Raw genomic sequence first — 144179 nt, forward strand, 5'->3', positions numbered from 1 at the left:
CGTCCGAGCAGGGAAATGTACTGTGTAGGTAATTTATGACAACGTGTGTACAATAACTAATAATAAAGTATCCTTGTGAGTCCCATGACCTTATAAAGGGATAATGAGTGGATACATATTGATGATAGCTGGAGGTACTGTTGAAACATAACGACAGCAATTGGAACATTGCATTGTTTCTGAGTTCAGGCCCAGACTATTTAACTAATTATTATTGATATACTGAGAGTGTAAAGAGATTATATCCCCGCTACTCCTCTTGAAACACATTTAGGAGACACTTCGAGGAAATATCCTGTATAACGAGGATGAGAATACGATTACAAGTGAGAAGCTGATAGCATTTAACCTAGTGGCTCAGGTCAAGTGTAGAAAGTACTGACCATATCGGAGTCAACATCAGTAGATACCTATTGCCTGTAGAGTCAGATCTTTGAAGCTATTACCCTTTTGAATTAACTGCACCGTTAGGAGTCAGCAATAGAGCCCAGGCTGCATAGACTGACCTTTGATTTAGATGACAATAATTGAGGAAAGCTTGTTCAACTCTAGGCTGAGAGCATTGAAAAAAGGGGAAGAAGATTGCCCATCACAACTCCCCTCGTTAAAAGCAACGACAGGATTTCTAGTAAGAACATTTACTACAGCTAACTGATTGAATATTGGCCGGTCCAGCGAGCTAACCATAGTGATCACTTACGATATTATCATACCATAATATACATGTGTAAATTCCCCGAAGGTAAAAGGTAATATGGTAATTTTTTATATAAAACCCCGGGTCCATAGTCATATAGACTGTGGTAGGTAATTTTTGTGTATTGCATGCATCTATGGATGTGATTTCGAAGTTATTGTAATGTGGAGAGTTTAACGGGGCATTATATTCTTTGCAGAAGGCCCTTTGAATAGAGATTAATTGTTTATTATTATATTAAAATAAAACTACTTACCTGTTATAGCTGGTACTGAGTATTCGATCTCTCTTGTTGGAAGAGCCCTGGAAGATAAGAGAGGAATCCTATGAAGGTTGGATGTAAAAAAAAAAAAAGGTGAGGAATCTGTATATCTATAATTATCTTATACTACACAACTGGATATATAATCGTCCACACCCCCTATCCTACTAAAGGAAGGCTTTCCCAAGCGAGCCCGGGTGTGTATGCTTGGGTGGAGGCACGCCAATAAGGAAGTAAGGTTACACTATTACATTTAACACACTCCCTCCTATCTATAACACCCTGGTACTGCAGAGGTTAAGTGGAGGGCAGTGCTCCCTGTCAGCGTCCTTGTTTTATGATCTACAGGGAGAAAATGGCGCTGGTGAGTGCTGGATCCGCTCTGAGAGGAAGCCCCGCCCCTATAATGGCGCGCGGCTTCCCACACTTATTCTTTATACTGGCCTGAGGATTTTGTGTGTTAACAGCGGGATTAGCCCGTTAACTGTGTGACCAGTGTAGGGTTAATGCACTGGCTCAGGACGCCCCTCAAGTGTCTACATGTGCATGTTGCTGAGCGTTCCAGGAGCGCAGCCTGTCAGAGCTGTGCTCCAACCCTTGTGCCGCCTTTTCCACCGGTGACCCGCTAACCGGGACACCGGCGCTGTACTCACCACTCTTCTATCTTCTGGCTCTGTTAGGGGGTGGCGGTCGTGCTGCGGGAGTGAGCGGTTGCCTCGTGGGCTTGCGATCAGTACCCTCTGGAGCTCAGTGTCCTGTCAGCGAAGTAGAGAACCATTAACTCTCTATTAAGTTGGTTCCTACTCCCCCCAAACTCTAGAAAAATAAGAATTTACTTACCGATAATTCTATTTCTCGGAGTCCGTAGTGGATGCTGGGGTTCCTGAAAGGACCATGGGGAATAGCGGCTCCGCAGGAGACAGGGCACAAAAAAGTAAAGCTTTACTAGGTCAGGTGGTGTGCACTGGCTCCTCCCCCTATGACCCTCCTCCAGACTCCAGTTAGGTACTGTGCCCGGACGAGCATACACAATAAGGGAGGCATTTTGAATCCCGGGTAAGACTCATACCAGCCACACCAATCACACCGTACAACTTGTGATCTAAACCCAGTTAACAGTATGACAACAGAAAGGGCCTCTTAAAGATGGCTCCTTAACAATAACCCGAATTAGTTAACAATAACTATGTACAAGTATTGCAGATAATCCGCACTTGGGATGGGCGCCCAGCATCCACTACGGACTCCGAGAAATAGAATTATCGGTAAGTAAATTCTTATTTTCTCTATCGTCCTAAGTGGATGCTGGGGTTCCTGAAAGGACCATGGGGATTATACCAAAGCTCCCAAACGGGCGGGAGAGTGCGGATGACTCTGCAGCACCGAATGAGAGAACTCCAGGTCCTCCTTTGCCAGGGTATCAAATTTGTAAAATTTTACAAACGTGTTCTCCCCCGACCACGTAGCTGCTCGGCAGAGTTGTAATGCCGAGACCCCTCGGGCAGCCGCCCAAGATGAGCCCACCTTCCTTGTGGAGTGGGCTTTTACAGTTTTAGGCTGTGGCAGGCCTGCCACAGAATGTGCAAGTTGAATTGTGTTACAAATCCAACGAGCAATCGACTGCTTAGAAGCAGGTGCGCCCAACTTGTTGGGTGCATACAATATAAACAGCGAGTCAGATTTTCTGACTCCAGCCGTCCTTGCAATGTATATTTTTAAGGCTCTGACAACGTCCAACAACTTGGAGTCCTCCAAGTCGCTAGTGGCCGCAGGCACCACAATAGGTTGGTTCAGATGAAATGCTGATACCACTTTAGGGAGAAAATGCGGACGAGTCCGCAGTTCTGCCCTATCCGAATGGAAGATTAGATAAGGACTTTTATAAGATAAAGCCGCCAATTCAGATACTCTCCTGGCAGAGGCCAGGGCTAGTAACATAGTCACTTTCAATGTGAGATATTTCAAATCCACCTTTTTCAATGGTTCAAACCAATGGGATTTGAGGAAATCTAAAACTACATTTAGATCCCACGGTGCCACCGGAGGCACCACAGGAGGCTGTATATGCAGTACTCCCTTGACAAAAGTCTGGACCTCAGGGACAGAGGCCAATTCTTTTTGGAAGAATATTGACAGGGCCGAAATTTGAACCTTAATGGATCCCAATTTGAGACCCATAGATAATCCTGATTGCAGGAAATGTAGGAAACGACCCAGTTGGAATTCCTCCGTCGGAACCCTCCGATCCTCGCACCACGCTACATATTTTCGCCAAATGCGGTGATAATGTTTCACGGTGACTTCCTTCCGTGCCTTAATCAAGGTAGGAATGACTTCTTCTGGAATGCCTTTCCCTTTTAGGATCTGGCGTTCAACCGCCATGCCGTCAAACGCAGCCGCGGTAAGTCTTGAAAAAGACAGGGACCCTGCTGTAGCAGGTCCCTTCTCAGAGGTAGAGGCCACGGTTCGTCCGTGAGCATCTCTTGAAGTTCCGGATACCAAGTCCTTCTCGGCCAATCCGGAACCACTAGTATTGTTCTTACTCTTCTTTGCCGTATGATCTTCAATACCTTTGGTATGAGCGGCAGAGGAGGAAACACATACACTGACTGGTACACCCAAGGAGTTACCAGTGCGTCCACAGCTATTGCCTGTGGATCTCTTGACCTGGCGCAATATTTGTCCAGTTTCTTGTTGAGGCGAGACGCCATCATGTCTACAATTGGTCTTTCCCAACGGTCTATTAACATGTTGAAGACTTCTGGATGTAGACCCCACTCTCCCGGATGAAGATCGTGTCTGCTGAGGAAGTCTGCTTCCCAGTTGTCCACGCCCGGGATGAACACTGCTGACAGTGCTATCACGTGATTCTCCGCCCAGCGAAGAATCTTGGCAGCTTCTGCCATTGCACTCCTGCTTCTTGTGCCGCCCTGCCTGTTTACATGGGCGACCGCCGTGATGTTGTCCGACTGAATCAACACCGGCTTTCCTTGCAGGAGAAGTTCCGCCTGGCTTAGAGCATTGTAGATTGCTCTTAGTTCCAGAATGTTTATGTGAAGAGACTTTTCCAGACTCGTCCATACTCCCTGGAAGTTTCTTCCTTGTGTGACTGCTCCCCAGCCTCTCAGGCTGGCGTCCGTGGTCACCAGGATCCAATCCTGAATGCCGAATCTGCGGCCTTCTAATAGGTGAGCCTTCTGCAACCACCACAGAAGTGACACCCTTGTCTTTGGTGACAGGGTTATTCGCAGGTGCATCTGCAGATGCGACCCTGACCATTTGTCCAACAGATCCCTTTGGAATATTCTTGCATGGAATCTGCCGAATGGAATTGCTTCGTAAGAAGCCACCATTTTTCCCAGGACTCTTGTGCATTGATGTACTGACACTTTTCCTGGTTTTAGGAGGTTCCTGACCAGATCGGATAACTCCTTGGCTTTTTCCTCTGGAAGGAAAACCTTTTTCTGAACCGTGTCCAGAATCATTCCTAGGAACAGCAGACGAGTTGTCGGGATTAAATGGGATTTTGGAATATTCAGAATCCACCCGTGTTGTCTTAGCACCTCTTGAGATAGTGCTAAAGCTGTCTCCAGCTGTTCTCTGGACCTTGCCCTTATTAGGAGATCGTCCAAGTATGGGATAACTAATACGCCTTTTCTTCGAAGAAGAATCATCATCTCGGCCATTACCTTGGTAAAGACCCGAGGCGCCGTGGACAATCCGAACGGCAGCGTCTGAAACTGATAGTGACAGTTTTGAACAATGAACCTGAGGTACCCCTGGTGTGCGGGGTAAATCGGAACGTGTAGATACGCATCCTTGATGTCCAAGGATACCATAAAGTCCCCTTCTTCCAGGTTCGCTATCACTGCTCTGAGTGACTCCATCTTGAACTTGAACTTTTTTATGTAGAGGTTCAAGGACTTCAGATTTAGAATAGGCCTTACCGAGCCATCCGGCTTCGGTACCACAAATAGAGTGGAATAATACCCCTTTCCTTGTTGTAATAGGGGTACTTTGACTATCACCTGCTGAGCGTACAGCTTGTGAATGGCTTCCAACACCCTCTCCCTTTCGGAAGAGACGGTTGGTAAGGCAGACTTCAGGAAACGATGAGGAGGATCCGTCTCTAATTCCAACCTGTACCCCTGAGATATTATCTGCAGGATCCAGGGGTCTACCTGCGAGTGAGCCCACTGCGCGCTGTAATTTTTGAGACGGCCCCCCACTGTCCCCGAGTCCGCTTGAGAGGCCCCAGCGTCATGCTGAGGTTTTTGCAGGAGCCGGGGAGGGCTTCTGTTCCTGGGAAGGAGCTGCCTGTTGGTGTCTCTTCCCTCTTCCTCTGCCTCGTGGCAGGTACGACAAGCCCTTTGCTCTCTTATTTTTGTAGGAGCGAAAAGGCTGCGGTTGAAAGGTCGGTGCCTTTCTCTGTTGGGGAGTGACTTGAGGTAAAAAAGTGGATTTCCCGGCAGTAGCCGTGGCCACCAAGTCTGATAGACCAACTCCAAATAACTCCTCCCCTTTATACGGCAAAACCTCCATGTGACGTTTTGAATCCGCATCGCCTGTCCACTGTCGTGTCCATAAGGCTCTTCTGGCTGAAATGGACATAGCACTCACCCGAGATGCCAGTGTGCAAATATCCCTCTGTGCATCACGCATATAGATAAATGCATCCTTTATTTGTTCTAACGACAGTAAAACATTGTCCCTATCTAGGGTATCAATATTTTCAATCAGGGATTCTGACCAAACTACTCCAGCACTGCACATCCAGGCAGTTGCTATAGCTGGTCGTAGTATAACACCTGCATGTGTGTATATATTCTTTTGAATAACTTCCATCTTTCTATCTGATGGATCCTTAAGTGCGGCCGTCTCAGGAGAGGGTAACGCCACTTGTTTGGATAAGCGTGTGAGCGCCTTGTCCACCTTAGGGGGTGTTTCCCAGCGCGCCCTAACCTCTGGCGGGAAAGGGTATAATGCCAATAACTTTTTTGAAATTATCAACTTTTTATCAGGAGCAACCCACGCTTCATCACACACGTCATTTAATTCTTCTGATTCAGGAAAAACTGTTTGTAGTTTTTTCACACCATACATAATACCCTGTTTTACGGTATCTGTAGTATCAGCTAAATGTAACGTCTCTTGCAGTGATCCTGTTGCCAGCAGGACTCACTGTAAAGAAAAAAACCTAAACTAAACTTTCTCTAAGCAGCTCTTTAGGAGAGCCACCTAGATTGCACCCTTCTCGTTCGGGCACAAAATCTAACTGGAGTCTGGAGGAGGGTCATAGGGGGAGGAGCCAGTGCACACCACCTGACCTAGTAAAGCTTTACTTTTTTGTGCCCTGTCTCCTGCGGAGCCGCTATTCCCCATGGTCCTTTCAGGAACCCCAGCATCCACTTAGGACGATAGAGAAACAATAAAAAAGAATTGGAGGCTACGGATTTTTACAAGTCTATGCTGTTGCTATTTCTGTTCCAGTGTTTATTTGTTTATGTCTATTAGGTTGCTTTTAAACTAATGTAGTCATGATGTACACTATGTTTTTTGTCACTATGTTGTAATTGCGAGGTGTGTCCTTGCATCTTATTTTGATTTTTTGCACTGTATGATTGTTGTTATGTGTTGCCATGGTGACTCATCTTCGTTCTGTTTGTTTCCCCCAGACCCTCCCGGCGCAGGTCCCGTGGGTTCCCTGTTTCCGCTGACGTCAGCGACCTGAAGCCGGAAGTACACGGACGGGTCCCAGGGCAGCGGCCGGTGACGGGCGGGAGAACGAACGGACGGTGAGTATAAATTTGTTCAGTTTGTATGACACATGTTATCCTGATGATGGGGTGAGACCCCGCGAAACGTTGACTAAAGTTCTTTAATCTTTACAAGTCTGGGAGTGCCGCCTTTTTTGTTCTGCTCTGCATCTGGGACTCATCACCCCTAGGAAGGGACACCAGCAAGTTACTGTGAGGTCACGCTGTCCTCTGTGAGTGCCGGATTTTGTACATTATATATGTACAGAATCTGAAAGAAAAAAAAACATGAAATCACATTGTATGATTTTTAAACAATTTATTTGTATATTCTTGCGGAAAATAAATATTTGGACAATCAAAACGTTTAAAGGTCCATACACATTAGACGATGTCGCTCTGTGAGCGACGTCGTCTAATGTTTCCCCTCCCGGGACGGGCGGTCGGCGGCCGACTGTACACACTGAGCGATATGACCGTTCATATCGCTCAGTAACGTCACGCCTCCGCCAACCCTGCATGCAGGTCGTGGACGACAGTTCAGATCCTGCATGCATGCACTGGCGACAGCGACGATCGTTGCCGACCTGCGGGGCCGCGCATCGGTCATCGCTGGCGGCATACACACTTGCCGATAAAATGAGCGACGCCGCTCAGGGAGGGGGAAAATGAGCGACATTGCTCCTTTTATCGGCAAGTATGTATGGGCATTAACTCAATACTTTGTAATATGGCCTTGGTTGGCAATTACAGAGGTCAAATGTTTCCTGTAGTTCTTGACCAGGTTTGCACACACTGTAGCAGGTATTTTGGCACACTCTTCCATGCAGATCTTCTCTAGATCTGTCATGTTTTGGGGCTGTCGCCGGGCAACACGGACTTTCAACACCCTCCACAGATTTTCTATTGGGTTGAGGTCTGGAGACTGGCTAGGCCACTCCAGGACCTTGAAATGCTTCTTACAGAGCCACTCCTTAGTTGCCCGGGTGGTGTGTTTGGTGTCATTGTCATGCTGGAAGACCCAGCCACGTTCCATCTTCAATGCTCTTACTGAGGGAAGGAGGTTTTTGCCCAAAATCTCACGATACATGGCCCCATTCATCCTCTCCTTAATACAGATCAGTCGTCCTGTCCCCTTTGCAGGAAAGCAGCCCCAAAGCATGATGTTTCCACCCCCATGCCTCACAGTGGGTATGGTGTTCTTGGGATGCCATTCATCATTCTTCTCCCTCCAAACACAGCGAGTGAAGTTTTTATACCAAAATTTTTAATTTTGCTCTCATCTGACCACATTACATTCTCCCAATCCTTCTCTGGATCATCCAGATGGTCGCTGGCAAACTTTAGACGGGCCTGGACATGTGCTGGCTTAAGTAGGGGGACCTTTCGGGCGTTGCAGGATTTCAATCCATGACGACGTAATGTGTTACTAATGGTAACCTTTGTGACTGTGGTCCCAGCTCTGTTGAGGTCATTGACCAGGTCCCCCCGTGTAGTTCTGGGCTGATTCCTCACCGTTCTCAAGATCATTGATACCCCACGAGGTGAGATCTTGCATGGAGCCCCAGGTCGAGGGAGATTGTCAGTGATCTTGTATTTCTTCCATTTTTTAATAATTGCGCCAACAGTTGATCTCACCAAGCTGCTTGCCTATTTCCGAGTAGCTCATCCCAGCCTTGTGCAGCTCTACAATTTTGTCCCTGGTGTCCTTAGACAGCTCTCTGGTCATGGCCATGGTGAAGAGGTAGCAGTCTGACTGTTTGAGGGTGTGGACAGGTGTCTTTTATACAGATAACCAGTTCAAACAGGTGCCATTAATACAGGTAATGAGTGGAGGATAGAAGAGCTTCTTAAAGAAGAAGTAACAGGTCTGTGAGAGCCAGAAATCTTGCTGCTTGGTAGGTGTCCAAATATTTATTTTCCACAAGAATATACTAGAAAATTGTTTAAAAATCATACAATGTGATTTCCTGTTTTTTTTTCTTTTCAGATTCTGTCTCTCACAGTTGAAGTGTACCTATAATGGAAATTATAGACCTCTCTCATCTTTTTAAGTGGTTCAACTTGCACAGTCGGTGGCTGTCCAAATACTTTTTTGCCCCATATATATATATATATATATATATATATATATAATTGGAGGACTTGTATTTGCATTTGTTCAGTACTGAAACATCTGGATAATGAGAGAACCATGTTAAATGATTCCTATTGTAAGATATGCTGTATATTTGTTTTTCACCATATTTCAAACAATTGACAGGATCTCACCTAATTTGTTTGTACAGCAAGTGCCTGTTCTCTCAAACCTGAATAATTAGGGTTCGATTCAATTGCGTGTGAGTGTTGCAAAGTGTCGTTGCAAAGGTGTGAAAATGTCAGTAATGTCACCTTATCTTGCCCCCTTCTCCTCCCCCAAGTATGGGGCTACTGTAACTACGATGTACAAGTTGCACTTATGACTAAATGAACTGACCCCATAAAAGTTTATGTATATAACTCAGGGCCGTAACTAGGTGTGTGCCGATTGTGCCTTGCCCACAGCGCACATGCACTGAAGGCGCACCATCGGCAGCACCCCCCTGCCCATACACGGCCGCAGCCACTGTCGATACATCACTAAAGAGTCCAGCGCTGCTGCCAGAGCTGCCGCGCGGCATTCCCCTTCCCCCTTCCCGGTCTTCTCCCCCGCACTGCCGCCTGTCCCCCATCGCCCACCGGACGGAGCCTCTGCCTCTGAAGGGAGCAGGTGACAGCCTACCTTTTAGCTCCGCCTCCCAGGCATTCAGACCAATGGGTAATTGGTCTTTGTACACGATGTCACGCTACGCTTGCTCACTCTGTCTGCATTTCATTTCCTGTGAAGAAGGGCAGTGGAGGAGCTGAGCAGCAATGCCAGGAGGAGGTTGCCATTGACAGAGAGTGAGTGAAAGTGACATCTGCCTGACAAAGTAAAGGAGAGGGGGGCCAATCATATATATATATATATATATATATATATATATATATATATAGTGTTTGGATACTCTTAGTATAGTGTGTTTATTGCTGTGACAAGACTTGTCAGTGCCACCAGTGTGGATGTATATGAAACTTTTCTAGAAGTGTACAGGGCACCTAGGGCTGTTCAATGTAATCGGAGATATACATACATACATAGTGTTCTCTACCCATGCTTTATTTCTTGGCTAGTCTGCCTGGCAAAATATGGGGGGGTGTCAGTTCCCTACTTTTCCTGGTGAACTTGGACCCCTAGATACACCCCTGACTCTGCTGCTGTAATGTGTAAAAAAAAAAAAAAAAAGGGTCTCTGCCTGCCGTAATGTGTAAAAAAAAAAAAGGGTCTCTGCCTGCCGTAATGTGTAAAAGGGAGCTCTACTTGCCTAATGTGTAAAAGTGAGCTCTGACTGCTGTACTGTGTAAAAGGGGGCTCTGCCTGCTATAATGTATAAAAGGGAGCTATGCCTGCCATAATGTGTAAAAGAGAGCTCTGTGGCCACGCCCCTTCCCCATGAAGCCACACACCTGTATTTTTGATGTGCACCTGCGGACTGTCGCTTATTTGTATATAGGGGGGGGGGGGGGGGCGCCGATGCTGTTTCTTGCACACGGCGCTAAAATATCTGGTTACGGCACTGATATAAGTAAATGACAAGATTTCCCCAAGGACAGAATTCCAAGCATGTTAAATAAGTATAATTATATACAATGTACAGCAGATGGCAGTAATGATACATAGTGTAACGTAACATCACACAAAACAAAAGCAATGCATGTGAGCATAGGAAGTGCACAGTGCACACAGCAGTCTTGTGATCTCTCCATTCAGTTCCTGTTTCCTGCAAACTATTTTGTTCCATTAGGACTTGCAGCAGCAGAGAGTGGTGAACACAGGTTGGTTTCAGAATCATAGCTGCTAACATCTTTTGTTTTATGCATTATGTAGTGCAATGTGTGTTGTTTTTGCAGTCCTTGAAGTAAAGATCTACTGTACTAGTTTACACTTGTTTAGTATTGCTGTCTGAGCAGTACAGCTTTAGGTTGCAAATTAATGTCAAGCTTTCAGTTCAGATAGGTGTGTGTGTGTTTTCTTTCACTTTGTGGTTTTAAAATATGACTTTATGTCACGAGGCTGAAGTTAGCTTCTTATTCAAGCTCCAGCTTCTTATTCACTTCTTATTCGAGCTCCAGCTTCTTATTCAGATCATTCAGTTTTGCAAGGGTTAATGAGTCTTGTGCAACAAATTTGACACCTGAAATTCACAGAGTAGGGTCCCTTTCATATGACCCACCTGTATTTTGGCTTGCCCAACGATGGTTTGGGCATGAAATACGCTGGCAAAGTGGGCACATACACTATAATTTACCATTTTGAATAAGTAGCTGTAGTTTTGCAAGGGTTAACGAGTCTCGGGCAACAAATTTGACACCTGAAATCAACTGAGTCGGGTCACTTGCATATGACCCACATGGATATTGTCTTGCCCAACACTGGATTGGGCATGAAATACGCTGGCCAAGTGGGCACAAACACAGTATTATGAATTACTATTTTGAATAAGTAGCTGTAGTTTTGCAAGGGTTAACGAGTCTCGTGCAACAATTTTGACACCTGAAATCAATAGAGTCGGGTCACTTGCATATGACCCACATGGATTTTGCCTTGCCCAACACTGGTTTGGCCAAGAAATACGCTGGCAAGGTGGGCACAAACACAGTATTATGAATTACTATTTTGAATAAGTAGCTGTAGTTTTGCAAGGGTTAACGAGTCTCGGGCAACAATTTTGACACCTGAAATCAATAGAGTCGGGTCACTTGCATATGACCCACATGGATTTTGCCTTGCCCAACACTGGTTTGGGCATGAAATACGCTGCCCAAGTGGGCACCTTAACACTATCATTTCTCTAACGTCCTAGTGGATGCTGGGAACTCCGAAAGGACCATGGGGAATAGCGGCTCCGCAGGAGACTGGGCACAACTAAAAGAAAGCTTTTAGACTACCTGGTGTGCACTGGCTCCTCCCACTATGACCCTCCTCCAAGCCTCAGTTAGATTTCTGTGCCCGGCCGAGCTGGATGCACACTAGGGGCTCTCCTGAGCTCCTAGAAAGAAAGTTTATTTTAGGTTTTTTATTTTACAGTGAGACCTGCTGGCAACAGGCTCACTGCATCGAGGGACTAAGGGGAGAAGAAGCGAACCTACCTGCTTGCAGCTAGCTTGGGCTTCTTAGGCTACTGGACACCATTAGCTCCAGAGGGATCGACCGCATGGAACTGGCCTTGGTGTTCGTTCCCGGAGCCGCGCCGCCGTCCCCCTTACAGAGCCAGAAGCAAGAAGAGGTCCGGAAAATCGGCGGCAGAAGACATCAGTCTTCACCAAGGTAGCGCACAGCACTGCAGCTGTGCGCCATTGCTCCTCATGCACACTTCACACTCCGGTCACTGAGGGTGCAGGGCGCTGGGGGGGGGCGCCCTGAGCAGCAATAAAAACACCTTGGCTGGCAAATATATCACAATATATAGCCCCAGAGGCTATATATGTGATAAATACCCCTGCCAGAATCCATAAAAAAGCGGGAGAAAAGTCTGCGAAAAAGGGGCGGAGCTATCTCCCTCAGCACACTGGTGCCATTTTCTCTTCACAGTGCAGCTGGAAGACAGCTCCCCAGGCTCTCCCCTGTAGTTTGCAGGCTCAAAGGGTTAAAAAGAGAGGGGGGGCACTAAATTTAGGCGCAATATTGTATATACCAGCAGCTATTGGGAAAAATTCACTCAATATAGTGTTAATCCCTAAATTATATAGCGCTCTGGTGTGTTCTGGCATACTCTCTCTCTGTCTCCCCAAAGGGCTGTGTGGGGTCCTGTCCTCAGTCAGAGCATTCCCTGTGTGTGTGCGGTGTGTCGGTACGGCTGTGTCGACACGTTTGATGAGGAGGCTTATGTGATGGCAGAGCAGATGCCGATAAATGTGATGTCGCCCCCTGTGGGGCCGACACCAGAGTGGATGGATAGGTGGAAGGTATAAACCGACAGTGTCAACTCCTTACATAAAAGGCTGGATGACGTAACAGCTATGGGACAGCCGGCTTCTCAGCCCGCGCCTGCCCAGGCGTCTCAAAGGCCACCAGGGGCTCAAAAACGCCCGCTCCCTCAGATGGCAGACACAGATGTCGACACGGAGTCTGACTCCAGTGTCGACGAGGTTGAGACATATACACAATCCACTAGGAACATCCGTTACATGATCCCGGCAATAAAAAATGTGTTACACATTTCTGACATTAACCCAAGTACCACAAAAAAAGGGTTTTATGTTTGGGGAGAAAAAGCAGGCAGTGTTTTGTTCCCCCATCAAATGAGTGAATGAAGTGTGAAAAAGCGTGGGTTCCCCCGATAAGAAACTGGTAATTTCTAAAAAGTTACTGATGGCGTACCCTTTCCCGCCAGAGGATAAGTTACGCTGGGAGATATCCCCTAGGGTGGATAAGGCGCTCACACGTTTGTCAAAAAAGGTGGCACTGCCGTCTTAGGATACGGCCACTTTGAAGGTACCTGCTGATAAAAAGCAGGAGGCTATCCTGAAGTCTGTATTTACACACTCAGGTACTAGACTGAGACCTGCAGATAGTGCTGCTGCAGCGTGGTCTGTAACCCTGTCAAACAGGGATACTATTTTGCGAACATAAGACGTCGTCTTATATATGAGGGATGCACAGAGGGATATTTTGCCGGCTGGCATCCAGAATTAATGCAATGTCCATTCTGTCAGGAGGGTATTAGAGACCCGACACTGGACAGGTGATGCTGACTTTAAAAGGCACATAGAGCCTTATAAGGGTGAGGAATTGTTTAGGGATGGTCTCTGGGACCTCGTATCCACAGCAACAGCTGGGAAGAAAACATTTTTTCCTCGGGTTTCCTCACAGCCTAAGAAAGCACTGTATTATCAGGTACAGTCCTTTCGGCTTCAGAAAAGCAAGCGGGTCAAAGGCGCTTCCTTTCTGCACAGAGATGAGGGAAGAGGGAAAAAGATGCACCAGTCAGCCAGTTCCCAGAATCAAAATTCTTCCCCCGCTTCCTCTGAGTCCACCGCATGACGCGGGGACTCCACAGGCGTAGCCAGGTACGGTGGGGGGCCGCCTCAAAAATTTCAGCGATCAGTGGGCTCGCTCACAGGTGGATCCCTGGATCCTTCAAGTAGTATCTCAGGGGTACAAGCTGGAATTCGAGGTGTCTCCCCCCCGCCGTTTCCTCAAATCTGCCTTGCCGACAACTCCCTCAGGCAGGGAGGCTGTGCTAGAGGAAATTCACAAGCTGTATTCCCAGCAGGGGATAGTCAAGGTGCCCCTACTTCAACAAGGACGGGGTTACTATTCCACACTGTTTGTGGTACCGAAACCGGACGGTTCGGTGAGACCCATTTTCTCTGACGTCCTAGTGGATGCTGGGAACTCCGTAAGGATCATGGGGAATAGCGGCTCCGCAGGAGACTGGGCACAAAAGTAAAGCTTTAGGACTACCTGGTGTGCACTGGCTCCTCCCCCTATGACCCTCCTCCAAGCCTCAGTTAGATTTTTGTGCCCGGCCGAGAAGGGTGCACACTAGGGGCTCTCCTGAGCTTCTTAGTGAAAGTTTAGTTTTAGGTTTTTTATTTTCAGTGAGACCTGCTGGCAACAGGCTCACTGCATCGAGGGACTAAGGGGAGAAGAAGCGAACCTGCCTGCTTGCAGCCAGCTTGGGCTTCTTAGGCTACTGGACACCATTAGCTCCAGAGGGACCGAACACAGGCCCAGCCTCGGAGCTCGGTCCCAGAGCCGCGCCGCCGGCCCCCTTACAGAGCCAGAAGCAAGAAGAGGTCCGGAAAAATCGGCGGCAGAAGACATCAGTCTTCAACAAGTAGCGCACAGCACTGCAGCTGTGCGCCATTGTTACTCAGGCACACTTCACACTTCGGTCACTGAGGGTGCAGGGCGCTATGGGGGGGGCGCCCTGAGCAGCAATGTAAACACCTTGGCTGGCATAAATACACCACATATAACCCCCAGGGCTATATGGATGTATTTTAACCCCTGCCAGAACTCACCAAAAAGCGGGAGAAAAGGCCGCCGAGAAGGGGGCGGAGCCTATCTCCTCAGCACACGGGCGCCATTTTCCATCACAGCTCCGCTGGAAGGACGTCTCCCTGACTCTCCCCTGCAGTCCTGCACTACAGAAAAGGGTAAAAAAGAGAGGGGGGCACTAATTTGGCGCAGTTTTAATACTAACAGCAGCTATAAAGGGAAAAGCACATTTTATAGTGGTATTCCTGTCTATATATAGCGCTCTGGTGTGTGCTGGCATACTCTCCCTCTGTCTCCCCAAAGGGCTAGTGGGGTCCTGTCCTCTATCAGAGCATTCCCTGTGTGTGTGCGGTGTGTCGGTCTGATTGTGTCGACATGTTTGAGGAGGAAAATGAGATGGAGGCGGAGCAATTGCCTATTATAGAGTTGTCACCCCCTAGGGAGTCGACACCTGAGTGGATGAGCTTATGGAAGGAATTGCGTGACAGTGTCAGCTCTTTACGACAGACAGTTGATGACATGAGACAGCCGGCTACTCAGCTTGTGCCTGTCCAGGGGTCTCAAACGCCATCAGGGGCTTTAAAACGCCCGTTACCTCAAATGGCAGACACAGACACGGATACTGACTCCAGTGTCGATGATGAGGAGACAAACGTGACTTCCACTAGGGCCACACGTTACATGATTGAAGCAATAAAAAATGTATTGCATATCTCTGATAATACAAGTACCACTAAAAAGGGTATTATGTTTGGTGAGAAAAAACTGCCTGTAGTTTTTCCTGTATCCGAGGAATTAAATGAAGTGTGTGATGAGGCGTGGGTTTCCCCCGATAAAAAACTGATAATTCCTAAAAGGTTATTGGCATCGTACCCTTTCCCGCCAGAGGATAGGGCACGTTGGGAAACACCCCCTAGGGTGGATAAAGCGCTCACACGCTTGTCTAAACAGGTAGCACTACCTTCTCCTGATACGGCCGCCCTAAAGGAACCTGCCGATAGAAAGCTGGAGAATATCCTAAAATGTATATACACTCACACGGGTGTTATACTGCGACCAGCAATCGCCTCAGCCTGGATGTGCAGTGCGGGCCTGGCGTGGTCGGATTCCCTGACTGAAAATATTGATACCCTAGATAGGGACAGTATATTACTGACTATAGAGCATTTGAAGGATGCATTTCTATATATGCGTGATGCACAGAGGGATATTTGCCGACTGGCATCAAGAGTTAGCGCGCTGTCCATTTCTGCAAGAAGAGGTTTATGGACGCGGCAGTGGTCAGGTGATGCGGATTCTAAAAGGCACATGGAAGTATTGCCTTATAAGGGGGAGGAGTTATTTGGGGTAGGTCTATCAGACCTGGTAGCCACGGCAACTGCTGGAAAATCCACATTTTTACCCCAGGTAGCTTCTCAACCTAAGAAGACGCCGTATTATCAGGCGCAGTCCTTTCGGCCCCATAAGGGCAAGCGGGCAAAAGGCGCCTCATTTCTGCCCCGTGGCAGAGGGAGAGGAAAAAGGCTGCAACAAACAGCCAGTTCCCAGGAACAAAAGCCCTCTCCCGCCTCCGCAAAGTCCTCAGCATGACGCTGGGGCTTTACAAGCGGACTCAGGCACGGTGGGGGCCCGTCTCAAGAAGTTCAGTGCGCAGTGGGCCCACTCGCAAGTGGACCCCTGGATCCTTCAGGTGGTATCTCAGGGGTACAAATTGGAATTCGAGACGTCTCCCCCTCGCCGTTTTCTAAAGTCTGCTTTACCGACGTCTCCCTCAGACAGGGAGGCAGTATTGGAAGCCATTCACAAGCTATATTCCCAGCAGGTGATAATCAAGGTACCCCTCCTACAACACGGAAAGGGGTACTATTCCACACTATTTGTGGTACCGAAGCCGGACGGCTCGGTGAGACCAATTTTAAACCTAAAATCCTTGAACACTTACATACAAAGGTTCAAATTCAAGATGGAGTCACTCAGAGCAGTGATTGCAAACCTGGAAGAAGGGGACTATATGGTGTCTCTGGACATCAAAGATGCTTACCTACATGTCCCAATTTACCCTTCTCACCAAGGGTACCTCAGGTTTGTGGTACAGAACTGTCACTATCAGTTTCAGACGCTGCCGTTTGGATTGTCCACGGCACCCCGGGTCTTTACCAAGGTAATGGCCGAAATGATGATACTCCTTCGAAGGAAGGGAGTTTTAGTTATCCCTTACTTGGACGATCTCCTGATAAGGGCAAGATCCAGGGAACAGTTGGAAGTCGGAGTAGCACTATCTCAGATAGTGCTGCGCCAGCACGGTTGGATTCTCAATATTCCAAAATCGCAGCTGATCCCGACGACACGACTTCTATTCCTAGGGATGATCCTGGACACAGTCCAGAAAAAGGTGTTTCTCCCGGAGGAGAAAGCCAGGGAGTTATCCGAACTAGTCAGAAATCTCCTAAAACCAGGCCAAGTCTCAGTGCATCAATGCACAAGGGTCCTGGGAAAGATGGTGGCTTCTTACGAAGCAATCCCATTCGGCAGATTCCACGCAAGAACCTTCCAGTGGGATCTGCTAGACAAATGGTCCGGGTCGCATCTTCAGATGCATCAGCGGATAATCTTGTCACCAAGGACAAGGGTGTCTCTCCTGTAGTGGTTGCAGAGTGCTCATCTTCTAGAGGGCCGCAGATTCGGCATTCAGGACTGGGTCCTGGTGACCACGGATGCCAGCCTGAGAGGCTGGGGAGCAGTCACACAGGGAAGAAATTTCCAGGGCTTGTGGTCAAGCCTGGAGACATCACTTCACATAAATATCCTGGAGCTAAGGGCCATCTACAATGCTCTAAGCCTAGCAAGACCTCTGCTTCAAGGTCAGCCGGTGCTGATCCAGTCAGACAACATCACGGCAGTCGCCCACGTAAACAGACAGGGCGGCACAAGAAGCAGGAGGGCAATGGCAGAAGTTGCAAGGATTCTTCGCTGGGCGGAAAATCATGTGATAGCACTGTCAGCAGTGTTCATTCCGGGAGTGGACAACTGGGAAGCAGACTTCCTCAGCAGACACGACCTCCACCCGGGAGAGTGGGGACTTCACCCAGAAGTCTTCCACATGATTGTGAACCGTTGGGAAAAACCAAAGGTGATCATGATGGCGTCCCGCCTCAACAAAAAACTAGACAGGTATTGCGCCAGGTCAAGGGACCCTCAGGCAATAGCTGTGGACGCTCTGGTAACACCGTGGGTGTACCAGTCAGTGTATGTGTTCCCTCCTCTGCCTCTCATACCCAAGGTACTGAGAATCATAATAAGGAGAGGAGACAGGACTATACTCGTGGCTCCGGATTGGCCAAGAAGGACTTGGTACCCGGAACTTCAAGAGATGCTCACAGAGGACCCGTGGCCTCTACCTCTAAGAAGGGACCTGCTCCAGCAGGGACCCTGTCTGTTCCAAGACTTACCGCGGCTGCGTTTGACGGCATGGCGGTTGAACGCCGGATCCTGAAGGAAAAAGGCATTCCGGATGAAGTCATCCCTACCCTGATCAAAGCCAGGAAGGATGTAACCGTACAGCATTATCACCGTATTTGGCGTAAATATGTTGCGTGGTGCGAGGCCAGGAAGGCCCCTACAGAGGAATTTCAACTGGGTCGTTTCCTGCATTTCCTGCAAACAGGACTGTCTATGGGCCTAAAATTAGGGTCCATTAAGGTTCAAATTTCGGCCCTGTCGATTTTCTTCCAGAAAGAACTGGCTTCAGTACCTGAAGTTCAGACGTTTGTCAAGGGGGTACTGCATATACAGCCTCCTTTTGTGCCTCCAGTGGCACCTTGGGATCTCAATGTAGTTTTGGGGTTCCTAAAATCACATTGGTTTGAACCACTCACCACTGTGGACTTAAAATATCTCACATGGAAAGTGGTAATGCTGTTGGCCCTTGCTTCAGCCAGGCGTGTCTCAGAATTGGCGGCTTTATCCTATAAAAGCCCTTACCTAATTTTTCATACGGACAGGGCAGAATTGAGGACTCGTCCTCAATTTCTCCCTAAGGTGGTTTCAGCGTTTCACTTGAACCAGCCTATTGTGGTACCTGCGGCTACTAGGGACTTGGAGGACTCCAAGTTGCTGGACGTAGTCAGGGCCCTGAAAATATATGTTTCCAGGACGGCTGGAGTCAGAAAATCTGACTCGCTGTTTATCCTGTATGCACCCAACAAGCTGGGTGCTCCTGCTTCTAAGCAGACTATTGCTCGTTGGATTTGTAGTACAATTCAGCTTGCACATTCTGTGGCAGGCCTGCCACAGCCAAAATCTGTAAAAGCCCATTCCACAAGGAAGGTGGGCTCATCTTGGGCGGCTGCCCGAGGGGTCTCGGCTTTACAACTTTGCCGAGCAGCTACTTGGTCAGGGGCAAACACGTTTGCTAAATTCTACAAATTTGATACCCTGGCTGAGGAGGACCTGGAGTTCTCTCATTCGGTGCTGCAGAGTCATCCGCACTCTCCCGCCCGTTTGGGAGCTTTGGTATAATCCCCATGGTCCTTACGGAGTTCCCAGCATCCACTAGGACGTCAGAGAAAATAAGAATTTACTTACCGATAATTCTATTTCTCGTAGTCCGTAGTGGATGCTGGGCGCCCATCCCAAGTGCGAATTGTCTGCAATACTTGTACATAGTTATTGTTACAAAAATCGGGTTATTATTGTTGCGAGCCATCTTTTCAGAGGCTCCTCTGTTATCATGCTGTTAACTGGGTTCAGATCACAGGTTGTACAGTGTGATTGGTGTGGCTGGTATGAGTCTTACCCGGGATTCAAAATCCTTCCTTATTGTGTACGCTCGTCCGGGCACAGTATCCTAACTGAGGCTTGGAGGAGGGTCATAGGGGGAGGAGCCAGTGCACACCAGGTAGTCCTAAAGCTTTACTTTTGTGCCCAGTCTCCTGCGGAGCCGCTATTCCCCATGGTCCTTACGGAGTTCCCAGCATCCACTACGGACTACGAGAAATAGAATTATCGGTAAGTAAATTCTTATTTTAAATTTGAAATCCTTGAACACATACATAAAAATATTCAAGTTCAAGATGGAATCGCTCAGGGCGGTTATTGCAAGCCTGGAGGAGGGGGATTACATGGTATCCCTGGACATCAAGGAGGCTTAGTTACATGTCCCCATTTACCATCCTCACCAGGAGTACCTCCGATTTGTGGTACAGGATTGCCATTACCAATTCCAAACACTGCCGTTTGGACTGTCCACGGCACCGAGGGTCTTTACCAAGGTAATGGCAGAAATGATGATACTCCTTCGAAAAAGGGAGTTTTAATTATCCCGTACTTGGACGATCTCCTTATAAAGGCGAGGTCCAAGGAGCAGTTGTTGGTCGGAGTAGCACTATCTCGGGAAGTGCTACAACAGCACGGATGGATTCTATACATTCCAAAGTCACAGCTGGTTCCTACCACACGCCTACTGTTCCTGGGGATGGTTCTGGACACAGAGCAGAAAAAAGTGTTTCTCCCGCGGGAGAAAGCCAAGGAGCTGTCATCTCTAGTCAGAGACCTCTTGAAACAAAAACAGGTATCGGTGCATCACTGCACACGAGTCCTGGGAAAAATGGTAGCTTCTTACGAAGCAAAATTCCATTCGGCAGGTTCCATGCAAGAACCTTTCAGTGGGACCTCTTGGACAAGTGGTCGGGATCGCATCTTCAGATGCATCGGCTGATAACCCTGTCTCCAAGGACCAGGGTATCTCTACTGTGGTGGCTGCAGAGTGCTCATCTTCAAGAGGGCCGCAGATTCGGCATACAGGACTGGGTCCTGGTAACCACGGATGCCAGCCTTCGAGGCTGGGGGGCAGTCACACAGGGAAGAAATTTCCAAGGACTTTGGTCAAGTCAGGAGTCGTCCCTACACATAAATATTCTGGAACTGAGGGCAATTTACAATGCCCTAAGTCTGGCAAGGCCTCTGCTTCAAAACCAGCCGGTACTGATCCAATCAGACAACATCACGGCAGTCGCCCATATAAACCGACAGGGCGGCACAAGAAGCAGGATGGCGATGGCTGAAGCAACAAGGATTCTCCGATGGGCGGAAAATCACGTCTTAGCACTGTCAGCAGTGTTCATTCCGGGAGTGGACAACTGGGAAGCAGACTTCCTCAGCAGACACAACCTACACCCGGGAGAGTGGGGACTTCATCCAGAAGTCTGCCAACTGTTGGTAAACCGTTGGGAAAGGCCACAGGTGGACATGATGGCGTCCCGCCTAAACAAAAAACTAGATATTGCGCCAGGTCAAGGGACCCTCAGGCAATAGCTGTGGACGCTCTAGTGACACCGTGGGTGTACCAGTCGGTTTATGTATTCCCTCCTCTGCCTCTCATACCAAAGGTACTGAGAATAATAAGAAAACGAGGAGTAAGAACGATACTTGTGGTTCCGGATGGGCCAAGAAGAGCTTGGTACCCAGAACTTCAAGAAATGATATCAGAGGACCCATGGCCTCTACCGCTCAGACAGGATCTGCTACAGCAGGGGCCCTGTCTGTTCCAAGACTTACCGCGGCTGCGTTTGACGGCATGGCGGTTGAATTCCGGATCCTAAAGGAAAAGGGCATTCCGGAGGAAGTCATTCCTACGCTGATAAAAGCCAGGAAAGAAGTAACCGCAAACCATTATCACCGTATTTGGCGAAAATATGTTGCGTGGTGTGAGGCCAGGAAGGCCCCAACAGAGGAATTTCAGCTGGGTCGTTTTCTGCACTTCCTACAGTCAGGAGTGACTATGGGCCTAAACTTGGGTTCCATTAAGGTCCAGATTTCGGCTCTGTCGATTTTCTTCCAGAAAGAACTGGCTTCACTGCCTGGAGTTCAGACATTTGTAAAGGGAGTGCTTCATATTCAGCCCCCTTTTGTGCCTCCTGTGGCACTTTGGGATCTCAACGTGGTGTTGAGTTTCCTAAAATCACATTGGTTTGAGCCACTTAAAACTGTGGATTTGAAATATCTCACGTGGAAAGTGGTCATGTTATTGGCCTTGGCTTCGGCCAGGCGTGTGTCAGAATGGGCGGCTTTGTCATGTAAAAGCCCTTATCTGATTTTCCATATGGATAGGGCAGAATTGAGGACTCGTCCCCAGTTTCTCCCTAAGGTGGTATCAGCTTTTCACTTGAACCAACCTATTGTAGTGCCTGCGGCTACTAGGGACTTGGAAGATTCCAAGTTACTGGACGTAGTCAGGGCCTTAAAAAATTATATTTCCAGGACGGCTGGAGTCAGGAAAACTGACTCGCTTTTTATCCTGTAGGCACCCAACAAAATAGGTGCTCCTGCTTCTAAGCAGACTATTGCTCGCTGAATTTGTAGCACAATTCAGCTGGAGCATTCTGCGGCTGGATTGCCACATCCTAAATCAGTAAAAGCCCATTCCACGAGGAAAGTGGGCTCATCTTGGGCGGCTGCCCGAGGGGTCTCGGCTTTACAACTTTGCCGAGCTGCAACTTGGTCAGGGGCAAACACGTTTGCTAAATTCTACAAATTTGATACCGTGGCTGAGGAGGACCTTGAGTTCTCTCATTCGGTGCTGCAGAGTCATCCGCACTCTCCCGCCCGTTTGGGAGCTTTGGTATAATCCCCATGGTCCTTTCGGAGTTCCCAGCATCCACTAGGACGTTAGAGAAAATAAGATTTTACTCACCGGTAAATCTATTTCTCGTAGTCCGTAGTGTATGCTGGGCGCCCATCCCAAGTGCGGATTGTCTGCAATACTTGTATATAGTTATTGTTAACTAAAGGGTTATTGTTATGAGCCATCTGTTGAGAGGCTCAGTTATGTTTCATACTGTTAACTGGATATGGTATCACGAGTTATACGGTGTGATTGGTGTGGCTGGTATGAGTCTTACCCGGGATTCAAAATCCTTCCTTATTGTGTCAGCTCTTCCGGGCACAGTATCCTAACTGAGGCTTGGAGGAGGGTCATAGTGGGAGGAGCCAGTGCACACCAGGTAGTCTAAAAGCTTTCTTTTAGTTGTGCCCAGTCTCCTGCGGAGCCGCTATTCCCCATGGTCCTTTCGGAGTTCCCAGCATCCACTACGGACTACGAGAAATAGATTTACCGGTGAGTAAAATCTTATTTTCCATTATGAATAAGTAGCTGTAGTTTAGCAAGGGTTAGCGAGTCTCGGGCAACAATTTTGACACCTGAAATCAATAGAGTCGGGTCACTTGCATATGACCCACATGGATTTTGCATTGCACAACACTGGTTTGGCTATGAAATACGCTGGCAAGGTGGGCACATACACAGTATTATGAATTACTATTTTGAATAAGTAGCTGTAGTTTTGCAAGGGGTAACGAGTCTCGGGCAACAAATTTGACACCTGAAATCAACTGAGTCGGGTCACTTGCATATGACCCACATGGATATTGTCTTGCCCAACACTGGATTGGGCATGAAATACGCTGGCAAAGTGGGCACATACACAGTATTATGAATTACTATTTTCTCTAACGTCCTAAGTGGATGCTGGGGACTCCGTAAGGACCATGGGGAATAGCGGCTCCGCAGGAGACTGGGCACAAAAGTAAAGCTTTAGAACTACCTGGTGTGCACTGGCTCCTCCCTCTATGACCCTCCTCCAAGCCTCAGTTAGATTTTTGTGCCCGAACGAGAAGGGTGCACACTAGGTGGCTCTCCTGAGCTGCTTAGTGAAAAGTATTGCCTTATTAAGGGGAGGAGTTATTTGGGGTCGGTCTTTCAGACCTGGTGGCCACGGCAACAGCTGGGAAATCCACGTTTGTACCCCAGGTCGCCTCTCAACATGAGAAGACGCCGTATTATCAGGCGCAGTCTTTTCGTGGACAAGCGGGCAAAAGGTTCCTCATTTCTGCCCCGTGACAGAGGGAGAGGAAAAAGGCTGCAGAAATCAGCCAGTTCCCAGGAACAGAAACCCTCTCCCGCCTCTGCCAAGCCCTCAGTATGACGCTGGGGCTTTACAAGCAGAATCAGGCACGGTGGGGGGCCCGTCTCAATGAATTTCAGCGCGCAGTGGGCTCACTCGCAAGTAGACCCCTGGATCCTTCAGGTGATATCTCAGGGGTACAAATTGGAATTCGAGACGTCTCCCCCTCGCCGTTTCCTAAAGTCGGCTTTACCGATGTCTCCTTCTGACAGGGAGACAGTTTTGGAAGCCATTCACAAGCTGTATTCCCAGCAGGTGATAATCAAGGTACCCCTCTTGCAACAGGGAACGGGGTATTATTCCACACTGTTGTGGTACCGAAGCCGGACGGCTCGGTGAGACCGATTCTAAATCTAAAATCTTTGAACACTTACATACAGAGGTTCAAATTCAAGATTGAGTCACTCAGAGCAGTGATTGCGAACCTGGAAGAAGGGGACTACATGATGTCTCGAGACATCAAGGATGCTTACCTTCATGTCCCAATTTACCCTTCTCACCAAGGGTACCTCAGGTTTATGGTACAGAACTGTCACTATCAGTTCAGACGCTGCCGTATGGATGGTCCACGGCACCCCGAGTCTTTACCAAGGTAATGGCCGAAATGATGATATTCCTTCGAAGGAAGGGAATTTTAGTTATCCCTTACTTGGACGATTCCCTGATAAGGGTAAGATCCAGGGAACAGTTGGAGGTCGGTGTAGCACTATCTCAGGTAGTGTTGCGGCAGCACGATTGGATTCTCAATATTCCAAAATCGCAGCTGGTTCCGACGACTCGTCTTCTGTTCCTAGGGATGATCCTGGACACAGTCCAGAAAAAGGTGTTTCTCCCGGAGGAGAAAGCCAGGGAGTTATCCGAGCTAGTCAGGAACCTCCTAAAACCGAGCCAACTCTCAGTGCATCAATGCACAAGGGTTCTGGGTAAAATGGTGGCTTCCTACGAAGCAATCCCATTCGGCAGATTCCACGCAAGAACTTTCCAGTGGGACCTGCTGGACAAATGGTCCGGGTCGCATCTTCAGATGCATCAGCGGATAACCCTGTCACCAAGGACAAGGGTGTCCCTCCTGTGGTGGTTGCAGAGTGCTCATCTTCTAGAGGGCCGCAGATTCGGCATTCAGGACTGGGTCCTGGTGACCACAGATGCCAGCCTGCGAGGCTGGGGAGCAGTCACACAGGGAAGGAATTTCCAGGGCTTATGGTCAAGCCTGGAGACATCACTTCACATAAATATCCTGAAGCTAAGGGCCATTTACAATGCTCTAAGCTTAGCAAGACCTCTGCTTCAAGGTCAGCCGGTGTTGATCCAGTCGAATAACATCACGGCAGTCACCCACGTAAACAGACAGGGTGGCACAAGAAGCAGGAGGGCAATGGCAGAAGCTGCAAGGATTCTTCGCTGGGCGGAAAATCATGTGATAGCACTGTCAGCAGTATTCATTCCGGGAGTGGACAACTGGGAAGCAGACTTCCTCAGCAGACACGACCTCCACCCGGGAGAGTGGAGACTTCACCCAGAAGTCTTCCACATGATTATAAACCATTGGGAAAAACTCGACAGGTATTGCGCCAGGTCAAGGGACCCTCAGGCAATAGCTGTAGACGCTCTGGTAACACCGTGGGTGTACCAGTCAGTGTATGTGTTCCCTCCTCTGCCTCTCATACCCAAGGTACTGAGATTGATAAGATGGAGAGGAGTAAGCACTATATTCGTGGCTCCGGATTGGCCAAGAAGGACTTGGTAACCGGAACTTCAAGAGATGCTCACGGAGGATCCGTGGCCTCTACCTCTAAGAAGGGACCTGCTCCAGCAAGGACCCTGTCTGTTCCAAGACTTACCGCGGCTGCGTTTGACGGCATGGCGGTTGAACGCCGGATCCTGAAGGAAAAAAGGCATTCCGGATGAAGTCATCCCTATCCTGATCAAAGCCAGGAAGGATGTAACCGCAAAACATTATCACCGCATTTGGCGAAAATATGTTGCGTGGTGCGAGGCCAGTAAGGCCCGACGGAGGAAATTCAACTGGGTCGATTCCTACATTTCCTGCAAACAGGAGTGTCTATGGGCCTGAAATTGGGGTCCATTAAGGTTCAAATTTCGGCCCTGTCAATTTTCTTCCAAAAAGAACTAGCTTCAGTCCCTGAAGTTCAGACGTTTGTAAAAGGGGTACTGCATATACAGCCTCCTTTTGTGCCTCCAGTGGCACTTTGGGATCTCAATGTAGTTTTTTGGGTTCCAAAAGTCACATTGGTTTGAACCACTTAAATCTGTGGAGTTAAAATATCTCACATGGAAAGTGGTCATGCTGTTGGCCCTGGCCTGGGCCAGGCGCGTGTCAGAATTGGCGGCTTTATCCTGTAAAAGCCCTTATCTGATTTTCCATTCGGACAGGGCGGAATTGAGGACTCGTCCTCAGTTTCTCCCTAAGGTGGTTTCAGCGTTTCACCTGAACCAACCTATTGTGGTGCCTGCGGCTACTAGGGACTTGGAGGACTCCAAGTTGCTAGACGTTGTCAGGGCCCTGAAAATATATGTTTCCAGGACGGCTGGAGTCAGAAAATCTGACTCGCTGTTTATCCTGTATGCACCCAACAAGCTGGGTGCTCCTGCTTCTAAGCAGACTATTGCTCGTTGGATTTGTAGTACAATTCAGCTTGCACATTCTGTGGCAGGCCTGCCACAGCCAAAAATCTGTAAATGCCCACTCCACAAGGAAGGTGGGCTCATCTTGGGCGGCTGCCCGAGGGGTCTCGGCTTTACAACTTTGCCGAGCAGCTACTTGGTCAGGAGCAAATACGTTTGTAAAATTCTACAAAATTGATACCCTGGCTGAGGAGGACCTGGAGTTCTCTCATTTGGTGCTGCAGAGTCATCTGCACTCTCCCGCCCGTTTGGGAGCTTTGGTATAATCCCCATGGTCCTTACGGAGTCCCCAGCATCCACTTAGGACGTTAGAGAAAATAAGAATTTACTTACCGATAATTCTATTTCTCGTAGTCCGTAGTGGATGCTGGGCGCCCATCCCAAGTGCGGATTGTCTGCAATACTGGTACATAGTTATTGTTACCAAAAAATCGGGTTATTGCTGTAGTGAGCCATCTTTTCTAGAGGCTCCTCTGTTATCATGCTGTTAACTGGGTTTAGATCACGAGTTATACGGTGTGATTGGTGTGGCTGGTATGAGTCTTACCCGGGATTCAAAATCCTTCCTTATTGTGTACGCTCGTCCGGGCACAGTATCCTAACTGAGGCTTGGAGGAGGGTCATAGGGGGAGGAGCCAGTGCTCACCAGGTAGTTCTAAAGCTTTACTTTTGTGCCCAGTCTCCTGCGGAGCCGCTATTCCCCATGGTCCTTACGGAGTCCCCAGCATCCACTACGGACTACGAGAAATAGAATTATCGGTAAGTAAATTCTTATTTTGAATAAGTAGCTGTAGTTTTGCAAGGGTTAACGAGTCTCGGGCAACAATTTTGACACCTGAAATCAATAGAGTCGGGTCACTTGCATATGACCCACATGGATTTTGCCTTGCCCGACACTGGTTTGGGCATAAAATACGCTGGCAAGGTGGGCATATACACAGTATTATGAATTTACTATTTTGAATAAGTAGCTGTAGTTTTGCAAGGGTTAACGAGTCTCGGGCAACAATTTTGACATCTGAAATCAATAGAGTCGGGTCACTTGCATATGACCCACATGTATTTTGCCTTGCCCAACACTGATTTGGGCATGAAATACGCTGCCCAAGTGGGCACCTTAACACTATATTTTTCTATTATGAATAAGTAGCTGTAGTTTTGCAAGGGTTAACGAGTCTCGGGCAACAATTTTGACACCAGAAATCAATAAAGTCGGGTCACTTGCATATGACCCACATGGATTTTGCCTTGCCCGACACTGGTTTGGGCATGAAATACGCTGGCAAGGTGGGCATATACACCGTATTATGAATTACTATTATGAATAAGTAGCTGTAGTTTTGCAAGGGTTAACGAGTCTCGGCAACAAATTTGACACATGAAATCAACTGAGTCAGGTCACTTGCATATGACCCACATGGATTTTTCCTTGCCCAACACTGGTTTGGGCATGAAATACGCTGGCAAAGTAGGCACCTTAACACTATCATTTTCTATTATGAATAAGTAGCTGTAGTTTGGCAAGGGTTAACGAGTCTCGGGCAACAATTTTGACACCTGAAATCAACTGAGTCGGGTCACTTGCATATGACCCACGTGTATTCTGCCTTGCCCAACACCAACACTGGTTTGGGCATGAAATACGCTGCCCAAGTGGGCACCTTAACACTATCATTTTCCATTATGAATAAGTAGCTGTAGTTTTGCTAGGGTTAACGAGTCTCGGGCAACAATTTTGACACCTGAAATCAACTGAGTCGGGTCACTTGCATATGACCCACATGAATTTTGCCTTGCCCAACACTGGTTTGGGCATGAAATACGCTGCCCAAGTGGGCACCTTAACACTATCATTTTCCATTATGAATAAGTAGCTGTAGTTTTGCAAGGGTTAACGAGTCTCGGGCAAAAAATTTGACACCTGAAATCAACTGAGTCAGGTCACTTATTCAAAATAGTAATTCATAATACTGTGTATATGCCCACCTTGCCAGCGTATTTCATGCCCAAACCAGTGTCGGGCAAGGCAAAATCCATGTGGGTCATATGCAAGTGACCCGACTCTATTGATTTCTAGTGTCAAAATTGTTGCCCGAGACTCGTTAACCCTTGCCAAACTACAGCTACTTATTCATAATAGAAAATGATAGTGTTAAGGTGCCTACTTTGCCAGCGTATTTCATGCCCAAACCAGTGTTGGGCAAGGAAAAATCCATGTGGGTCATATGCAAGTGACCTGACTCAGTTGATTTCAGGTGTCAAATTTTTTGCCCGAGACTCGTTAACCCTTGCAAAACTACAGCTACTTATTCATAATAGAAAAAGATAGTGTTAAGGTGCCCACTTGGGCAGCGTATTTCATGCCCAAATCAGTGTTGGGCAAGGCAAAATCCATGTGGGTCATATGCAAGTAACCCGACTCAGTTGATTTCAGCTGTCAAAATTGTTGCCCGAGACTCGTTAACCCCTGCAAAACTACAGCTACTTATTCAAAATAGTAATTCATAATACTGTGTATATGCCCACCTTGCCAGCGTATTTCATGCCCAAACCAGTGTCGGGGAAGGCAAAATCCATGTGGGTCATATGCAAGTGACCCGACTCTATTGATTTCTGGTGTCAAAATTGTTGCCCGAGACTCGTTAACCCTTGCAAAACTACAGCTACTTATTCATAATAGAAAAAGATAGTGTTAAGGTGCCTACTTTGCCAGCGTATTTCATGCCCAAACCAGTGTTGGGCAAGGCAAAATACATGTGGGTCATATGCAAGTGACCCGACTCAGTTGATTTCAGGTGTCAAAATTGTTGCCCGAGACTCGTTAACCCTTGCAAAACTACAGCTACTTATTCAAAATGGTGAATTATAGTGTATATGCCCACTTTGCCAGCGTATTTCATGCCCAAACCAGCGTTGGGCAAGCCAAAATACATGTGGGTCATATGAAAGGGACCCTACTCTGTGAATTTCAGGTGTCAAATGTGTTGCCCAATACTCATTAACCCTTGCAAAACTGAATGATCTGAATAAGAAGCTGGAGCTCGAATAAGTAGTGAATAAGAAGCTGGCCGAATAAGAAGCTAACTTCAGCCTCGTCTTTATGTCACTGTTATATTAGATTTCCTAGAATTATACTTTGGATCTTGGCATTTCAATTATCTGTTACTGCTTTTCCACCAAAATCCCTGGTGTGACCTGACTTTCTTTACCCGGCATTTTGCCGGGTCTCACTCGCCAGTGTCCCAGTTTCCACTGCACTGTTCCTGTTTCCACTGGGTTTTTCCTGGTTCGACACCATTTGCACTGAATAAGGAAAAAACCCGGGAAAGCACACTAAAACCTGTGTTGTCATAGTAACTCTCCTGCCTTCTCACTGAGGGCGGGATGTACGAAAGGGAAAATGCAGTAAGACCCCGCCAACCCCCTCCTCCCCTCACCTGTATCTAGGTGCCACTCCACGTCCCCCAGCTCCTTCTCCCCTGCAGTACAACCATTTCTGCTTCCGGCTGCAGTGGGGAGAAGGAAGAGCCGGGGACTCCCAGCACATGTCACTTCCCGGGGCTGGGAGGTGATGGACCCCACAGAGAACCCCCCCGCGCACCTTCTGACAGGTATCACGGGGGGCCTCTGTCACTGCATTGCGATGTTAATTGTATATGTTAGTGCATATGTGATTAGCATCGCTGCGGTGGGCGGCATTTTATTTTAATACATCCCGGCCTGTGTGACCAGCACCCTCTCTGTTCTCCGTCTCCTGTGCCCAGCACCCGATCTGCAGCTTGTGTGTGCCCTGCTCTCCCTACAGCAACCATCATGTAAATTAGCCTCGCCAGCGTCCTCTCTGTGCTCTAACATCTGTGCCCAGCGCCCAATCTGTAGTCTGTGTGTGCCCAGCCCTCCCAACAGTGTCCCAGCGTCTCTTCTGCTCCCTAGGCGATGACAGGTCCCCCAATCAGGAGGGACCAATCAGCGGCTTTCTGTAAATTACAGGGTCAAAATTCCTGTGTTAGAGCTGTTTCCACTGCAGCTTACCTGGGAAAAACCCACTTTCTCTGACGTCCTAGTGGATGCTGGGAACTCCGTAAGGACCATGGGGGAATAGCGGCTCCGCAGGAGACTGGGCACAACTAAAGAAAGCTTTAGGTCACCTGGTGTGCACTGGCTCCTCCCACTATGACCCTCCTCCAAGCCTCAGTTAGATTTTGTGCCCGGCCGAGGTTGGATGCACACTAGGGGCTCTCCTGAGCTTCTAGAAAGAAAGTATAGAATTAGGTTTTTTATTTTCAGTGAGACCTGCTGGCAACAGGCTCACTGCAGCGAGGGACTAAGGGGAGAAGAAGCGAACCTGCCTGCTTGCAGCCAGCTTGGGCTTCTTAGGCTACTGGACACCATTAGCTCCAGAGGGATCGACCGCAGGCCCAGCCTTGGTGTTCGGTCCCGGAGCCGCGCCGTCGTCCCCCTTACAGAGCCAGAAGCAAGAAGAGGTCCGGAAAATCGGCGGCAGAAGACATCAGTCTTCACCAAGGTAGCGCACAGCACTGCAGCTGTGCGCCATTGCTCCTCATACACACTTCACACTCCGGTCACTGAGGGTGCAGGGCGCTTGGGGGGGGCGCCCTGAGCAGCAATAAAAACACCTTGGCTGGCAAAAATACCACAATATATAGCCCCAGAGGCTATATATGTGGTAAATACCCCTGCCAGAATCCAGAAAAAAGCGGGAGAAAAGTCCGCGAAAAAGGGGCGGAGCTATCTCCCTCAGACACACTGGCGCCATTTTCTCTTCACAGTGCAGCTGGAAGAAAGCTCCCCAGGCTCTCCCCTGTAGTTTTCAGGCTCAAAGGGTTAAAAAGAGAGGGGGGGCACTAAATTTAGGCGCAATATTATATATACAAGCAGCTATTGGGGAAATTTCACTCAGTTATAGTGTTAATCCCCACATTATATAGCGCTCTGGTGTGTGCTGGCATACTCTCTCTCTGTCTCCCCAAAGGGCTTTGTGGGGTCCTGTCCTCAGTCAGAGCATTCCCTGTGTGTGTGCAGTGTGTCGGTACAGCTGTGTCGACATGTTTAATGAGGAGGCTTATATGGTGACGGAGCAGATGCCGATAAATGTGATGTCGCCCCCTGTGGGGCCGACACCAGAGTGGATGGTTAGGTGAAAGGTATTAACCGACAGTGTCAACTCCTTACATAAAAGGGTGGATGACGTAACAGCTGTGGGACAGCCGGCTTCTCAGTCCGCGCCTGCCCAGGCGTCTCAAAGGCCATCAGGGGCTCAAAAACGCCCGCTCACTCAGATGGCAGACACAGATGTCGACACGGAGTCTGATTCCAGTGTCGACAAGGTTGAGACATATACACAATCCACTAGGAACATCCGTGACTTGATCCCGGCATTAAAAAATGTGTTACACATTTCTGACATTAACCCAAGTACCACTAAAAAAGGGTTTTATGTTTGGGGAGAAAAAGCAGGCAGTGTTTTGTTCCCCCATCAGATGAATGAATGAAGTGTGTGAAAAGCGTGGGTTCCCCCCGATAAGAAACTGGTAATTTCTAAAAAGTTACTGATGGCGTACCCTTTCCCGCCAGAGGATAAGTTACGCTGGGAGATATCCCCTAGGGTGGATAAGGCGCTCACACGGTTGTCAAAAAAGGTGGCACTGCCGTATTAGGATACGGCCACTTTGAAGGTACCTGCTGATAAAAAGCAGGAGGCTATCCTGAAGTCTGTATTTACACACTCAGGTACTAGACTGAGACCTGCAGATCGTGCTGCTGCAGCGTGGTCGGTGACCCTGTCAAACATGAGAACATATTAAAGACGTCGTCTTATATATGAGGGATGCACAGAGGGATATTTTGCCGGCTGGCATCCAAAATGAATGTAATGTCCATTCTGTCAGGAGGGTATTAGAGACCTGTCACTGGACAGGTGATGCTGAATTTAAAAGGCGCATAGAGACTCTGCCTTGTAAGGGTGAGGAATTATTTGGGGATGGTCTCTGGGACCTCGTATCCATTACCTCAGGTTTCCTCACAGACTAAGAAAGCACTGTATTATCAGGTACAGTCCTTTCAGCTTCAGAAAAGCAAGCGGGTCAAAGGCGCTTCCTTTCTGTACAGAGACATGGGAAGAGGGAAAAAGCTGCACCAGTCAGCCTGTTCCCAGAATCAAAATTCTTCTCTCGCTTCCTCTGAGTCCACAGCATGACGCGGGGGCTCCACAGGTGTAGCCAGGTACGGTGGGGGGCCGTCTCAAAAATTTCAGCGATCAGTGGGCTCGCTCACAGGTGGATCCCTGTTTCATTCAAGTAGTATTTCAGGGGTACAAGCTGGAATTCGAGATGTCTCCCCCCCGCCGTTTCCTCAAATATGCCTTGCCGACAACTCCCTCAGGCAGGGAGGCTGTGCTAGAGGCAATTAATAAGCTATATTCCCAGCAGGTAATACTCAAGGTGCCCCTACTTCAACAAGGACGGGGTTACTATTCCACACGGTTTGGGGTACCGAAACCGCATGGTTCGGTGTGACCCATTTTATATTTAAAATCCTTGAATTCAAGTTCAAGATGGAATCGCTCAGGGCGGTTATTGCAAGCCTGGACGAGGGGGATTACATGGGATCCCGGGACATCAAGGATGCTTACCTGCATGTCCCCATTTACCATCCTCGCCAGGAGTACCTCAGATTTGTGGTACAGGATTACCATTACCAAGTCCAGACACTGCCGTTTGGACTGTACATGGCACCGAGGGTGTTTACCAAGGTAATGGCCGAAATGATGATACTCCTTCGAAAAAAGGGAGTTTTAATTATCCCGTACTTGGACAATCTCCTTATAAGGGCAAGGTCCAAGGAGCAGTTGCTAGTCGGGGTAGCACTATTTTGGAAAGTGCTACAACGGCACGGTTGGACTCTAAACAGTCCAAAGTCGCAGCTGGTTCCTACGACACGTCTACTGTTCCTGGGAATGGTTCTGGACACAGAACAGAAATAAGTGTTTCTCCCGGAGGAGAAAGCCAAGGAGCTGTCATCTCTAGTCAGAGACCTCCTGAAGCCAAAACAGGTATCGGTGCATCATTGCACGCGAGTCCTGAAAAAAAATGGTAGCTTCCTACGAAGCAATCCCATTCGGCAGGTTCCATGCAAGAACTTTTCAGTGGGACCTGTAGGACAAGTGGTCCGGATCACAGCTTCAGATGCATCGGCTGATAACCCTGTCTTCAAGGACCAGGGTATCTCTACTGTGGTGGCTGCAGAGTGCCCATCTTCAAGACGGCCGCAGGTTCGGCATACAGGACTAGGTCCTAGTGACCATGGATGCCAGCCTTTGAGGCTGGGGGGCAGTCACACAGGGAAAAAACTTCCAGGGACTTTGGTCAAGTCAGGTGACTTCCCTACACATAAATATTCTGGAACTGAGGGCCATTTACAATGCCCTGAGTCAGGCAAGGCCTCTGCTTCAAAACCAGCCGGTACTGATCCAATCAGACAACATCACGGCAGTCGCCCATGTAAACCAACGGGGCGGCACAAGAAGCAGGATGGCGATGGCAGAAGCCACAAGGATTCTCCGATGGGCGGAAAATCATGTGTTAACACTGTCAGCAGTGTTCATTCCCGGAGTGGACGACTGGGAAGCAGATCTTCTCAGCAGACACGACCTCCACCCGGGAGAGTGGGGATTTCATCCAGAAGTCTTCCAAAGGATTGTACACCATTGGGAAAGGCCACAGGTGGACATGATGGCGTCCCGCCTCAACAAAAAGCTATAAAAGATATTGCGCCAGGTCAAAGGACCCTCAGGCGATAGCTGTGGACGCTCTGGTAACACCGTGGGTGTACCAGTCGGTTTATGTGTTCCCCCCTCTGCCTCTCATACAAAAGGTACTGAGAATAATAGGAAGGCGAGGAGTAAGAACGATACTCGTGGTTCCGGATTGGCCAAGAAGAGCTTGGTACCCAGAACTTCAAGAAATTATATCAGAGGACCCATGGCCTCTGCCGCTCAGACAGGACCTGCGGCAGCAGGGGCCCTGTCTGTTCCAAGACTTACCGCGGCTACGTTTTGACGGCATGGCGGTTGAACGCCGGATCCTAAAGGAAAAGGGCATTCCGGAGGAAGTCATTCCTACGCTGATTCAAGCCAGGAAAGATGTAACTGCAAAACATTATCACCGCATATGGCGAAAATATGTTGCTTGGTGTGAGGCCAAAAAAGGCCCCAACAGAGGAATTTCAACTAGGTCGATTTCTGCATTTCCTACAAGCAGGAGTGTCTATGGGCCTAAAATTAGGCTCCATTAAGGTACAGATCTCGGCTCTGTCGATTTTCTTCCAGAAAGAACTAGCTTCAGTACCTGAAGTTCAGACATTGTAAAAGGAGTGCTGCATATTCAGCCCCCGGTTGTGCCTCCAGTGGCACCTTGGGTTCTCAACGTGGTGTTGAGTTTCTTAAAATCACATTGGTGTGAGCCACTAAAAACCGTGGATCTAAAATATCTCACGCGGAAAGTGGTCATGTTATTGGCCTTGGCTTCGGCCAGGCGTGTATCAGAATTGGCGGCTTTGTCATATAAAAGTCCTTATCTGATTTTCCATATGGATAGGGCAGAATTGAGGACTCGTCCCCAGTTTCTCCCTAAGGTGATATCAGCTTTTCACTTGAACCAACCTATTGTAGTGCCTGCGGCTACTAGGGACTTGGAGGATTCCAAGTTACTGGACGTAGTCAGGGCCTTGAAAAATTTTGTTTCCAGGACGGCTAGAGTCAGGAGAACTGACTCGCTGTTTATCCTGTATGCACCCAGCAAACTGGGTGCTCCTGCTTCTAAGCAGACTATTGCTCGCTGGATTTGTAGCACAATTCAGCTGGCGCATTCTGCGGCTGGACTACCGCAGCCAAAATCTGTAAAAGCCCATTCCACAAGGAAGGTGGGCTCATCTTGGGCAGCTGCCCGAGGGGTCTCGGCTTTCCAACTTTGCCGAGCTGCAACTTGGTCAGGGGCAAACACGTTTGCTAAATTCTACAAAATTGATACCCTGGCTGAGGAGGACCTGGAGTTCTCTCATTCGGTGCTGCAGAGTCATCCGCACTCTCCCGCCCGTTTGGGAGCTTTGGTATAATCCCCATGGTCCTTACGGAGTTCCCAGCATCCACTAGGACGTCAGAGAAAATAAGAATTTACTCACCGGTAATTCTATTTCTCGTAGTCCGTAGTGGATGCTGGGCGCCCATCCCAAGTGCGGATTGTCTGCAATACTTGTATATAGTTATTGCCTAACTAAATGGTTATTGTTGAGCCATCTGTTGAGAGGCTCAGTTATATTCATACTGTTAACTGGGTATAGTATCACGAGTTATACGGTGTGATTGGTGTGGCTGGTATGAGTCTTACCCGGGATTCAAAATCCTTCCTTATTATGTCAGCTCGTCCGGGCACAGTGTCCTAACTGAGGCTTGGAGGAGGGTCATAGTGGGAGGAGCCAGTGCACACCAGGTGACCTAAAGCTTTCTTTAGTTGTGCCCAGTCTCCTGCGGAGCCGCTATTCCCCCATGGTCCTTACGGAGTTCCCAGCATCCACTACGGACTACGAGAAATAGATTTACCGGTGAGTAAAATCTTATTTAAAACCCTACTTGTGACCAGGGTAAAAATCCCAGGTCACTTTACCCAGGAATTTTGACTTGTAGCTGTTTCCACTGACAAAAATCCCGGGTAGGTGCACATTCATGTGAAAAATCCCAGGATTTTCATGTCAGTGGAAAGGGGTATATAGCTGATATTATTTGCCCAAGTTTCTACATATCCACATAATGTGTTCATATAGCGAGGGAAAGTATCAGATTTGTATGACCCATGGGTTGGCACTCCTAGTGTTCCCAGCATGGTATATATTTGTATCTTATGGTGCTTACACACTAGTATGTACTAAGACAGCGGTAACATTCCGCATTGATACTAATCGCATATGTACTAACATTGTACAGCCGTACTTCCGGCTGTGTACCTGGGGCAGGAGGAGGCTGGGACCCAGGACTGCAACGGGGAGGCTGCCAGCAGTCAGGTATGCAGGGATGGCGTGAGCGGTGCTGTGCGGCGGGATGCAGAAGAATGCGGAAAGTAGGCCATAGGCTTCTATAGGGTATTGGCATAAAAAGCTGGTGATACCCGCTGCGTCGATAAGCGGCCGGACGGGTCATAGTACATTGGAAAATGCGGTAAAACCCCCAAAAACGAGGATTTTTCCTTTAGTAAATCGCGCCATTAGTGATATACAGCTGACGACGAGCGATGCACGGCCGTGCAGGTCGTTAACGACCCTCGGTTTTGGGCCGTGCATGCAGCTCTATTTAGACTCATCATCCAAAGCTGCATGCTGCGGCCGGCAGCAGCATGACGTCACTGTGCGATATCGATAGTATTTTTGGAGGGAACTTTTTTCCTCACTCTAGGCACCATGGCGGGTGGGACAAGACAAGACACATAGAAGTGACCACACCCCAATGTCCAAAGAGTACAATGTTAAAAGTGATCATGCCTTGGGCATTCATTGCACATACACTTAATGTGATTGGGCAACAACAGGGCAGAACTACTTCCTGTGGTATTGTGTTGAATGAGGATAAAAGGAGGCTGCGTGCCTCAGAATATGTATACTTTCTGTGACATCAAGAGAGGTTGAATTACTGTAACATCTTGTATACTGTATCCCCCTTGCAAAAGGGGAGGAGTCTTTTTAAGACAATTGATGCAAAAAACATCTTGCCTTGAAGATAACTGCTTTCTCATCTTGCGTCAAACATGAATGCGACATACGCAATCCCATTCTACACCTGTTCTGGATTGAGCTGAGCGTCTCCAAACTCCGCTCTCTGCCAGCTACCAATGCAGGGCCTGGTCAATGGTAAGTAACCAGTTGGGGATCACTGATGCTTGTTCGGAGATGTGTCAGCAGCATGACTACGCATACACAGCAGTAAGCGGTATTCAGGTGCCGGTGGGAGGAGCCTGAGCAGTGAAGCGGTTCCAGGGCTGGTAGTAAGACCTGGTGGTGTAACACATTACATCTGCCTTACCTGCAGTGCAACATGGCTTTGCCCAGTTGTGTGCTTATTTGCTTTGCTAATAAACCTGAATCAGGACCTAGATACTTAGCATTAGTTTGCATGTAGTGTGCTAGATACTTTGCATTAGTTTGCATGTAGTGTACTAGGTACTTAGCATTAGTTTGCATGTAGTGTACTAGGGGGGTCATTCCGAGGTGATCGCTCGCTAGCTGTTTTTAGCAGCTGTGCGAACGCATAGTTGCCGCCCACCGGGGAGTGTATATTTGCTGTGCAAGAGTGCGATCGCTTTTGCAGCCGGGAGATGCACACACAATTTCTGCAGTTTCTGAGTAGCTCAGAACCTACTCAGCCGCTGCGATCACTTCTGCCTGTTCAGTCCCGGAATTGACGTCAGACACCCGCCCTGCAAACGACTGGACACGCCTACGTTTCTCCAACCACTCCCGAAAAACAGTCAGTTGACACCCAGAAACTCTTCCTTCCTGTCAATCTCCTTGCGAATGGCCGTGCGAACGGATTCGTCATAGAATCCATCACTGGCCGCCGATCTGCTTTGCACTCATGCGACACGCCTCTGCATTGCAGTGCATGCACAGTTCTGACCTGATCGCTGCACTGCGAAAATTTGCAGCGTGCGATCAGGTTGGAATGACCCCCTATGTACTTAGGATTAGTTTGCATATAGAGGCCTATTCAGATGTGGTCGGAGGTGCTATCACAGTGCTGCAATAGTGATCCGAGCTGCAGTCTAGGACTCAGCATTGGATCGCTCTCCCACCATCGGGCAGCTTACACCTATCGCAGAGGACCGGAATTCTCCATTCTACAATGGAGATCCCTGACCTCTTCCCACACCCCAAACAGCGACAACATGCCTCTGTTTTCACAAAGGTTATGGCTAAAACCAAGTTGGAGAAAGGACCTCTGACATCACTTGCGGGAGTAGCGACATCACCAGGGGAAGGAGCCATGCCCGAACAGGGTACCCGAAATGTACACTCGCGGGCTTGGTGATTTGCTTCGCTTGCCACCAGGTTACTAAAGGGAGTAGTTAGTGGCGTGGATAGTAAAAAAATAAATAAACGATCCCGCTTGCCTAGCTCCTCCCCCTGACGTCAGATGTCCTTTCTCCAACTTGGTTGTAACATCTACCTTTTCACAAATTGAGGCCATTACCGCCCCCAAACGGCAGCAGGCTGTCAGTAACTGAATTGATACTGTCTTCAAGGCAAAGGGTGGTCACACCAAATATTGATTTGATATAGATGTCTCTTTTGTTCCTTCACTTTGCATTTTGTTAATTGATAAAAATAAACTATCAACACTTCTATTTTTGAAAGCATTCTAACTTATTTTTTCCACACCTGCCTAAAACTTATGCACAGTACTGTACTCTGTATAATCTAATGACTGTGCGCAGTACTATGTTGCCACTTCTTTCTGGCTGATTGTAGAATGATCTCTCCTCTTAATAGCAATAAAAACATTACTAATGTGACTATTTTATATTAAGTTACTTCCATCTATTTGCATTATTTGTCATTTGCAAGAAAAATGCAGACTCAGGTGTTCTGTAATTTTTTTATATGGTAAATCCAATTTTGTTCATTCTCTTTTGTATATATCACTGCATTGCCTTACTTGTGCATTGCCTTAAGAACAAGAAAATTTTTGAAAGTAACATAAAGTAGCATGCATTCCCGTAATGTTTTTCTCTGACCAGTCAAAAAGTTGTTGTGGTTTTAGAATCTGATTATCATATGGATGTTGCAGGCTTGCTCAGGATGCTAACCCCTTCACTGTGCCACCTACACTATCGCAAGGCCCTTTGCCATGAAGTTGGCAACGTTTTATGTGTTCTTAAATTGTGCGGATGACCCATCGGAGAAGTAGAAAATCTTTTTTGTGATTTTTCAAATTTATTCTACAAGAAGTTTGAGTTTCCTCTGGAAGCAGTAGACTGTCACTGTGTTGTGTTCCAGACAGTCTGAAATAACAACATACTGTAGCTAAAATGCTCAGTTTTTGGTTTTCCCTTGTAATAAACCACAAATGGGAGAATTGAACAGTAGCTTGAGCATTGGTCCAATGATAGCCGAGTGACTGAGGATTATTTTTGTGAGTATAGGGCCTAATTCAGATCTGTTTGCTCGCTAGCGTTTTTTGCTGCGCAGCGATCAGGTAACTACTGCGTATGCACCGCAATGCACAGGCGCGTCGTACTTGTACAAAGCGGATCGTTGCTGTGCACTGGTTCTAGCGAAGAATCCATTCATACAGCCGAACGCAAGATGATTGACAGAGGGCGTTTGTGGTTGGCAACTGACCATTTTTTTAGAGTGTTTGGAAAAACGCAGGCATGTCGAGGCGTTTGCAGGGCGGGTGTCTGACGTCAATTCCGGGCTCGAATAGGCTGAAGTGATCGCAGTGGCTGAGTAAGGTCAGAGCTACTCAGAAACTGCACAAACTGTTTTTGTACTCGCTCGGCTGCACATGTGTTCGCACACTTGCAAAACTAAAATACACTCCCCTATAGGCGGCGACTATCTGATCTCAGCGCTGCAAAAGATAGCTAGCGAGTGAACAGATCTGAATTAGGCCCATAGTGTTGATCCCAGTCTGCTCTGTCTCTTCCTATTAGCACCCATTGTCCAAGTTGCTGTTCCTCCCTGCTCCCAGCATACATTCTCCCAGTCTTATACACTCCGCATTTTCAAATGTGACACAAATGGGCCAGGGGCAGGTTAGGTTTGGGTGGGCTTAACTTAGTGACCAATGGGCTTTTCTTCACCATTTAAAGCCCAAAACTATCCCCACCTAAACCTATCCTGTCCCTGGACCACTTGTAGTGGTCCAGAAAAATGTAGAAGGCGGCCCTATTTAACACAATTGAAGTATCTTTCCACATGGAGTATCTTTCCACTTACGTTTATGCGCCTGCACAGAAGTGGGAGTAGGCGCTGTCTGTAGAATCTCGTCCTCAAACACACCTGAAGAGGAATGTGCATTCCTCTAATGTAGTGAACTGGAAAAAGTATTGTTTTGTTGATTTTTTAATACAATTTCTGCTGCTCTGCTGTGGGGTACACTGGGCTCCACAGGGAATAACATCCGGGTGTAGAGTAGGATCTTGATTCGAGGCACCAACAGGCTAAAAGCTTTGACTGTTCCCAGAATGCTCAGCGCCGCCTCCTCTATAACCCCGCCTCCGTGCACAGGAGCTCAGTTTTGTAGTTGGTGCCATGCAGTGCAGGCATACAACAGGTGGGCTGCTCCAGCAGCCCTCAGAAGAGCTTTTTAAAGTGAAATCTGATGACTTCAAGGGCTGCAGCAGAGACACTGTGTGTGTTAGCTGTCAGTCAGACATCCCCTGCTGCAACCTGCTGCAGCTCCATCACCTCCCGCAGCGGCGCAGTTTACTCCCACGCCCTGGTTGCCGGGTACTTACAGCGGAGGCTCCGGTTTGCTCCTGTCAGTCACACACCCCGCCGCAGCTCTCCAGGATCGCGTGCCCGCACTTTGGGTGGAGGTAAGAGGGATGCGCGCGCTGGCTTGGACACTGTGGTAGTACAGGGCCCCCACTAGACCACCAGGGCAAGGGCACAGGTCGGTTTTACTAAAAACCGTTTATACATAGCCCACAGTACCCAGTGGTGAAGCCCAGCAAGGGGATAAGGCTTTGACCTGTAGCCCCTCCCCCAGCCCCAGGGCGCCATTTAGAGTAAATGTTCCCGCCCTGGAGCTGCATCTCTCTCTCTCTCTCTCTCTCTCCTTCACTCCCTGTCAGCGTTTGGGTGCCATTGCCTCAAGCTGAGCTGATCCTGGGACTGTTTGGGCAAATCCTCCTCTGCATGTCAGCGTTGTGCATTTTACAGGACACTTAAATATTCTACATGTCTGCTGACAGTGTTAGTTAAGAAATAGTGCATTTAGTCAGGGTTATTTCGTACAAGTACCCTGTGATATACATCCAGTCTTTACTGTGCATTGTTACATCTATTGACTATATATAGCTGTACTTAGTATTACTTTGTATTGCTAGTCCAGTGCAGTTTTATTGCATGTCATGATTTCTGCATTGTACATGTGACTGTGTGTGTGCATATAGCTGCTGTGTGACTTCCATTTCGTGTATCTCATTCAGATTGCTATCCCTATATTCTGTAACCTGAGAGGGCTACGTGCGTCAGGATTATTGTTTAATATAGGTGTTTCACAGGATATACTTACTGTGTATTTTTCTCTGTGATTTTCAGTCACCATATACCTCTTGAATTCTCTGTGCTCATACACTGCACAGGGGGTTCTTGTTAAGGTATTAGGCTGCTGATATTGTACTGGGTTGCCCGTGATTTGAGCTTTCGGACATGTCAGCTACATGGGGCGATGGAGCTGGAGCTGATCCCACATTGCGTGGTGGTGATGCTGCAGACAAATTAGAGGAAAACATAGCAGCAGAGGGTTCAGGTTCTGGGTGTTCCCTACCCCCCAGTGGAACTGTAGCAACGGGGGTTCATAATGACCCACCTTGGGCTACTTTCTCCATGTTATTAAGCACGTTGGTAGCTAAACTTGCGCCCCCTATGGGACCTCCTGTGCCGGTACAACCGCTTATGGTCCCTGCGGTTAATCCGCCTTGGGCAGATCAACTGTCCGCTCAGTTACAGCAATTGAACCACTCACTGACTTAACAGACGTCTAACCCTCGCCCGCCTAAGACCAAGGGGTCCTCTAAGCGGGCCATTACTTCCTCACAATCCACCCACATCCCAGACACCTCGTCTGATGAAGAAGGCGTATATACTGATCCCACAGACACTGATCCAGATAATTCTGATGGGGAATTGGTCTCTCAAGTGGATGTTCCTGACTTATTGGAGGCTATCAGGCTAATTCTTCAAATTACTGATGACCCAGAGCCTGATGCTACCTCCAAGAAACCGTATAGATTTAAACGTCAGAAGGTTATTAAACAGGTTTTACCTCATTCTGACCATTTAGTTGAAATACGTCAGGAATCCTGGGAAAATCCAGGAAAGAAATTCACACCTCACAAGAAGATATCCTCTCGCCGCGGAGCTAAGTAAAAATTGGGAAACACCCCCGCCAGTGGATTCGCAAGTGGCGCGGCTGGTGGTGTCCTCGGCTCTGCCTGTAACTACCGTCACTTCTCTGTAAGAACCGACGGATAAGCGTGTGGAGGGTTGCTTAAAAGCGTTTTACACCCTAGCAGGTGCTGCGCATCGGCCCACTATTGCAGCAACATGGGCTGCAGAGGCTATTGAAGCGTGGGCTCAGGACTCAGAGGTGGAAACAGAGCTGCCATCCAACTTTTCTGATAATGCTAGACAATGTTTCTCCTATATTGTCACATAATCTCATTATATTAAGGAGGCGGCTTCTGATGCCGGTATCCTGGCGGCCAAAGCTGCTACTACGTCCATTTTGGCTCACCAGATTCTATGGTTACGGTCCTGGTCTGCGGATCTGGACTCTAAGAAAACACTGGAGGTGCTCCCTTTTAAGGGAGACATTCTTTTTGGGGAGGATCTCAACAAGATAGTGGCTGACTTAGCCTCGGCTAAAACAGCGTGTCTGCCTAGTACTGCTCCTTCGGTACCGAAGGCTAAGAGTACTTCATTTCGCTCCTTTTCGTCCTTAAGGTAAAGCAAAAGGTCAGGCGTACCCGAAACAGGCTTGCACTTCCAAAACCGCTAAGCCCAATCCTAAACGGGCCTGGGCTGCCCGTCAGCCTGCTACCAAAATGGACAAGCCTGCTGCATGACGGGGCGGTCCTCCCTCTGGGGGATCCCAGGGTGGGGGACCGACTTCTAGGGTTTACCCAGGAATGGTTGAAGACCACTTTCCGATGCATTGGTACGGGAAGTCGTCACTCGAGGTTACGCAGTATCCTTCAAGAATCGTCCCCCTCATCGTTTTTGCCTGACAGACGTCCCTTCAGATCAGGTGAAGGCAAAAACTCTTCATTCGGTGGTACAGTCCCTCCTGGACACAGGAGTGGTAGTACAGGTGCCTCTGGCTGAGAGAGGCAATGGGTACTATTCACCGCTATTCCTAGTCCCGAAACCGAATGGGTCCTCTCGGCCCATTCTCAACTTCAAGTCCTTAAACAAATTTGTGAGAGTCTCCAAGTTTCATATGGAAACCATTCGCTCTATTGTTCTGGCTTTGGAACCAGGGGATTAAATGGTTTCCCTGGACATACAGGATGCTTACCTGCATATTCCTATTGCAATATCACATCAGCAATATCTGAGGTTCGCTGTTGGCAACCTCCATTACCAATTTCGGCGTTACCTTTTGGTTTGACCACGGCCCCGCGAGTCTTCACCAAGGTCATGGCGGTAATGACGGCTGTACTCCACCGTCAAGGGGTCAGGTTCCCCAGAAATTCTCCTACGCCATCTGGATCTGACTATCCAGTTTCTGCAAGCCCACGGGTGGCTCATCAACTGGAAGAAATCCTCCCTGGTCCCTGCGCAGAGCATGGTGCACCTTGGGGCGTTGTTAGACACTCACAACCAGCGGTTGATCTTGTCTCAGGAGAAGGTCCTGAAGCTTCAGGACAGGATTTGATGCTTCCTATCTCGTCCGCAAGTGTCGATACATTCGGCGATGCAAGTGCTAGGTCTCATGGTGTCGGCCTTCGAGATGGTGGAGTACGCTCAATTCCATTCCCGCCCTCTACAGAAATTGATTCTTGCCAAGTGGGACGGCCTGCCTCACTGGATCAGGTCTCAAATGATCTCCTTGTGTCCGGAGGTCCATCTGTCACTGAGCTGGTGGCTTTAAGGGAGATGCCAGAGGTGCCTCAAATGCAGAAAGAGGCTCCAGAGGTAAGTCACGTAAGCCTGCCACCACTGGATCCTGTCTCCTCAAAAGCATGACGGTGTCCCTCTGCTCATGGGGGATCTCAGGGTGGGAGCTCGTCTGAGGTTCTTCAGCCTTATTTAGAGAAGCTCCTGCCAGGATGCTTGGGTAAAAGACCTGATACCCCAGGGCTACCAAACTGGAGTTCGACAGTTCTCCGCCTCACAGTTTTTTTCAGATCGGGCTTACTGGCTTCTGAGGACATGCGCCTTATGCTACAGGAGGCCATTCAAAAATTGGTTCACACTCAAGTCATTGTTCCAGTGCCACTTCAACAACAGGGCAAGGGATATTACTCCAGCCTGTTTGTGGTACCAAAACCAGACTGTTCAGTGAGACTCATTTTGAACCTCAAATCTTTAAACACATATCTGCGGGTTTTCCGGTTCAAAATGGAGTCTCTGAGAGCAGTGATCTCAGGTCTGGAGGAGGGGGAATTCTTGGTCTCTCTGGACATAAAGGACACATACCTCCATATTCCGATATGGCCGCCTCATCAAGCCTACCTCAGGTCTGCTGGACGAACACTACCAGTTCCAGGCGCTGCCCTTCGGCCTGTCCACGGCTCCAAGGGTTTTCACAAAAGTGATGGCGAAAATGATGTTCCAACTCAGGATTCAGGGAGTGAACATTGGGGGTCATTCCGAGTTGATCGCTCGCTGATGATTTTCGCAACACAGGTAAAAATTTGGCAAACCTGCGCATGCATATGCGCCACAATGCGCACATGCGTCGTACGGGTGCAAAGAGCATCGTTTTTGTGCACTGGATCTAGCGAAGACTCTATTTGCACAGCCGATCGCAAGGAGATTGACAGAAAGAGGGCGTTTATGGGTGTCAACTGACTGTTTTCTGGGAGTGTTTGGAAAACGCAGGCGTGTCCAGGCGTTTGCAGAGCGGGTGTCTGACATCAATTCCGGGACCTCCGTCGCTGGATTCATCGCACAGGATAAGTAACTACAGGGCTGGTCTTGTTCTGCACAAAATGTTTTTGTACTGCTCGGCAGCACAGGCCTTTGCACACTTACAAAGCGAAAATACACTCCCCCGTGGGCGGCGAATATGCGTTTGCACGGCTGCTCAAAGTAGCTAGCGAGTGATCAACTCGGAATGACCCCCATTGTCCCCTACCTGGACGATCTATTGATAAAAGTAAGATTAAAGGAACAACTGTTGGACAGCATCTGTGGCATGACAACACTGCTGACACACCACGGTTGGATTCTAAACTTACAAAAATCCCACCTCGAGCCGACCCAGCGTCTCCAGTTCCTAGGGAAGATATTGGACATGGTGGCTCAGAAAATCTTCCTGCAGACAAGGCAAGGACGCTTCAGGAGTTAATTTGAGCGGTTTTGCAGCCGAACCGGATCTCTGTACATCTTTGCACCCACCTGTTGGGAAAGATGGTGGCCTCCTACAAGGCCATTCAGTTCGGCAGATTCCATGCGAGGACATTCCAACTGGATCACCTGAAGAAATGGTCGGGTCTACAGATACACCAGGTCATACGTGTCTCACCGCAGGCAAGAATTTCTCTCCTGTGGTGGCTGCAACCCTCCATCCTTTTGGAGGGTCGGAGCTTCGGGATCTAGGACTAGATTCTCTTAACCATGGATGTGAGCCTTCGAGGTTGGGGCGCTGTCACCCAAGGGGCACAGTTCCAGGGCAGGTAGGTGGTCAAGCCACGAAGCCGTTCTTTCAGTAAACATACTGGAACTCACGGCGATCTACAATGCTCTGCTGCAGGCGTCTCCTCTGCTTCAAGGTCAAGCCATTCAGGTTCAGTTAGACAACGCCACGGCAGTCGGCAGGGGGAGACAAAGAGCAGGGCCTGCATGCGGGAGGTATCCAAGATACTCCTGTGGGTAGAAAGGAATGCAAGGGCAGTATCAACCATATTCATTCCGGTAGTGGAGAATGCTCTGCTGCAGGCGTCTCCTCTGCTTCAAGGTCAAGCCATTCAGGTTCAGTCGGGCAAAGCCTCGGCAGTGGCATACGGCAATCGGCAGGGAGGGACAAAGAGCAGGGCCTGCATGCGGAAGGTATCCAAGATACTTCTCTGTGTAGAAAGGAATGCAAGGGCAGTATCGGCCATATTCATTCCGGAAGTGGACAACTGGGAGGCGGACTTCCTAAGTCGTCACGACCTACACCCAGGAGAGTGGGGACTCCATCCGCAGGTATTTCGACTGATAACAGTCTGCAGATCGATCTGATGGCCTCTCGACTCAACAAAAAGCTGCTGTGCTATTGCTCCAGGACAAGGGACCCTCTGGTGGCGGCAGTGGACGTGCTGACAACGCCGTGAGTTTACCAGCTGGTTTACCTGTTTCCCCTGATTCCGTTACTCCCCAGGGTTCTAAAAAGAATCAGGAGGGAGGGAGTTCAGACAATTCTCATTGCCCCCGATTGGCCTCGAAGAGTTTGGTACGCAGATCTTCTGGCCATGGCAATCGAAGACCCCTGGCCTCTTCCTCTGTGGGAGGATCTTCTTCAGCAAGGGCCGTTCATCTATCCGGACTTACGGTGGCTGTGTTTAACAGCATGGCGGTTGAGCTGAACCTTCTAGATGAGAAGGGTATTCCGGATAAGGTTATTGCAACCATGATTCAGGCCAGGAAGGCTGTCGCGTTAAAGCATTACCATCATATCTGGAAACGATACGTATCCTGATGTGAGGGCTGAAGGTATCCGTCTGCTGATTTCAACTTGGGGCACGTTTTGCGTTTCTTGCAGGCTGGTGTGGATATGGGCCTAAGGTTGGGCTTCATAAAAGTTCAGATCTCGGCCTTGTCCATTTTTTTTCAGAATAAATTGGCTGCTTTGCCTGAAGTCCAGACGTTCCTACAGGGTATCCTTCACATCCAGCCTCCCTTTGTGCCGCCCATGGCACCTTGGGAGCTTAACGTGGTTTTGACCTTTCTGCAATCCTCTTGGTTTGAACCACTGATGTCAGTTGAGGACAAATATCTTACGTGGAAGACTGTTATGCTATTGGCATTGACTTCAGCTAAGCGTGTTTCAGAACTTAAAGCTTTGTACTGCAAGAGTCCCTACTTAGTCTTTCATGAGGACAGAGCGGAGCTCAGGACTCGTCAACAGTTCTTGCCTAAGGTGGTTTCTGCATCCACCTGAATCAGCCTATTGTGGCTCCGGCGGCTTCAACCACTTCTTCCAATCCTGAGTCCTTGGATGTGGTGCGAGCCCTGAAGATTTATGTCAGTAGAACAGCTGCTGTCCGAAAATCGGATTCCCTCTTTGTGCTGTATGATGCTTACAAAAAGGGTTGTCCTGCTTCAAAGAAGTCGATTGCCCCTTGGATTAGCCTTACTATTCAACAGGTTAACGCTTCGGCGGCCTTGCCTATTCCTCGGTCTGTCAAGGCCCACTTTACTAGGTCGGTGGGTTCTTCCTGGGCGGCTGCCCATGGTGTCTCAGCTTTGCAACTATGCCGGGCCGGTACCTGGTCAGGGACAAACACGTTTGTCAAGTTCTACAGGTTTGATACCCTGGCTAAAGAGGATGTCCAATTCGGACATACGGTGTAGCAGACGTCTCACCACGTTCCCACCCGTTTTGGGAGCTTTGGGACGTCTCCGTCGTACTAAGTGACCCCAGTATCCCTTATGGATGATAGAGAAAATAGGATTTTAATTACCTACCAGTAAATCCTTTTCTCGTAGCCCATAAGGGATACTTGGCGCCCGCCTCTGTGCTTCGACTTTTCCTGAAGGTTTTGTTCTTGTGTGAAGTTGATTCTGCTGTTGCTGTTTCTGTTTTCACTGGCTGTTGCTAGTTTGTTTGTTTTGCTGTGTGCTGGTTCTTTACTCTCACCACTCGTTGTCTTGTCATGTTTCCTCCTCTCAAGTATGTCCATCTCCTTCGGGCACAGTTTTTTTAGACTGGGCTGTGGGGGAGGGCATAGAGGAGAGGAGCCGGCACACTCTGTTTGAAGAATTTAAAATGCACCTGCTCCTTTGAACCCCATCTATACCCCATCGTACTAAGTGACCCCAGTATCCCTTATGGACTACGAGAAAAGGATTTACCGGTAGGTAATTTAAAATCTTATTTTCATGAAACACTGAAAAATGAAAGCTCTTATAGCAAGTGATCCCATCATGATTTATTAACAGATTGATCAATTTTGTGATTTTTTTTTTTCAATGTTAAATATTGGCTTTTTGTGAATCAAAATGTTTTTGAAAATATTTGCATTTTTCATTTTTATGGGAACATATTGCTGTTATACATCATATTAAAGTCCATAAAAATAGGTTTAAAATGAGACCTTACCCAACTCTGTAGCTCATTTAGGTGAGCTGCAAATGCAATTTAAAAAACGTTAATACTGTAGCACATTTTTGTGAAAAAATTGCAGGTTTAATGGCTTATAAATTAAAACCCGTTAAACATATCAGCCTAAGATTTTGGGGTTTTCTTTACACCCATGGCAGCATTTATAATACCAAATTTTATTACAATATGAAATGGTCAGTCTGAAACCTGTGTTTATTTGATGTGGAATAACACTTGTATGTAACATAGGGCCTAATTCAGACCTGATCGCAGCAGCAAACTCTTTCTCTAATGGGCAAACCCATGTGGCAGATATTACATGTGCAGAGAGAGTTAGATTTGGGTGGGTTATTTTATTTCTATGCAGGGTAAATACTGGCTGCTTTATCCCTCTGCACATGTTATATCTGCCCCACCTGCACTGCACATGGGGGGGTCATTCCGACCCGTTTGCACGCAGCGGTTTATCGCTGCGGTGCGAACGGGTACGTAATGCGCATGCGCTGCGGCCGCATTGCGCATGCGCGCCATTGTGCGGCGACGGGTCGCCGGGTTACGTCGCAGGTAACGAAGGAAGCGGTCGCAGAGCCGACCACAAAGAATATTGACAGGAAGAAGGCGTTCCAGGGCGGATCCGGACCGTTTGGAGCCGTTTTCGGGGAGTGGTGAGGAAAACGCAGGCGTGTCCAGGAGAACGGAGGGCGGATGTCTGACGTCAAAGCCGGCTCCAGCATCACAGGGATCGTTGCACAGGGTAAGTAGATAGGCGATCACTCCCAAAGGAGATGCCAAAAAGTGCCAGTGGCAGTAGCACACTTAGGACAAATACCAGAACTCCCATTCCCCATCTTAACCAAACTAGCTGGGGTCATGTAGGACCTGTGTAAAATAAAAAACTGAATCTGTTGGAATTTAATAGTGTAGCAGAGCGTGGGTATTGCTGAGCACAATCCCACTCTTCCTCTTCAATGGGACCAAGATCACCCTCCCACCTCACACAAAGTCTAGAGAGCGGGTCAGCATGAAATACAGGCCCTCATTCCGAGTTGATCGCTCGCTAGCTGCTTTTAGCAGCAGTACAAACGCTAAGCCGCCGCCCTCTGGGAGTGTATCTTAGCTTAGCAGAAGTGCGAACGAAAAGATTACGGGGTTATTTTTTTTTCAAGCAGTTTCAGAGTGGCTGCAGACCTACTTCTTTCTTTCGATCACTTCAGTCTGTTTAGTTCCTGTTTTGACGTCACAAACACATGCGTTTGGCCAGCCACTCCCCTGTTTCCCCAGGCACACCTGCTTTTTTACCAGACATGCCTGCGTTTTTTAGCACACTCCCGGAAAAGGTCAGTTACCTTTCAGAAACGCCCCATTCCTGTCAATCACTCACCGATCAGCAGAGCGACGGAAAAGAGTCGCTCGCCCTTGTGTAAAACGGCATCGTTTTTTGTGAAAGTACGTAGCGAGTGCGCACTGCGGCCCGTACGCATGCGCAGAAATGCCGATTTCTCTGACGTCCTAGTGGATGCTGGGAACTCCGTAAGGACCATGGGGAATAGCGGGCTCCGAAGGAGGCTGGGCACTCTAGAAAGATTTCAGACTACCTGATGTGCACTGGCTCCTCCCACTATGACCCTCCTCCAAGCCTCAGTTAGAATTCGTGCCCGGCCGAGGTTGGATGCACACTAGGGGCTCTCCTGAGCTCTTAGAAAGAATAGACTTAGGTTTTTTATTTTCAGTGAGACCTGCTGGCAACAGGCTCACTGCAGCGAGGGACTAAGGGGAGAAGAAGCGAACTCGCCTGCTTGCAGCCGGATTGGGCTTCTTAGGCTACTGGACACCATTAGCTCCAGAGGGATCGACCGCAGGCCCAGTCCTTGGTGTTCGGTCCCGGAGCCGCGCCGCCGTCCCCCTTACAGAGCCAGAAGCAAGAAGATGGTCCGGAAAATCGGCGGCATGAAGACTCTGTCTTCACCAAGGTAGTGCACAGCACTGCAGCTGTGCGCCATTGCTCCTCTCACACTTCACACTCCGGTCACTGAGGGTGCAGGGCGCTGGGGGGGGGGGCCCCCTGAGGCAGCAATAATAACACCTTGGCTGGCTAAAATACCTCAATATATAGCCCCAGAGGCTATATATGAGGTAAATACCCCTGCCAGAATTCCATAAAAAGCGGGAGAATAGGCCGCGAAAAAGGGGCGGAGCCTATCTCCTCAGCACACTGGCGCCATTTTTCCCTCACAGCTCGGCTGGAAGGAAGCTCCCTGGCTCTTCCCTGCAATATACAGTAACAGTAAGAGGGAAAAGAGAGGGGGGGGGGGGCATTAAATTTGGCAGTATATATACATATATTATATGAAAAGCAGCTATTAGGGACATAACTCAGTTAGTCCCTGTATATATATAGCGCTCTGGTGTGTGCTGGCATACTCTCACTCTGTCCCCCCAAAGGGCTTTTTGTGGGTCCTGTCCTCTGTTGAGCATTCCCTGTGTGTGTGGGGTGTGTCGGTACGGCTGTGTCAACATGTTTGATGAGGATAATGAGGTGGAGGCGGAGCAGATGCATTTTGAAGGGACGTCACCCCCTGCGGGGCAGACACCCGAGTGGATGAACTTATGGAAAGAAATGAGTGCACGTATAGATTCTTTACATAAGAAATTTGACGACATGCCAAATGTGGGACAGCTGGGATCTCAGCTCGTGCCTGTCCAGGTGCCTCAGGGGTCGTCAGGGGCTCTAAAACGCCCGCTACCTCAGTTTGCAGACCCGGATGTCGACACGGATACTGATAACAGTGTCGACGACGATGAGTCAAACCTAATGCCTGTCAGGGCCTTTCACTGCATGATTGAGGCAATGAAAGAGGTGTTAAACATTTCTGATTTACATCCAGGTACCACAAAAAAGGGTATTATGTTTGGGGAGAAAAAACTACCCGTAGTTTTTCCCCCATCAGATGAACTAAATGAAGTGTGTGAAGAAGCGTGGCTTTTCCCTGATAAAAAAATTTGTAATTCCTAAGAAGGTACTAATGGCGTTCCCTTTCCCGCCAGAGGATAGGTCACGTTGGGAAACACCACCTAGGGTGGATAAAGCGCTCACACGTTTGTCAAAAAAGGTGGCACTACCCTCTCAGGATACGGCCGCCCTTAAGGAGCCTGCTGATAGAAAGCAGGAGGCAATCCTGAAGTCTGTATACACACACTCAGGCATTATACTTAGACCAGCTATTGCGTCAGCTTGGATGTGCAGTGCTGCCGCTGCATGGTCGGAAAAACTGTCAGAAAATATTGACACACTAGACAGAGACACTATTCTGCTAACAATTGACCATATAAAAGATTCAGTCTTATATATGAGAGATGCACAGAGGGAAATTTGCCGGCTGGCATCTAAAGTAAGTGCATTGTCTATCTCTGCTAGGAGATGCTTATGGACTCGTCAGTGGACGGGAGATGCAGATTCCAAGAGGCACATGGAAGTTTTGCCTTATAAAGGGGAGGAATTATTTGGGGATGGTCTCTCCGACCTAGTTTCCACAGCAACGTCTGGGAAGTCAGCATTTTTACCCCATGTTCCCTCACAGCCTAAGAAGGCGCCATTTTATCAGGTTCAGTCCTTTCGGACCCAGAAAAGCAAGCGTGGAAAAGGAGGGTCTTTTCTGTCTAGAGGCAGAGGTAGGGGAAAAAGGCTGCAACAGACAGCAGGTTCCCAGGAACAAAAGTCCTCCCCCGCTTCCTCTTCCAAGTCCGCCGCATGACGGTGGGGCTCCTCAGGTGGAGCCAGGTACGGTGGGGGCCCGCCTCAGAAATTTCAGCGATCAGTGGGCTCGCTCACAGGTGGATCCCTGGATCCTTTAAGTAGTATCTCAGGGATACATGCTGGAATTCGAGGCGGCTCCACCCCACCGGTTCCTAAAATCTGCCTTGCCGATTGCTCCCTCAGACAGGGAGGCGGTGCTAGCGGCAATTCACAAGCTGTATTCCCAGCAGGTGATAATCAAGGTACCCCTACTTCAACAAGGCCGGGGTTACTATTCCACACTATTTGTGGTACCGAAGCCGGACGGTTCGGTGAGACCCATTTTAAATTTGAAGTCCTTGAACATGTACATAAAAAAATTCAAGTTCAAGATGGAATCGCTCAGGGCGGTTATTGCAAGCCTGGACGAGGGGGATTACATGGTTTCCCTGGACATCAAGGATGCTTACCTGCATGTCCCCATTTACCATCCTCACCAGGAGTACCTCAGATTTGTGGTACAGGATTGCCATTACCAATTCCAGACGCTGCCGTTTGGACTCTCCACGGCACCAAGGGTATTTACCAAGGTTATGGCGGAAATGATGATACTCCTTCGAAGAAAGGGAGTTTTAATTATCCCGTACTTGGACGATCTCCTAATAAAGGCACGGTCCAAAGAACAGTTGTTGGTGGGAGTAGCACTATCTCAGGAAGTGCTGAACCAGCACGGCTGGATTCTGAATATCCCAAAGTCACAGCTGGTCCCGACGACACGTCTACTGTTCCTGGGGATGATTCTGGACACAGTCCAGAAAAAAGTTTCTCCCGGAGGAGAAAGCCAGGGAGTTGTCTTCTCTAGTCAGAGACCTCCTGAAACCAAAACAGGTATCGGTGCATCACTGCACGCGGGTCCTGGGAAAGATGGTAGCTTCTTACGATGCAATTCCATTCGGCAGGTTCCATGCCAGAATCTTTCAGTGGGACCTGTTGGACAAGTGGTCCGGATCGCATCTTCAGATGCATCGCTTGATAACCCTGTCTGTAAGAACCATTGTGTCTCTTCTGTGGTGGCTGCAGAGTGCTCATCTTCTGGAGGGTCGCAGATTCGGCATTCAGGACTGGGTCCTGGTGACCACGGATGCCAGCCTGCGAGGCTGGTGGGCAGTCACAAAGGGAAGAAACTTCCAAGGACTATGGACAAGTCAGGAGACTTCCCTTCACATAAATATTCTGGAACTAAGGGCCATCTACAATGCCCTAAGTCAAGCAAAATCCCTGCTCCTACACCAGCCGGTGCTGATCCAGTCAGACAACATCACGGCAGTCGCCCATGTGAATCGACAGGGCGGCACAAGAAGCAGGATGGCAATGACAGAAGCCACAAGAATTCTCCGATGGGCGGAAAATCATGTACTAGCACTGTCAGCAGTGTTCATTCCGGGAGTGGACAACTGGGAAGCAGACTTCCTCAGCAGACACGACCTCCACCCGGGAGAGTGGGGACTTCATCCAGAAGTCTTCCAAATGATTGTACATCAGTGGGGTCGTCCACAGGTGGACATGATGGCGTCCCGCCTAAACAAAAAACTAGAGAGGTATTGCGCCAGGTCAAGAGACCCTCAAGCGATAGCTGTGGACGCTCTGGTGACACCGTGGGTGTACCAGTCAGTTTATGTGTTCCCTCCGCTGCCTCTCATACCAAAGGTATTGAGAATAATAAGAAAGCGAGGAGTAAACACAATTCTCGTGGTTCCGGATTGGCCAAGAAGAACATGGTACCCGGAACTTCAAGAGATGATCTCAGAGGACCCGTGGCCTCTGCCGCTAAGACAAGACCTGCTACAGCAGGGGCCCTGTCTGTTCCAAGACTTACCGCGGCTGCGTTTGACGGCATGGCGGTTGAACGCCGGATCCTGAAAGAAAAGGGCATTCCGGAGGAAGTCATTCCTACGCTTATTAAAGCCAGGAAAGAGGTTACAGCAAATCATTATCACCGCATATGGCGGAAATATGTTGCATGGTGTGAGGCCGAAAAGGCCCCAACTGAGGAATTTCAACTAGGTCGATTTCTGCATTTCCTGCAAGCAGGAGTGAATATGGGCCTAAAACTGGGTTCCATTAAGGTATAGATCTCGGCTCTATCGATTTTCTTTCAGAAAGAACTAGCTTCAGTACTTGAAGTTCAGACATTTGTAAAGGGAGTGCTGCATATTCAGCCCCCATATGTGCCTCCTGTGGCACCTTGGGATCTCAACGTGGTGTTGAGTTTCTTAAAATCACATTGGTTTGAACCACTAAAAACCGTGGATCTGAAATATCTCACGTGGAAGGTGGTCATGTTATTGGCCTTGGCTTCTGCCAGGCGAGTTTCAGAATTGGCGGCTTTGTCTTATAAAAGCCCTTATCTGATTTTCCATATGGATAGGGCAGAATTGAGGACTCGTCCCCAGTTTCTCCCTAAGGTGGTGTCAGCGTTTCATTTGAACCAGCCTATTGTGGTGCCTGCGGCCACTAGGGACTTGGAGGACTCCAAGTTGTTAGACGTGGTCAGGGCCCTGAAAATATATGTTTCCAGGACGGCTGGAGTCAGAAAAACTGACTCGCTGTTTATCCTATATGCACCCAACAAGCTGGGTGCTCCTGCTTCTAAGCAGACTATTGCTCGTTGGATTTCTAGTACAATTCAACTTGCACATTCTGTGGCAGGCTTGCCACAGCCAAAATCTGTCAATGCCCATTCCACAAGGAAGGTGGGCTCATCTTGGGCGGCTGCCCGAGGGGTCTCGGCTTTACAACTTTGCCGAGCTGCTACTTGGTCAGGGGCAAACACGTTTGCAAAATTCTATAAATTTGATACCCTGGCTGAGGAGGACCTGGAGTTCTCTCATTCGGTGTTGCAGAGTCATCCGCACTCTCCCGCCCGTTTGGGAGCTTTGGTATAATCCCCATGGTCCTTACGGAGTTCCCAGCATCCACTAGGACGTCAGAGAAAATAAGAATTTACTCACCGGTAATTCTATTTCTCGTAGTCCGTAGTGGATGCTGGGCGCCCATCCCAAGTGCGGTTTATCTGCAATACTTGTACATAGTTATTGTTAACTAAATCGGGTTATTGTTGAGCCATCTGTTGAGAGGCTCAGTTGTTTCATACTGTTAACTGGGTTTCATATCACGAGTTGTACGGTGTGATTGGTGTGGCTGGTATGAGTCTTACCCGGGATTCAAAATCCTTCCTTATTGTGTACGCTCGTCCGGGCACAGTATCCTAACTGAGGCTTGGAGGAGGGTCATAGTGGGAGGAGCCAGTGCACACCAGGTAGTCTGAAATCTTTCTAGAGTGCCCAGCCTCCTTCGGAGCCCGCTATTCCCCATGGTCCTTACGGAGTTCCCAGCATCCACTACGGACTACGAGAAATAGAATTACCGGTGAGTAAATTCTTATTTTTTAGCCTGATCGCTGCGCTGCGAACAATGGCAGCTAGTGATCAACTCGGAATGACCACCATAGCTAGGAGGTATAGGAAAGCAACCGAGATTACTTTGGCTTGACCCAGATTGATGACAAAGGATTTAACAGGATATGGAAGGAGTATAGATGGGGCGTCCCCAAATTGTGCATGCAATGCATGTCTAAGTTGGAGGAAACCATAAAAATAGGAGTTGGGTAAATGAAACTCAAATTTCAGTTGCTGGAAGGATTTCAGTGTACCTTCGCAATATAATTGGGATACTGATATTACTGACTTGGGGGACCACATCTGACGTCCATCCCAGGACTGAAGCTCAGGGAGACAGCGAGAGTACCAGAGGGGAGTATCCAGGTCAAGAGCATCAAATTTAGTTTACACCGTAGCGCCTGACAAATCTTGGCAGCCTGAAAGACAATGGGAGGAGAAAACTTAGAAATATTACCACTTAGCAGAACCTGTGTAGGTGAGAGGCCAGGGTAATAACAGTGGATAAATACATTTTGCAAAGAACACTCATTGGTATTCTGTAGCCAGGTTCTCATGTGTACAATCTGAGCAGCACAATAATACAGTTGCAAATTGTGGATCGCCAGCCCACCATCTGTCCTAGTTCTGGTGAGAGTATTGAACTGAACTCTAGGTTGCTTGTTAGCCCAAACTAGGGAGGACAGGACACTATTTAATTTTCTAAAAAATACAGAAAATATATAAACTGGAGACTGTAAGAGGATATAGAGACTCTTGGGCAATAATAAAATTTTGATAAGATTGACCTTGCCGGTAACCGTCAGTGGGAGCCTACACCAAGACCTAGATTTACAAGTAATGAGCTGCATTAACGGATCTAAATTTAATGGATGAGGTCAGAAGGGTCATTAGTAATTAGGATGCCTAGATATTTAAATTGGGTAGTCCAACAGAGAGGTAGAGGGATTTTAGGGACAGCAGGGAGAGGGCTGGAAGACTTACTTTGATTGGTGTGCAGCTCAGGTGTTCTACCCCGAGTCCTGTCTTTTCTACAGATGGGTCTGGACTTGGGCCTCTGCCTTTCATCTCTTTAAAGTATAGATTTCAGTTCTTTCAGTCCTCTTCTAGTGTAATGTGACGCTTTTGCCTAATGTGCAGATCTTTATGGATGGTTTCCTGCATGTACAGCCTCTATTTATTCCACTGCTGGCTCCATGGAACTTGTCACTGGTCCCGCAGGCTCTTCAATCTGACCTTTCCTGGTTTACATGTTTAAACTGTTTTCCTCCTTGCAATTACATTATCCTGGAGAGTGGTGGATTCGAGCATCTTGTCTTGGCACTCTCCTTTTCTTATTTTCCATCCTGACCGAGCCATCCTTCGGATACCTCTGGGTTACCTTCCAAACGTTTTGTTCAGGTTCCATATCAACCAGGAAATTGTGGTTCCGTCCTTTCAGGGTCCCAATGCTTTTTCAGAGCAGGCCTCCTAGGATGTTGGACAGGTCCTCCGGATTTATGTAGACAGAACCTGGGACTTAAGTAGATCTGATTCTCTTCGTCTTGTATGACTTCAACAAACGGGAATTGCCGTTCATTAAGCAGACTTTGGCAAGGTGGCTCCGCCATACCTATTCCTTGGCGGACCTTCTGGTCACTGCCTTGGTGCGTGCACTTTCCCCTTTAGGGCAGTGGGTACTTCTTGGGAGACCCGACATAGAGGCACTGTATAGCAGTACCTTGGTCCACTGCCCATATGTTCATCAAATTGTTTTCTTTTGATACCCTCGCCACTGCGGATGTGAGTTTCTGGTGTAGAGTTCATAGTGCCATAGATTGTAAGCTTGCGAGCAGGGCCTTCCTACCTCTATGACTGCTTGTTTATTACCCAGTTTTGTTTTATCATTGTGTCCAGTTGTAAAGCGCAATGGAATTTGCTGCGCTATAAAAGAGACTGTTAATAAATAAATAGTGCAGCAAGGGAGCTTCCCACCCTTAGAGAGACAGCTTCGGAATGTCCCATGGTGATACCTATGTTCCCCATGGGTGAGAGAAAAGGGGATTTTTGTCCATATATGTAAAATCCTTTTCTCTGAGTACATGGGAGACACATGGTGCCCGCCCTGATGCACCTGGCTTGCAGGCTTTTGCACTGTTAGCGGTTCCCCTCTTCACCTTCACTGTGTATGTTTGATCTCTGTGTGTGTATGTTTGATGTGTGTGTGTGTGTGTGTGTGTGTGTGGGTCTTCTCCTTCCTCTTGCTCCTTGCCTTGGGCTTGTTAACTGATCCCCTAGGCTTGGGCCAGATATAGGGGAGAGGGAGCCTGTGCTGTTGGGTAAAGAACATTAACTATTTGGTGCCCAGACTCCAATACCCATCGTGATCCCGGTTCCCCCATGGACTACGAAAAAAGGATTTTAAAGGTAAGAACAAAAATCACATTTTTTTATGTTTTCACTGCAACATGCCAGAGGTGTGATAAATTATATGTTTTGCAATTCTTATATAAATCCGCATTATTTTGCTTCTTATTAAATGTTTGCCAAAAAAAAAACCAACAACATGATTTTAGAATTAGTTATAGACAAATTTCCATTTACGGCACTTTGGGGGTCATTCCGAGTTGATCGTAGCTGTGCTAAATTTAGCACAGATACGATCATCTTCCCTGACATGTGGGGGGACGCCACGCACAAATACAAAAACATCGCACAGCGGCGATGCTTTTGTATTTGTGGAGTAAATCCCATCCGCACAAATACAAAAACACCGCACAGCGGCGATGCTTTTGTATTTGTGGAGTAAATCCCAGCCGGCACAGATCCTGCGGCTGGCCGGGAGTTGATCGTCACTGCCACTGGCCGCAGCGGCTGCGTGAGATGTCACGCAGCCGCGCGGCCTGCCCCCCCCCCCCCCCCCAAAAAACGGTCCAGCCACGCTTAACGCCGCCGTCCAGCCCCCTCCCGCCCTGCGATCGCTACTGATCGACGGTCTTCGGCCGTCCGGTGTGCACCGGCGCACTGCGGCACCGGCACATGCGCAATTCTGACCCGATCGCTGCGATAAACTGCAGCGAGCGAGCGGGTCGGAATGACCCCCTTTGTCCACACACAGAGAACAGTATTAACATCAGCACATGGATATATACATGTGACTTTCCATCATGTGACTTTTTTAAGACTTGGTTTAAGAGTTGAATGCTGAAATTACCTCACTGGGCTTTGGTCACAAACCTGTAAATCAGGTTTTCTATATAACTGCTATTGTGAAGTGTGTGATTAGATTAACAGGTTTAAAGACAGCATCCATGTGTATAAACCCTAAAGCCTAGTACACATGGGGAGATGTGATCAGAGATGTGTGCTGAGCGATCTATCACAGACCGCTCAGCACACATCTCTCTCCCCGCTCAGCACAGCGCGATGTGTGCTGAGCGAGGGGGGGTGACGGAGGGGGGCGCTCATTTCACCCAAAGGGTGAAATGAGCGATGTGCTAGATTGTGCCTGCATGCAGGACAATCTAGGACCGGCGATAGCGATGTGCGGGGTCGCGCATCGCTGTTGCTGGGGGGCATACACACGAGAGATCCTTGCTTAAAATCTAAGCAATCTAGTCAGATTGCTTAGATTTTAAGAATGGATCTCTCCATGTGTACCCCCTTTACACTATTAGTCTGTGTACAGTAGATGATTTAGGAGTCTATGGTTTATTTATCATTATCTATGACTAAAGTAATAAACATACTGTGAGGTTGATGTACCAAGCAGTGGAAAGAGTAGAAAAGGAGACTAGCTTTGAAGTAGTATTTATCAAGTACATTCTATATAACGATGGGTAGAAGCTGATTAGTTGCTACAGGGCCACAATCTGAAGTCCCGGACAGCGAGGGGGCGCCGCCTCTGGCTCCAACCACCAATACCTGGCGCTGCACCAGGCTGTGCAACAACAGCGGGCCGATGTGCAGGGAGAACATATTAAAAACAAGCCTTTCCTAAGCATCAGACCTCTGTAAATCGGTCCGCGACACTCATCATGATGTGTGATATTACGTAGGGGTGGAGCGCCATGGGTGGTGCTGGCCATTTTGTTAGTCTCGGGCCCCATCATTTCTGATGGCAGCCCTGATGGGCAACTTCTTCACTGGTCCACTTCTCCACTCTTTTCACTGATACACCAACCCAATGAATCACTGTATATATAGCTATGATACAGAACATATTTGGTCATCAATTTATCAATGATTAAGGTGCCAGAGAGGTGAAGTAAAAACGTGTCTCTCTGAGGATGTCTATTCTTCTTCCTGCTGTCTGCTTAATGCTGATGTGATCTCCTGTTGCCAGTCAGTACTGCACGTGCCCAGTAAGAACTGTTCACTCTGCTGGCGGCGAACTCTGTGGTCTGATGAGCAGTGTGGGTGGGGAAGATACAGGCAGGCAGAGTAAAAGGGTAATTCCATGATTATGTCAACCAGAACATCTCTTCCTGAAAGTGGCACAATTAATCTTGTAGTGAAAATGTATATTCTCTGAAGTTAATATTTTGTAAAACCAAAGATGATAAACACCTGTTTTTCATAAATCATAGGTTGGCAGCATTGTTTATTCAAGATGGCAGTCTGGGGAAAGCTGTGGTGATTTTGTGCCTTATTTGACAACTGTTTATATTGATACACACCAGATTATAAGAATCTTACCAGAGCCACAATTTGATAATAGGCTTAAACTGTATTTTCAGGATGTAAGCTTTGATAATGATGTAGTCTAATTGGCAGATTTAAATGGTTTTTGCAAGTATTTTGGAACATGTCGTGTCTGTCTCAATTCCTATGTCGTGTCTGTCACAGGAATGATGTTTAATAAAATATTTACAAATACTTGAAATTTCTTATCTTCTTTACCCAACCAAGCCAACAACGCTATCCTTCTCAGTGTTAAGTCATGGAACTGTAGGTTTCATGATTTGGAAGGAAGTTATACGCATCCTGGATTTTTGTTCCCGTTCAGTGTCGTGTCTGTCACATAATATTTGTACCTGTATAATTCTGATAATGACCGAATTAAACTTCCCTGTTACTTTAACAGTTAACTGAATGATTATAGTTTATAACTAGCATAGTTTGCAGAACTTCTGATATTTTATTAATGAAAAAAATAATCATCATTATTCTTGCAGTGAGTCATTTGTCGTGTGTGTCACAAATGGAATTGCCCAAAAGTTGAGTAGATACAATTGCAGCATTACAAATATACAGGGCAGGGAAACATTTGAGGGGAGCTACTGTATTAAAATTATGTATCAGTAGGATGTACAGAGAGCAATAAACTCATTGTCAGCTGGTGAGGCTGCCGCTCAGGTATAAATAATGGGGATCTTCATGCTGACAGAACATCAATTTAAAGGTTCTTTCTGTATATATTGCCTCTGATCACATCTACGATCCACAGTAACCACCCCCTTTGCTCTGTGGGTCTCATCCAGAAGGGGTAGGAGTGCTGGATGCAACTGACCAGAATAAGAAGAGGAGGGTGTTTATGGATGATTCGCAGCTCTGGTGGCACAATACATATACAGTACAGAATGCCATACTGAAATGCTATTATGACATTTTCAAAATTTGCAATAAACAAAGCATTTGATAAATGTCTCAGCAAAAGCAGTCCCCATTACAGGCTATGGGAATGCAGTATGTGAAATTAAGGGGACCACATGCCAAATCAATGATTTCGCTTCAGTATTCCTGTTGGTAAATTGCCTGGAGCAGTGATAACCACTTTCTTAGATGAAAAACACAGTCTGATAGATAGACCTCTGCATATTTCATTTAGTATCACAGTAATATTAATGAATTTGCCGTAGGCAGTTAAAAATTTTACCCCTCTGGCGAGGCCTCGTCACTTATCTGATTCTTCTGTCTTGCTGGCAGCCAACCATTACCAGCGACGGGCTAAGGATCAATGCCCATGCGCAATGGTCATCTGCGCATTATGCTTCCAACTAACGGTGAGTTCCCAATACCGGCAATAGGGACCGTACCACTAACTTCAGCATAAATGATACAGTACCAGACAGAGGAAAGCTAAGTGCAACACTGTTTGCTAAATACAGAACAGAGGGCAAAATCCTTTTAGCTGTTCTGATAAATAGACCCATTCGTGTTTGTTGTACATTATTTTTGCTCACAAATTATATAGAGCCGCTTGTTCTCCATAAAGATGTACAAAGGAATACTGAGTTTGTTACACACGGAGGCAAAGGCGTCACTAGTGGGGTGCGAATCACCCCTGGGTGTCACCCTTCCAGGGGGTGACACCAAAATACCGTCACCTCTGCAGTAACTGGGAGCCACATGTTGCACTATGACATCTTCGTCGGCAATGCAAGCACTCTCTCCGGGGGCAGCCCAAACACACACCCCTGGCGTGATGTAACCTGCGCCTTTTGGCCGCATTGGGTGTCACCGAACAAGGTGTCGTCACTGCTCAGAGGTTTGTTTGACAATATTATTCCAGGCCATAGTTATTATACAGTTGTTATTATTATAATGGCCTCTTGCCCAAAATTGAGTTTAACCAGTTCCCGGACACTAACGTATGAGATGCGACCGCAGCCAGGAGTGCGTTACTTCACCATGTCATATCCCATAAGTTTATATGGAAGAAATAAGCATATGGGCAGAATGGATTTGCTGCTACGCACCCCAGGGAGTGATGCTGTGGTCTGTGTCCGCTGGCATCACTCCTAAAATTGCACCCCAGAATCCAGCGCGAACGGCACTCGGGCACATGCTTCTAAACTAAAGGTGCTAGAAGGGGGAACATAGTCTCTGTCCCCCCCCTTCCCTGTGCAGAGATCAGCTGCAGCAGGGGGGGCTGATGAATAGGGGGTGCTGCACCATTGTCTGGCCGTGAGCATACATTGGGCACACAGTAGTGGGGGTGGGGGGGGACATTTATCTCCATGAGTATTGAGTATTACTGATAAAGGCTAGTGTGTTTATACGTTTTGGATGCAGAACATATGATATGTAATTACAACAACAAACCTTTCAAAGTAATATTTGTATTGTTTATTGAAAAGTAATGAATAAAAACAGAAATGTAACCACAAGTCACTTATATGGGGACAGTTGGATGAAATGGCTCTATGTGCACTGTGCAGCAGGAAGCAACTGAAATAGAGATATTCCATTGTCAAAGCATAACCTTGTACTTACTTGACTTTAAATCAAATGAATAAAACATTGTTTTCTTTGGAAAATTAAAATGTCTTTTCGGGCAGACATAACATTCATATAGAAAGAGGAAGATGTCTGTGCTTTGTGGTTTGCTAGGGCCAGTTACTGATTATCCAAGATGTCCTGATGTGCAACTTCTCATCCACAGTGGACGTAAATGTTTGATGCGTTCAGCATTTTGCAGTGACTAGAGTCCTGCAGATTCCTGCCTCAGTCTCTGTCTGACATTAATGCATATGAAGACATGTGCTACATCTAACCTATGTTAGAGGAATATTGTACACCCAAATGTTTGTTTGTGACTTACTAAATTACAGGATGTCGCAATGTTTGAAATAGCTGTAAGTATCGCATATATTTATATACCATATAAAACTACTTCTGATGTGTCCGTATGTATATTTTTCCATAACAGGGTTCGGAATCTGGCTGGACAATATGCATTTTGTATCTCTGGGTGTGCTCCTTGCCCTACCTGCTCTCTGCTCATGTTTGGACAATGGTTTAGTCAGGACTCCGCCAATGGGCTGGATGACATGGGAGCGCTACAGGTGTAACATTGACTGCAAAATTGACCCAGAGAATTGTATTAGGTAAGTCTGTCTGTAAATCACACGTGTATCATTAGGCTGACTCATAATGATGATATGCTGACTAGGGCCCAGATTTATCAAGCTTTGGAGAGTGATAAATTGCACGGTGATAAAGTACCAACCAATCAGCTGTCATTTTTCAAACATATGACTGGATCTGATTAGGTGGTACTTTAACACCGTCCAATTTATCACTCTCCAAGGCTTGATAAATCTGGCCTAGGTGTTTTTCAGCCACGCAATATATAGCCTGAAAAAGAATTCAACATATTTTGAACTCTTCCCTAATCACTGCCTGATTCAGGACCAAATCTGATATTCAGATGTTTTAATGAATTTTCCATTGACCCCCAATAACCGCACCCTGAAATAAACTGAAGCTTACTCTATATGATAGTGTAGGAGCTTGTTGAAGATCAGAAACCCCTGACACTGGCCTTAAACTTAAAAGTTCTGATCACAATATGAACAAATTCTTCATGCTTCATTTTGCTAGACACACGCAGACTTTTAGGCTGGGTACATACTTGCCTATGGTACATCAGATGTGACATCGTGCAAGATCCTCCCGCAAACTATATCGTTCATACCCACTGAATGATATAGTTTGCTTCTTGTCAGTGACTGCATGCACACACATGGGGCATACTTTCTTGTACATCATCTTTAGATTTTAAGGTGAAAACTAAAGCTATTGAACATTGTTAACGTCAGTCAAGCAAAACCAGTATTTCTGATTTTTTGCAGATCCTATGTGTTTTCACATGAAATGGGCAGAAAAAACAAGGGCTGATTGAATAGCTTGGGGGGAAAAAATTACCACAAAAAACCCCATAAACACAAATCAAACCCCCCTCCCATTTTTCGTGCCCAAAAACTTATGGGTCTTATTGAATACCCCCCTATATACAGTATGTGTAGAATAATCTTCAGTACTCTAAAATGTATTACCCTAACAATAAGTAGTTAACATACTTTGGGGTATATTCAAATGAAGTCGAAAGCTGCCGTCTGTCGAAAAGACTACAGTTTTCGACTTTTTAAGGTCAAATCATGATTCGACCTATTCAATATAACCCAAAATTTTTCGACAAGTCGATGAATTCGACGTGTCGAAAAGCACGTGGATTGGCGGAATAGGTGCCAAGCCACGTGCTTGTGTCCCTTTTCGACCATCTCAGTCCGACGTAAAAAAATGTCAGACTGAGATGTGGGACCCAGAGGAGGAGAGGGGGGAGAGCCGCAGGGAGACGGGGGACAGCCGCGGACATATAGGTGAGATCAGCGCTACCGCACAGCGCTGCAGCAGGATGTCACACAGCCGCGCCGCTCACGGCAGCTTCCACCCGGCTCCAGCAAGTGAGGTCACACTTGCTGGAGCCGGGTAGACATTGCCGTGAGGTCGGGCGGCTGTGTGACATCCTGCTGCAGCGCTACTGTAGCGCTGATCTCCTCCGTCTGCCGGCGGCTGTCCCCGCTGGTCTCCCCACGGCTCCCCCCCTCTCCTCCTCTGGGTCCCTCATCTCAATTTGACTTGAAAAAGTCGAAATTGAGATGAGATTTGAATAGGGGTTGTCGGATCCATTCCGACAAATGCATGTTGGAATGGATCCGACGCTAATTGAATATACCCCTTAATTTACTAAAGGGACTAATAAACTGGACATTTAAGAAAAATTAACTAGTTTAATCTGTGTCAGTGAAACAATATTTCTCTGACGTCCTAGTGGATGCTGGGACTCCGTCAGGACCATGGGGATTAGCGGCTCCGCAGGAGACAGGGCACAAAAATAAAAGCTTTAGGACTAGGTGGTGTGCACTGGCTCCTCCCCCTATGACCCTCCTCCAAGCCCCAGTTAGGTTTTTGTGCCCGTCCGAGCAGGGTGCAATCTAGGTGGCTCTCCTAAAGAGCTGCTTAGAAAAAGTTATTAGGTTTTTTATTTTCAGTGAGTCCTGCTGGCAACAGGCTCACTGCAACGAGGGACTTAGGGGAGAAGAAGTGAACTCACCTGCGTGCAGGATGGATTGGCTTCTTAGGCTACTGGACACCATTAGCTCCAGAGGGATCGAACACAGGCCCAGCCATGGAGTCCGGTCCCGGAGCCGCGCCGCCGACCCCCTTGCAGATGCCGAAAAGTGAAGAGGTCCAGAAACCGGCGGCAGAAGACTTTTCAGTCTTCATGAGGTAGCGCACAGCACTGCAGCTGTGCGCCATTGTTGTCAGCACACTTCACACCAGCGGTCACTGAGGGTGCAGGGCGCTGGGGGGGGGGCGCCCTGGGCAGCAATGATAATACCTTGTTCTGGCTAAAAATACATCACATATAGCCCCTGGGGCTATATGGATGTATTTAACCCCTGCCAGGTCTCACAAACACCGGGAGAAGAGCCCGCCGAAATAGGGGGCGGGGCCTATCTCCTCAGCACACAGCGCCATTTTCCTGCACAGCTCCGCTGCGAGGAAGGCTCCCAGGACTCTCCCCTGCACTGCACTACAGAAACAGGGTAAAAAAACAGAGAGGGGGGGCACTTTTTTTGGCGATATTGATATATTAAGCTGCTATAAAGGAAACAACACTTCTGTAGGGTTGTTCCTATATATTTATAGCGCTTGGGTGTGTGCTGGCAAACTCTCCCTCTGTCTCCCCAAAGGGCTAGTGGGGTCCTGTCTTCGATAAGAGCATTCCCTGTGTCTGCTGTGTGTCGGTACGTGTGTGTCGACATGTATGAGGACGATGTTGGTGTGGAGGCGGAGCAATTGCCGGTAATGGTGATGTCACCCCCTAGGGAGTCGACACCGGAATGGATGGCTTTGTTTATGGAATTACGTGATAATGTCAGCACGTTACAAAAATCAGTTGACGACATGAGACGGCCGGCAAACCAGTTAGTACCTGTCCAGGCGTCTCAGACACCGTCAGGGGCTGTAAAACGCCCTTTACCTCAGTCGGTCGACACAGACCCAGACACGGACACCGAATCTAGTGTCGACGGTGAAGAAACAAACGTATTTTCCAGTAGGGCCACACGTTATATGATCACGGCAATGAAGGAGGCTTTGCATATCTCTGATACTGCAAGTACCACAAAAAGGGGTATTATGTGGGGTCTGAAAAAACTACCTGTAGTTTTTCCTAAATCAGAGGAATTGAATGAAGTGTGTGATGAAGCGTGGGTTAACCCCGATAGAAAACTGCTAATTTCAAAGAAGTTATTGGCATTATATCCTTTCCCGCCAGAGGTTAGGGCGCGCTGGGAAACACCCCCTAGGGTGGATAAGGCACTCACACGCTTATCAAAACATGAAACGGCCGCCCTCAAGGATCCAGCTGATAGGAGGCTGAAAACTACCCTGAAAAGTATATACACTCATACTGGTGTTATACTGCGACCAGCCATCGCCTCTGCATGGATGTGCAGTGCTGCGGTGGTTTGGTCGGATTCCCTGACTGAAAATATTGATACCCTGGATAGGGACAGTATTTTATTGACTATAGAGCAATTAAAGGATGCTTTTCTTTATATGCGAGATGCTCAGAGGGATATTTGCACTCTGGCATCGAGAGTAAGTGCGATGTCCATATCTGCCAGAAGAAGTTTATGGACGCGACAGTGGTCAGGTGATGCGGATTCCAAACGGCATATGGAAGTATTGCCGTATAAAGGGGAGGAATTATTTGGGGTCGGTCTATCGGATTTGGTGGCCACGGCAACAGCCGGGAAATCCACCTTTTTACCTCAGGTCCCCTCCCAACAGAAAAAGACACCGTCTTTTCAGCCGCAGTCCTTTCGTTCCTATAATAACAAGCGGGCAAAAGGACAGTCATATCTGCCCCGAGGCAAAGAAAAGGGTAAGAGAGTGCACCAAGCAGCTCCCTCCCAGGAGCAGAAGCCCTCCCCGGCTTCTGCAAAGCCCTCAGCATGACGTTGGGGCTTTACAAGCGGACTCAGGCGCGGTGGGGGGTCGACTCAAGAATTTCAGCGCACAGTGGGCTCACTCACAGGTGGACCCCTGGATCCTGCAGGTAGTATCTCAGGGTTACAGGTTGGAATTCGAGAAGTCTCCCCCTCGCCGGTTCCTAAAGTCTGCTCTGCCAACGTCTCCCTCAGACAGGGCGACGGTATTGGAAGCCATTCACAAGCTGTATTCTCAGCAGGTGATAGTCAAGGTACCCCTCCTACAACAGGGAAAGGGGTATTATTCCACACTATTTGTGGTAAAGAAGCCGGACGGCTCGGTAAGACCTATTCTAAATCTGAAATCTTTGAACCTGTACATACAAAAATTCAAGTTCAAGATGGAGTCACTCAGAGCAGTGATAGCGAATCTGGAAGAAGGGGACTTTATGGTGTCCCTGGACATCAAGGATGCTTACCTGCATGTCCCAATTTGCCCTTCACATCAAGGGTACCTCAGGTTCGTGGTGCAAAACTGTCATTATCAGTTTCAGACGCTGCCGTTTGGATTGTCCACGGCACCTCGGGTCTTTACCAAGGTAATGGCCGAAATGATGTTTCTTCTGCGAAGAAAAGGCGTATTAATTATCCCTTACTTGGACGATCTCCTGATAAGGGCAAGGTCCAGAGAACAGCTGGGGGACGTAGTAGCACTAACCCAAGTAGTGCTGCAACAGCACGGGTGGATTCTGAATTTTCCAAAATCTCAATTGACCCCGACGACACGTCTGCTGTTCCTGGGAATGATTCTGGACACGGTTCAGAAAAAGGTGTTTCTTCCGGAGGAGAAAGCCAGGGAGTTATCCGAACTTGTCAGGAACCTCCTAAAACCAGGAAAAGTGTCTGTGCATCAATGCACAAGAGTCCTGGGAAAAATGGTGGCTTCTTACGAAGCGATTCCATTCGGCAGATTCCACGCACGAACTTTTCAGTGAGATCTGCTGGACAAATGGTCCGGATCGCATCTGCAGATGCATCAGCGGATAACTTTGTCTCCACGGACAAGGGTGTCTCTTCTGTGGTGGTTGCAGAGTGCTCATCTGTTAGAGGGCCGCAGATTCGGCATACAGGACTGGGTCCTGGTGACCACGGATGCCAGTCTGAGAGGCTGGGGAGCGGTCACACAGGGAAGAAACTTCCAGGGAGTGTGGTCAAGCCTGGAGATGTCTCTTCACATAAATATACTGGAGCTAAGAGCGATTTACAATGCTCTAAGCCTGGCAAAACCCCTGCTTCAGGGTCAGCCGGTGTTGATCCAGTCGGACAACATCACGGCAGTCGCCCACGTAAACAGACAGGGCGGCACAAGAAGCAGGAGGGCAATGGCAGAAGCTGCAAGGATTCTTCGCTGGGCGGAAGATCATGTGATAGCACTGTCAGCAGTGTTCATTCCGGGAGTGGACAACTGGGAAGCGGACTTCCTCAGCAGACACGATCTACACCCGGGAGAGTGGGGACTTCATCCAGAAGTCTTCCACATGATTGTGAACCGTTAGGAAAAACCAAAGGTGGATATGATGGCGTCCCGCCTCAACAAAAAACTGGACAGGTATTGCGCCAGGTCAAGAGACCCTCAGGCAATAGCTGTGGACGCTCTGGTAACACCGTGGGTGTTCCAGTCAGTGTATGTGTTTCCTCCTCTGCCTCTCATACCAAAAGTACTGAGAATTATACGGCAAAGGGGAGTAAGAACGATACTCGTGGCTCCGGATTGGCCAAGAAGAACTTGGTACCCGGAACTTCAGGAGATGCTCACGGAAGATCCGTGGCCTCTACCTCTAAGACGGGACCTGCTTCAGCAGGGACCGTGTCTATTCCAAGACTTACCGCGGCTGCGTTTGACGGCATGGCGGTTGAACGCCGAATTCTAAGGGAAAAAGGCATTCCGGAAGAGGTCATCCCTACCCTGGTAAAAGCCAGGAAGGAGGTGACTGCACAACATTATCACCGCATTTGGAGAAAATATTTTGCGTGGTGTGAGGCCAGGAAGGCCCCGACGGAGGAATTTCAACTGGGTCGATTCCTACATTTCCTGCAAACAGGATTGTCTATGGGCCTCAAATTAGGGTCCATTAAGGTTCAAATTTCGGCCCTGTCGATTTTCTTCCAGAAAGAATTGGCTTCAGTTCCTGAAGTCCAGACTTTTGTAAAAGGAGTACTACATATACAGCCCCCGGTTGTGCCCCCAGTGGCTCCGTGGGATCTTAATGTAGTTTTGGATTTTCTCAAATCCCATTGGTTTGAGCCACTCAAATCGGTGGATTTGAAATATCTTACATGGAAAGTAACCATGCTACTGGCCCTGGCTTCAGCCAGGAGAGTGTCAGAATTGGCGGCTTTATCGTATAAAAGCCCATATCTGATTTTCCATTCGGACAGGGCAGAACTGCGGACGCGTCCTCAGTTTCTGCCTAAGGTGGTTTCAGCGTTTCAACCTGAACCAGCCTATTGTGGTGCCTGCGGCTACTAGCGATTTGGAGGATTCCAAGTTGCTGGACGTTGTCAGGGCATTGAAAATATATATTTCAAGGACGGCTGGAGTCAGAAAATCTGACTCGCTGTTTATACTGTATGCACCCAACAAGCTGGGTGCTCCTGCTTCTAAGCAGACGATTGCTCGTTGGATTTGTAGCACAATTCAACTTGCACATTCTGTGGCAGGCCTGCCACAGCCTAAATCTATCAAGGCCCATTCCACAAGGAAGGTGGGCTCATCTTGGGCGGCTGCCCGAGGGGTCTCGGCATTACAACTCTGCCGAGCAGCTACGTGGTCGGGGGAGAACACGTTTGTAAAATTCTACAAATTTGATACCCTGGCTAAAGAGGACCTGGAGTTCTCTCATTCGGTGCTGCAGAGTCATCCGCACTCTCCCGCCCGTTTGGGAGCTTTGGTATAATCCCCATGGTCCTGACGGAGTCCCAGCATCCACTAGGACGTCAGAGAAAATAAGATTTTACTTACCGATAAATCTATTTCTCGTAGTCCGTAGTGGATGCTGGGCGCCCATCCCAAGTGCGGATTGTCTGCAATACTTGTACATAGTTATTGTTACAAAAAAATCGGGTTGTTATTGTTGTGAGCCGTCTGTTCAGAGGCTCCTACGTTTGTCATACTGTTAACTGGGTTCAGATCACAAGTTGTACGGTGTGATTGGTGTGGCTGGTATGAGTCTTACCCGGGATTCAAAATCCTTCCTTATTGTGTACGCTCGTCCGGGCACAGTATCCTAACTGAGGCTTGGAGGAGGGTCATAGGGGGAGGAGCCAGTGCACACCACCTAGTCCTAAAGCTTTTATTTTTGTGCCCTGTCTCCTGCGGAGCCGCTAATCCCCATGGTCCTGACAGAGTCCCAGCATCCACTACGGACTACGAGAAATAGATTTATCGGTAAGTAAAATCTTATTATTAAATACAACAATAAATCAAATATAGCAGATGTACGATTAGTAAATGAATATATAAGACGTATCAAAATGTAAATATGAATTGACTGATGATGAGGTGCACAAAATGTACATACAGTAGCCAGTGTTTAGATATCCTTCTTAGACCCTGTTCAGATTGCAATTGCCGGATCGCACCCGGGAATTGGAAACGTGTCCTTCCCGGGTGCAATCCAGCATTGGACCCTTACAAGCTGGCTTCCGGGTCGGGTTGCCATTGGGGGCGGGGATGGAGCTGTCATCGAGGGCAGGTGCGGAGGCAGCGCTGGAGATGAGATCATCTCAGTGCCGCCTCTCTCTTTGCTGTGAACGGGTACTGGGTCGCATCGACCCGGGTAACCCGTTCACACTACGCCTGACCCAGTAATAACCTGAGAAAAACCCTTCTTTATTCCTGAGTTGAATTACCGGCTCAGGTGACCCGGGAATTCAAGAGTGACCCTGTTCACACCACACAGCGACCCGTGTCGACCCTGCAAAGTACCGGGTCAATACCAGGTTATTTGTGCAGCGTGAATAGGGTAATATAGATAATCTGTGTCTGCTATGCTGTAATTTGCAGGTGGATCTCATAATTGTTTTACAGTTCAATATTCCTCTTCTTTTAACTATGCATATGTACTATGTCTTGAGAAAGGGGCAACTGGCCACGAAACATCGATATGTGTCAATAAACACTTGTGGTGATATCTGCTGGTTGTGAAGCTTCTGGAGTGCCGCCTTTCTCTATTATCTATTATCTGCATATTGAGGGGTGCAATCCCCTTTAGAAGGGAACTGGAGCACAGACAGACGCAGATGGGTCAAAGGAGTGCCGGGACGTTTGGATTTGCTATCTCTCTCTCTCTCATACATATATATATATATATATATATATATATATATATATATATATATATATAATACACTGCTCAAAAAATTAAAGGGAACACTTAAACAACACAATGTAACTCCAAGTCAATCACACTTCTGTGAAATCAAACTGTCCACTTAGGAAACAACACTGATTGACAATCAATTTCACATGCTGTTGTGCAGATGGAATAGACAACAGGTGGGAATTGTAGGTAATTAGCAAGACACCCCCAATAAAGGAGTTGTTCTGCAGGTGGTGACCACAGACCACTTCTCAGCTCCTATGCTTTCTGGCTGATGTTTTGGTCACTTTTGAAAGCTGGCGGTGCTTTCACTCTAGTGGTAGCATGAGACGGAGTCTACAACCCACACAAGTGGCTCAGGTAGTGCAGCTCATCCAGGATGGCACATCAATGCGAGCTGTGGCAAGAAGGTTTGCTGTGTCTGTCAGCGTAGTGTCCAGAGCATGGAGGCGTTACCAGGAGACAGGCCAGTATATCAGAAGACGTAGAGGAGGCCGTAGGAGGGCAACAACCCAGCAGCAGGACCGCTACCTCCGCCTTTGTGCAAGGAGGAACAGGAGGAGCACTGCCAGGGCCCTGCAAAATGACCTCCAGCAAGCCACAAATGTGCATGTGTCTACTCAAACGATCAGAAACAGACTCCATGAGGGTGGTATGAGGGCCCGACGTCCACAGGTGGGGGTTGTGCTTACAGCCCAACACCGTGCAGGACGTTTGGCATTTGCCAGACAACACCAAGATTGGTAAATTCGCCACTGGCGCCCTGTGCTCTTCACAGATGAAAGCAGGTTCTCACTGAGCACATGTGACAGACGTGACAGAGTCTGGAGACGCCAAGGAGAACGTTCTGCTGCCTGCAACATCCTCCAGCATGACCGGTTTGGCAGTGGGTCAGTAATGGTGTGGGGTGGCATTTCTTTGGGGGGCCGCACAGCCCTCCATGTGCTCGCCAGAGGTAGCCTGACTGCCATTAGGTACAGAGATGAGATCCTCAGACCCCTTGTGAGACCATATGTTGGTGCGGTTGGCCCTGGGTTCCTCCTAATGCAAGACAATACTAGACCTCATGTGGCTGGAGTGTGTCAGCAGTTCCTGCAAGACGAAGGCATTAATGCTATGGACTGGCCCGCCCATTCCCCAGACCTGAATCCAATTGAGCACATCTGGGACATCATGTCTCGCTTCATCCACCAAGGCCACGTTGCACCACAGACTGTCCAGGAGTTGGTGGATGCTTTAGTCCAGGTCTAAGAGGAGATACCTCAGGAGACCATCCGCCACCTCATCAGGAGCATGCCCAGGCATTGTAGGGAGGTCATACAGGCATGTGGAGGCCACACACACTACTGAGCCTCTTTTGACTTGTTTTAAGGACATTACATCAAAGTTGGATCAGCCTGTAGTGTGTTTTTCCACTTTAATTTTGAGTGTGACTCCAAATCCAGACCTCCATGGGTTAATAAATTTGATTTCCATTGATAATTTTTGTGTGATTTTGTTGTCAGCACATTTAACTATGTAAAGAACAAAGTATTTAATAAGATTATTTCATTCATTCAGATCTAGGATGTGTTATTTTAGTGTTCCCTTTATTTTTTTTGAGCAGTGTATATATATACATTAATACATATATATATATAGAAAAAAAGTAGAGGCACTCTCCAGATTTTATAAACATGCAAAAAAAATTCAAATTTTATTGTGATATACGTTACATGATCCGGCTAATATCCATATAGTATCCATTTGGATATTGGATACTATATGGATATTAGCCGGATCATGTAACGTATATCACAATAAAATGAGAATTTTTTTTGCATGTTTATAAAATCTGGAGAGTGCCTCTACTTTTTTTCTATTAATACAATGCTTTGGCATTAGAGTGGACACCCCAGTTGTTGTCTCTTTGAAGATGTGAATGCGACCGTCATTGGAATTATATATATATATATATATATATATATATATATACATATATATATATATATATATACATATATATATACATACACACACACACACACACACACACACACACACACACACACATGCCTTCCAGTAGCATTTACTTTCAAGGTTGTTATAGCTGAAATTTTATTATTATACATTTTTATATATATATATATATATATATATTTATATATATATATATATATATATATATTATTTTTTTATTTTATTTATTTATATTTCTAGTGAACATTTGATCAAGAGCATGGCAGATAAAATGGCTGACAGTGGCTGGCGGGAACTTGGTTATGTTTACATCAGCATTGATGACTGCTGGTCTCTCAAGGAAAGAGATGCTCAAGGCCGACTCCAGCCTGATCCAGACAGGTTTCCTAGTGGTATTAAAGCACTTGCTGACTATGTGAGTATTTAAAATATGGGATCCGGTCTTTAGGTCGACAGCACTTAGGTTGACGTGGCAAAGGTCAACAAATGAAAAGGTCAACATGAGTTTTTCACTTTTTTTTCAAAACTTTTTCATACTTTACAATCCATGTGGGCTACGTTTGGGAATAGTAACCTGTGTCGAGTGCAGCAAGGCACCTTGCCCAAAGCCATGCAAGGGGATACGGCGCACAAATTGGGGTTCCCAGTCACTTTACAAAAAAAGAAAACAACACCCAAAAATATAAAAAACTCACGTCGACCTTTTTCCAATGTCGACCTAATGACTTTGTCGACCTATTTCAGGTGTCTAGTGACCTAGTCACTGTCGACCCTATGATCCACACCCTTAAAATACATAGGTGCAGTTGCAGAAGCAACAGAAACACATATTCCCTTAAACACAAACAATATACAATATTCTAGGTATGCCTAATTTGGGTGGGTTATATTGTTTCTGTGCAGGGTAAATACTGGCTGCTTAATTTTTACACTGCAATTTAGATTTCAGTTTGAACACACCCCACCCAAATCTAACTTTCGGCACGTGTTACATCTGCCTCCCCTGCAATGCACATGGTTTTGCCCAACTGCTAACAAATTTGCTGCTGCGATCAACTCTATATTAGGCACTATATGCTATACTATAGACCAGTGTTTCCCAACCTCGGTCCTCAAGGCACAATAAAGGGCCCTACACATTTGTCGATCCGCCGCTGAGCTGCCCGACGGCGGATACGGGCGACCCGGCGGCGGGGAAGCAGTGACGGGGGGAGTGAAGTTTCTTCACTCCTTCCGTCACCCGGCTCCATAGAAGTGCAGGCAAATATGGACAAGATCGTCCATATTGGCCTGCATGCACAGCCGACGGGGCACCAGCGATGAACGAGTGTGGGGCCGCGCATCGTTCATCGCTGGTGACTCCACACTCAAAGATATGAACGGTATCTCGTTCATTAATGAACGAGATCGTTCATATCTTTGACTATTATCGCCCAGTGTGTAGGTCCTATTACAGTCCTGGTTTTAGTGCTATCCCTGCTTGAGTACAGGTGACTTAATTAGTACCTCAGTTATTTTGATTTAATCATATGTGCTGAAGCCTGGATATCACTAAAACCTGCACTGTTGGTGTGCCTTGAGGACCGTGGTTGGGAATGCCTGCTATAGACTATGCTGCAAATGAGAAGTTACCCTGTGCTGAAGCCTGGATATCACTAAAACCTGCACTGTTAGCTGTTAATGTGTCTTGAGGACCGAGGTTGGGAATGCCTGGTATAGAGGCACACTCTGTCCAAACGAATAAGTACTTGGAGAGTCAGTTTGACCAACATTTACTCTGCAAGATTGTCACTTTGTCACCTTGACAGACAGTTCTCCACATCTCTGAAAGTCTCACACACTGCCATACCATAACTGATTCTCACTGAGCCATTCCCAGTTCTATTGCACTGCAGTGTGTACTTAAAACATCGAATTTGACGGCAGATAAGAACCACTTGGTCCATCTAGTCTGCTCCTATTTTTACTATATTTTTATCTCAAACCTTATTTGAGCTTTATTTCTTTGTAAGGAAATCCTTATGTCTATGTCATGCATGTTTAAATTGCTGTACTGTCTTAGCCTCTACCACCTCTGATGGGAGGTTATTCCACTTGTCCACTACCCTTTCTGTGAAGTTATTTTTCCTCAAATTTCCCCTGAACCTCCCCCCCTCCAGTCTCAGTGAATGTACTTAATCTCTTAGACACTGGCATTGAAAATACCCTCACACAAGATGGTGGTCCTGACCCACAGCTCCCCCAACATCTGCTCAGTGACTCTTTTTAGAAAACCGTAGTAGCACGCCTTTAGTGCATACTTGCCTACTTCTAAGTTCTCCACTCTGAGAGAAGACCGGAGAGGAGACGCAGCATGTCACTACGGGGAGCGGGGCTGGCCTGGGATATTATAAGGCCCCGTCCCCAAGAACGGGAAATGGCCGCGATTTGTGGTTCCACAGGTAGGGGGTGGGGCTAAATGATGGCAATCATACCATTTAGCCCTGCTATCTTAAGACCATCACTACATTTTCAAGGCTTTTATCATCATCCTGCCCGCTTCACTAGGAAGCAGGCAGGATGCAGGCGAGCCACATACCCTTCCGGGGCTGCAGCTTCCGATAGAGTAAGCAAATGTGGTATGGGGGGGACCATGCAAGTCCTCAGCACAGGTAATCTCTCAGTGACCGAGGGTCGACATGAGGAGGGGGCTGACTGTCTGAGATATCATCGGTTAATGAGGGGAGGGGTGGGGAGGTTTTGTTAGATTTAGTCAAGTTTCTTTCTGAAATATACCTACATAGCAACATACTCCTCATAGGCTGCATGACAGAGACTGTAACATTGTCCAGCAGTCACTTTTATTTCCTCTTAAGTGTATGGCCACTCGCTTCCCCTGTTCCAGTTTCTGCTGCACTTGTTTCCTCAAGAGAGCTGAAAGCTATACGTGGAAATGTGTTTCTCACAGAAAAGTTAGCTTTCTGGATAATGGATACAAGTCTTATAACAGACTGGATATCGTGCCTTAAACCCTACAAGACATTAATTTTCTTTCCCACAGTTACTTTCCACAATATATTGCTGAGGTCGCCACTAGGAGTGGGTGTCTGAGGTGATGGACATGATTATGTATTAGATATATGCTGAGAAATGTAGTAGTGATCTAGATGGAAACCATTTTTTTCTCTTGCAGCTTCATGCCAGAGGCCTGAAATTGGGAATATATGGTGACTTGGGTAACTACACGTGTGGCGGCTATCCTGGGACCACCCTGGACACTATTAAGATTGATGCCGAGACATTTGCGTCATGGGAAGTGGACATGTTAAAATTTGATGGCTGCTACTCAAACTCCTCAGATAAAGCTTTAGGTCTGATTCCTGTTTTGTCATTTATTTCTCTGATGAATTGCCATCTATACATCCAGTTGATAAAGGCTATCACATTAACTCTTTATTAGTGCATAGCTAACACATGAGATGAAGTAACAGCCATGGCATAATATCATTAATTTCCTCATATGCTGTAAAGCATTAGAGCTCTAATTAGTTGGCTTCCCACTCAGAGTGACTGTTACAGATTGATTTGTACTGTATCTTAGATCTGGAATTGGTTTGGCTACAGGCCCTCCCACATTAGGAATGACTTTACATAATATTGTATTAGCAGAAAACTGTATTGATAACGCAAATATGTTTCTGTACTAAGTCTTTTTGTATAATGAGTCAATACATACTGTAGCTTAATCCATGTGCATTTATTGGATGATGCATTTTTTCACAGCTGTTTATTAGTATACTGTATGTGTGTATTGCTTTGATCCAGGTTATCCTAAAATGAGTGCAGCTTTGAATGCAACGGGGAGGCCGATATTGTATTCCTGTAGCTGGCCTGCATATGAAGGTGGCCTTCCTCCTCAGGTGAGCTGTTACACTACATTACATTTCCTTTTTACTAGGTATATTGTGATTAATGATACGTAGTAGCGGGCATCAAAAATGAAAGCTCCAATATAATGAAAATGAATAGGAAGTTATACGCAATTAGCGAGTTGATCTAGCATGGTTATTGAAGTTCCTGCCAACAGTCACCACTCTATTTATGTCACCAAGATCCCCCATGATGTCATGCTAGTCATAATAATAACAACCAATCAGGACAGCCTGGTGTTTGTATGCAAATTATCTTAATTAATATATCCGCCACACTTGTGTGGAAACGCTTGCTCTCAACAGGGCTGATTAAGGGCGGAACTCAAGTTGATTTTGCAGATAGATCTTGTGTTTTACTGCACTGTGCATGCTCCTAGCTAAGCGCATACTTCTACGGGTGATATAGTATTATTCATCTCAATTGCTTCTTCACTTACTGCCGAATTGAGGCCTATGTCTAGAGACTGATTGCTGTAAGTGAGTGCTAATAATGATGATGGCTATTTCCACAAGTGGATGGGTCGGGGTGGTGCTGTCACATAGATACATTTAGTTACATGCTTGCAGTTCAAGTGTAGTTGCAGCTGTCTTGCATTCAAATCTGAATTGGCCTGGTATGGTTGGTGTCCCTCATTTACATAGGTGTTTCCATGTCCAGTTACTGAAGCATGGCTGTAGATTTACAATGCAGTGTGAATGTATGTATGATTAGTTTTGGAAGGAACAAATCTCATGCTTATGTCTGAACAGGTGAACTACACTTTGCTGGGCAGCATCTGTAACATGTGGAGGAACTATGGTGACATCCAGGATTCCTGGGAGAGTGTGCTTAATATCATAGAGTGGTTTGCCCTGAATCAGGATGTACTACAGCCTGCTGCTGGCCCGGGCAGATGGAACGATCCTGACATGGTGTGTAGACCTTCATTTGCTTTATCTCGCGCAATACTGTATATAAGACAACATTGCAACAGAAAATAAATAAAAAAAAACGTGAAATATTTGTGCTTGAGATACACTGGTAAAGGTGATATATTTTACTATAATAGAAGGTATATCCATCACTGAGAGGGAAATGATAATAAACCATAACAGTGTCAATGAATTGGGGGATGTAACTCACTGTAGGATGTGAGTAAACCAGTGGTTCCCAAACTTGTTCCTCATGGCACCCTAACAGTCCAGGTTTTAAGTATATACATGTTTACGCACAGTTGACTCAAGTAGCACTTCATTAGGTTTCATTATACCATCTGTCAATCCTTAAAACGTAGGGTGCCTTGAGGACGGAGTTTGGGAAAACATGGATTTAACAATCCCTTACTCATGTAAAAGAGCTACAGGTGTGTCCTACGTTGTTGCTGTGGGAGCGTATCCCAGTGCTGCAGCTCCGGCTCCCCATTGAAAGCTATAGGTAACGGGAACGTGCATGCTCCAATGGGCCCCTGTTTCACAGTTATAAGTAGCAAGAGCATCACTCCCCACTACTGTATCTCCTCCAATAGCTCCCTGTTCCCGCTACCTCCACCGGCTCCCCCTGCTGCTGTATGGGTAGCGTATGCACGCTCCCACTGCTATAGGTTGTGCTGCACCATACATCGTGTGTAAAGATGTATACGACACATCTGTAATTAGTAATACTGGTAATTAATTTGTTCAGAAAACTGTCACAATATCATTAAATGGAAATATAATGAATAAGAATAAAGCATAAAGTCTCACCTAAAACTTGCTGCAGTTCACAGCATCTGGTTGCATCCTCAGGCAGCAAAGAGTGAATATTCCCTGTATCCTGGGGGTTCAGTTGGGAAACCGCTTTCTCTTCTTATGCTGCAGAGAGAGAATTCCTACTTGGTGCCACCCTGATCAGCATTTTTCACATTTTACTATGACATTGTCCATATTGCTATTGTATAGGATCTTTAATAAAGGTGCATACTGTGTATGGTGTGGTGGTGTCCAAGCTGATTATACCAGCTCTCTGCCCACGCTGATTACATCCAGTGGTGGATTTCCCAGGGTATGGGTCATTAGGTCGACCACTATAGGTCGACATGCTCAATAGGTCGACATGGAAAAAAGTGGACATGAGTTTTTTGACTGTTTTTGGTGTCGTTTTTTTCGTAAAGTGACGGGGAACCCCAATTGGTGCACCGTGTCCCCTCGCACTTCGGGCAAGGTGCCTCGATCCGCCACCGCTGCGCTCGGCACAGGTTATCGTTCCCAATTGAAGTCCACGTGGATTGTAAAGTGGAAAAAGTAAAAAAAAATTTGAAAAACTCATGTCGACCCTTTTCCATGTCAACCTATTGACAGAAAAAGTAATTTTTTGAAATAATGCTACAGCAACAGAATGAAAATAGTTATGGTAACACTAGAAACATGATTTCAAGTGTCAGATTAATTTATATCTTCTAATAAAATAATAAATGCTGTACAATCTAAAAAGTATATTAACCATTAGTTAACTGGTACTAAGGGATACAGTCAATTTACTTACAATCAAAATCCCGACAACCATTGACCGACGGTCAGAATCCTGACAAGGTCAAAATATCGACATCTAAAATGTCAACAGGTCAAAAAGTCGACATGCGTTTTTCCTGATTTTTTTTTTAATGAAACCGACTTGTTCATACTTTACCATCCCAGTGGAACTGGAGGAGGAATATAATAGTGTGCCGAGCGCAGCAAGGCACCGTGCCCGAAGCATGGCGAGCGCAGCGGTACACTTACATGGTGTCCATGTCAACCTATGTCTGCATACACACAAAAAAAACAATGAAAAATGTATGTCGACTTTTTGGCCTGCTGATAGTTTAAATGTTAGTATTTTGACCTTGTCGGTATTTTAAATGTTGGTATTTTGACCTTGTAAGTATTTTGACCTTGTCGGGATTTTGACCGTCGGTCAATTGCTGTCGGGATTTTGACCGTTGGAATTTTGATTGTAGGTATTTCATACTGATCTTGGTACTAATACATATATGATAAAACTGAAGTTTCTTTAAAAAAAACAAAAAAACAATTCATACAATATAGCTCTGAAGCCATTCCTGCTGATGTCTAAATCGTCATTTTGCTTGGAATAAGTGCAACACAATTGGCCTATGTGGTGTTATGTGCCTACTCTTTGGGGGTAATTCCAAGTTGATCGCAGCAGGATTTTTGATAGCAATTGGGCAAAACCATGTGCACTGCAGGGGAGGCAGATATAACATTTGCAGAGAGAGTTAGATTTGGGTGGGTTATTTTATTTCTGTGCAGGGTAAATACTGGCTGCTTTATTTTTACACTGCAAATTAGATTGCAGATTGAACACACCACACCCAAATCTAACTCTCTCTGCACATGTTATATCTGCCTCCCCTGCAGTGCACATGGTTTTGCCCAATTGCTAACAGAATTTCTGCTGCGATCAACTTGGAATTACCCCCTTTGTTTTTACAATGGAAGAATAATTGCAGTTTATAGAACTGGTAGGCATCGCTGGTCAGGCTCACTATTACAAGACAGCACAGTTGTCCTAAAACACTCACACACCACATGGCCCTAAAATAAGAGGCTGAGCTCTGAGGTGATATTGTAACTATACATATTTTCCAGGATATCCTCAAGGATGTTTTCAAAGCCTGGGTGTGTAACTCGCGTTATGCTAAGTGGACAGAAGGCTCACATGAGAAAACACAGGAGTAGTGTGGCTCCTATTTTCTGCATTGACAAAAAAAAAAAAAATACTCCCTTTTCTTTAAGGATTTGTCAGTAACGTTTATCACAGCAGGTCCATGCATAGGCCTCACTGGGTTCCTACTGACATGCAGGAGAGCTGTGTATATGGGCCAAATTCAGGTAGCAAAAGTACAAAGCAATATAACAAGTCACCCGGTCAGTCACAAGTAAACAGTCTGAGCTGCATGCTGCTGCAAACTCTTTGATGTCTTTCGCTATAGTGACGTCTGCAACTTTCCCTGGTGTGCAAGCGTGTGTCTGAATGTGCACGCCCACTGTGAGCGTTTTTAGACGCAACTAACAATCACACAGCGAAACTTGAATCAATCCCAATCTAGGGGCTGATTTCCTAAACACAGTGTAAAGAATGCGCTGTGATTTTTGTACACACAATAGCAAAAGTGAGCTCAACTACGTGAACATTGGCATTGTGTGCAACTCAGGTCCTAGGTGCGCAAATATTCAGCTTGTGTATGCCAAACAAATCCGTGACATAATAATTACTATTGTGTATAATTAATCCACAAGTGCCACAATTATATGAGTTTGCCACTTTTAATGTTGTTATATAGCTGTTACAAAGTGGTTGTCTATTGTATATTCACCCGAAGTGACCTTGCTAGGAGCTATAAAGTTCTTGACGGATTGCTCTCTGTTTTTTTGGGAAATTGTAAAAGTACTCTGGTTTAATACATGGACTGTCATTAAAAGTGGATTTTCCAGAATGATCAGTGTTTAGTCCACATTTGTTTACATTTACAAGCAGGTGAATAGTACTATGATAAATTTGAGGACTGAATGTCTACTAATTACAGAGGCATATACAGTGTACGTCATCCATTATTTCCATGTTTAGTCTTTATCTAGAAACCTGTTTCCCAAAACTTTAACCTCTCTCAAACACTTGCATCTTAATCGGTAGAGCAGACTTTAAAAGACCTAAGCCACCTAGAATGAATACCGCTGTTAGTATGTAATTAAGAATTCCCCTTTAGACTCTTTTCGTGAACCTATTAATCAGCAAAGCCAGAGAGGAAAGGCAGTTATAAATACAGCAGTTAGCATATTGGATAAATTATATATATATATATATATATATATATATAGTATTCCAGAAAAGAATGGCACTGGAGGCAATAATCACCATAAGTATAAAGTGTATTTAAAGCAACAGCTGTTTCAGGGCAGGACGCCCTTTCCTCAAGCAATAACACCAAGAAGTTAGACAAAATGTTTTGTCTAACTTCTTGGTGTTATTGCTTGAGGAAAGGGCGTCCTGCCCTGAAACAGCTGTTGCTTTAAATACACTTTATACTTATGGTGATTATTGCCTCCAGTGCCATTCTTTTCTGGAATACTGCATGGACTTTTTTTGAATGTAGCACGGAGGCTGGCTGTTGAAGTCTAATTTGCGAGTGCCGACTGCCTTTGTCTGTATATATATATATATATATATATATATATATATATATATGATTTATTTGTTAGTGTGATGGGGTATTCGCAACCACTGGTGTTTATAGACTATAATGAGTAAAAATGCTACATAAAAGGTTTATAAGAAGTGATCAGGTAGCCCTTAAGGTGTGTACACACGGTGAGATCTTTGCTTTCTATACAGTCAAAGTCGCAAGGAAAGTTAGTGCAAATCGCAATGTGTTAGCCACCTTGCGATCCCGATTCGATCCTATGCGCGCTCCCATGGGGTCGGTATCACAAGGCTAGATAGACTGTGCAGACAAGTCAATCTTGACTATATAGTCAAAATTGGCACTTAGTCAAAATTGTACAGGGAGGCATTTGATATGCCAGCTGTTGGGATCCTAGCGCTCAGCATACCGATGCCGGGATCCCGACAGCCAGCATTCCGACAACTATTCTCCGTCTTGGTGGGTCCATGATGCCCCTGGAGGGATAATGAATAGCGTGGCGCGCTTAGCGCCACCGTGCCCGCAGCGTGGCGAGCGCAGTGAGACCGCAAGGGGCTCTTTTGCTCTAACCATGCTGCCAACGGTCAGGATCCCGGTGACGGGATCCCGAGCGCCAGCATAACGTAGTAGACCCATTGTACATAGTCAAAATGGAAAGTACAGATAGTCAAAATCAGTGCTTCTGGGCTCTGGGGAATTCCAGAGAAATTGCTAAGTGAAAATCGGGCATAGACATTATCTCACTGTGTGTATGCACCTTACCATGTATCTTGAGACAAAAAAAATGTTACAATTTATATATAAAAAAACTTTAGTAAATAAAAATCAGAGGTGAATAAAAAGGAGTTAGCTTAGCTTTGTACAGGAGGTCAGTGAGGGTGTGCCTCACTGACCTCCTGTACAAAGCTAAACTACCTCCAACTTTTTTTTTCCAATCATAAAGTTTTTATTGAAAATGTAAGCATTAACAGAGATGGCAGTAAAGGTTCATTCGATAGTAAACTTATGCCATAGGAAACTGAGTAATTGGTTAGATACCAATAATAATTAGTGATGAGCGGGTTCGGTTCCTCGGAATCCGACCCCCCCCCCCCGAACTTCACCCATTTTACACGGGTCCGAGGCATACTCGGATACTCCAGTATTGCTCAGTTAACCCGAGCGCGCACTAACGTCATCATCCCGCTGTCGGATTCTTGTGAGATTCGGATTCTATATAAGGAGCCGCGCGTCGCCGCCATTTTTCACTCGTGCATTGGAAATGATAGTGAGAGGATGTGGCTCGCGTCCTCTCACTTTGTTTCAGAACTTTCAGGCGGCTGCAAATATCTTTATTCTGGGGACCAGCAGTATTATAGGAGGAGTACAGTGCAGAGTTTTGCTGACCAGTGACCACCAGTATTATACGTTCTCTGCCTGAAAAACTCTCCATATCTGTGCTCAGTGTGCTGCATATATCTGTGCTCACACTGCTTTATTGTGGGGACTGGGGACCAGCAGTATTATATAGGAGGAGTACAGTGCAGAGTTTTGCTGACCAGTGACCACCAGTATTATACGTTCTCAGCCTGAAAAACGCTCCATATCTGTGCTGCATTGTAGTATATAGTAGGAGTACAGTGCATAATTTTGCTAACCACCAGTATATAATATATAGGAGTACGGTACAGAAGGCTCTACCTACCTCTGTGTCGTCAAGTATACTATCCATCCATACATGTGGTGCATTTCAGTTTTGCACAGTTTGCTGACCACCAGTATATAATATATAGCAGTACGGTACAGTAGGCCACTGCTCTACCTACCTCTGTGTCGTCAAGTATACTATCCATCCATACCTGTGGTGCATTTCAGTTGTGCGCAGTATATATAGTAGTAGGCCATTGCTATTGATACTGGCATATAATTCCACACATTAAGAAATGGAGAACAAAAATGTGGAGGTTAAAATAGGGAAAGATCAAGATCCACTTCCACCTCGTGCTGAAGCTGCTGCCACTAGTCATGGCCGAGACGATGAAATGCCATCAACGTCGTCTGCCAAGGCCGATGCCCAATGTCATAGTAGAGAGCATGTAAAATCCAAAACACGAAAGTTCAGTAAAATGACCCAAAAATAAAAATTAAAAGCGTCTGAGGAGAAGCGTAAACTTGCCAATATGCCATTTACGACACGGAGTGGCAAGGAACGGCTGAGGCCCTGGCCTATGTTCATGGCTAGTGGTTCAGCTTCACATGAGGATGGAAGCACTCATCCTCTCGCTAGAAAAATGAAAAGACTTAAGCTGGCAAAAGCACAGCAAGAACTGTGCGTTCTTCTAAATCACAAATCCCCAAGGAGAGTCCAATTGTGTCGGCTGCGATGCCTGACCTTCCCAACACTGGATGGGAAGAGGTGGCACCTTCCACCATTTGCACGCCCCCTGCAAGTGCTGGAAGGAGCACCCGCAGTCCAGTTCCTGATAGTCAAATTGAAGATGTCACTGTTGAAGTACACCAGGATGAGGATATGGGTGTTGCTGGCGCTGAGGAGGAAATTGACAAGGAGGATTCTGATAGTGAGGTGGTTTGTTTAAGTCAGGCACCCGTGGAGACACCTGTTGTCCGTGGGACGAATATGGCCATTGACATGCCTGGTCAAATTACAAAAAAAATCACCTCTTCGGTGTGGAATTATTTTAACACAAATGCGGACAACAGGTGTCAAGCCGTGTGTTGCCTTTGTCAAGCTGTAATAAGTAGGGGTAATGACGTTAACCACCTTGGAACATCCTCCCTTATACATCACCTGCAGCGCATTCATCATAAGTCAGTGACAAGTTCAAAAACTTTGGATGACAGCGGAAGCAGTCCACTGACCACTAAATCCGCTGCAAAGCGGATAACTCAGGCCTTGGCAGCCTGGGCGGTGAGAAACGTGTTTCCGTTATCCACCGTTAATTCACAGGCAACTACAGACTTGATTGAGGTACTGTGTCCCCGGTACCAAATACCATCTAGGTTCCATTTCTCTAGGCAGGCGATACCGAAAATGTACACAGACTTCAGAAAAAGACTCACCAGTGTCCTAAAAAATGCAGTTGTACCCAATGTCCACTTAACCACGGACATGTGGACAAGTGGAGCAGGGCAGACTCAGGACTATATGACTGTGACAGCCCACTGGGTAGATGTATTGCCTCCCGCAGCAACAACAGCAGCGGCGGCACAAGTAGCAGCATCTCGCAAACGCCAACTCGTTCCTAGGCAGGCTACGCTTTGTATCACCGCTTTTCAGAAGAGGCACACAGCTGCCAACCTCTTACGGAAACTGAGGAACATCATCGCAGAATGACTTACCCCAAATGGACTCTCCTGGGGATTTGTGACATCTGACAACGCCAGCAATATTGTGCGTGCATTACATCTGGGCAAATTCCAGCACGTCCCATGTTTTGCACATACATTGAATTTGGTGGTGCAGAATTATTTAAAAAACGACAGGGGCGTGCAAGAGATGCTGTCGGTGGCCCGAAGAATTGCGGGCCACTTTCGGCATTCAGCCACCGCGTGCCGAAGACTGGAGCACCAGCAAACAGTCCTGAACCTGCCCTGCCATCATCTGAAGCAAGAGGTGGTAACGAGGTGGAATTCAACCCTCTGTATGCTTCAGAGGATGGTGGAGCAGCAAAAGGCCATTCAAGCCTATACATCTGCCTACGATATAGGCAAAGGAGGGGGAATGCACCTGACTCAAGCGCAGTGGAGAATGATTTCAACGTTGTGCAAGGTTCTGCAACCCTTTGAACTTGCCACACGTGAAGTCAGTTCAGACACTGCCAGCCTGAGTCAGGTCATTCCCCTCATCAGGCTTTTGCAGAAGAAGCTGGAGACATTAAAGGAGGAGCTAAAACAGAGCGATTCTGCTACGCATGTGGGACTTGTGCATGGAGCCCTTAATTCGCTTAACCAGGATTCACGGGTGGTCAATCTGTTGAAATCAGAGCACTACATTTTGGCCACCGTGCTCGATCCTAGATTTAAAACCTACCTTGGATCTCTCTTTCCGGCAGACACAAGTCTGCAGAGGTTCAAAGACCTGCTGGTGAGAAAATTGTCAAGTCAAGCGGAACGTGACCCGTCAACAGCTCCTCCTTCACATTCTCCCGCAACTGGGGGTGCGAGGAAAAGGCTAAGAATTCCGAGCCCACCCACTGGCAGTGATGCAGGGCAGTCTGGAGCGAGTGCTGACATCTGGTCCGGACTGAAGGACCTGCTAACGATTACTGACATGTCGTCTACTGTCACTGCATCTGATTCTCTCACCATTGAAAGAATGGTGGAGGATTATATGAGTGACCGCATCCAAGTAGGCACGTCAGACAGTCCGTACGTATACTGGCAGGAAAAAGAGGCAATTTGGAGGCCCTTGCAGAAACTGGCTTTATTTTACCTAAGTTGCCCACCCTCCAGTGTGTACTCCGAAAGAGTGTTTAGTGCAGCCGCTCACCTTGTCAGCAATCGGCGTACGAGGTTACTTCCAGAAAATGTGGAGACATTCACCAGCAATGTGGAGACATTCACCAGCAATTGCCTCCAGAAAGTACACAGGGACCTGAGATGGTGGATTCCAGTGGGGACGAATTAATAATCTGTGAAAGGGGTGATGAATCGGACGATGAGGAGGAGGTGGACATCTTGCCTCTGTAGAGCCAGTTTGTGCAAGGAGAGATTGATTGCTTCTTTTTTGGTGGGGGCCCAAACCAACCAGTCATTTCAGTCACAGTTGTGTGGCAGACCCTGTCGCTGAAATGATGGGTTTGTTAAAGTGTGCATGTCCTGTTTATACAACATAAGGGTGGGTGGGAGGGCCCAAGGACAATGCCATCTTGCACCTCTTTTTTCTTTCATTTTTCTTTGCATCATGTGCTGTTTGGGGACTATTTTTTTGAAGTGCCATCCTGTCTGACACTGCAGTGCCACTCCTAGATGGGCCAGGTGTTTGTGTCGGCCACTTGTGTCGCTTAGCTTAGTCACACAGCGACCTTGGTGCGCCTCTTTTTTTCTTTGCATCATGTGCTGTTTGGGGACTATTATTTTGAAGTGCCATCCTGTCTGACACTGCAGTGCCACTCCTAGATGGGCCAGGTGTTTGTGTCGGCCACTTGGGTCGCTTAGCTTTGTCACACAGCTACCTCATTGCGCCTCTTTTTTTCTTTGCATCATGTGCTGTTTGGGGACTATTTTTTTGAAGTGCCATCCTGTCTGACACTGCATTGCCACTCCTAGATGGGCCAGGTGTTTGCGTCGGCCACTTGGGTCGCTTAGCTTAGTCATCCAGCGACCTCGGTGCAAATTTTAGGACTAAAAATAATATTGTGAGGTGTTCAGAATAGACTGAAAATGAGTGGAAATTATGGTTATTGAGGTTAATAATACTATGGGATCAAAATGACCCCCAAATTCTATGATTTAAGCTGTTTTTGAGGGGGTTTTGTAAAAAACACCCGAATCCAAAACACACCCGAATCCGACAAAAAAATTTCAGGGAGGTTTTGCCAAAACGCGTCCGAATCCAAAACACGGCCGCGGAACCGAATCCAAAACCAAAACACAAAACCCGAAAAATGTCCGGTGCACATCACTAATAATAAAGTAAAAATATCATCAAATAAAACATCTCTGTACAAAAAGGAAGTGTAAAACACAGAAAGTGGACAAGAGGTCCACTTTTAACAAGTAAACAATGATGGTCCATCTACAAAGAGACTTCACATCTACCAATGATGGTCCATCTACAAGAGGTTCACATTCAACAAGTAAACAATGATGGTCCATCTACAAAGAGACTTTTCCAACTTACATTAACTCTTGTAGAAAGGTAGAGAAAACACGCCTGAGTGGCTTGTTGAAGGAGAACGAAAATTATTTTTAGAAAGAGGCCGTAAGCCGAAAGAATAAAGGAAAGTAAAGAGGAGTAGAAGGGGAGTGGTAAAGGTGAGAAATGAAGGGTGAAAGCCCCCTGACAGGTCGGGGTAAGAATGAAAGCAAAAATAAATAAAACGGTAGGAGAGAACTGGAGGAGGCCAAAACCCTAGCTATGACCTGGAAGAAGAGTATTGTGAAGCCTATACCAAGGGAGCCACATGGAATGAAATGTTAGCATCGTATTATATTGTAGACTGGTAATATATTCCATCTTTGATATGAACCAAATTCTGTTCAGTAGTTCCTGTTTGTCAGGGGCAGTAACAGCTTTCCAGTGACGCACTATTTGGTATTTAGCTGTACACGAGATATGGAGAATCAATTTGTTTGATTCCTTGGAAATATTTTCGATTTGGGCGCAGAGCAGTAAGTTCGCAGGAGAGGGAGGTGTCATGAGCTCAGCGAGAGTAGTAACAAGGGACCTAATCATACCCCAATACCGGGCAATCACAGGGCAAGACCACCAAATGTGGTAAAATTAACCCACTTGCCCACAATGGGGGAAATTTGTTAGCAGTTGGGCAAAACCATGTGCACTGCAGGTGGGGCAGATATAACATTTGCAGAGAGAGTTAGATTTGGGTGGGTTATTTTGTTTCTGTGCAGGGTAAATACTGGCTGCTTTATTTTTACACTGCAATTTAGATTTCAGTTTGAACACACCCCACCCAAATCTAACTCTCTCTGCACATGTTATATCTGCCCCCCCTACAGTGCACATGGTTTTGCCCAACTGCTAACAAATTTGCTGCTGTGATCAACTCTGAATTAGGCCCAATGTCTCCAACATAAATTAGAAGTACTTTGATAAATGTGATGAAGTTTCTCAGGCACTAAGGGCAGGGGTGTATCTTCCTATTGGCCAGGATAGCACTTGCCAGGGGCGCCGGCCAAGAGGGGGGCGCCGCCCAGCAGTGCCACCCACGCCAGGGGGTAGAATGACATAGTAGTTCTCACCGAGTACATCCCTTAGCAGTGCTCATCCACTGCCAGACTCTCAGAAGCGTATTGCACTCTGACACTCTCTGTGACTACAGTCACAATGATAGTGAATATAGCCAGGGAGCGGGGCACTTCCAGGTATGGGGAGGGGAGAGGCACCTCCTCTTCCTCATCCGCTCCCCTTCTTATTGGTCCCACGCGGTCTGTCAGCAAACAGCAGCCACTACAATCAGCACCAGTTAGCAGTGCAGCATGAGCATACCTGTACATTTTCTGCGGTACCGTAGCTGCACTGCATGGTCTATCCTGGCAGTCTGGATAACAGGTTACAAAGAGCTCTGTATGGAGAGGTATCTAGACCAGTGACTGCCTGTCCAGCTGTGTTGAGACTACAAGTTCCAGCACACCTCATCAACTGGATTTGCTGGGACATGTAGTGCAATCACATAAAGGGAGGGAATACCGCACAGGAAATATTAAGTATAGAAAATTGATTTTTTAAACCAAAATCAGGTAATTGCAAGAAAACGCTGTTTTCTAATTCTGATATTGTTTGGTGGTGCACCCTGAGTCAGTATGAGAACATAGACAATAGGGAGAGAAGAAGACTCTTTTGTGGGCGCACTCTTTACTTTACATAAATATAGAAAATAGTCAAAATAGATTAAAAATAAAAATTTTAATAATTCAACAAGATAATTTCAACAAAATTAGAACAAATGGTGGTTCATCAAGAAGATAATGGTGGTCAAATAATTAACAAAATATTCAAAATAGCACTATGTGCTGATATGAAATTAAAACTGGGTTTGGCTGACGGAAGGAAATTCTAGACGTTATGTATTTATTGGTACGTTCTATTGGTAAGCTGATCACTGTTATACATTCCCCTGTAATAAGTCTGGATACTGGTGGTACTTGTGAGTAATATAGATGTCTCTCTCTTGTCTCCTGCCAAAGAAGAGAGGGGAGGAGGGGGCAGAAGGGGGAAAGAAGAAGAGTGGAAGTTGAAGAGCAGTGTGAATCTGCTGTCAGTGTTAGACACTATATGGGCTCAATCAATGAGCTCTACTGCACTGAGTATTCCTCAATGGTCACCCACTTGAGTACTGACCCAGCCCAACACTGATTAGCTTCCGAGATCGGACGGCTTCGGGCGTTTCCAGTGTGGTATGATAGTAGAGGAAATGACCAATATTTCGAAGCTCTGGAATCACTGATGAGAGTTCACGAATTTACAAAGTTATTAGGACAGATACCAGAAATAGAGGAAACCAGATGGATCTGCTGCCAATGTTAGACGGGGGCGTGACCCTGAATCACTGGTGAGAGTCCACGAAAAATAAAGAAGGGAAGAAAAATAAATAGACAGTGATAAAGTCTGATAGGCTTTAAATCCCAAATATGCTAATTATGGCAATAGTAGAATGAGCTAGAACATTTACTTTATAATTGGCAAAAATTGCCTGGATACAGGATACCTGAGATAATAAAGCAGAGACAAAGAAGAAAAATGGAAAAATGACAGAGTACCAACTATGAAAAAGTATCCACTATAATTTATTGGTACTTTAAAGAGGAATAGATAAGTGGCAATGCGATTGTAGCTGAATTGCAACTAGAGTGTAACTGTTACAAAAGTATCCACTGCAGGTTGTTAATACTCCAAAAGGATATACATAAATAGCAGTGAGGTTGTAACTAGGTTGCAGTGATGTGTTTAGACTAGGGAGGATCTATAGAAGTATTTTAGATTAACTCACTGCCAATATCATCATACCTATACACGAAGTAATGGTAATAAAACATTATAAAGTTTATGAGTATTGCTGATATTGATGTAACTGATGAGGCAGACAAGAGCCTATTAGCACAAAGTCTGTCAAGTAAAAAAAATTTTTATACCAGAGTGATAGTAATAGGTGCTCACAAGAGCAAATGAAAACACATATTCAGCAGATGCGGGCCTACAACTCCCAATATACACTATGCGGTCAAATTGTTGTAGATAGATAAGAAGAAGAGAGTTGATATTACCAGTGCCAAGTGTAGGGGTAGATTAACCCCTTCTATAGTGCTGTCAACCGTCCCCTCTCATAAAGGTGCTGTCAGCCTGGTAAAGGTCCCGGACATCTCGAATCGTGGGGGGGTTCAGGAGCCGCCGGTTCTGATGGTGTCCTGGCGGATACAAGCCGCCGTCAGCCGTCAGCTGCTTCAGTTAGTTGCGATAGTTGAGAGTCAGGAGAGACGGAGGGCACAGGCAGATGCCAAATAACGTCCGTGGTTCCGGTCAGCCAAAAGGAGCTTGGAAATATTGGTCATTTCCTCTACTATCATACCACACTGGAAACGCCCGAAGCCGTCCGATCTCGGAAGCTAATCAGTGTTGGGCTGGGTCAGTACTCAAGTGGGTGACCATTGAGGAATACTCAGTGCAGTAGAGCTCATTGATTGAGCCCATATAGTGTCTAACACTGACAGCAGATTCACACTGCTCTTCAACTTCCACTCTTCTTCTTTCCCCCTTCTGCCCCCTCCTCCCCTCTCTTCTTTGGCAGGAAACAAGAGAGAGACATCTATATTACTCACAAGTACCACCAGTATCCAGACTTATTACAGGGGAATGTATAACAGTGATCAGCTTACCAATAGAACGTACCAATAAATACATAACGTCTAGAATTTCCTTCCGTCAGCCAAACCCAGTTATAATTTCATATCAGCACATAGTGCTATTTTGAATATTTTGTTAATTATTTGACCACCATTATCTTCTTGATGAACCACCATTTGTTCTAATTTTGTTGAAATTATCTTGTTGAATTATTAAAATTTTTATTTTTAATCTATTTTGACTATTTTCTATATTTATGTAAAGTAAAGAGTGCGCCCACAAAAGAATCTTCTTCTCTCCCTATTGTCTATGTAGTGCAATCACACCTAGAGAGGGGTTTTTAACTGTATGTGTGCATATATCCCCTCAGTGTCCCTGCCTGCACCCTCCTTGTAATTCCCCCTCAGTGTCCCTGCCCGCACCATCCCTGTAACTGCTTCCTCAGTGACCCTGCCCATACACTCCTGTAATTTCCCTTCAGTATCCCTGCCCGCACCATCCCTGTAACTGCCCCCTCAGTGACCCTGCCCATACACTCCTGTAATTTCCCCTCAGTGTCCCTGCCCACACCATCCCTGTAACTGCCCCCTCAGTGACCCTGCCCATACACTCCTGTAATTCCCTCTGTGTCCCTGCCCGCACCCTTCCCATAATTACCCCTCAGTATCCCTGCCCGTACCCTCCCCGTAATTCCCTCTCAGTGCGCCCTACCCGCACCCTAACCGTAATTCCCCCTCAGTGTCCCTGCCTACACACTTCTCATAATTCCCCCTAAGTCTCCCTGTCTGCACCCTCCCCGTAATTCCATCTCAGTGTCCCTGCCTGCACCCTCCTCGTAATTCCTCCTCAGTGTCCCCGCCTGCACCCTCCCTGTAATTCTCCCTCAGTGTCCTTGACCTCAGCCTCCCTGTAGCCCCTCCCTCTCATTTTCCATACCCAAATCCTCCCTGTAATTCCCCCTTAGTGTCCCTGACCTCAGCCTCCCTGTGACTCCCCCTCAGTGTCCCTGCCCACACCCTCCTGTAATTCCACCTCAGTGTCCCTGCCAGTACCCTCCCCGTAATTCCCCCTCAGTGTCCCTGCCCACACCCTCCCTGTAATTGCCCCTCAGAGTCCCTGACCTCTGCCTCCCTGTAAGCCATCCACCTCATTGTCCCTACCCTACCCGCACCCTTCCTGTAATTCTCCCTCAGTGTCCCTGACCTCAGCCTATCTGTAGCTCCCCCCTCTGTGTCCCTGGGTGGGGTAGGTGGGGGGTGCCAGTTCCTTACTTTGCCAGGGGCGCTCAAACCCCTAGATACACCGCTGACTAAGGGGTCTATTTACTAAGACTTGGATGGAGATAAAGTCGCTGGAGATAAAGTGCCAGCCAGTCTACTCCTAACTGATATTTCTCTGACGTCCTAGTGGATGCTGGGAACTCTGTAAGGACCATGGGGAATAGACGGGCTCCGCAGGAGACTGGGCACTCTAAAAGAAAGATTAGGTACTATCTGGTGTGCACTGGCTCCTCCCTCTATGCCCCTCCTCCAGACCCCAGTTAGAATCTGTGCCCGGCCAGAGCTGGGTGCTCCTAGTGGGCTCTCCTGAGCTTGCTAGAAAAGAAAGTATTTGTTAGGTTTTTTATTTTCAGTGAGATCTGCTGGCAACAGACTCACTGCTACGTGGGACTGAGGGGAGAGAAGCAAACCTACCTGCTTACAGCTAGCTTGTGCTTCTTAGGCTACTGGACACCATTAGCTCCAGAGGGTTCGAACACAGGGCCTGGGGAAGGGGGGGGGGGGCGGGGGGGGGACGCCCTGGGCAGCAATTATAATACCTTTTGGCATAATATACACATAATACAGTCTGAAAACTGTATATGTGTAAAAAACCCCGCCATTAAGTTACATAAAACGCGGGACAGAAGCCCGCCACTGAGGGGGCGGAGCCTTCTTCCTCCGCACACCAGCGCCATTTTCCCTTCACAGCTCCGCTGGAAGCAGCTCCCCAGGCTCTCCCCTGCAGTATCCTGATACAAGAAGGGTAAAAAAGAGAGGGGGGGCACATAAATTTAGGCGCAAATAAGATATTTAAGCAGCTATTGGGTAAATCACTTTTTATAGTGTAAATCCCTGTGTTATATAGCGCTGTGGTGTGTGCTGGCATACTCTCTCTCTGTCTCCCCAAAGGACTTTGTGGGGTCCTGTCCTCAGTCTGAGCATTCCCTGTGTGTGTGCGGTGTGTCGGTACGGCTGTGTCGACATGTTTGATGAGGAGGGTTACGTGGAGGCGGAGCAGGGGCAGATAAGTGTGGTGTCGCCCCCGACGGGGCCGACACCTGATTGGATGGATATGTGAAAGGTCTTAACCGACGGTGTCAACTCCTTACATAAAAGGTTCAATGACGCAGCAGCCTTGGGACAGCCGGGGTCTCAGCCCGCGCCTGCCCAGGCGACTCAGAAGCCGTCAGGGGCTCATAAACGCCCGCTAGCTCTGATGGTAGACACAGATGTCGACACGGAGTCTGACTCCAGTGTAGATGAGGATTAGACAAATGTACAGTCTACAAAAGCCATCCGATGCATGATTACTGCAATGAAAGATGTATTGCACATTTCTGATATTAACCCGGTTACCACCAAGAGGGGTATTATATTTGGGGAGAAAAAGCAGCCAGTGACTTTTCCCCCATCTGATGAATTAAATGATTTGTGTGAAGAAGCGTGGAGTTCCCCTGATAAGAAACTAGTGATTTCTAAGAGGTTACTGATGGCGTACCCTTTCCCGCCAACGGATAGGTTACGTTGGGAAACATCCCCTTGGGTGGACAAGGCGCTAACACGCTTATCTAAAAGGGTGGCACTGCCGTCTCAGGATACGGCCGCCCTAAAGGATCCTGCGGATAGAAAGCAGGAAGCTATCCTGAAGTCTGTGTATACACACTCTGGTACTCTACTGAGACCTGCTATTGCTTCAGCCTGGATGTGTAGTGCTGCAGCAGCATGGACTGATACCCTGTCAGACAACATTGATTCCCTCGACAGGGATACTGTTTTGCTAACCATCGAACATATAAAAGACGTCGTCTTATATATGCGGGATGCCCAGAGGGACATTTGCCTGCTGGCATCTAGAATTAATGCAATGTCCATTTCTGCCAGGAGAGTATTATGGACTCGGCAGTGGACAGGTGATGCTGATTCTAAAAAACACATGGAGGTTTTGCCTTACAAGGGTGAGGAATTGTTTGGGGACGGTCTCTCGGACCTCGTATCCACAGCAACTGCTGGGAAGTCGACTTTTTTACCTCAGGTTCCCTCACAGCCTAAGAAAGCACCGTATTATCAAGTGCAGTCCTTTCGGCCTCAGAAAGGCAAGCGGGTCAGAGGAGCATCCTTTCTGGCCAGAGGCAAGGGTAGAGGAAAGAAGCTGCACCAGGCAGCCAGTTCCCAGGAACAAAAATCCTCCCCTGCTTCCACTAAGTCCACCGCATGACGTTGGGGCTCCACAGGCGGAGCCAGGTGCGGTGGGGGCGCGTCTCCGAAACTTCAGCAACCAGTGGGTTCACTCACAAGTGGATCTCTGGGCTGTACAAATAGTATCTCAGGGATACAAGCTGGAGTTCGAGGCGACTCCCCCTCGCCGTTACCTCAAATCAGCCTTGCCAGCTGCTCCCAGGGAAAGGGAGGTAGTACTGGCGGCAATTCACAAGCTGTACCTCCAGCAGGTGATAATCAAGGTCCCCCTCCTTCAACAGGGCAGGGGTTACTATTCCACAATGTTTGTGATACCGAAACCGGACGGTTCGGTGAGACCCATTCTGAATTTAAAATCCTTGAACACTTATATAAAGAAGTTCAAGTTCAAAATGGAATCGCTCAGGGCGGTTATTGCAAGCCTGGAAGAGGGGGATTTTATGGTGTCGCTGGACATCAAGGATGCTTACTTGCATGTCCCCATTTACCCACCTCACCAGGAGTACCTCAGGTTTGTGGTACAGGAGTGTCATTACCAATTCCAAACGTTGCCGTTTGGTCTGTCCACGGCACCGAGAGTATTTACCAAGGTAATGGCGGAAATGATGATACTCCTTCGGAAGAAGGGAGTTATAATTATCCCGTACTTGGACGATCTCCTCATAAATGCGAGGTCCAGAGAGCAGTTGTTGGTCAGCGTAGCACTCTCTCAGGAAGTGTTGCAACAGCACGGCTGGATTCTGAATATCCCAAAGTCGCAGCTGATTCCTGCGACGCGTCTGCTTTTCCTGGGCATGATTCTGGACACAGAATAGAAGAAGGTGTTTCTCCCGGTGGAGAAGGCCCAGGAATTGTCATCTCTGGTCAGGGACCTCCTGAAACCAAAACAGGTGTCGGTGCATCACTGCACGCGAGTCCTGGGAAAGATGGTGGCTTCTTACGAAGCAATTCCCTTCAGCAGGTTCCATGCAAGGATCTTTCAGTGGGATCTGTTGGAAAAATGGTCCGGATCGCATCTTCAGATGCATCGGTTGATCACCCTGTCCCCAAGGGCCAGGGTGTCTCTGCTGTGGTGGCTGCAGAGAGTGCTCATCTTCTCGAGGGCCGCAGGTTCGGCATACAGGACTGGGTCCTGGTGACCACGGATGCAAGCCTCCGAGGATGGGGGGCAGTCACTCAGGGAAGAAACTTCCAAGGACATTGGTCAAGTCTGGAGACTTCACTACACATAAATATACTGGAACTAAGGGCCATTTACAACGCCCTGAGTCAAGCAGAGCCCCTGCTTCAAAACCACCCAGTACTGATTCAGTCAGACAACATCACGGCGGTCGCCCATGTAAACCGCCAGGGCGGCACAAGAAGCAGGATGGCAATGGCAGAAGCAACAAAGATTCTTCGATGGGCGGAGAATCACGTGCTAGCACTGTCAGCAGTGTTCATTCCGGGAGTGGACAACTGGGAAGCAGACTTCCTCAGCAGGCACGACCTCCACCCGGGAGAGTGGGGACTTCATCAAGAAGTCTTCACACAGATTGTAAATCGCTGGGAACTGCCACAGGTGGACATGATGGCGTCCCGCCTCAACAAAAAGCTAAAAAAATATTGCGCCAGGTCAAGGGACCCTCAGGCGATAGCTGTGGACGCACTAGTGACACCGTGGGTGTACCAGTCGGTTTATGTGTTCCCTCCTCTTCCTCTCATACCCAAGGTATTGAGGATAGTAAGAAAGAGAGGAGTAAAAACTATACTAATCGTTCCGGATTGGCCAAGAAGAACTTGGTACCCAGAACTACAAGAAATGATCTCAGAGGACCCATGGCCTCTGCCTCTCAGACAGGACCTGTTACAGCAGGGGCCCTGTCTGTTCCAAGACTTACCGCGGCTGCGTTTGACGGCATGGCGGTTGAACGCCGGATCCTAGCGGAAAAGGGCATTCCAGATGAGGTGATTCCTACGCTGATAAAAGCTAGGAAGGATGTGACTGCCTGAAGTTCAGACGTTTGTTAAGGGAGTGCTGCATATTCAGCCCCCTTTTGTGCCTCCAGTGGCACCTTGGGATCTTAACGTTGTGTTGGATTTCCTGAAATCACACTGGTTTGAGCCACTTAAGACCGTGGAGCTAAAGTATCTCACGTGGAAGGTGGTCATGCTGTTGGCCTTAGCTTCGGCTAGGCGTGTGTCAGAATTGGCGGCTTTGTCATGTAAAAGCTCGTATCTGATCTTCCATATGGACAGGGCAGAATTGAGGACGCGTCCCCAATTTCTCCCAAAGGTGGTATCAGCGTTTCATTTGAACCAACCTATTGTGGTGCCTGCGGCTACTCGGGACTTGGAGGATTCCAAGTTGCTGGACGTAGTCCGGGCTTTGACAATTTATGTTTCCAGGACGGCTGGAGTCAGGAAAACTGACTCGCTATTTATCCTGCATGCACCCAACAAGCTGGGTGCTCCTGCTTCAAAGCAAACTATTGCTCGCTGGATCTGTTGCACGATTCAGCTGGCACATTCTGCGGCTGGACTGCCGCATCCTAAATCAGTGAAAGCCCATTCCACAATGAAGGTGGGCTCTTCTTGGGCGGCTGCCCGAGGGGTCTCGGCTTTACAGCATTGCCGAGCTGCTACTTGGTCGGGTTCAAACACATTTGCTAAATTCTACAAGTTTGATACCCTGGCTGAGGAGGACCTTGAGTTTGCTCATTCGGTGCTGCAGAGTCATCCGCACTCTCCCGCCCGTTTGGGAGCTTTGGTATAATCCCCATGGTCCTTACGGAGTACCCAGCATCCACTAGGACGTCAGAGAAAATAAGAATTTACTCACCGGTAATTCTATTTCTCGTAGTCCGTAGTGGATGCTGGGCGCCCGTCCCAAGTGCGGACTCTCTGCAATACATGTATATAGTTATTGCTTCACTAAAGGGTTATTGTTATGAGCCATCCGTACAAGGAGGCTCAGTTGTTGTTCATACTGTTAACTGGGTATGGTTATCACAAGTTGTACAGTGTGATTGGTGTGGCTGGTGTGAGTCTTACCCTGGATTCCAAATCCTTTCCTTGTTGTGTCAGCTTTTCCGGGCACAGTTTCCCTAACTGAGGTCTGGAGGAGGGGCATAGAGGGAGGAGCCAGTGCACACCAGATAGTACCTAATCTTTCTTTTAGAGTGCCCAGTCTCCTGCGGAGCCCATCTATTCCCCATGGTCCTTACGGAGTTCCCAGCATCCACTACGGACTACGAGAAATAGAATTACCGGTGAGTAAATTCTTATTTTTTCAAACCCAGCCTGTGACATGGCAGTTAGGAGCCGATTGGCTGGGACTTTATCTCCATCCAAAGTTTAGTAAATAGACCCCTTAGTACCATCTGGTATAGACCTTATATGCGTTTTCACTTATAGCCACACTTATCTGTCTCCCAGGCCTGTTGATGAGGTTCAATAGGGGGAAGATTCAATATCAAAATAAATTTGTATAAAATTGAGATAGCACCTTTATCGGTGGGATCGTACATGCATAATCTTTCTAGAGTGGTCAGGATTTGCCTTGGATAAGATAAGTGGAGGAAAAGTATAAAATTACGGATTTGTTAATATTGAAAATGCAAAGAGTTAGGAATTCCGAATTCTTCTTGTTGGTCAGTAAAAGATTTTAGAGCGTGCATACCCGTAATGTGATTGAAGTCGTGTGATTCCCTCTGAAGTCCAGGAAAGAGCCATGGAGGGTGAAAGTCCCGGTGGAAAGGCTGGGTTAAACCAAAGAGGGGTTAGGGGAGATGGGGAAAAGGCAAGCCTCAACTTCTTATTAAGGAGGTGATTCAGATCTGCTCGCTGGGCTGCGTTTTAGCTGTCCTGCGTTCAGATAGTCAACGCCTACAGGGTGAGTGTATTTTTGGCGTGCAAGTGTGCGATCGCATGTGTAGCAGAGCTGCTTAAAATAAGTTTGTGCGGTCTCTGCGCAGCCCAGGAGTTACTCTTCCAGTGCGATTGATTGCTGCTGATCAGGGCCAGAGCTGACGTCAGACACCCTCCCTGAAAGCGCTTGAGTCCGCCTGCGTTTTTCCGGACATTCCCTGTAAACGGTCAGTTACCACCCATAAACGGCCTCTTCCTGTCAATCACCTTGAGAACGCCCGTGCGATCGGCTTTTTCGCACCATCCCGTTGATTGCTGGTGATGCCTGTTGCTGTTGTCCGACGCGCCTGCGTATTGCGGTACATGAGCAGTTAGGATCTGATCATCCGCTGTGCGAAAACACACAGCAGCGATCAGATCTGAATGACCCCCTAAGTGACACCCTGTTTTGCAGAGTTAACTCCACTGTGGGAGAGGATGAGAGAGTTGAGTTTAAATGGTAAATAAGAAATCGAAGGAACAGCAGCCAAATCACTTTCCAGGTCAACCCATCGTTTAGTGTGTCAAGGAGAATGCCATGCAATCATCTGGCTAAGACCGGTCTCATTGTAGTAACGTTGGAGGATAGATAGGCCAAGACCCCCATTTTGTGTATGTTCAGCCAAAATGTCTCTTCTTTTTGTGGTTCCAGATGAATTTACAGAACAAAGACTGAACAGCACATAGAGTATGAGAACGAACCCATATTTGGAGTGTTTGAAAAAGATATAGCAGCTTTGGGAGGACATTCATTTTTATTGCGTTAATGTGATCGATCCAAGACAGAAAATATGATTGCCATAGCTGAAAATCTTTGTGAATTGACCTGAAAAGCGAGGGGTAGTTAGCAAGATAAAGTGAGCTAGATTCTGCAACAATTTTATTTCGCCAGGAGAATGCAAAGTTAGATTGCAATAATTTCTTTGTATCACCCGGGATATGAAGAGGTAGTGCCTCAGATTTTGACTGCGCTACCTCCTAACTTTTTATTGGTATCCGGACTCCAGGTCGACAGCACAAAGGTCGACACACCTTAGGTCGACGCCAATTGGTCGACACACCCTAGGTCGACATGGACAAAAGGTCGACGGGAACAAGGTCGACATGGAAAAAGAACGTTAGTTCTTCACGATTTTTTTCTTTTTTTGAACCTTTCCATACTTAACGATCCACGTGGACTACGATTGGAACGGTAAAGTGTGCCGAGCGAAGCGGTAGCGGAGCGAAGGCACCACGCCCGAATCATGGCGAGCGAAGCGAGCCATGTGAGGGGACGCGGTGCACTAATTGGGGTTCCCGGTCACTCTACGAAGAAAACGACACCAAAAAAACCATAAAAAACTCATGTCGACCTTTTTCCATGTCGACCTTGTTCCTGTCGACCTTTTGTCCATGTCGACATTTTCTCCATGTCGACCTAAGGTGTGTCGACCAATTGGCGTCGACCTAAGGTGTGTCGACCTTTGTGCTGTCGACCCTCAGTCCCAGACCCCTTTTTATTCATCTCTGATTTTTATTTACTAAAGTTTTTTATACAGTATATAAATTGTAACATTTTTTTGTCTCAAGATACATGTTATACCGCAATTTCAAGACTTACATACTATTAACTATAAATAAATGTCACATGTTTTTAATTGTATCTGGGCTACCTGATCACTTCTTATAAACCTTATATGTAGCAATTTTACTCATTATAGTCTATAAACGCCAGTGGTCACCAATAGACCCTATCACACCTCTTATGTTTTCATTTTACAGTATTTTACCTATACTTACTACTTAGGGGCTGGCTGACACTCTAGTAACCTAGTAGGGAGTGTTTTTTTGATAGATTATACTAGTATTTAAAGAGCTGATTCAGTTTTCAACATAGCTTGACATGTTAAAATATAGTTCTTTTTCATAGGGTTTTCAAAAAATAAATAACACAGGCTCTTAATTTGGAGTTGAGAGGAATTATCAAGTAGAAGCTTCCTTTACAAAACGATGGTGGTCTTGGGACTTTGATGTTGCAACCAAAAAATAACTTCTTCATGTTAACATTTAACAAAAATCCACTGACTGGATGTAATGAAGTCCAAGTTGGCCGTAAGTGCAGCTTCCCGGCCGAACTGGGACTTTTTTTAAAACCGCAATCATGTACAAGGCATGGTTTTGCCTTGCACACAATAGCCGCTTTAAACAAAAAGTTCCAGTTCATCTGGGAACCCGCACATCTGGCGCCATGTGTCAAAACGTGTACAAATGTCCCATACGCAACAGTGGAATGGCCCAATATAAAGTAAAATTAACAGAAACCATTGTACTTCTCTATGGTTCTCTATGGTTCTATTCCTTGTAATTGTTCCAAAGTAGTGATCCCTAGTAAATATGCATATATATTTGTCTTGTGTGTGTCCTAATGAACCATATGAATTCTGATTTTTTTTATTTTATTTTTTTGTTACTGAGGGTTATATACAACTGTGTTATAGGTGCAGATCTGTGAGGTGAGGCAGAGCCTTTCCTGTCATACTAAAGTATATGTCAGAGTTTTGACTATATAAAGTATATGGAAAATACAAAGAATATGTTAGAAATATCTTCTTTGTATTATTCTAATCATGTTTTATAGTCAAAACTCTGGAGCAAAACTTCTGACAGATGAAGCAGTGCCTCCCCTGCCTATCTTTTTTGCACATCTCTGATCAAACTCACCAAACTTCCAGCAGTATATACCGCTGCACCTGTGTATAATGTCCACATGAACCATTGGGCTAATATATTGCATGTAAATCTGGCTCTGGTACTAGCCAGTGCCTCCTGAGCCATTTACCTCACCGCACGTCCCTGAGCAATTGACTAGCAAATGTCTGATTGCTATGGTTTAAGGACCTCATTCAGGTTGGATCGCAAATCGCGATCCAACAGCAGTAATTACAATGACGATGCGGGCGTATGTACGTGGCCCGTCCTGCGCATGCACCCGCATTTACTGCCGGCGCCCCGCAGTATTTGCAAACACCTCTGCCTGATTGACAGGCAGAGGTGTTTGCGGGGTGGCAACACTCCATTTCCAAGATGGAGCATTGTGGGGGTGGCGGCTTCCGAAGCAATCGCAATTAGTGCAGGTTACAGATGGGGGGCATGCTGGGGGCCGCCCTGCGATGGGCGTCCCCCGGCATGTGAGGCAAAGGAATGCAAATTCTGCTACAAAGCAGAATTTGCAATCCTTACTGCATAGGGTCCTAAGCGCAGAATTGCTTGTGTTTTACCTTTCTCCTTTATTTATTTTCTATTTATTCTCTGTAAACTTTTTTTTGCCTCTTATTAGTGGATCAGTTATCTTATCTTTAATGCTCTTTTTGAAATACAAGAGTCTGAATATTAGTAGCCATCAAAGTGATATCCAAGAATTTTAACAGTTGCATTATGGCAGTCGCGGAGCAGTTTAGTAAAGGAGAGGGTCTATGTGCCGGCTCCCTACGGGCCCCCTCCTCTCTGGCAGCACAGTAGACCTTAGCTTTGTGACGGAGTTAACTGCACATGTGCAGCGCTTCGGGTACATGGTGTTGTGCCATGTTCCCGGTAACGTCTGTACTGGACTCCAAAGAGGTAATATAGAATTTGATGGCAATTAAGAACCTCTTGGCCCATGTAGTCTGCCATTTTTCATTTATCCTTTTGGCAACTTCAACCCTATTTGTCATGGGTAAGTATAATTATATGGGTATGCGGTGTGGATCACATATTCTGCCCCATTATAGATGTGCCAATGATAGTTGTGTGACGATTGGTAATTTGCGTTAGGATGTAATGGAGTCCGGACTTTTTTTTAAACAGGCATTCACTTACAACGCAAAACCATGCCTTGTAAGTGATTCTCCCTTTAAACAAAGTCCTAGATTGGCGGCATTCTGCACCTCTGGTGATCTCGGACTCCCATTACATCCCGCCGCTGATCTGCATCTTATTAGACTCTGAGGCATTTTTTATTATTTTTAATCTTGTTATCACATAATGTAAAATTTACCTGCAACCACATATGGTTTTTAAGAGAACGCTGTGTATCAGCAGTAATAGTGGGTAGCAATTTTTGAATGATTCCCAACCTGTGCATTGGAATTTTTAGCTGCCAATAGCAGGTGGAGGACAGAGCTAAGCTCTTGAGGTGCCACACAATGTTATTAATACTTGAAAAGGTTAGACTACAGTTGGCAAATAACACACGTTCGTTACAAAACAAAATGCCGGCGTTATATATGTAAAACTCATTTTTTCAGTTACTGTGCTTCCCTAAAGTAAGGAATAAAATGAATGATGTTGCCCTTCTGTACAGTATATAATTATTTCTGCAAGCTCTGACTGTACTATGACGGTACAGCCAGTGATCTTGCATAATCCACCTCTACTACAGAGAAAGTCTTATTGCCACCTTCTGTTCTGCTATTACCACATGTTTATTAATTTCATTTTATTCATCTTCTAGCTGATAACTGGGGACTTTGGCTTGAGCTATGAACAATCTAAGTCCCAGTTGGCCATTTGGGCAATCATGGCAGCACCACTGATAATGTCCAATGACTTGAGGACCATCTCACAAGATACCAAGCAACTCCTGCAAAATCGCCTTCTAATATACATTAACCAGGACTCTCTGGGAATACAGGGGAAGAGAATTGGAAAGGTACAGTACACATGTATTCTTCTATGAAAACACGGGGCGATTCAATTGTTATTCCACGCCCGATCTCCCGTCTTAAGTGACGGGATAGCGTGAGTCGCAATTCAAATGGGTTTTTTTTTGCACTGATTGCTGCCAAATAGATGAGGTTTAGCTGCGAATAGTGGCTAAACCTGCCTAAAATCCTGGTTAGCCCTAAACCACAGACTTTGCACACATTTCTCCTCACACCTCTGGAAGCTGCGAGAATAAATGTCACCCCCATTGCTAATGGGTGTCTAAACAGAGCAACAATTGAATTGCCCCCGAGTGGTAGCTGCAGGAAACAACAATTGAATTTCCCTCAAAGATACATGTATTTATTGGTATCCAGATGCTAGGTTGACCTTATCCACTAATGGTCAGCAGGCATTAGGTCGACATGGGCAAAAGGTCGATGTGGCAGTGGTTGACACAGGAAAAGGTCAACATGACTTTTTTACAATTATTTCTTTTCATTTTTTTACTTTTTTCCTACTTTACGATCCATGTGGACTACGATAGGGAATAGTAACCTGCCCGAAGCTGCAAGCCATGCGAGGGGACGTGGTGCACTAATTGGGGTTCCTGGTCACTTTATGGAGTAAACGACACCAAAAACAAATTAAAAACTTCATGTCGACCTATTTGTCACGTCAACCCTTGTCATGTGTCGACCTTGTGCCTGTCGACCTTTTGGGGTTGACCTAGACACTGTCGACCTTTTGCTGGTCAACCAAGACAGCCATAGTAGTATTTTTTATATATGTAGATTGTAAAACATGCTAATATATCTGTGCTAAAGATTTCCTGTCTAGAAATTAATGCTTTATATAGAGACCCTTTCTACAAGGGTCTGAAGGTGTCTCTCTACATTCCCCATCCCCCTTTCCCTCCTGCCCCCAAGGTGCTGTGCCAAACCACCCAAAGCACTCCTTGAAGCTCTCTGCTGTTTTCTGGAAAGAGCCAAGTCCTTAGCAGCGCATGAGTAGTGGGTGAATGGATGCCCGCTTTTATTTCACATGCCACCTGCTGCCCAACAGCTTTTCCCTTATGTGCTCCTCTGTCCACAAGTTTTAATACCTTGCATGTCCAACAATGTACCCCACATTGCACGTTCTAAATGTAAAACATTTCATTTTTTTGCCATAGGGCTGTATAGTCCAAATCAATCATATCTGCCGTCAGGGCACTATTCCACTACTCTGGTTTGGTAGTATTTACCTGTCACACCAGTCTCCGCGCATGTGGCAAAAACAATACTTTAAGCTATACACGTCCATTGAGGCACGGTCACATCCATTACAGCACAGTCACACCCCAGTTCTGATTCGCCATATCTACAATTTTGTAAGTATGACAGTGTGACCCTTGGCTACTTTACATGCTCTAATAACGCTTCAGACACTTTGACCTACTGTAAGCCATATTCTGTGACTGAGCGACTACGGTACTTCTAAACGGTGTCACTTCATAAGTCACTTTAACTTTGTCATTTCTTAGCTAGATAGCCTTCATTTGATAAACATAGAAAACTGTTATATACAATGCACATTATCTAACTATGAATAATGTAGTAAAAAGCTGGCACTATGTGTTATGCTTTACACTAAACAAATGTGTTGCACACCACAAGATGACATTATTCTGCTTTGAGCATGCAAGCCTAAGGAAATACTAAATTACAGTAAGTAAGAAAGGTATTACAGCCATCTTATAGCCCACAGTTGTACAACAAACATACAAGGAACATGTTTGTTTTACACAATGTACATTAAAATACATAGCTCATAGACACAGATAATAACTGACTTCAATATGAAGAGTTTGAATAAAATAAAACCATTGACTTATTAACTAATATTATTTTTAGACCTTATTAAAATCCTCATTTGCAATAATAAGAGTACAATATGAGTACAATCTAAACAAACTTGGGGAAATCTCTGAGAATAAATATCTGTATACATTTTGTGGTCTTCCTTGTTTTGTCTATACAGTACAAAGCGTTACTGTAAAAGCAGCGGGCAGCTCTATTTATGACCAATTATTTATATAGCGCACACATTCCGCAGCACTTTACAGAGAGTATTTGACCATTCACATTCCCAGTGGACTTTACAATATATATTCCCTACCACATGTACACACTAGGGTTCATTTTTGTTAAGAGACAATTAACCTGCTAGTATACTTATGAAGTGTGGGAGGAAATTGGAGTAAAAACCCACGCAAGCACAGTTGAATATAAAAACTCCACACATTTAGGGGCTGTAGTTGGAATCGAACTCAAGACCTCAGTGCCTGTGAGGCAGTAATACTAACCATTAAACCATCTGTGCTGCCCCAATTAAATGAAATTGTGCTGAAGGGACTAGGTATGGGCTGTGTCCCAGTATAGTTATTGTTACATGAAAGGACTCCAGCATTGAACAGTGTAGAGGAATGGTCCAGTATTCCTCTACACCTCCACATATTTGCTGTTAATTTTAATAACAATTTGTTCTTGCTGCAGGTTGACTCTCTAGAGGTGTGGGTGAGAGAGCTGGTGAACGAACAGTATGCCGTGGCAGTGCTAAATAAAGGAACAGATGGATTGCCAAAGCGCTTCACCACAAGCCTTGCCAACCTCAATATCACAAAGTGCTCTTTCGGCTATAAACTCTATGATGTGTTTGAGGAATCGTATTTGGAGACTGTTAAACCAAAAGCCCCAGTTTATATGCAAATCGCACCTACAGGTGTCATCTTGTTGTTTGTTCAACCAATTTCTATGCAGCATCGTCCTTTGTGATGAGCATTACAAATAGCCGTGAATAGCTGGAACTGGGTACATAACAGGTTAATGTGGTGATTTGATGGGAGGTACGATGGCACTGTAAGGGAGTGGTCCCATGCACTGTGTAAAAATGCATTTATGATTATGTTTTAAATATAACCTGTAATGGCGTTTGGCTGATCTGTTTGACAGATTTTTTTATGAACAATTATTTTGTTTTATTAGAACAGAAATATTCTGCATAACTGTGTGAGCGGCACAGCTGCAGGTTTTAGTGATTGATTTGAAGAAACAAAAAAATGCTAATTATATGGCTTCCGTTAACTTTGCATGAAATCTGCAAGTTTTCGGCCGCTAAATGTAGTTTTTAGAGATCAGAAAGCAGATTTAGGCACTGCTGTCTGTATTGTACAGTATATGGATCAGGTGTCTGAGAAGCGTGATTTTTCTGATTGGAGACAGAGAGTTACAATCATCACACCGCACAGAGATACTGTATTGAGTCTGCGACTACTGGACACTCCACAGGGATGTTTCTGCCCATGTTTACAAAGTAATGATTGTATAATATTCACTATAGGAGTTCAATATATTTTATAAATGTACAAATGATTCAAACATTGTATATGTGATTTAAATGGGGAATTTTCAGGCATTACCGATAAATGTTTTACTGTTCGCTTCTGTGTACTGAGCATTTTGAACCATTGGAACTATTGCACATCAAATAAAGAGAACATAAACAGGTTGGTTGGTTTATTTCTGTTAAATTACTATTCAATAAAAAGTGTAGCAAATGATTATTGTAAGGGGTTAATGGTGAAGGGGGCAAGTTGCCGTTGCCACGGTAGGATAGGATGTCCATGTAACTCTCGCAAGGGGCTCATTTGCGCTCGCCCAGCTGACGGCATGCCGGCAGTAGGCATCCCGGTGCCGGTATGCTGGGCGCCAGGATAACATACTACACCCGGTAACTAGTCATCAATAAATATCAGTGCAGAAAGTATCATACCAGGCAGTTACTCTGTCTTTCTATGTGACCTTTGTCAGTCATATTGTACCACATTAATCCTTAGAGAAAGAGATTTCACTGATCCACAAAATTTCCAGCAAGAAGACTAAGAGCTTTATCCAGAGATGGACGCAGTGTGCGATAAATCGTTATGAGATCGCATCCCGGAAGGATGCGATTGCATCATGATTGACAGGAGGTGGGCATCCGGGGATGGCAATGTGGCGTTGGGGAGAAAGTGCCACAGGAAATGCAGGCATTTCATGGCCACTTTTGGGGCCGGCCAATGATGTTACCTGCATTTCCTGCGATTGGAAACATGGCGGCGGTGCCCCTTTCTATGCAACCACATATGCTGTCACATGACTCGGTGCCACACATGCTGGGCGGTCTTGTCCTATGCTGGGCGGCCCCCAGCATGTGATTTTAGTGGTCGCAAATTTTGCCCTAGAGTGCAATTCATACATTTTCCTTCTTTAACCAGGTCTATACCACTGTGGTCACAAAACCTTTAGTAAACCCACAAATCAGTATACTGTAGATGGCTTGACAATTTATTAAAGGTGAAGACAAATTATTCAATCTTTATTGAATTTATAAACATAATAAAAGATGCTACCATGCTGAGATTTGTAGTACCTTGCAAGAAAAAGAAAATAAGCACTAAGGGGGACATTTATTAAGCAGTGATAAGAGCGGAGAAGTGAGCCAGTGGAAAAGTTGCCCTTGGCAACCAATCAGCACTGAAGTAACATCTATAATTTGCCTACTATAAAATGATACAGAGCTGCTGATTGGTTGATGGGTCAACTTCTCCACTGGCTCACTTCTCCGCTCTTATCACTGTTTAGTAAATGTCCCCCTTAGAATACTGATAGGCAGAATAAACTCTTCAAATTTATATGAGTATAAAGGAGGTTCTTAGCACGTGTTTGGCCAAATATGTGGGCTCATCCACCACATCAAGACTTGCAAACTGCACGTTGTCAGGAAGTTTGGCAGCTCATTTGCCATTCTTGCTGGTGGGTTCATCTCCTGGATTATCTGTAAGTAATAGTTCATGCTGGTCTTGGTTCAGTACCATTACTGCCTTGAATCTGTTATGTGACGTCTGCATAGATATCTGATAGCAATATATAGTCACATGTCCAGGACTACCTTTAACCTGCTAGTACCGCTTCTCCTGTGTGCTGATGCCAACATTTGATTTGACATTCTTGCTTGCAGGTTCCTTTAAAATCACATATAACATACTGTATGTGCGTTTTAACAAACAACAATGTTATCCACTACAGGAGCTTGTGCTATTGACTTCCAGTATTGTGGATTCCTAACAGTTAGGTTACTGAGTGCCTGCCAGTGTATCAGACCTTTGGCTCTCGCTAAGACTGCGCTTCTGCTTAACCCATTGTCACCACATTAGCCACAAGAGTACCAGACCCTTGAACTCTGCTTTGATCATACTTGTATCATTCTGTTATGCAACAGTCTATATCTGCTGCTTATCTTGTTACTCACTCGTACGATCAGTTATTATATTAAATATACCTGGCAAATCATAAGAGCTTTGCCTGCGCTGCTAACTTGCTACAACTACATAATATCTCTAGTTCAACCTCTGTTTTTACCAATGGGGTCCTCCTTGAATAAGTAAAGGTAGCCTATATTTTCCATATTAACATGACAGACATATAGTACTGTAAACTGTACCCAATGTGTTCACTGGTAGGACTGACAAAAGCATCCACTGGCCAGGGTACTGGGGGGACGAGGGAAAATAAAGGGAAGCGTGGCCTATCCCCTCCCCCCAAAACTGTGAATAAATAGAAAGGGCGGTGCCGTGTGCTGCACATGTCTCCATTGACAGCTGACCATGGCCTGGGCCCTTCCTAATAGCCCAGATATTTAGTTCTCCTTGCCTCTTTAAGGTGCCCATACACTAGACGATATTATGAGCGATTTGGCCATTTCTGACGGGTCTGAACTACACATTGTTTATAACAGTGCAGATCGTTCGGTGTCTGTGAACGATAACGATGCGTGGCTCCGCTGGTTGTTGGTCGGAGCTTCTGATCTTGCCTTCTGCAGGGAAGATCTGAAGCTATTGTCAACGACTGCATGCTCCTGGATGTAGCCACTCCCAGATCTTAAGATATATCATGTGTATTGTACTGTATCATTTACCCAGGACTGCCGAGGAGCTGCCGGGGGAGTTCAAGGGAAATCGTTAACGAGAAATCATCATAGGTCGTTTAGTGTATGGGCACCTTTAGACAGACTTTCCTCTTGTACAATATTTAAATGTGCTTAAGCCTAATAGCTGTAGTAATAATTACCAAACAGAGTTGGCAGGGATTATGTATATTTATTATTAGATAACAATATACATTATACACTAGCCAAACATGCACAGTACTCAAAGGCCACATAACGCTGGGAGGGGGAGGGGGTACACCTTTGGTGTAGGACAGCAGAACAGGGACTCCAGTTTAATTTCCATATAAATGTTTTTTTCTTTTTTATATTATTAATAATGTATTATTTATACAGCACATCTGTATATCATGCTCCTTTTCCACCAAAAACTCAAGTCCGACCTGGGTAGTTGAGCACAGTTTCAATCCATGTCACAGCGGCTTGAAACACCATTCACACTGCAGGCTGGACCCGACTTAGTAGAGGGTCTTCCTTCTGCCGACGCTTGGAGATGACATCATCACCAAGCACTGGTGCTCTGGCTCTCCATAGGCTTTTAGCATGCCACCAGGGTTGGATTCCCAGGTAACTCTACAAGGGTTATTTTTTAGTGACCCTTTTACACCATGCCGCAATCCATGTAAACCCGACAATAACCAGGGTTATTCGTGCAGTGCAAAAGGGGTATTACAAACATTTAGACAAGGCCCTGGGAAGGGCTGTAATGTCTAATGTTTATACATATGGGATACATTTGCAGCCCATTAGAGAGAGACTGCATTGGGGGAGGAGATGACCTAAATGGCAACAATGAAAATCTGTTCCTGAGCTTTCATAATAATACATAATAATAATAAATAATAATGTATAATTACCTGATTATATATAATACTGGCAGATTTTACAAATATAGAATGGTCATTAATTGCGCTCACAAACAAAAAGGTGCCTAGAATAAAAGTAGATATCAACGTCTAAATCGTAAGTTTTCCTTGAATGTATTCTTTGATGACTTCGCTCTCTATTTGTTCTTATGTTCCTCCAAAAACCAAGAAGTATCTCATAGTGTCAAATGTTTCAAACAGCACAAAAATATGTCCACAAGTGAGGCACTCCACTGCTGAGAAGGTGTGAACAGGAGATGACAATGGACCTTATTCAGCTTCAATTTAGCAAAACTGCAACTGCTGACGATCGCATGCTGGAGGCTGCCCAGCACAGGGCTATGCCACTCAGCATGCTAATGGCTGCCAGCTATGAGATCAAAGACACCACAAAATAAAGGTAGCCCCCTGCCTGCGCAGCATAGCCGCAAAAGCAGACGACCACCACCATCTTACCTTTCACAGCGGCCGTGTGTGACATAACAAGGTAGTTTCAAAAATGTCCCGGACCCACCCTTGTTTTTGCCGCCACACCCCTGCAATGCCACATCTCCATGTCAAACAGGCAAAGGCGTTCGCATCACTGCAATGCGATCGCATCTCCAGGCACGCACACGCGCAGGATGGGCACTACAGGTGCAACTGGCCCAAAAAATGGGAGAATGCGATCACATTGCAGGTGCGATTGACGCTGAATAAGGCCCAAATTCCAATAAGACTTCAAACACACACCTTTTCACACCCCTCTGGTAATAAGGTTTCCTTTAATATTTCCTTAACAAGGAGGATTAATCAGCACAGCACACATTCCATATGGCATACATCTTTATTCTACCTTCAGGGCTGAGCTTCCAGGGGATGAAGTTAAAATGCCACCGGACGGGATCCCAGCGGTCTAACTATTAATGCCGGAATCCCGAACGACTGCATAAGACCAGTGTCAAAATCCCGTTGGACCTCGTGAACCCAGCATCCAAATACAAATGCCCAGAATCCCGAACGTTCTTCCAGCGGGACCTGATTGCATCCTGCCGTGCGCCGGGGGAGGGGGGGTTAGGTTTAGGCATTAGAAGGGGGGATTGTGGTTAAGGTGCAGGGATGGAAAGGTTATGGTTAGGTACCCGGGAGGTTAGGGCTAGGCACTTGGAAGGGGAGATTAGGGTTAGGCACCAAGTGGGAAGGGTTAGGTTTAGGCAGTGGTGAAGGGAGGGTTAGGTGCCACTGGGGAGGGTTAGGCACCACTGGTGGGGTTTAGACACCCACAAGGGAGGTTTAGGGTAGGGGGCAGGAGAGGGTTAGTGTACTTTTGGAGGGGCTGTTGGGATTCTGACCACCGGCATCCTGTCAATCGGGATATCATACTGAATCCGCATTCAGATGTTTATGCAGCAAAAAAAAAAATATAAAACATACATAGCATACTGCTGCTTCAGAAATGTATTACAATTCTTTCCAAACAGCTTTAAAAAAAACAGGCTTTAAAAAAAACAGACACTTTCCCGGTGTATAGGAATGCCTACCAGATGACAAGATGGTCAGAGCAGATTCAGACAAGCACATGTATGAGAGTCCCGACATTCTGAGGATAGACCGCTAAAGAGGTACATTTACATGAGAAAACTCAAGATACTATGTAAGGTTTATTACCTAGATTTGGTCCTGCTAGTGCTATGCATTTTGCAAACATTAATGTTCATTCTAGTACCTGTCACAACCCGTGCTGCTCCTCTTTGCTGTATGGGGTGTCGCTGTCTGATCTGGTGCTTCTACCACACCTAGTCTGTCTCTCAGTGATGAGATAGAGGACAGAGTGTGATAGAAGCACCAGAGCAGACAGCGACACCCCGTGCAGAAATGAGGAGCTGTGCAGGTTGTGACAGGTGCAAGGCACTAGAATGAACTCTAATACATCATGCCTGCTTCCTCAGGCTATTTCTATGGAAATCTGGCACTACCGTTTGATAAATTGTATGATACAGTTAATCTGGAAAGAGGCTTTTTACTGCTTAATAAATAGACACAATAATCAACAACTTCTATTAATTAATTCTACAGGATAATTCATACCAAAGAACACAGTTATGTATTGCAGAGTGGGTAACCAATTATTACACACAAACAACAATTTGTCTATTTACTAAGCCTTGGATGGAGATAAAGTGCACGGAGATAAAATACTAGCCAATCACCTCCTAACTGCCATGTCACAGGCTGAGTTTGAAAAATGCCAGGAACCGATTGGCTGGTACTTTATCTCCAGCGACTTTATTTCCATCCAAAGCTTAGTAAATAGACCCCTTAGGACAGGCGTGTCCAAATTGCGGCCCTCCAGCTGTTGAGAAACTACACATTCCATTATGCCCTGACACAGCTTTAGCATTCTCTGACAGCAAAACTGTGTCAAGGCATGCTGGGATATGTCAAACAAATCACAAGTGGCGCTTGACGATCAGAAAGTTGAAAACATTTATTTGTATAAGATGTATATAAGAATTACAACAACCTCCCGGGGGTAAAAAACAATATTAAAATATCACAATAATATAAATATGCACTGTATTGTAGCTCCGTATTCAAATTATAATAAAAACATCAATAGTGAATAATCTTATTTGCATACGATTAATTATTAATAACACCTGGAAGGTCATAAAGCGTACTGGGTTCAATATGTGCACAAAAATATAAAACTGTTAGATGCTTAATCTAAGCAATAATCACTCACGGCTGTATGCTTTTAAAGGATTGCATATGTCACAGATTCATGGCAATGAACGGCTGGTGCAGGAAAAATAATTTTCTCTGACGTCCTAGTGGATGCTGGGAACTCCGTAAGGACCATGGGGAATAGCGGCTCCGCAGGAGACTGGGCACAACTAAAGAAAGCTTCTCCCACTATGACCCTCCTCCAAGCCTCAGTTAGATTTTGTGCCCGGCCGAGGTTGGATGCACACTAGGGGCTCTCCTGAGCTTCTAGAAAGAAAGTATAGAATTAGGTTTTTTATTTTCAGTGAGACCTGCTGGCAACAGGCTCACTGCAGCGAGGGACTAAGGGGAGAAGAAGCGAACTCGCCTGCTTGCAGCCGGATTGGGCTTCTTAGGCTACTGGACACCATTAGCTCCAGAGGGATCGACCGCAGGCCCAGTCCTTGGTGTTCGGTCCCGGAGCCGCGCCGCCGTCCCCCTTACAGAGCCAGAAGCAAGAAGAGGTCCGGAAAATCGGCGGCAGAAGACATCAGTCTTCACCAAGGTAGCGCACAGCACTGCAGCTGTGCGCCATTGCTCCTCATACACACTTCACACTCCGGTCACTGAGCGTGCAGGGCGCTTGGGGGGGGCGCCCTGAGCAGCAATAAAAACACCTTGGCTGGCAAAAATACCACAATATATAGCCCCAGAGGCTATATACGTGGTAAATACCCCTGCCAGAAACCAGAAAAAAGCGGGAGAAAAGTCAGCGAAAAAGGGGCGGAGCTATCTCCCTCAGCACACTGGCGCCATTTTCTCTTCACAGTGCAACTGGAAGAAAGCTCCCCAGGCTCTCCCCTGTAGTTTTCAGGCTCAAAGGGTTAAAAAGAGAGGGGGGGGCACTACATTTAGGCGCAATATTATATATACAAGCAGCTATTGGGGAAATTTCACTCAGTTATAGTGTTAATCCCCACATTATATAGCGCTCTGGTGTGTGCTGGCATACTCTCTCTCTGTCTCCCCAAAGGGCTTTGTGGGGTCCTGTCCTCAGTCAGAGCATTCCCTGTGTGTGTGCGCTGTGTCGGTACGGCTGTGTCGACATGTTTAATGAGGAGGCTTATATGGTGACGGAGCAGATGCCGATAAATGTGATGTCGCCCCCTGTGGGGCCGACACCAGAGTGGATGGTTAGGTGAAAGGTATTAACCGACAGTGTCAACTCCTTACATAAAAGGGTGGATGACGTAACAGCTGTGGGACAGCCGGCTTCTCAGTCCGCGCCTGCCCAGGCGTCTCAAAGGCCATCAGGGGCTCAAAAACGCCCGCTCACTCAGATGGCAGACACAGATGTCGACACGGAGTCTGACTCCAGTGTCGACAAGGTTGAGACATATATACAATCCACTAGGAACGTCCATTGCATGATCTCGGCAATGAAAAATGTGTTACACATTTCTGACATTAACCCAAGTACCACATAAAAGGGGTTTTATGTTTGGGGAGAAAAAGCAGGCAGTGTTTTGTTCCCCCATCATATTAATGAATGAAGTGTGTGAAAAGCGTGGGTTCCCCCCGATAAGAAACTGGTCATTTCTAAAAAGTTACTGATGGCGTACCCTTTCCCGCCAGAGGATAAGTTACGCTGGGAGATATCCCCTAGGGTGGATAAGGCGCTCACACGGTTGTCAAAAAAGGTGGCACTGCCGTTTTAGGTACGGACACTTTGAAGGTACCTGTTGATAAAAAGCAGGAGGCTATCCTGAAGTCTGTATTTACACACTCAGGTACTAGACTGAGACCTGCAGATCGTGCTGCTGCAGCGTGGTCGGTGACCCTGTCAAACATAAGAACATATTAAAGACGTCGTCTTATATATGAGGGATGCACAGAGGGATATTTTGCCGGCTGGCATCCAAAATGAATGTAATGTCCATTCTGTCAGGAGGGTATTAGAGACCTGTCACTGGACAGGTGATGCTGACTTTAAAAGGCGCATAGAGATTATGCCTTATAAGGGTGAGGAATTATTTGGGGATGGTCTCTGGGACCTCGTATCCACAGCAACAGCTGGGAAGAAATATTTTTACCTCAGGTTTCCTCACAGACTAAGAAAGCACTGTATTATCAGGTACAGTCCTTTCGGCTTCAGAAAAGCAAGCGGGTCAAAGGCGCTTCCTTTCTGTATAGAGACATGGGAAGAGGGAAAAAGCTGCACCAGTCAGCCTGTTCCCAGAATCAAAATTCTTCTCTCGCTTCCTCTGAGTCCACAGCATGACGCGGGGGCTTCACAGGTGTAGCCAGGTACGGTGTGGGGCCGTCTCAAAAATTTCAGCGATCAGTGGGCTCGCTCACAGGTGGATCCCTGTTTCATTCAAGTAGTATTTCAGGGGTACAAGCTGGAATTCGAGATGTCTTCCCCCCGCCGTTTCCTCAAATATGCCTTGCCGACAACTCCCTCAGACAGGGAGGCTGCGCTAGAGGCAATTAATAAGCTGTATTCCCAGCAGGTAATACTCAAGGTGCCCCTACTTCAACAAGGACGGGGTTACTATTCCACACGGTTTGGGGTACCGAAACCGCATGGTTCGGTGTGACCCATTTTATATTTAAAATCCTTGAACACATACATAAAAAAATTCAAGTTCAAGATGGAATCGCTCAGGGCGGTTATTGCAAGCCTGGACGAGGGCGATTACATGGGATCCCGGGACATCAAGGATGATTACCTGCATGTCCCCATTTACCATCCTCGCCAGGAGTACCTCAGATTTGTGGTACAGGATTACCATTACCAAGTCCAGACACTGCCGTTTGGACTGTACATGGCACCGAGGGTGTTTACCAAGGTAATGGCCGTAATGATGATACTCCTTCGAAAAAAGGGAGTTTTAATTATCCCGTACTTGGACAATCTCCTTATAAGGGCAAGGTCCAAGGAGCAGTTGCTAGTCGGGGTAGCACTATTTTGGAAAGTGCTACAACAGCACGGTTGGATTCTAAACAGTCCAAAGTCACAGCTGGTTCCTACGACACGTCTACTGTTCCTGGGGATGGTTCTGGACACAGAACAGAAATAAATGTTTCTCCCGGAGGAGAAAGCCAAGGAGCTGTCATCTCTAGTCAGAGACCTCCTGAAGCCAAAACAGGTATCGGTGCATCATTGCACGCGTGTCCTGGGAAAAATGGTAGCTTCCTACGAAGCAATCCCATTCGGTAGGTTCCATGCAGAAACTTTTCAGTAGGACCTGTTGGACAAGTGGTCCGGATCACATCTTCAGATGCATCGGCTGATAACCCTGTCTTCAAGGACCAGGGTATCTCTACTGTGGTGGCTGCAGAGTGCCCATCTTCAAGAGGGCCGCAGGTTCGGCATACAGGACTAGGTCCTAGTGACCATGGATGCCAGCCTTTGAGGCTGGGGGGCAGTCACACAGGGAAGAAACTTCCAGGGACTTTGGTCAAGTCAGGTGACTTCCCTACACATACAAATTCTGGAACTGAGGGCCATTTACAATGCCCTGAGTCAGGCAAGGCCTCTGCTTCAAAACCAGCCGGTACTGATCCAATCAGACAACATCACGGCAGTCGCCCATGTAAACCAACGGGGCGGCACAAGAAGCAGGATGGCGATGGCAGAAGCCACAAGGATTCTCCGATGGGCGGAAAATCATGTGTTAACACTGTCAGCAGTGTTCATTCCCGGAGTGGACGACTGGGAAGAAGATCTTCTCAGCAGACACGACCTCCACCCGGGAGAGTGGGGATTTCATCCAGAAGTCTTCCAAAGGATTGTACACCATTGGGAAAGGCCACAGGTGGACATGATGGCGTCCCGCCTCAACAAAAAGCTATAAAAGATATTGCGCCAGGTCAAGGGACCCTCAGGCGATAGCTGTGGACGCTCTGGTAACACCGTGGGTGTACCAGTCGGTTTATGTGTTCCCCCCTCTGCCTCTCATACGAAAGGTACTGAGAATAATAGGAAGGCGAGGAGTAAGAACGATACTCGTGGTTCCGGATTGGCCAAGAAGAGCTTGGTACCCAGAACTTCAAGAAATTATATCAGAGGACCCATGGCCTCTGCCGCTCAGACAGGACCTGCGGCAGCAGGGGCCCTGTCTGTTCCAAGACTTACCGCGGCTAAGTTTTGACGGCATGGCGGTTGAACGCCGGATCCTAAAGGAAAAGGGCATTCCGGAGGAAATCATTCCTACGCTGATTCAAGCCAGGAAAGATGTAACTGCAAAACATTATCACCGCATATGGCGAAAATATGTTGCTTGGTGTGAGGCCAAAAAAGGCCCCAACAGAGGAATTTCAACTAGGTCGATTTCTGCATTTCCTACAAGCAGGAGTGTCTATGGGCCTAAAATTAGGCTCCATTAAGGTACAGATCTCGGCTCTGTCGATTTTCTTCCAGAAAGAACTAGCTTCAGTACCTGAAGTTCAGACATTGTAAAAGGAGTGCTGCATATTCAGCCCCCGGTTGTGCCTCCAGTGGCACTTTGGGTTCTCAACGTGGTATTGAGTTTCTTAAAATCACATTGGTGTGAGCCACTAAAAACCGTGGATCAAAAATATCTCACGCGGAAAGTGGTCATGTTATTGGCCTTGGCTTCGGCCAGGCGTGTATCAGAATTGGCGGCTTTGTCATATAAAAGTCCTTATCTGATTTTCCATATGGATAGGGCAGAATTGAGGACTCGTCCCCAGTTTCTCCCTAAGGTGGTATCAGCTTTTCACTTGAACCAACCTATTGTAGGGCCTGCGGCTACTAGGGACTTGGAGGATTCCAAGTTACTGGACGTAGTCAGGGCCTTGAAAAATTATGTTTCCAGGACGACTAGAGTCAGGAGAACTGACTCGCTGTTTATCCTGTATGCACCCAGCAAACTGGGTGCTCCTGCTTCTAAGCAGCCTATTGCTCGCTGGATTTGTAGCACAATTCAGCTGGCGCATTCTGCGGCTGGACTACCGCAGCCAAAATCTGTAAAAGCCCATTCCACAAGGAAGGGGGCTCATCTTGGGCAGCTGCCCGAGGGGTCTCGGCTTTTCAACTTTGCCGAGCTGCAACTTGGTCAGGGGCAAACACGTTTGCTAAATTCTATAAAATTGATACCCTGGCTGAGGAGGACCTGGAGTTCTCTCATTCGGTGCTGCAGAGTCATCCGCACTCTCCCGCCCGTTTGGGAGCTTTGGTATAATCCCCATGGTCCTTACGGAGTTCCCAGCATCCACTAGGACGTCAGAGAAAATAAGATTTTACTCACCGGTAAATCTATTTCTCGTAGTCCGTAGTGGATGCTGGGCGCCCATCCCAAGTGCGGATTGTCTGCAATACTTGTATATAGTTATTGCCTAACTAAAGGGTTATTGTTGAGCCATCTGTTGAGAGGCTCAGTTATATTCATACTGTTAACTGGGTATAGTATCACGAGTTATACGGTGTGATTGGTGTGGCTGGTATGAGTCTTACCCGGGATTCAAAATCCTTCCTTATTATGTCAGCTCGTCCGGGCACAGTGTCCTAACTGAGGCTTGGAGGAGGGTCATAGTGGGAGGAGCCAGTGCACACCAGGTGACCTAAAGCTTTCTTTAGTTGTGCCCAGTCTCCTGCGGAGCCGCTATTCCCCATGGTCCTTACGGAGTTCCCAGCATCCACTACGGACTACGAGAAATAGATTTACCGGTGAGTAAAATCTTATTTTTAAATGCACAATTACTGCTGGGCAGGAGTTTCTTCGGTCCCTGCTCCCTGGTGCCGTCCCGTTGTCTGAACAGAGACACACACCAGAGCCTCAGCGGATGCAATTGATGCCGTGCCGTGCGGGGAGTCCCGATGAGCCGTCCCCGCCGATCCACACCACCTCCGGTACCTCCGCGCTTTCCAAACGGAGGCTGTAAGCTGGTATTTCCGGAGTGCTGGGATATGTAGTTTCACAACAGCTGGAGGGCCGCAGTTTGGACAAGCCTGCCTTAGGATTTAACATGGGGACATTCCATGCACACTCACTTTGAACGTTTATAGGTACTGTGTACAGGATTATCATCGGACTAAACATAAACTAAACTAAACTAAACGGTGATTGTAGCTCTTTCTGAAGAAGCGTAGTGCTATAATCTCAGAGGATTTGTACATGTTATGCTGCTTATGCAGTGATCACACATGGGCTGTTTCCCATATTGATGATTGTGCATTCTATACAAGTCAGTGTGTTTGCTACAAGTATATTAAGATTTTAAATACCATAATTCAGAGTTATACAGGTGGTAAATAGAGAACTGGAATCACTGTTATGGGGGGTACACACAGGGTGATTTTTACCTATTTTCTAAGTGATCTGACTAGATTGCTTAGAAATAAAGCACAAATCGCTCCGTGTGTATGCCCCATAGTGATAGCGATGTGGGGCCTCGCGCGACGCTATCGCCGGCTCAGATCATTCAAGCATGCAGTATAAATCTAGTCAGATCGCCTAGCATGCATAATAAAAACACTGGTTAGCACAGATCGCTCAGCACACATCATTGTGTAGATAGCGGTCTATAGCTATGTGTGCTGAGCGATCTGTGCTAACTACAGTATATCGCTCAGCACACAGGCACAAGTTGCCCCATGTGTACCCCCCATTACAAGAAGACAACTTTCAGCACGCTTCTGCAAGTTCTGTTACTCTCCAGCTCACGCACCTGCTTGTGCACTGCCTGGATGCTATTCTGGAAAGATTGCATAAGATAACTGCTTAATTACTGGACAGCTTGCTAGCTATGTCTGTCATTACAGTTTGCAGTATAACCACTCTGTTATTCATCTGTATTAATAACATGTACCTCTAGCTACACTACACTGACCCATTTTCCTCTTCTTCCCTATACCCTTTCCTTATATACATACATACTTTGATAAACTCTATCACCACTTGAACCAGAGCCGGCCTTAGCTATAGGCAGGCTAAGCATTTGCCTAGGGCAGTGATTTTCAACCTTTTTTTTACTCGCGGCACACCGAACAATATCTTAAAATTGCCAAGGCACACCATCAGTTCCCCGCAGAAAAAAACAAAAGACACACATTGGCCCTGATAGTAAAAAAAAAATCCACACATACATTGGCCTACACAGAAAAAACAATCACATTGCTCCCCACATGAATTATTCACATTGTTCCCCCCATAAATCCTTGTTCTCCCCACATAAATCCTATTGTTCCCCACAGGAGGAAAAAAAACAACAAATATTAGCCCCTACTGGTCAGCTGTCCTCCTCCCTGTCCCTCAGTGGCGGGGGTTGTTCATAGTGGAGTGTTGCGAATACTGAGCAGCGGGCGGTCAGGCAGGTGTGGATGTGGGTGGGCAAGGAAAGCTGTGTATGCAGGCAGGAACTGGAAGATGTGTATGCAGGCGGGTGGGCTGGCTGGATGGTGAGATGCGGCGGCCGTGACCTATGATATCACACCGCCGCGTCTTCAAGGCATACGTCATGGCCGGAGCACGACTGATCCTCTTAGAAGAGCCCGGGCCAACAGTTCACTCTGAAGGTGCAGGAAGCTGCTCTGGCTCTGCAGCACGCCTTGCAACTGGTTGCAGCACACTAGTGTGCCACGGCACACTAGTGTGCCACGGCACACTGGTTGAAAAAGCCTGGCCTAGGGCATCCATGCATGTCTAGGGGCATCCAAGCATGTCCCTGTAGTATCTCATGCTGGGAGGGACAGTCTGCAAACTATCTGTTATTTTCCAAATGTATCTGTTATTTTCCAAATGTATTCAATCAGTAATTATATACACTGCTGTTTACAATTGTCAATTAGAATGAAGACAATCCCTTAAACTCCCTCTGACATGCTTGAATGCCACTGACTTGTGAGACCTCAGACAGCAGAAGCCCGGTAACTGCAATTCCTGGACCTGTGACATTTTCACTGACTATATAAGGTTATTACTGGATGGCTCCTTATATTACCACATGTGTATTTTGGAAGACTGCTCCACATAAATCTGTCATCACCTATACTGCTTGTGCACATGGGGGAGGGGGTATAAGGTGTGTCCCTTATACCTTTGCAAACCCCAGGTGTCTGCAGGGACATAACATGGGCAGTGTTCTCCCTACACTTTATTTCTCAGTCAGTAAAATTGCCATCCAGTACTGTAACATGGTCTGTAAGTTGCGCTATTTCTATATGAAATGCTATTGCGCTATTTCTATATGAAATGTCAGTGCAGCGTGACTTTTGGATGCGTCAGACTGGAGAGCAGAGCATATCGCTCCCGCAGTTTAAAATAAAGGGCATGTAGTTTCCGGGAGTAACAGACACCAGCAAACACACTGAACAGTGAAGAGAATGGACAGTTGCTACATGTTTGTTACTGGTCTTTTTGTATAACCAGCAAGTATGGCAGTATCTGGACTTGTACCCACCCATCCTGCCACCCCCATCTCACAAAACACAGTCACGGATCCAGGGAGCTGCATGAGCACACACTGATTGCCAGCAAGCAAAAGTACATTTTATAAAAAAAGCTACTAGCATTACTAATGTGGGGCATATGTGTAAAGTGCATTACTGTGTGGAATTATGTGTATTATGGGCATTACTAATGTGGGGCATGTGTGTAAGGTGCATTATTGTGTGGAATTATGTGTATTACTATTGTGGGGCATATATGTAATGTGCATTACTGTGTTGAATTATGTGTATTATGGGCATTACTAATGTGGGGCATATGTGTAAGGTGCATTACTGTGTGGCATTATGTGTATTATGGGCATTACTAATGTGGGGCATATGTGTAAGGTGCATTACTGTGTGGAATTATGTGTACTATGGGCATTACTGATGGGGCATATTTGTAAGGTGCATTACTGTGTGGAATTATGTGTATTGTGGGCATTACTGTGTGGCATTATGCAGTGTTGAACTGGCCCACAGGATAAATCTCCGGTGGGCCCCACTGCCTGAGTGTTGCTGGGTCAGATGCAGAACTAGCGGCATGCTAGGGGGCACCAGCCAAAATTTTGCCTAGGGCATCGAATTGGCTAGGGCCGTGATAAAGCTAAATATTTATCTTACTTAAAACCCTTTAAGAGGCCAAAGAACACAGTACGCTATTGGCGTATGGAATACCGTAAGGGTACGCACGTTGCGTAACAATCGCTTAGCCGTAGTCGAGACGCTCAAGCGTCACGTTCGCTCACGGCCAAGAGATCACAGGCGGGCACGCTATTGGCTGCCGACTAACGTAATGATACGCTATTAGCGTAGCGGACGCTTGGGACCACGAGGAGATCACAAGCGGCGCTGATGCTCACAATGTTAAACCTTTATAACTATACCATAAACAATGTATCTATGCAATAAACCTTGGTGTAGTGATAGGGTGTAAATGTAACACAGTGTAACCTTATTTACTTAAAAGCTGTACGAGCGTCTCCGACGCTCAGAGAATACTTAGAAATATAAGAAATACACAGATACCGATCTTAGGTTCTAACACCTTATATGAACGTTCTATTTGCAAAAGAATAATACAATACAAGTCATACACTACCAATATAACATAGACTAACTAACCAGATAACTATACATGAAATACAATAACAGCACAATAACACTTTAAGAGGAAAAAAGAGAGAAAAGGGGAGAAGAGAGAGAGAGATATGGCTCACAATAACAATAAAGACAATATGATTGTGGAGAAACTTACGCACAAGGGGAACAATCGCATGCGCCTTTCTGAATATCCAGCTCCCGATTATCAGTGATGAGAACCGTTGAAGAGAGTAGAGTGGAGCTGGATCAGATCGGCTCGTCTATATATACACCACACACAATACAATACAATGGTCCCTACAATCTCATTGTTCATTGGACACAGGAATTCGTCTTCGCATTATAACAAAAGGTCATAGGTTGATTCATACAGGTGGGCTGTGACTATTTCCAACTGCTCAGGTGGGTGGGAAACTAGGTTTCCCGCCGCATGGATAATAAAGTGCAAATAATAGTAAAAGTCCATAAACTGCTTATGTCCATAACTATTCGCACGAGCGATTAATCCGCTTCAAACCAACACCGGAATATTGCTAATTAAATACTCTTCCGATGGATACTAAACTCCACTGTATAACCCTTGTCTGACCCTTCGTATCAAACAAAGAGGGATCTCTTTGTTCATGAACATGCTACATTAACTAAACTTTCAGATTCTATCAAAGGGACCATAATCTACAAAATACATTATATGGTTAAAATATGTAACGATCGAGTCGCCCGCTAGACGCACACAAACTCTACCGTAAATGCGCATACCGTGCGCCTGCGGGTGCACGCACCAGCGGGTATGCGTACGCACGGGAGAGCGTGGGTACGCGCAGCGGGGACACGCATGAGGTGCAAATATGGTAGTGTGCATCATGATATTTTTCTGACTTTGACAGTCCACCCTTTGGCAGTCACCAATAACTGCCACTTCCTAAAACATTTCAAAAAGAGAAAAATATATGTCATGTGTAAATATTTCTATGGTTGGGTAGGGGAGGAGAGGAGAAGGTGAGAAAAGGGTATGACCTAGTGAGATAGCAGAAGCATGTGTGTATGAATCCATGTTTGGGGGGTCATGTATCATCGTGCCGTACGTGTCTTAAATCAAGCTTCGAGGTATTGCGAAGTATACATTTGAATTCCTTCTTATCCCGTGGTACGGGTCTGTGGATGGGCTGTCAAACTTTACCGAGCTCTTTTCGGCTTTTGGTTGCAATAAAATGGGGGAGCACATTTTAGTTGATGATACATGAATGGGGGAATATGTGAATGCTGATATCTGTGCCTGTATTCCCTATCGACTATGTGTGTTGTTACCTGAAGGTTGTAGAGATGAAGATAAAGAACACTTATGGTAAATGCATTGATAAACTATGTGAGTTTAATATACATTTGCCGATTGAGGTCTTGTCTGAAGTCTTGTCTGAAGTCTTGTCTGAAGTCTCCTTTGGGCTTTTGCTATTAACGGTATGCAAAAAGCCTTGTCAATGTCCATAGACTTACAAAAAAAGTTGGGCTAGCGTAAATTTAAAATTTCTAGGGAAACTGGGGGTCTATGGCATAGTCCATCTGTTGTTGGTGTACCAGGTTGTCAAACTTCTTCTTTAATCCATCTGTTGTCTGTATATAAGGTCATCAAATTCCTCTTCCAAGCGGGTCTTTTTATCTTGGAGAAAAGGAGAAACAGGTGAAAGAAACGGACCGTAAAATCACATTTTCATCACATCATTGTCTCTATCGTTGGGTCATAAATCAAATCCATTGGAATTACAATTTCCTCACTCCTTAGACTCATTACCCTGGTACTCCGTTTGCACTTCGTTAAAGCCTGACCGCATCTAAATATCAAGCCAATCGATATGACAACACCTAAGATACATAGAAGAAACTTCCCTACATCCATTATGACTCCTTGAGCCCATTCTCCTAAACCAGAGAACCAATTTCGCGGGTTCAACCATGACACCCAACCAGTCAGCTCATTACCCACAGCAGCAAGGGTGAGATTGTGTCTCCTGCGAAATTCCCACTTTAATTGGAGAATATCGTCCATCTTTTGGTCTATGACCTCGACCGGGTCCTCGGTGCTATTCGTAATATAAGTGCAGCATTTCACGCCGTACTGCGTTGCCAGTGTGACGCAATATCCACCTGTCACTGCCGTGAGATAATTAAGAACCATCCTATGCTGAACCAGTTCTGTTTTATAAGCTTGGAGCTCTCTTCCGGTATATCTAAAAGTGTCGTCATACATTTCTGTGATATTGTCTAATAAATTTGCAAGCGCTGATATATATCTATAGTTCAGCACTCCTCTAGCGGTGCAAGTGAAATCTAACGCAAGTAGAACCTGAATCCCGGTGGATTCATGGATCAGATCAGAGGCCGGGTGCTCTGTCCTTTCTGTCAGTTGCCTTTTAACGACGTGCTCGTAATGAGTGTGAGTATAAGGAGCTTGGGCACCACGGTGTATATCTTTCATTTTGGTATGTGATACAGTCATTACCTCAGGCAGTACTTTTCCAATATAACACAATCCTTCAGAGTTTGGGGCAAGCCACTTATACGCCTTCCTCCCACATATGAAATATGCATCATCGGAGAGAACATATGGGACGGAGTAGGACATAACCATATTACACATCTTCCATGTGAAATCTCCTAACCCTAATTCTCCCATCTGTCTAGTACACGTATCTGTTTGTATGATATGTGCACAGTATCCTGGTGATACCTCTCCAACTCTCATGATCCTATTTCCTAGGGTATACCTATATCGGAAAGATTTTTTTTCCTACCGGCTATGTGGCGTATAAGCTCTGTATCTGTAGGCATTCTATCTGCTCTATATGAAAAGGTCATGGTTTGGTTACTCCATGACACTTCCCAATTTCCCGGCTTTCGGGGATTGGAAATGTTAAAACATATTAGGGATCTATCCACATGATATTGGTGGAGCTTCAAACTAGGAGGACTGGAGATATTAAACCTCCTGTCCACCGGCCTCCCACCCTTTAGCACAAGTACCTCCCCTACCGTTAAAGGGAATGGTGCTAGTCCTGATTTGCTATGACCTTGAGGTACTTGAGAGCATACCCAACAATCTGTCTGATTTAACACATTACCCACTAAGGAGTGATAGTCACTCAATGGATGCCGGTCCATGTGGATATTAAAACTGGATTGGCATTTCTTGATGCACCCATCCTCAACTACATTGTCACAGAGCCAACAGATACAGTTTTCTTCAGCTAACAATCCTTCACAATGTTTACAAATAACATGGCTGCTAGATCGTTTCCGGTACTCGCCTTTGCTTGGTGATTGTGTTGCTATTGGAACTTTACACCTCCGTCTCAGTCATCAGAAATCCATTCTGGATCCTTTCTCGACCTCACTGGTACTCTCACCGAAACAGACTGCTCTGGTCAACATCAGGGTCAACATGATAACACGGCTCACAGTCTCTCGAGGCGAGTCCATCTTACAGGAGGAGAAAGGAGAAATTTGTAATGAGGGTACAGAAAAACAGTTTGAGGGGGAGAGAAACTTGTTACGATAATTAGTTCTCTAGTCTTGTTGTTCTTCTTGTTCTGCTGTCATCTCAAAGGTGCTGTCTCTCAGTCTTCCAAACGAACATTCCGGTGATGCAATATTTCTTCCAAACCAGCGATCTTTCTGTAAGGAGTAAAAATCTTGCATTACCATTTGTCTAACTGATGTGTGACATACCATCTTTAAAATATGAAAACATGAGTGAGAAGAGAGAAAACAAAAAAAAAACAAAAGAGAGAGAGAACAATTCATATATATATATATTACATAAACCAACAATAAACAACAACAGGAAAAAAAACATTTTTTCAAAACACTTTGTAAAACATTGTTCATCAGGCTGTCATATCTACATGTCCAATGGTATCCTTGCGCAGTCCCTCCCACCAGCACCTCCATACTCCACCCTCTGTATCTGGCCAGGATACATTGATGCGGGTAGGTCATGCTGGGGTTTGGTAGACTTCTGCAAAGACCAAGTAGCTATGTAATGTTTGAGTCCTGCCGATAATCGTCAGAGATGGGGAGAGAAAAAAACATTTTACAGATACATTTACAACGTTTCACCCGGTCATTCCTGTGTCTTCAGGGAATGACCTCCCAATTTAGTAACCGTTACCTCAGGCTTACCATCAGTCCTAATGATCACCTTTCCTGACTATATATTATGGGTGTGGCCCAAAATTCTTCCTATATGATCCCTGATTATAATTTGGTGTGTCATAATTTTGCTCATTTTTTTGTCTAGGGGGTCTGACTTTATGTGTGCTGTTACAGTTGCTGGCATAATGCCCTTCTCTTTTACAAAGGTAACAAACCCGGGGCTTCCTCCAAGTGTCAGTGACCGGAGGTTTTGGTTGATTTGATGCCTCCTCAAACGCTCGGATGCTCATCACCATCAACCGCTTTCCCTGTACTTCCCTGCTTCCTTGGATATCATGGTTATGTTGTTGTCTAGGGGGTTGATATGACTTTTGTATTTCTCTTGATCTACAATCTCTCGCAAAGTGTCCCTTTTTATGACAATTGTAACAGACTTCCACATCTGAATTTCTCACAGGGGTTTGGGGCTTATGCTGAAGTGGTCTTGTGGCTAGGGCCTGTATACTTGCGGCCATTAACTTATCACTTTGTGACTCCCTGTATCTGGTGATATTCTGATCATGATTAATAGCGGACTCTCTTAATGCGGCCACCGAGATATTTCTCCAGTTTGGGTTGGTGGTCTGTATCCTAGTTCTCAATACCTCCTTTAAACCATTCATTAATACCTTAACCGCTATTTCTCTATGCTGTGCATTAGTTTTGATGTCTGTGATCCCAGTGTTTCTAGCCATTACTTGCAGTGCTCGATTGAAATAATTAGAAATACTTTCCCCTTCGTTTTGTCTTATGGAGAAAATTTCATTCCACTTGACAACGGCAGGGAAATATACTTCTAACTGTCGGTTAATCTGCTTAATACATTCCTGATTGTGTTCCTCCGTACAAGGTACCTCCGTGTCTAATTTACAATCAGCAATAAATTTCGCAGGGTCAACACTGGAGGGCAAACATGCCCTCAGCACTGTCCGCCACTCTTTGTTGGTGGGTTCTGTGGCGTTTCCTAGTTCTTTAATAAACCTTTGACATGCGACTAGATTTTTCCTAGGATCAGGAAATTCAGACATAATTGATCTCAATTCGGTCCGGGACCAGAGACAGCGCATTGCACTGTCCTTGACGGGAATGATTCCCTGATCGTCAGTCTTTCCATTGGGGACTGTGATCACCCTGACAGGATCAAGTTCAACTACATCATCTTGCGTTGGTTCTACAATATGGGGTACATTTGTTTGTGTGTGGTATAAAACATTGTACGTACCTGTGGACACGACCTCACCTGACCCTCCGTTAGGGGGTTTGATTATTGCCTTTACCGATTTGGTCGCGTCCACCTGGATGTCTTGTGTGATGGCTGCTGGGAGAGGTGCCGACATCGTGCTGGGCTCACTTTCTTGCTCGTATTCCTGAGGGAAGTTTGACATGGGGTGCGACTTGCACGGGTTAACATTTGTAATTTTTACACTTTCATTTTCATGAACATTATTACATTTTACACTTTCATTCTTAATACAGTTACTAAGTGCATTTTTATCGTACAACATTGTGCCTTTCTCCGCAACCATAATCCTCTCCATTGCCATGTCTCTCCTCCCAAGATGAGAGTCAGATATGTCAGTTAACTCTCTTTGCATTTCACTTTCTTGTTGCCACAATTTTAAACAATCATAATGTTTGATCCGTCTCTTTGCCGATTTAATAAGACCTATCCTTCTCCTTAGATTTAGTAACACATCTGGGCTAAAGCTGCCTACTCTTGGGAACTTCTCCCCGTCATGTACAGTCATTCTTTCCCATTCATCACATAAAACCTGTGTGTGTGAACCGTATTTTTCACACATTACATACCTTGCCGACCCGATTGGTCGGTTTACTAAATCAACCCGAACCGAGGTTGATCGCCCCCTACCTGAACAACTGGCCCCCATAACTTGCAGGTGTTGCTTTCACTACCTCTGACCTTTATATCAGGGTCTTCAGCGAACCCTTACAAAAACCAAGATGTTCCAGATAGGTTGACGGTGGTAGTTTACCGAGTACCCCACTCACTCGCCCACGCCGACCAATATGCCTACACACTGTTTTAGCGCTGGCGTACTCGACCCAGGGCCCCTATGAACCTTTGTTTACTGGAACATGCGAGTGTGATCCGAAGAGCATTAACCCTTTCCAGTAACTGTTGGTTGTTGGATAATTCCTGAGTGACCAGCGAACTTCCCTTAAAAAAAATAAAAAATTACACAAATCACGTTAGAATGTACAAATAGCGTTTATGACCCCTTCCGTACGCAAATGGTACTGGGTCAGATTACTAACTAATGCACACAATTACGTGCGGTACAATCATTCAGCACATAAGCAACTAATCTTATGTGCGGAGCGACCAGTGGAATCGACATTCAGCAGCTGCGAATTCCTTCAGCCTGAGCTTTATAGCCTATATGGGTTCCGCACCAACCCTTCCTGGTGTTGGGCTACTTGTCTCTATAGCGGACTTCTTTGTCTGCTGTACCTAGACCTCCTGGTCTGTTCCGGACCTCCTGGTCTGCTACAGTATGACCTCCTGGTCTGCTACACTCTAATGCTCTTTATATGTTTAACAAGGGATGCCTCCCTAGCCACCATGTATGTCACTTACACGTATGTACCTCACGAGAACTCGATGATTTCCTGTGGTTCAATCCCAAAAATTGTAGAAACTTATATATGCAAACACTCACTTACCACATGTACACTTTACTTTTGTTTCTATTTCTTTCTATTTCTGCGCAGAAATTTCTTCCCTTTAGACCAGATGAGTCGTAAATTGGAGAAGGATCTATTAGCTTAAATTTCGGACACTAAAATCGATTTGCGCTATTTATCGCGTTGCCACCTTTTCACCTGTTTAAAATAACACTATCGTGTGATTTGTTACGTGGGCGTACCCAGACGCTCCGTTGCGTAATATACGCTGCGTGCGTCGGCCTTTGGGTTGCGCACGCGGGTCTCAGCCTTTTGTTAGAGACACGTGTACGAAAGGCAGATATCCACCGTAACACAATTAACACGTTTATCAATGTAGGTGATCCTCGATCATCTACCGAGCACCACACCGGTCTCTCCTTGTATCCTTAGGCAGAACTGTGTGCGTGCTTTACAAATTACCCCTTAATGTATTACTTTTACTCTTTAACTACTAATAGCAACAAATCTTTCTTAGCACGTTTATCAATTATAAAATGGCAAACAGGAGAGTGATATGAAAATACACGAATGAAAAAGAAATGCAGATATATGCGTGCGTGCGTACGCAAAACAGAAATAAACAGTTTTAAAAAAAGACACTAGCGTGTTGTTCTTACCTCCGGTTCCGGATTCCTTCAGCAGCCTTTACTAAGCGAAGCAGACGCTTATCCAGGCAGCACTACGAGGAATATGATCTCCCGCCCTTTGCTGATGGATAATGTCTGCTGAAATTACCTAGCACAGATATGTGAAGGACGGACGAGCCGCCAATTGATAAAGCTAAATATTTATCTTACTTAAAACCCTTTAAGAGGCCAAAGAACACAGTACGCTATTGGCGTATGGAATACCGTAAGGGTACGCACGTTGCGTAACAATCGCTTAGCCGTAGTCGAGACGCTCAAGCGTCACGTTCGCTCACGGCCAAGAGATCACAGGCGGGCACGCTATTGGCTGCCGACTAACGTAATGATACGCTATTAGCATAGCGGACGCTTGGGACCATGAGGAGATCACAAGCGGCGCTGATGCTCACAATGTTAAACCTTTATAACTATACCATAAACAATGTATCTATGCAATAAACCTTGGTGTAGTGATAGGGTGTAAATGTAACACAATGTAACCTTATTAATTTAAAAGCTGTACGAGCGTCTCCGACGCTCAGAGAATACTTAGAAATATAAGAAATACACAGATACCGATCTTAGGTTCTAACACCTTATATGAACGTTCTATTTGCAAAAGAATAATACAATACAAGTCATACACTACCAATATAACATAGACTAACTAACCAGATAACTATACATGAAATACAATAACAGCACAATAACACTTTAAGAGGAAAAAAGAGAGAAAAGGGGAGAAGAGAGAGAGAGATATGGCTCACAATAACAATAAAGACAATATGATTGCGGAGAAACTTACGCACAAGGGGAACAATCGCATGCGCCTTTCTGAATATCCAGCTCCCGATTATCAGTGATGAGAACCGTTGAAGAGAGTAGAGTGGAGCTGGATCAGATCGGCTCGTCTATATATACACCACACACAATACAATACAATGGTCCCTACAATCTCATTGTTCATTGGACACAGGAATTCGTCTTCGCATTATAACAAAAGGTCATAGGTTGATTCATACAGGTGGGCTGTGACTATTTCCAACTGCTCAGGTGGGTGGGAAACTAGGTTTCCCGCCGCATGGATAATAAAGTGCAAATAATAGTAAAAGTCCATAAACTGCTTATGTCCATAACTATTCGCACGAGCGATTAATCCGCTTCAAACCAACACCGGAATATTGCTAATTAAATACTCTTACGATGGATACTAAACTCCACTGTATAACCCTCGTCTGACCCTTCGTATCAAACAAAGAGGGATCTCTTTGTTCATGAACATGCTACATTAACTAAACTTTCAGATTCTATCAAAGGGACCATAATCTACAAAATACATTATATGGTTAAAATATGTAACGATCGAGTCGCCCGCTAGACGCACACAAACTCTACCGTAAATGCGCATACCGTGCGCCTGCGGGTGCACGCACCAGCGGGTATGCGTACGCACGGGAGAGCGTGGGTACGCGCAGCGGGGACACGCATGAGGTGCAAATATGGTAGTGTGCATCATGATATTTTTCTGACTTTGACAGCCGCCTCTGACTTGAACCCACACTTCTACTGCGTAAACTATTTAGCCTCCACATCCTCTGCTACCCACCTGGACCACCAAGGTGGCTCCTTGTCTCACATTAGCCCATCTCTCTAGAATGTAACAGGGAGGGTCCTCTACCAGATATGCCTCATGCCTGTCCACTCATTCATCATGTCTTGTGCTGTATTATATTTGTATGCTATGCAATTTGATTTGTTAGGCATGTATGCATTTATTATGCTCTGTATATATACATGTACATACTATTATGTTTACTATTTTCATGTATATAATTTCTGTACGACTATGTCAGGCACTTTGGAATCTGTAGCTTTATACAAATAAATGATAATGATGTGCCCTCTACATATGAGACAGCATAGATGAACAGGGCATGTATATACAAATGACTTGGGCCACATATACATTTATGCTCTCTCTGGCTTCCTTGAGAAAAACATGGTGCTAAAGGCATTGTGTAAAAAGTGATTTCATTAAAAATTCTCAGGTTAAGATAATGAGAACGGTTAGATCAACTGCATTGCTGGAGGTCCATTTCCAAACCACTTACAGGGCTTACATTTCTCAACAACAAAGAAGCTTCTATGTGCCTGACGAATCTGGATTATGTTTAAAATGTTCGCACTCCTCAGCTACTCTGTTTCATAATTTCTGTTCGTGTAGATGTATACAATGTTTCTGGAACAAAATACTTGTATTTATAAATGTATTGTTCTCCCTCAGAGTTCCCCTAGAACCTGTTCCCCTTCTGTTTGCAAATTTTGATAATTGGCAAATACCCCAGTCACACCGTCCTTTAATACAAAAAATATACTGGTAGGTTAATTGGCTCCGAACAAAATTGACCCTAGCGTGAATGTGTGTGCATGTACGTGTGGTATAGATTGTAAGCTCCACTGGGGCAGGGACTGATGTGAATGGGCAAATATTCTCTGTAAAGTGCTGCGGAATATGTGTGCGCTATATAAGTAACTGGTAATAAATAAATAAATAAAAATACTCCCCTTTTTCACAATTCTTGTGACAGTTGGCAAAAAGGTTATTTTACAGTCATGGGCGTCCAAATCTTCTACCACCCTCTACATGGTTTACTAATGAAAAATGTATACTTTGATCGGTTTTCAATTTTACCAAATGCACAAGAAGGGGGTCAAAGTTTTTTAGTAAACGGGGACCATATATTGCTACTAGACCTTATTCACAGCCATTGCAAATTGAAACTATGTTCGCATGAGGACTCTTTTCCACTTCTGATGTACCCTATTAATATGCACGCTGTCAATGTTATATGATTGTAGAGTTCCACTTCTGATGTACCCTATTAATATGCACGCTGTCAATGTTATATGATTGTAGAGTTCCACTACGCTATAGCAGATTCTCACCTACCTTGGGACATGCATGTCTGCTGCCCTGATGCTAGATGTTCTTTATTATTACTCAGTCCTATTTACCCAATTCAATATTTCTGAGTTGTCTATTCAAACAAATACCTGATGTCAGAATATCCCCCCCCTCCCTCCCTATCCACCCTCCCTCCCTCTCCCCCCCCACTTCTCGTTTCTTCTCTCTACTGTTTTTGACTTGTGTTATGTTTCATTTTGACTTGTACAGTATTATATTGGCTAGTCTGTTGTTGTAACGACTTGCCTTTCTTTAATTGTCACACGTCACACTTGAATCAGATTCATGGCTCACAATGTTTTATTAATGTGCGAAATTTCATGATATATGTCATCTCCCATTATTAATGACGTTTGGCACTTTTGCCCTCTGGAAATGTATCTTATGGTAGCGATTGATTTCTTCCATAGTACTTGCCTTTATATGTACGCATGTACACCTGCTATGTTTTTTCACAATGTCATTTCCTTTTGTAAAATGCTGAAATCTTCAATAAATCTATTAAAAAAAAAAAATTCTCAGGTTTTCTTTAAGGGCAAGTTATCATCCCAGTTAATAGTATTTCTGTCATCAATTGCAGTCTGTTCTCTCCGAGCAGGATGCTGCCCCTTATTCCAGCAGCCATGGCAGTCCTTTGTCAGAGAGGTTTATGTTGGGAATGATGTGTGTGCAGGTGTTGATATTGCAGAGATATATATGCACACACCAGCGGATGGCTCAAACTATGAACAGCCCTGTTATTGAAAGATAGGTACAGTCGTACTCACTGTTGCATGTACACTGGTGATGGAGAGGAGCTTGTAAGGAGTGTGGTTTCATACAGCTGAACAGCTGATGAGTGTATGCTGCAAATGGCTAGCGGTGCACGGATGCTAGAGCAGCTTTATAGCAGGTAATAACCAGGTCTCTCGTAGGAGCTAAGTATGAGCCGTCTGTTTCCCACCACGTCATTGTACAGCAGGCATGTTAAACTCAAAATCCCAACTGGGCTGAATTATCAAGGTCTAAGTCTTGAGTGGGTCTCAAGAAAAATAAAGATTATATATATACAGGTCGAGTATCACTTGTCCAAAATGCTTGGGGCCAGAAGCATTTGCATAATGGATTACTCCGTATTTCGGAGTCATGGCTACTGCAGGAGAGGAGGCTGGATTCTGGGAAGGCTTAAGATTGCCTACACCTCCCACCAGCACCCATATCAGAATACAGTCATAATGGTATGTAGGAAAACTTACAATCAGCCATTTATTTGCAGGATGACATAACTCGCCTCATCCTTCAAACATCCTTGACCTCTACTGCTGCAAGCTGTGCATGCAGGAGGACTGGGTGAGAAGAAAGAGGAGGCCAGTGACACAGCACCCGAATGAGTGTATTGTGATATGGGAGGAGCAGGCAGTAGAAATCCTGCCCAGAACCCAGCCTCCTCTCCTCCTAAAGCAGCCATGACAGGGTGTGGTGGGCGTTGTAGACAAGTGGGGCAGACCGAGGAAGGCAGACAAAAACGCAGTGTGGGCAGATAGAAGCGGAAAGCTGGGGACGCAGTTCCTCCCCGTTCCGGCCTGAGTTAACTCTGCCACATAAGGACCCCTGTCACCGTTCTGGCCCAATTCCCTAGACCCCTGGCCGTAGGCTGCACAGGATGCAGTAGGGGTTGCAAGTTTGGCACCCCGGCTCTACAGAGTCAAGACAAAATGGCCCCTGCACATGCTCAGTAGTGATCTGAAAACCATTTTAGGACTGGCAGACATGAGTCTGCACAGTAGCGCACTCCTCTTTCAACAGTTTGGGGCATATGTTGTAGAGGCACTCAGAGTGACTCCTCCTCCCTTGTTGACCTAATATTTTTATCATTTATTTATATGACACCACAAGGGTTCCACAGTGCCTAACAAAGTATACAAACAAATGACAAAAACAGTGACTAATAGTACAAGACAATGCAGGACAAGAGTATGGTTTACAAGCATTGCTGCATCAGCGGTCATAACACTTAAATAAGTAGACGGGTGGCAGAAACCAAGGATTACTGTAAGTGCCATTGTAGGCAGTATGGAGTAGATGATAGTATTTGTAAGGAAAGGTAAATCACATGAGGGAAGAGGGCCCTGCTTGTGAAAGCCTACATTCTAAAGGAGAGGGACACACAGACATTGGTGACACAGATAGGTAAGACAGTGACCATGGGGCAGTGGGTTAGGGTGAGAATTATAAGGAAGCTTCACCTAACAATAGATGTTCAGTGATTAGTTTTCTTTACAGATGCCAATCCCTAACTCCTGCAAACTGCTCTCAGAGTGTGCTTCTTGGTTCTTTTGGACTTTGACCTGCTTTTTGCATGTGCCCTTAAACACTTTGCTGGATGCCATGGATTTTGGTTCTAGCTCTGAAAATATACCTTACTGACACAGTTGTGACCAGTGGACTTAATTGCTATAATCTGATCCCTGGAGCAACCATGTCCTAGACCAGTGGTTCTCAATCTTTTTTGAATCACGGCGCCCTAGAGTATCAAAAGTTTCTTATTGAGAAATTTAGAAAGAAATATTAAATTAAGTAAATTGTGTTTATATGTCATCCTTAGGTTCAATTGTGTGGTGGGTGACAAGATTTGCTTCTGTTTGTCCACATATTTTATGATTAAGTCACCAGCACTAGTTTTGCCTATTACGTTGACCACAAATAATTTGAATTGGTACTGAACACCAATCCAAGGCACTCCTGCAAGTGTCCTGAGGCACCCCAGGGTGCCACGGCACACAGTTTGATATCCACTGTCCTAGACATTTGATGTAGACAACTTCTGTTTAATCTGGGTACTCACCGCTAAACTTTATGCTTCTGGGATGCAATCAGAACAAATACAATTGTATAACCTCCATGTTTCGTGACAACATGTTTTGGTGGTGAATGAATAGTGAAAAAATCTTGTTGTGAATATATATAATATGATGTGGCAAGTATTACACCTTCAATAATAAGCTCTTATGAAAGATCCTGCTGTGATAGGAAGTGCTCTAAATGTATATTATGAACACTAGCCAATTTGTGTCATCATTTATGATTGGACAATCTGAAGCGCATGTCAGATTGTTACGATTTGTATCCAAATTTGAAAAATCAGTCTATCATCCTCAAACTGGTGTCCTGGTATAACACTTTAGCAGTACCTTGTAGCATATGCTGAGAAAGGTAGTAGCTTAGCCTTCTGCATTAATTAATGTTGGCAATCTCGGAGATACCCAAAGCCTCTCTTGGCTTTAGTCCTTCTGTGTTACTATATGTGAGAAAGACAAGAGTTATGATAGACATGTTAAAGGAGGGATATTAAAACTATCCAAGGTAACCAAAACTGGTGTAGTTCATATTTCAAATGCAGGAGCAGTAAGCAAAATAGCCACTCTAGGGAAAGCCTTAGGCTAGTCCAGCCATTTCAGCTAGGGGTGGAGGGGGGGCAAAGTGTAAATTTTAGTTTCCACACAACAGAGCAAGTTCTTTGTACACTGATAAGAGCCTTATTGTCAGGTCTCTAGGTTTGTCTGTCCCCGGCGGGGGCGCTAGTGGGTCAGTGTTTGTCTGATGGATAAAACGTGGAGGCAATATAATAGTCCTGCGCATAGGCGCTGATGTTTTATTGTTACTGAGCAGATCGGATAACACAGTATAAACAGAAAACCGGTAATGGAATGACAATGGTTGATAACTGGATTTAAATAGCTGAGGTCTCTTGCAAATGAAATGTGAAACAACAAAACTGAAGGCAGATGATATAACTAAAGTCCAATAGTACTTGATAGCACACAGTCTCAGTATAACGTAAGATAAAGTAACTTGAAAGGCAGAACTCCGGTATGTATAAGAAACACTCAGTCTCTATAAAGCACACAAGTCCAGATAGTTTTACTAGGCTCAAGCAGGAAACAGTCTCTAAGCCATCAATAGTAATACTGCTGAAATGCACAGATGGAATACAGATAGCCAGTGTACAAGTGAGATGGTAATACGAACACCTGAGGAGAGTCTCTGCTGCTGGTGATTGTGGCTGGATGGAATTGGAGTCCGGAGTTAACAGGAGAGCTGTGAGAATGAAGACTGGAACAAATGGAAGTAACCACGGGGATCGCTGGAAACAGGAACCAGAAGAACTAAGGCACACGGTGTGTGACTTGTTGTCCGAGGCAATGTGAGAGAGCCACAAGCTGGAAGTTATACCTCCTGCCCAGCAGTGATTGGACACAAACTGCAGGCGGAGATACAAGCTGGATTGAACATCAGAATCAGCTGCGTGCAGGTGTCATGGTAACATCCACACAGGCTGGACATCGGCACGCCGCAAAACCCACACAGGACCAGACTCAGGAGTACTCAGCAATGTGAAATAGAACGCTCGCGGTTACTACACCCATGCAGCCGCAACTGGGGACAAGACCTCCGGAGGCTCGCACACCAGCGCGCTGGTAAGTGAGACGTAGCAGAGCGCCGATTCCTGACAGTACCCCCTCCTTTATGGGTGGGCACCGAACACCCACGAGGCTTGGCAGGGAAGAGTCTGTGGAAGGCTTGGATCAGACGTGGAGCATGTACATCTGTGGCGTCGACCCAACTCCTCTCTTCAGGACCATATCCAGACCAGTCAATGAGATATTGCAGATGACCATAACGATGTCGAGAGTCTAATATCTTTTCCACCTCGTATTCCACGCCCCGATGAGTTCGTACCTTTGGAGCTGCTGGAAGCGTTCTCTGGAAACGATTGAGAATTAGTGGTCTGAGGAGAGAAATATGGAATGAGTTGGGTATTTTCAAAAAAGCAGACAGTTTCAACTTAAAAGCCACCGGATTAATAACACTTTCTACTGGAAAAGGTCCAATAAACCGTGGAGCAAACTTCATTGAGGGGACTCTGAGCCGGAGATTATGGGTAGATAACCAGACCTTATCGCCCGGTTTCAAACTAGGAACTGCTCGCCTCTTCCGATCAGCGAACATTTTGTACCGTTGAGAAACTTTTTTAAGAGATGAATGGATCTCTTTCCAAATTTGAGCGAACCGCTGGAGAGCAGAAGCAGCCGCAGGCACATCTATGGCAGGTAATTCTTGGAAATCCGGTACTCTAGGATGCTGGCCATAAACTGCGAAAAAAGGAGTTGTGTCAGTTGAAGTATGATAACGGAAATTATGAGCAAACTCCGCCCATGGCAACAATTCTACCCAGTCATCCTGCGAAGAAGAGATATACAGTCTCAAATAGGTCTCAAGTTCTTGATTTACCCTCTCTGTCTGCCCATTTGTTTGAGGATGATAGGCCGTAGAGAACTTCAGTTTTACTTGTAGCGCTGAACACAGAGCCCTCCAAAACTTGGCCACAAATTGTATTTCTCGGTCAGATATGATTTCTGTTGGAAGTCCATGTAACCTGAATATTTCACGAAGAAACAACTGCGCCAACTTTGGAGCAGAGGGTAATCCCATGAGTGGAATGAAGTGTGCCATTTTTGAAAACCTATCGACTACTACCCAGATGGTGTCATACCCTTTGGATGGAGGGAGATCAGAAATAAAGTCCATCGACACATGAGACCAGGGGCGCTTAGGAATGGAATTGGGAATCAATTGGCCTGCGGGAGCCTGACGAGAATTTTTATGCTGAGCACATTTGGGACATGAAGCTATGAACTCTTGAATATCTACCTTCATACGAGGCCACCAATACATTTGAGACAGAAACTTAAAAGTCTTTAGAACCCCAGGGTGACCAGTAAACTTGGACGTATGAGCCCAAGACAGAAGGTTTGGACGAAGCTCCGGAGAGACAAACATCTTGCCTGGAGGCGGGACTTGCGACATCCCTGTAGCTGCGAAAACCACTGGATTTAATACTGGTCGAGCAGCCTGTTCTGAGGATTCCTCGTTTGAGCTCATGGAGCGAGACAAAGCATCCGCTTTGACATTTTGTGAGCCCGGTCTAAACATCAACTTAAAATCAAAGCGAGAAAGAATAGAGCCCACCTTGCTTGCCGAGGATTCAGACACTGCGCGGCTTTCAAGTAGAGAAGGTTCTTGTGATCCGTGTAGATGGTAATGGGAAATCTCGTACCCTCCAGCAGATACCTCCATTCTTCAAGGGCCAATTTGATTGCTAACAACTCCTGGTCGCCGATGGTATAGTTCATTTCTGCAGATGAGAACCTACGAGAATAAAACCCACAGGGGTGAGTCTTACCATCACTGCCAACCTGGGACAGGACTGCGCCTACGCCAACCGTTGAAGCGTCCACTTCCAAGATGAAGGCTTTACTGACATCCGGCTGCTGTAACACTGGAGCTGAAATAAAAGCTTGTTTATTTTGTGAAAAGCGGACAGTGCGTCATCAGACCATTGGGAAGGATTTCCCCCTTTCCGGGTAAGGCAGGTAATTGGAGCTATTAGCATGGAAAAGCCTTTAATAAACTTTCTGTAGTAATTGGCGAAGCCAATGAAGCGTTGAACTGACTTAAGTGTTGTTGGGAGAGACCAGTTTTCTATAGCTTCCAGTTTAGCTGGATCCATTTGAAGATCTGTTCCGGAAATAATGTATCCTAAGAAAGATATTGAAGAAGCTTCAAATGTGCATTTGGACAATTTGCCATACAGATGATTCCGTCGAAGACGTTGCAGAACCTCCTTCACCTGTTGGCGATGAGAGACTAAATCACGGGAGAATATCAAGATGTCATCGAGGTAAACCACCACACATTTATACAAGAGATCTCTAAACACTTCGTTGACAAAGTTTTGAAACACGGCAGGGGCATTACTTAAACCGAAGGGCATCACTAGATATTCATAGTGGCCGTCACGAGTATTGAAGGCGGTTTTCCACTCATCACCACTTCGAATCCTGATAAGGTTGTAAGTCCCGCGAAGATCCAGTTTCGTGAAGATGGAAGCCCCTCTAACTCTGTCAAACAGCTCTGTGATAAGAGGTAACGGGTAGCTATTTTTGATCGTGATGTCATTTAAACCCTGATAATCGATACAGGGGCGAAGTCCTCCATCTTTCTTCTTGACGAAGAAGAATCCAGCACCAGCTGGGGAAGTGGATGGACGGATGAAACCTTTCTGTAAATTTTCCTTTATGTATTCACTCATGGCTTGAGTTTCTGGGACTGAAAGAGGGTATGTACGCCCTCTAGGCGGCTTGCTCCCTGGAACCAGATCGATGGGACAATCCCACTCTCGATGGGGAGGCAAGACATCCGCTGCTTTCTCACTGAAGACATCAGTGAATTCCTGATAGGCCTCCGGGAGGCCAGGCTGAGACTTTACACCAGAAGACTTTATTGGAAACACTTGAGCCAGACAAGACTGACGACAGGAGGAACTCCATGATGTTAACTGCAATGTGGACCAGTCAAATTGCGGATTGACTGTGCAGTTGGAGCTAAGGCATACCCAGTACTATCTCATAGCCCGCTTTGGGTATAACCAGGAACTCAATGAGCTCAGAATGCAGGAAGCCTACTCCTAGAACTACCGGCTTGGTTTGCTGAAAGATGGAACCTTCAGAAATACGGCTTCCGTCCACGGCCGTGAGATAAACTGGACGACACAGCTTAGTCACTGGGAGATGAAGTCTATCCACTGCAGCTTGCGTGATAAAATTCCCAGCAGCACCACAATCCACTAAGGCAGACAAAGATTGGAGTCCCTCAGACCTTTCCAAGGTGACAGGTAATATAAGATCCTGAGATGAAGGAGCTTTATTCAAAAGCCCTAACTTGATTCCTCCTCTACAAGTTAGGACCTGGCGTTTCCCGGCCGAGCAGGGCAGGAACCAATCAGATGACCAGCAGCAGCACAATAGAGACACAGTCTTTCCTTTAATCTTCTGGACCGCTCCTCAGGTGTTAAACGAGATTTGTTTACCTGCATGGGTTCATCAGTAATAATAGGTAGAGACTGTACAGGAGGCATAGCTCGATGCTTGCGAAGATCACCTCGAGAGCGTTCACAGGTCCGCTCGCGTAGACGTAGATCCAATTTGACACATAGGGAAATTAGAGCTTCCAGTTGCTCTGGTCAATCTCGAGTAGTCAGTTCATCCTTGATGCCGTCAGACAGACCATGCCAGAAGGCGGCAACCAATGCCTGGTTGTTCCACTTCACCTCCGATGCCAATGTCTGGAACTGGATAACGTACTGACCCACAGTACGTGTTCCCTGGTGGATCTGAAGGAGGTCAGAAGAAGCAGAGGTCGTACGCCCAGGTTCGTCAAAGATGCGTCGGAATGCGGCAACAAATTCAGTATAGTTGTTCAATATTGCATCTGCTCGCTCCCACAGCGGAGAGACCCAATTCAAAGCAGAGCCAGCTAGAAGAGAAACAATATAAGCAACCTTTGTTCTAGGTGTTGGAAAGTTCTGTGGCTGCAATTCAAACTGAACTTCGCATTGATTTAGAAACCCACGACACATCTTAGAATTACCATCAAATTTACTCGCGGTAGGAAGATGGATGCGGGACATTGGAACAGGAGCAACTGGAGAGCTGGAAACTGAGGAACCTGGAGCAGGAACTGTAACTGAAGAGGACACTGGGGAAACTGGAATTGGAAGTAATTGTTGCAAAGTATCTAATCGTAAAGACATTCCTTGCAGGAATTGCATAACCTGCTGCTGCGCAGCCTCTTGACCATCCAGTCGTGACACTAGGTCTTGGAGTGTCCCTGACCCCACACTCTGACCACCGTCCGGGTCCATGGGCCTCGGACAAACTGTCAGGTCTCTAGGTTTGTATGTCCCCGGCGGGGGCGCTAGTGGGTCAGTGTTGGTCTGATGGATAAAACGTGGAGGCAATATAATAGTCCTGCGCATAGGCGCTGATGTTTTATTGTTACTGAGCAGATCGGATAACACAGTATAAACAGAAAACCGGTAATGGAATGACAATGGTTGATAACTGGATTTAAATAGCTGAGGTCTCTTGCAAATGAAATGTGAAACAACAAAACTGAAGGCAGATGATATAACTAAAGTCCAATAGTACTTGATAGCACACAGTCTCAGTATAACGTAAGATAAAGTAACTTGAAAGGCAGAACTCCGGTATGTATAAGAAACACTCAGTCTCTATAAAGCACACAAGTCCAGATAGTTTTACTAGGCTCAAGCAGGAAACAGTCTCTAAGCCATCAATAGTAATACTGTTGAAATGCACAGATGGAATACAGATAGCCAGTGTACAAGTGAGATGGTAATACGAACACCTGAGGAGAGTCTCTGCTGCTGGTGATTGTGGCTGGATGGAATTGGAGTCCGGAGTTAACAGGAGAGCTGTGAGAATGAAGACTGGAACAAATGGAAGTAACCACGGGGATCGCTGGAAACAGGAACCAGAAGAACTAAGGCACACGGTGTGTGACTTGTCCGAGGCAATGTGAGAGAGCCACAAGCTGGAAGTTATACCTCCTGCCCAGCAGTGATTGGACACAAACTGCAGGCGGAGATACAAGCTGGATTGAACATCAGAATCAGCTGCGTGCAGGTGTCATGGTAACATCCACACAGGCTGGACATCGGCACGCCGCAAAACCCACACAGGACCAGACTCAGGAGTACTCAGCAATGTGAAATAGAACGCTCGCGGTTACTACACCCATGCAGCCGCAACTGGGGACAAGACCTCCGGAGGCCCGCACACCAGCGCGCTGGTAAGTGAGACGTAGCAGAGCGCCGATTCCTGACACTTATGAGGTAACAACCACAGGTCCAGTAAATTCAAAGCGCCATCAACATGAGAGATGGTTCTGCTTTTGGGAAAACCAACTTAATAGAATATTACTTTGTTACCCATCCTGGTGTGGTTATAAACCAGAAATTATACTAACTATAAATGGCTAGACAAGTTATTATTTTACTAGCTGTAAATGAGGAGTCAACCCAAATGAATGACCTAGCCTCATAATATTGGTTCAAAAACCAAATAGGACAATTAGTTTTTCTAATGATTTCAGAAGCTTGAAAATTATTTCATGCTTAGATTAATACTACAGATTGCCTTGGATGGATGAACCAGTTGAGAAATCAGCCAAAAAG

At 46.2% G+C, this 144179-nt stretch overlaps 1 protein-coding gene and 2 pseudogenes across 3 annotated transcripts; 2 read left to right on the forward strand and 1 right to left on the reverse strand.

The window, feature by feature from the left end:
- The first annotated feature begins 6634 nt into the window (after window positions 1-6634).
- On the forward strand, window positions 6635-108045 carry NAGA (alpha-N-acetylgalactosaminidase). 3 transcript variants are annotated; one of them, XM_063934311.1, is made up of 8 exons: window positions 6635-6754; window positions 63481-63658; window positions 74137-74311; window positions 77069-77246; window positions 77701-77795; window positions 78558-78719; window positions 104307-104504; window positions 107035-108045. In XM_063934311.1, exons 2-8 carry the CDS (start codon window positions 63504-63506, stop codon window positions 107311-107313), a joined length of 1242 nt encoding a protein of 413 aa, XP_063790381.1. In that variant the 5' UTR covers window positions 6635-6754; window positions 63481-63503; the 3' UTR covers window positions 107314-108045. The 3 variants fall into 3 exon arrangements, with proteins under 3 accessions (XP_063790381.1, XP_063790380.1, XP_063790379.1); XM_063934310.1 differs by lacking the exon at window positions 6635-6754 and adding an exon at window positions 10493-10609; XM_063934309.1 differs by lacking the exon at window positions 6635-6754 and adding an exon at window positions 61801-61831.
- LOC134947211 (5S ribosomal RNA) lies at window positions 90941-91059 on the reverse strand (annotated as a pseudogene).
- LOC134947212 (5S ribosomal RNA) lies at window positions 92201-92319 on the forward strand (annotated as a pseudogene).
- Window positions 108046-144179: the final 36134 nt, after the last annotated feature.

The sequence above is a fragment of the Pseudophryne corroboree genome, chromosome 7, assembly GCF_028390025.1.
Source record: "Pseudophryne corroboree isolate aPseCor3 chromosome 7, aPseCor3.hap2, whole genome shotgun sequence".
NCBI lineage: Eukaryota > Metazoa > Chordata > Amphibia > Anura > Myobatrachidae > Pseudophryne > Pseudophryne corroboree.

Excerpts from the sequence above, each read along its gene's own strand:
- NAGA (XM_063934309.1), top strand. Across the intron at positions 63,659-74,136 it reads GACCCAGAGAATTGTATTAG|TGAACATTTGATCAAGAGCA; the intron begins GTAAGTCTGTCT and ends TTATATTTCTAG. Across the intron at positions 77,796-78,557 it reads AAGGTGGCCTTCCTCCTCAG|GTGAACTACACTTTGCTGGG; the intron begins GTGAGCTGTTAC and ends ATGTCTGAACAG.